Source organism: Solanum stenotomum, chromosome 12, assembly GCF_019186545.1.
Source record: "Solanum stenotomum isolate F172 chromosome 12, ASM1918654v1, whole genome shotgun sequence".
Taxonomy (NCBI): Eukaryota; Viridiplantae; Streptophyta; class Magnoliopsida; order Solanales; family Solanaceae; genus Solanum; species Solanum stenotomum.
Window position 1 is genome coordinate 20253045 of NC_064293.1, and position 144179 is coordinate 20397223.

The following is a 144179-nucleotide window of genomic DNA, read 5'->3' on the forward strand; positions in this document are numbered from 1 at the left end:
CCATTCTTTCATTTCAGTCTCAATTTGGCTAAAGTTAGCTGGGGGCATGTCCCAAAAATTCTAGTCAGTAGAGGCTTTTTCAGAAATAGTAATAGATTTATCTTTAGTATTTGAGTGAATGTTAAGTATCACTAAATTCTTGGAAGTTTTATATATATGCATATCAGTGTTAGGTATTCCCGATCTGTCAGTTATCTCATGTTTTAGCTTCTGCATAGTATCTCTTTATTAAATTGTGTTAGTATGCTTATGATATGCCAACAACAGGGTTAGCTTTGGATCACTCGTGATCCTAGGTCCCATATTTACGTCAATGGGGTAGCCTTGGGGTGTGACATTTACCATTGTCTTCATTATAGAAGTCATATACCTTGCATGTGTTTGTTGTTTTCTTCAAGGCAGAAACTTTAACTGGTTCAAACCTCCCAAACTGTAGTACCATGACACCTTCTTCAATTTTTGGCGATACCACAAGACATAGAACTTCTGAAATTGAATCATTTTTATGATCAAGTTTGACACTAGCATGGTTTGTCTTAGTTGTGTCACCATCATCATTGATGATCTTTCCTCCTCGTACCAATGTCAGGATCTTTTCATTCAAAATGAAGTATTTTGTGGTGTGATAACCGATGATGTGGTGAAATTTACAATACACAGGATCATCTACTTTATTCCATTCTTTGGGTCACTTTGACTCTAGAGGTGCAATGACTTTCTTGGTTAGCAGCTCATCAAGAATCATAGGAACGTCAGAGTCCAGAAAGGAATACTTTTTTTTGTAAGTCCTTCAAGGTAGATTGATTTTGCACTTCTCGCGTTTATTCATGTGTCGTGATCTCTTTCATTTTTTGTCACGTGGAAACGTTCTTAGAAGTCGTGGTTACCGCCATGGACTCATTAGTTGTGTATTCTAATGACTCCTTCAAATTTGTATCATCTTTTCTTGGATCAAAGACATGTGATGTATTTCCATGAATTGCAATGCTTAACTCAATGCCATGAGAGCGTGAGGCAAGTTCTTCAAAAGTTCAAGGCTTAATTCCTTGAAGGGTATATACAAGGCCCTAATGCATTCCTTGTATACAAATTTTAACTACAAAGATTTTAGAAAGTTGTTCCTTGCAATCTAAGCTCAAAAATTCGCCAATGATTGATGTAGTCCACTACAGATTCATCCTTAACTTGTTTAGTGTTTTTCAATTCGATCATGCTCACTGTACGGCGGGTACTGTAGAAACGATTGAAAAATTGATTTTCTAGTAGCTCCAAACAATCAATTGATTCAAGATCCAAGTATGTATACCAATCAATGACATTTTCTTTTAAAGAACGAACAAACTGCTTGACAAGAAGATCACCATGTGTACCAACACTGCTACAAGTCTCGACGAAATGGGCAATATGTTGCCTTGGATTTCCCCATCCATCAAATTATTTCAATTTTGGTGGTTGATATCCAATTGGCATCAGTAGACCCTCGATTCGCTAAGAATACGACTTTGAATTTCCTAATGAACTTTGTTGCGGGTCACCATACTGAGATATTGTGTTTGCGATCATATCTTGTAGTTGTTGAATTGTTAGAGTGGCCACTGAAGTATATCGTTTTGTGCTTAGAGAGTCAACTGACTTGGTGGATGAATCAATATCAACATTTCCTTATGTTGTTAGACTGTGATGTCACTCTCTAGAGTTGTAGGGAACTAACTTGCTCATAAGTTGGGCGATTTGGAGATTATTGTCATCAAAAAACTTCTTCAAGGCTCCAATGGTTTGCTCCATCATTGTGAAGTTCTCGTCCATGTCAGTTGTGTTAACCATCAAGGAGTTAATCTCTTTCGAAATTGAAGAATCTACTGAATTCTTAGATTCACCAAAGTTGAAGGCAGAGTGAGAAAGTTCATCAAACAACTTAGATGCAATGTTACCCCCAGGGATTGTAGTTTTGAATGTCATTTGACAATTCTTCTTTCTTGCCATCTCCAAGGAGGTGAAATATTCAAATCCATTTAAGGCAATTGTCTTGAACTCGCATCTAGTGATTGGATCAACATTATTAAAATCAACAAATGTGGCAACAATGGAGTCCTTACATGAAAGATCTTCTTGAAGGACATTGCAAATTTGAACTTGTTGTTTTTTTTATTTGTAGGAGGAAGAGATGAACAACATAACTGGTCCCACTGGGCGTGCAAAACTTTTTCGCAACAAATTTCCTTAGGTGTTGAAAATTAACTGCAAGAAAAATAAATAAAACAAAAATGTGATTTTTATTAATGAATCTTGTGAGTACAATTCTGTTGTTTTCTTGTTTCTTCTCTCCTAAACTTCTCCTTCATTCTAATTAACGTTTCACGCACACCTCATCCAATACTAGGTGCAACCGATTGTTAGTCAGTATAAAATCCAACAAAGAGTTGGGGTCGAACACACTAGGAGCGGTACGTATTCAAATTCAATTAGGAGGTACAAACGTGGTCTAATCAGCTCTAAGAATAGAAATTATCGAAAACACATGTAAACAGGTCTAAAAGGGGTGACACAAATGTCAGATGGGGTGTTTTTGGTTTGCAATTAGTAGCCACAACGCAATAACGCAAAACTAAAATAGCAACATAGAGAAGAGTTCCTGAGATGTGATCGATTATAGGCAAATTTCACTATATGGGTAATTAACACTACTAGTAAATAGCTAAATGCCAGTGGGTAGGCTAGACTATGAGTGAAATAGCTTTCTATCGAACAATAACTCTGAATCAAGTGATTTCTTTCGAACATCAACAAGCATAGAAATTAAGAACAACCCACACCTTAATTCATCTACTCTCTCGAGTTAGATAGGTAGGATTGGGTTTAGGATTCACTCTCTCAAGCTAAACCCATATCAACCCAATACCTACAAACCATTAATCAAAAGCCCTGGTTCGAAATCCTCTCTCTCGAGCAAGTTAAGAACACAAAAAAATAGAACTGCATTTACAACTACAATTCATAAGTTAAAACACAGCTAATGATTAAACCCACTTTAATATAGCATTTAAATTAGTAATAATCTATACCCATAAGCTAATTAAACCTATAATCACATGACCACACCCCAAGATTTGAGGTTTCAGCCACATATCATAAAAATAGGGAAACGATTACCAAAAACATTCGCCATGATCAAGGTAAACGCTCCCAAGTCTTTCCAATGATCTAAATTTATGAATCAAAACAACCCACTTACAAAATCTCAAAATTGAGTCTCCAAAAGCTTCAAAGTCTATAATGGAACTCTAAAACTTAAAAGAAAACTCTACTCAATGATAACAAGATACTAAATTTACAGTTCAAAATTCAATTTATAGTTGGCCAAAATTTGGCCTTAAAGCCAATTAGGCAAGATAAGTCGGGCTCACCGAGTGGTTCGGAGAACCGCCCTTTGCTATCTTCCATCGCCGTTCTGTGTTGGTTCTTAGCATCCTCAAGTCCTTGAACTTTGGGCAATCCATCTTGTCATTATAGAACTGATTAGTGATTAACCGACTGCCCATTCCTGTCGCCGACTTGATCTCTTCCCTCAAGGCTGGCACACTGGAACTCTAGGTTGGATGAAGAGTGTAACACCCAAAAAACTAGTAGGTGAAACTAGAGCCTTACGTGAGAGTTTTAGAGTTTGATGTATGAGTTAATGTTGTAAAATAGCTTCCCAAACATAGGATAAAGGGTTCAGGCGTAAATGTCAAGGTACGACCCCCAAGGCCAACCAAGGGTCCTTGAGGAGGACCCTAGAGCCTAACCCCAAAACTCCTCAAGGCTGCCCAGAAAGAGTTACCTACAATGGCACCTACGGTCAGTACGTGGACCCACGCCCCGTAGGTAGGGGTCGTTCATCATGGCCTGACCTCCCCCATGTTGTTGAGCCCCAGCCTTCAACCCAGGTTTGACTAGTACGGTCCATGGGTCAATACATGCCCCGTAGGTGGGGGTCATTAATGGGGCCTGAGTTGCTGTTCAATCTCAGTTAAGTCAAGGGTAGTTTAGGTAATTCCTTAGTTAGTTAGTTGAGTGTAAAGTCGTTTTATATTCTTTATTTAGACTTATATAAGACTTTTTAACCTATTATCTAAATTGTTACCTCATAACTCTGAAACCCAAAGTAATAACCAACTTAACCCTTTCAAAAATTCTTCTCTCTAAAAACTCCATTGAAGAAGAAGAAGAAGATCAAGTTAGGGCTTGAAAGAGGGGGATTTCTCACATGATTTTCATTTGATTTCTTCACCTAAGGTATCGTTGTCTTGATTCATGGAAATCATTCTTCCATGGAGCCCTCAAACTTTCAATTTCAAAGAAGAAAATTCTCCGGAACCTAGGGTTTTCACTCCAATTCATTGATTCTTCCTAAAAACATTTTCAATGATTTAATTATCATATTTAAAGATTTATTTGCTGTTTTATGATAAAATCTCCCATGAATCCATGAATTCCCAATAACCCTAATTTATGATTTGTGGTGCGGGTGAATTGTAGTAAGGTGAATATTATGGAATTGTTCTTATAGTAATTTAAATAGTTGAAACATGTATTATCCATGGATAATTTTAGTAGTTCTAGGTGTGTTGGTGAATTCTGATTCATGGTCCTTTAAGGGTAAATTGTGATATTTTATATAATCATGATGCTTATGTACATGCTTTCTGAATATATATTGAAAGTAATGTGATCATGATTATAATGCAATTGTGATGTTATTGAAATGTTATTCTCAATTATACACTTGTGAATGATGATTACATGTTGTGAAAGGTTTTTCAATGTATAACATACCTTGAAGCGGTAGGCCTAAGGCATTCCTTTCATGAGTGATTAATAATGAACATTGAATTGATATGCCAATGGTACCCCTTTCATGAGGATTCAATGAGCTATCCTAATAATGTACCTTGCATCGATAGGCCAATGACATTCCTTTCATGTGTGTAATAATGTACTTGGGTCGGTAGGCCAATGGCATCTCTCTCATTTATAATAATCTTAAAGAGAATAAACTACTCTATGGGAATCTATTGCTTAGTACAGAGTGGATATTGTAAGGTGGAAGCTCTCGCTATGTTAGGCCAGGTTTCTATTAACACCTTCCTTATCCCATAACTATGTGCCCACATAGATTATTAGCTAGTAGATCCACCTAAGCTAAATATTACCGGTTCTACCTTAGGTAAGTAGACCAACCCTTTACGGTATGGGATAGAGATCGAATTCCATGATTTACTCACATGGTCTATGTCGGTTAGGGCTTATTCAAATCATCTGAGTTATGTGATATGGTTATTCAAGAGGTTCTATGAAGTGTGGGTGGTAGTATGTTATACCATTCATGCATTGCACAAGTAGGCTTTGTGAGTGGCTATAGTGTGTTCCTCAAATGCCATAATGTCTAATGAAATGAATGTGCTTATAATGATGCTATTGAGAATGTTGACATAAAGGCTAATTTTAATGATGAATACTTAATATGGATTGTTATTATGAGTTGTTTTCCTTGTTATGACTTATTAAATGTGAAGGTTCCTTGTTTATGAGTATTGACTACATATGAGAATGAAGAATGGTAACATGTTCATAGTGGCCTCAAAGTGGTACTTAGTATGAGTGGTGTTATGGGATGACATGCATACATTGCACAAGTATAACTTAGGGTTACATAAGACATGGTTATATTATGTTATAATGATTTTTATGTTGAACATGCTTGTGACATATGCTTTTATACTAAAGTTCATGATGTTTCTCAAACTTGGCATATAGCATGGTTTTCAACTAAAATGTCCTTTTTAGCATGATTTTTGCATGGCTATCATACTTAGTACATATTTGTGCTAACCCATATTTTTTCTACAATTTTTCTACAAAGTGTAGGTTTCGGTGATTGAGGTGTTCTCCTTTGATACGAGCATGGATCAACTATTCTCCTAGCTTGTGGTGAGTCCTCAAGATTCGAGGATGTATGAGTCATTAGTAGTTTCTTTCATGTCAGTTTATGTTTCGGACTATGTTGAAGGGCTGTGACCCTATTGTTGATTGAAAGTTATATTAGATGGCTAAATGAGACAAGTTAGACTTTCGCTTGCATTTTATAAAAGACTTTGATTGTATGGATAAAAAATTTTAAATTCCCACCATTTTCTTATGTCTTGTGTTATGAATGATATGAGGCTTGTATAAGGCTCTTCAAAGTCTTCTACACTGTGTCACATCCAGGGTGTAGGCTCGGGTCGTGACAAAGAGCCACTAAGCGAGTCGTCGAGTGGTCTTGGTGATCACCAGGCTTGCCTTCTTCACTTTTTCAGCTTGTTATGCTCCTGTTTACCTGTTAGTGTCCTTACCTTTCTCCTTAGCTCATACACCTGAAAATCAAGGTCTTAACATAAGTTTATAGCATAAATTAGACATTTGAGGACACTAAAACTTTGAAAACAATGACCNGTCTTGTGTTATGAATGATATGAGGCTTGTATAAGGCTCTTCAAAGTCTTCTACACTGTGTCACATCCAGGGTGTAGGCTCGGGTCGTGACAAAGAGCCACTAAGCGAGTCGTCGAGTGGTCTTGGTGATCACCAGGCTTGCCTTCTTCACTTTTTCAGCTGGTTATGCTCCTTTTTGCCTGTTAGTGTCCTTACCTTGCTCCTTAGCTCATACACCTGAAAATCAAGGTCTTAACATCAGTTTATAGCATAAATTAGACATTTGAGGACACTAAAACTATGAAAATAATGACCTAAATGAGTCCAAATCTCAAACTCATCAACACCCCCAACTTACACTTTTGTTTATCCTCAAGTAAAACTCAAGATCAACAGTTCAATAAGGATGTCCCAAGTAGTGCTGCATAAGACTCAACACGAACGCACACAAAACGTTAAACTAAACATAGAATGTCTAATTGTGCACACAAAGATTCAAACTGTGACTCATAATTATCAACGACGCTGAAGTTCACAATACTTGCTTCAAATGCAAGTCCAAGCTCAACAAATGTAATCAAATTCCCTCACACAAAGATGATTCCAAATTCACACCCAATTTCTCAGCAATTTGAAGTTCCCGGATCACATACAACTATCACACTAAAAAAGATGAACACATGCATGACTTCACCCCTAGGCTTGCCCTTATTTTCCAATCAAAAATCGTTTAAGTTCACTCAAGATCACAATGGTCTTTACAAGGCTTGTAATGGGGAATAGTGTAAAGGTATGATCATTTAGGCTTAGTGGCTTCTACCTTCATAAAGTGTGGCCTGAAAATCACTCTTTCTCCTACTCATTCACATTCAAACATGCTCATAATCCACCACATTATTTAACTTCATATGAACCACTGGATACTCCGATTCTTTTGCAATTTTCACTACTTTATTTCACCACACAAGGCATTGCTACCAATATCAAATGCAATGACCAAGACGACCTCACCACACAAGTCATTAGTAACAATATCAAACAAGACTCCACACTTTCTCGCTAGCGTGCAATGTTCATTACCAAAGACTCACTCGATAACTGGTTAGTCACAACAAGATGCTGAAAGTTCACATATTGCCTATGTTACTTAGTTTACCTCATTGTAGCTGCAATAAGAGCTCTTTTAATCATCCAAGGAATAGCAGCCTCTAGCCGGGAGGCACGCACATCTACTGGGTGGGCAAGGTGTCCATCTTTAGAAGCATGGCCTAGGTGATTGGAGGCCTGGAGGTAGTAGCACCAGAAGGAGATCTTGGGGGTGAGGGAGCAACAGAAGTACTCGGAGTCTCAGAGGGAGCATAGCTAGTAGTACCTGAAGGCCTAGTGGCCGGAATAGGCATAACGGCCTCTCCAGGTAGTGAATCAATATCAATTCCTGGGAAAGTGTCCACGGGGTTGTTCTCTTCCTCTCACCCTCATCCTTTTGGTACTCGGCCTCAATACGCCTGATGTGAGTAGAGGAGGTGGGTGTCACCTCCACATCCATCTTCTCATCTTGTGGAACACGCACTCGCTTGCATAGGTCGATGTTCAACACCGAAAAGGGAAGAGATGTATGGCACTGCTTGGCCCTCATGGTCATCTCCTACTCAATGATTCCACCTAAATTGAGGCTCTTCCTAGCAATAATAGATCTAAGTTAGGCCAACTTTGGGTGGCGGAGGATAGACTTGTTCTGGGATGGCATGATTGTACAACTAATAAACCTGAACCAATACCTCAACGCCACATTGAGATCATTTTTCTCTATTGGCACTCCGGCCTCAATCCACCTAGGGGTACTGTCAAAAAGAAGAAAAGCCAGCTAATGTTTTAAGTAATCCAATGTCTTTGTCTGAATAATACTTTGGTAGGCATTTGCGAAGTTATAAGTACATCGCAAAACGACACTTATGTCCTCACTTTCACATTTCATCTTTTTGCCCCCCGACAATTATAGAATCAACTAGTTTGAAAGACCTGTCCTACCTCTTCTCTTATGGCCCAAGTCTCCGTAGGCCGAGTAAAACTCCCAGACTCAATTAGAAATTTTGGGGCACCGGGGTTTAGTGAAAATCTCAAATTTGAACGACTTGAGGGTGTACCATTGTAACAACCCGAGAGCACCCCCTAGCCGTTACATGCGTATTCGACCTCTCGGAGGTCTTATACAAGCCTTAGCATTCATTCATCGCATTCGGTAATGAAAACCGTAAGGAATAAGTACACTTTTTAAAAACAAATCCACAATACTCATAAAGTCTTTCAAATGTAAAGAAGTAGAATTTCTAAGTCTCATGTACCATCTTAGACACGAATAGAACATTTTAGGGACACAACCCTTTACATCAATAGAAAAAAATAAGTCTTATACAATGTCTAAGTGGAAATACTAGAAAGATAACAACTATGTCCTCGAATATATGAGGAAATACCAAGCTTCTTGAGAAGAGTCAATATCCCAAGCTTCCTCAAAAGATCTCCTCACTTCCCACCACCTACACTTATAACAATAGAGAAAAATGGAGTTAGAACAATAAGCACTAAGTATGATGACCATGCAAGAAATCATGCACAACGGACATTTACAAGGAATGTATGCTTCTAAGACATTCTTTAACAAACCTTTACAACCACAAGCATAAACCCATATTTCAAGTCACCATTCAAAATTAAGACCATATTCATATAATTTACAACTCAATTAATTCAAGTGCACAATACTTAAACAAGAGAGTAAAGTAATTCCTTCATTAATATTTAAGCCTCTATCTGAAGTCACCCTAAGTCACACTTAAGTGAATAATGAAGTGACCGCCCATACAACCTCTTCATATACACCTAAGTGTTCCTAAGAGTTACCATAGACAAGGGTTTTATCATTACATTAGAACTCACTAAGTCAACATTCTTTATAAAACCATTTAAGAGACACACAAGCATATATGGGACAATCACATAATAGCCCTAAGGCTTAGGGAACTCACTTTAGCATCTTTTAAGCCTACTCGTGCCATGTGTTGATAGCATCCCATACTACTACCTACACGTTGTAGAACCTATCCAATACTAGAGTGCACATCCCACATGATGGAAATAGGCCTTAACCGACATAGACCACACTAGCAAGGTATGGAATCCGGAGTCTATCCTACTCTGTGGAAGTTGTTCTACTTGCCAAGGGTAGAACTAAAAGCAACCCATGTTGGCACATGGTTTAAGAGATGTCCAAGGATGTTCATTGTGCCTAATCTCATCCTCAACTAGGCCACCATCCTAACCACATCCACTCGGTGCTTAGCCTTGGTTATCACAGAGTATTCAATCATATATGTACTAGAGAGGGTTCCTTTTCTGGTTCAACCAACTCATAGTACCTCTTCCCAAGAAAGGCCCCATTTCTTAGTCTTAGCCAATCTAGGTTCATAAGGATAGCTCATTTGACTTTCTTAGATAACGATTTTCATGCCGTTCCGGCTCCATCCATCTATAAGTCTATCATTTCACTCAAGAAGGGAACATCGCCCTAAGGCCCATCCTTCAAGGTTATACATCCACATATAGGAACCTAGACTTACTCATGAAAAGGGTACCATGCTAGGTCTAGCCTAATCAAGACATAGTGTAAGAGTCCTCTTTTTACCATTCATGAAAAGGTCACCATTTCTTAGTTCTAGCCCACTTCACACATTCATGCATTCAAGACATTAAGTAATAAGGAGAGACATTTTAGCCTACCAACGAAGTCACAACATTATCATTTAAGGATACTTCATAATCCAACATCATCTCATAGATACATCATGAGAAAAAACCTAATTTAGATCACAATGCTATCCACTTTACATAGGATCATCACAAGATCACATAAACTCATTCACATCGTACCTTCACACATGTAGCTTCACATAAAACTTTACATATAGCTTCATATAGGACATTACATATAGCCTCATTTATATATATAACAATACAACAATATAATAACACTCATATATTGCCCTTCATGGCCTCAATTCCCAATAATACCACAGAAGAATAAGATATAACACTTCCACCAAAGGTGGGTTCAACCTACCAACAACAATCAATTCCATAAAGAGAGTTCAAGCTTGCTTACCATAATCCAAATCCATAGCCAAAATCATCAATACTTCACCAATAAGGCTTACCACCCTTAATTCATCCATTACCAACAATTAATCATAAATAAACATTTAAACAACGCAAGAGATATCAATACAATTCACTTTACACATAATTCCATCAACTTTGAATTTATAGAAATAGACCCACTTCATAGCAAATTTAGGGTTTTAGTGAAAACATGGATTCTTGAAGAAAGTTCATAGAAAATCATCAATTCTACTTTAATTCACCAATATAATGCTTTTGGAAACAATTTATCAATGAACCCATGCTTAGAATAGAAATAAGGCTTTTTGTTCTTTGAAGACTTTTGAAACCCTTTTGAATAGACTCCTTGAAAGAAAGGATAATCAAGGATCAAGGGTCACCATACCTTAGACTTGATGAATCCCACGAAAATTTGATGAAGAAAGATTGAAATCTAAAACCCTAGGTTCCACTTCTCCTTCTTCCTTGANGAGAATTGAAGAAGAAGGAACTCAAAATCTTCAATCCTAGCTCCAACTTCTTCTTCTTCTTCTTCCCCTCTTCTTCTCTTCTTCACTCAAGGACCCTAACTCTTACTCTTTTAAAATGGAACAAAAATGATCCACAATCAGCCTAACACAATAATATAACCTCAACAGAAAAGATTTGTGAAAAGACCAAAATGCCCTTAAATTTCCGGACGGACTCCTTGCTCACTGCCCAACTTTCAAAGGGCATAACTCGCTCATACGAACTCGGAATCGAGCAAACTTGGTGGCATTGGAAAGATCGTTCCAAGGGCTTTCCAAACATAACTGGAACTACTCCTGGATCATCCTGAGCTAGGAGTTATGAATGCTCAAAGTTGGCCAAAAACTCACTGATTTCCCACACTTAACCAAATTTCCAGGTTCTGAACTTTTTCCAAAAGTGACTACTTCCTATTTCAAGCTACTTTATATTCATTTTAAATTGTCGGATGTAACACAATTAAAATGAAATTACATAAAAACTCCTCATAGAACCTCATTATAAAGTCAACACAAAGTAATAGGCTCTTGCTTAACCTATCATTTTCCGAGTCGTTACAGAGCCTCCCTGACTTGCCAGGCCCTCCAAGGCCAAGTCAAGTTCACGGAAGCTCCCACGATTCGTGGCCAACACCACCAGTCGTGGTGATGCTTGTAAACTTGGAGGCAGTGGCTTGGCTAAAAGGGCTTACAAGCTTTGCCACCAGGTGACCCTCACGACCACTTTTATGAGCCGTGGTCATGACCACTGTTCGTGAAGATGTCCATGGTCATGGGGCAGTAGCTTGGCCAAGGTTGAGCAATCCTTGTCCCCTTGGTTTGGCACATGTCTCTTCCTTAAACCATCATTTAAAAACACCTTTTTAGCATAGAGTCTAGCACGTGCCTTGACGTTGATTCACGAAACTCTTTTAAACACGAGTCGGGAAAACCATACTCCATCANCATGGGGCAGTAGCTTGGCCAAGGTTGAGCAAGCCTTGTCCCCTTGGTTTGGCACATGCCTCTTCCTTAAACCATCATTTAAAAACACCTTTTTAGCATAGAATCTAGCACATGCCTTGACGTTGACTCACGAAACTCTTTTAAACACGACTCGGGACAACCATACTCCATCAAAACACATGTGAAGCTCTAGTTCTTCCTACTTTATTTTGAGGGGCGTTACAACCATATTTCAGGATATTTGTCCACCACACCATTTGTGGACAGTTTATTTTCCTCAATAATAGTCCTTAGTCGTCGGCCTTTAGTCTATTAAGAGACCGAGGAGGAGGATGATTAAATAATGTAATCAAAGACACTTCATCCAATTCTAAGCATCAACGGTAGTTAATTAGTATAAAACCCAACTAAATGAGTTGGGGTCAAATCCCACATGGAGTGGTACGTGTTCAAATTTAATTGGGAAGTATGAGCATGGTCAAATTAGTCATAGGAATAAAAGCTTTCGAATAAAGACATCATTCAAATTAGGGGTTGACATGATTGTCAAATAGGGGGTTTTAGTTTTGATTATCAACTACAAACAATCACAAACAATAAAACTTACCTATAATGAGACGGGTTCTTGGGATGTGATCGATTATAAGCTAATATAGACAAATGGGTAATTGAAACTATTAGTAATTAGCTAGATATTAGTGAGTAAGCTAGGCTATAGTGGAGGTAAATTTTCTCTTGAACAATTTACCCCAAATCAAGTCGATATCTCTCGAACATCAACAAGCATGCAAAATAAAAACTACCCACACCTTAGTCCATTCACTCTCTCAAGCTAAATGTGTGGAATTGGGTGTAAGGTTCACTCTCTCGAGCTGAACCCAGGTCAACTTTTTCATTCTTTTTCTTTTGCTTTCTTCTTTTATTTATTTTTTTTATATGGAACGGTTCCATCTTTTTTCAAATCCTTGGGTCAAAGGGGTCTTGTTCACACTAATTTATTGACCTCCTCTTTTCATCACACACCCAACTTAGGCTTTAGGCTTAAGTTGGCTATTCAAACAAACAACACTTCATGAGGATTATGGGTCAAGGGATAAAGAGGGATCACATTTGCTCAAGTTTGTTCCAAGAAAATGATAAGGCTCAAAGGGGGTTCAAGCAAGGTTCACAAATTTCACAAGGTTGGCCACAAAAGAGGTATATTGTCAAATTGTTTCACTCTTCAAAATTGTTGCCTAAGATCATTTCAAGAGCTTACATTATTTAGTCAACCGGACCAACAGAGAAAATTCTAGGTGTCATCACACAAGGTTCATGGGAAGGTCATCACACCAGGCATTGGCACCAATATCAAACGAGACTCCACAATTTCGCTAGTGTGTAATGCTCATCACAAGAGAGTCCATTCGATAACAGGCTACTATCAACAAAATGCAAAAAGTCCACCTAATGTCTATGCAACATAATTTGGCCTCATCGTATCCACACATTTATTTTTGTTTGATTTCAAGCACTATTCAAGTCATCGATATTGATCATAATCGATACTCAAATTTGCACAAGAACAATCATATTCAAACACGACAAGAGGTGGCTAAAAAACCTTAGAAGGGTCAAAAACCATTTGCATTCATAATGAGGAGCCACAAGCTCAAACATCCAGAAGACAATATCAAAACATAATTTAAACACAAAAACCCAATAATATATTCACAAGACAGTCACAAGAGGTAGGTATGGAATTACCTCACCCCACCACAAATAAAAATGCAGTTGTTCTCAAATGCGACAAAATAATAAAAGTCAATAAATATGACAAAGAGGGAGGTAAAGAAAAATCTTGTCTACACAGTCGCTCCATCTGTCGGGGCATAAGTTCCCGGTGCAACCTCAGCACTAGCTCCACCAGATCCTGACATGGGTGTATCTGCCAATGAAATCTGCACGGCTGAATCTACCATGGCCTCTTCAACCTCTATAAGGCCGTCATAAGTGCCTCCTAATCGAAACCAAGCTGCTCTTCATCAGTCTCAGACTCGAACTCCGCAGAATCCACCTCCTCAACTCAAACCTCATCTTCGGTGGTAGCCGGAGGAACATCTATCTTAGTTGGGATGTCAGGGATCTCCACAGTCCCAAAAATTATGTACATATATGTGGACTTTAGCTGGTCCACGTCCTTCCTCAGCTCAAAAATTGTGGCCTTTAGAGCCGTCACCTTATCAGTGGCCCCCTGGCCTCGCTCACACGCTGTTATCCTTGCTGCAAATGCATCAATAGACACACTAAAGTCTGTCATAGTAGAAGTAAGGGCCCTCTCTATCCTCCCAGGAACTATGGCCTCAATCCTAGAGGCACGACTATCAGCAGAATAGGCTAGATGCCCCATGCGTAGTATCGCAACCTGGTTGAGTGGAGATCGATAAGCAGCAACAGTCCTAGGAGGCAGGGAAGCTATAGTGGAACTAGGAGTCAACTAATGGACAAAAATAGATATACCTGAAGGCCCAGGGGCCGGAATAGGCAATACTGCCTTTGCAGGTAGTGTATCAGTATCAACAACTGGGGAGGTGTCCACCGGGGCTACCTTCTTCTTCTCAACCTCATCTTTTAGGTTCTCAGCCTCAATCCGTCGAATGTCAGTACTGGAGGTGGCAATCACTTCCGCATCTTTCTTCTAGTCACGAGATACTTGAGCTCGTCTACAAATCTTGGTTATAACAACTGGAAAAATGAGAGAGTTTTGGCGCTACTTGGCCCTCATGGCCATTTCTTGCCCAATAATCATACACAAATTAATGCGTTTCCTTGAAATGATGGACTCAAGACATGCCTCCTTTGTGTGGTGAAGGATAGATTCATTCTGGGACAACATAAATGTACTGCTTATAAAGCCAAACCAATACCTTGCTTCCACGTTGCGGTCTTTCTTTTTTATAGGTGCTCCAGCCTCGATCCACTTGGGAGTACCGTGAGATAATAGAGGGGCTAACCATTTTTCAGAGTCTCCAATGATTTTGTCTTGATCATGTATTGGTAAATTGTTTTTAAGTTGAGTTAAGTTGAGGGACGGTTATTTTAGGTTAATTAAATTATTTTAATAGTATTAAAAGTGTTAAACTCTATTTTAGACTTCATTATTTTAAAACCCAAAACACAAACCTCCCATTCCCTCCAAAAGTTCTCTCTCTAAAAACCTCCATTGCAGGTGAAGACTTCAAGCTTCCAAGGACAAGACTTCAAGTTTTTCAAGGGATTTTCATGGATTTCATCCATTAAAGGTATGGTAGTCTTCATCCTTGTCTTAGTTTCTTTCAATGAGCCAATCTCAAAAGTGATTGCAAGTCTCCAATGTTTTCTCTAAAATCCTAGTATGCGATCTTGGCATGGGTTCGATTCTAAATGATTTTCAAAGGCATTATTTCATTTAATTATGAATGAATTGTGGATTTAAAGATGAATTAAAATGATTTCTTCCAAGAACCCGTGTTTTACACCAAATTCCTAAATTGTAATTTGGGGAATTGATTCATTATGCAAGTATGTTGAATTGTTGCTGTTTATATTGAATTAAGTGATTGAATCATGTCAATTTCCTTATCTATTGTAGTAGTTTAGATTTATGGGTTGATGTTGGTTCATAGCCCTAAGGGGAAAATTCGTGAAGGATTATGTATGATTATGATGTGAAGTATATGTGTGTGATCTGAATGAATATATTATGATCATGATTAGAATGGAATTGTGTTAGTATTGAAAGCTTATGAATAATGATGATCTATGTGAAAGGTTATTCTCACATACACACTCATGAATGACTAATGAATGAAGTTTTCTATGATTATGCTAATGATGATAGGTTGATTGAAAGGATATTCTCAATTGTACTCTAATGAATGATTATTACATGTTGTGAAATGACTTTCTCACAATATGGGATTCCTAGGTGAAAGGATATTAACATCTTTGAATCTATGAGCTATCCCATGAATGAATGTTGGGTTTAGATTGATACCCTCACGTGAGTTGAGGCGGGGTATCTAGTAAAAACCTCCTATCCCATAATGAACTAATGTATTAAATGTCAAATACTCTGTGGGGAATAATGTTAAGCATCAAGTGGATATTGATTGAGATGGATACTCATACGTGAGTTGAGGTGGGGTATCTAGTAACAATCTCTTGAGATGGATGCCCATACATTAGTTGAAGTGGGGTATCTAGTAGCAATCTCCATATCACTTAAACTATGTGCCAACATAGGTCTAGCTAGTGGATCCACTTAAGCTAAAAACAATGGTCCTGCCTTAGGCAAGTAGGATTCCCTTATCCGGTGAGGGTGACACCGAGATTCCATAAATTTCTCACATGGTCTATGTCAGTTAAGGATTACCCCTACAAAATATGTTAATGAACTATGGCTTCTCAAGAACACACTACTTAGTGTGGGTGGTAGCACGGGATGTCATCCATGCATTGCACAAGTAGGCTTTGAGAGAAGTTTTGGTGGGCTCCTTTATAATGTTAAGTGTAATGAATGTGCTCTTATGAGGATGTTAATAATAATGTTAGCTTAATGTCTAATGAATGAAGATGTCCTTAATGAAGCTAATGGTGAATGTTGACTTATGCATTTAATGTAATGATGCATGTTATACTTGGATTGTATTATGAGTTACTTCATTATCATGATTTACTGAGTATGAAAGTTCCTTATATATGGTGGCTTCAAGGAGTACTTCATGTGAGTAGTAGTATGGGATGCTACTTATACATTAAACAAGTATGACTTACAGTTGCCCTAGGGGATGGTCTTTATGTGTTGATATGACTTATGTAATATTTATGTCTCTTAATGTCTCTTATGTATGAGTATTGTGTATGGATGGAAAGGTTGAATGGTAAGTTCACTTTGGTGACCTTAAGGTGGTACTTTAGTGTGGATGGTGGTATGGGAAACTATCAATACATTGCACAAAGTATACCTTGAGGGTTACTTGAGGTGAAGGAATAATGTGAAGGTAATGGTTTACATGATGATTATGTTCTAATGTGGTTAAATGACTTGTATGTTGGTTATGGTTGAATATTATGCCTCTTATGCTTATGTTCATGAAGTTTTCTCAAAATGGCATATATCATGACTTTCAAATAAAATGTCCGTTTTAAGCATGTTTTAGCATGGCTATCATACTTAGTACGTAATTGTGCTAACCCATATTATTCTATTTTTACTACATGTGTAGGTTCCGGCATTTGAGCGATTCTCTCTAGTTGAAGCTTGGAATTGAGATTCTCCAAGACTAAATGGTATGTCCTCATAGATCGATGACAAGCATTGTAGTTTCCATTTCTTTCATGTAATAGACAATTCTTGGTCTATCGATTGTAAAGGGTCGTGTCTGTGCTTTAGTTTCAAGACATTGTGTAGATGGCCATGTGAGACAATAGACTTCCGCTTGTTTTTAATGCTTTCGATTGTTGGATTTATAAAAGAAAATTTTAATTCCGCACTATTTCGATTATCTCATGTTATGAATGCTAAGAAGCTTGTACGAGACCCCTTCAGGGTCAAGTACGCCATGCCACGTCTAGGGGGTAGTCTTGGATCGTCACAATATGAGTTTGTAGTTGTTTCCTTTGGGTTGATTAATGCTCTGGTGGCGTTTATGGACTTGATGAATAGGGTATTCCGGCAATATCTTGACATGTTTGTGCTTATGTTTATACATGATATTTTGATATATTCAAGAAGAGAGAATAAGCATATTGATCATTTGAGGATCGTATTTCAAATCCTCAAGGACAAACAACTTTATGCAAAGTTTAGCTAATGTGAATTTTGGTTAAGGTCCGTGGCTTTCTTAGAACATATTGTTTCAAGAAAGGGTATTGAGGTGGATCCAATTAAGATAGATGAGGTCGAGAGTTGGCCTAGACTTGTATCACCGACNACGCTCTAAACGATGAAATGAATTCTTTAATTTAAAAATGACCTGGAGGGTCATTACAAGAACCTTCTTGGGTTTGGCCGGTTATTATAAAAGGTTTGTTGAGGTTTTTTCTTCCATTGCTACTCCTTTGACAGCCTTGACTCAAAACAAGGCTAAGTTTATATGGTCGAATGCTTGCGAGAAAAGTTTCCAATAGTTGAAAGACAGACTTACTTCCACTCCGATCTTGATCTTACCGTAAGGTACATATGGTTTTGTGATATATTGTGACGCCACTAGAGATGGGTTGGTATGTGTGCTTATGTAAAACGGTAAGGTGGATCGCCTATGCTTCAAGGCAACTAAAAGTTCATTAGAACAACTATCCTACCCATGACCTTGAACTAGCAGCGGTGTATTTGCCTTAAAGATTTGGAGGAATTATTTGTATGGGGTTCATGTAGATTCTTTCATCGACCATAAAAGTTTACAATATGTGTTTACCCAAAAGGAGTTGAATCTTCGTCAAAGAAGGTGGTTGGAATTATTGAAGGACTATGATATGAATGTTCTTTATCACCCCGAAAAGGTGTATGGCTCCTTTTGAAGTTCATTATGGTTAAAGGTGTAGATATCCTATAGGGTGGTTTGAAGTGGGTGAAGTTTCTTTGATTGGACTCGAATTAGTTCATGAGGGTATGGAGAAAGTTCGGCTCACTAGAGAAAGGTTAAGAACCGCACAAAGCCTAGAAAAGTCTTATGCCGATGTTAGAAGAGACCTTGAGTTTGATGTTAGCGATTGGGTATATTTGAAAATCTCACCCATGAAGGGTGTGATGATATTTGGCAAGAAGGGGAAGCGTAGTCCCGGATATGTGGAACTGTATCAAATCTTGAGACGTATTGGTAAGGTTGTGTATGAACTTGATTGGCCAAATGAGTTGGCAATGGTGCATCATGTTTTCCATGTCTCTACGCCTAAGAAGTGTGTTGGACATCCAACATCCATATTTTCCCTTTAAGGGTTGGAAGTTGATGAAAATCTCTCTTATGAAGAAGTTCTGGTTGAGATTCTTGACCGGCAAGTTATGATATTGAGGAACAAGGAAATAGCTTTTGTGAAGGTTTTGTGGAGAAACCACTTAGTTGAGGGTGCTTCTTGCGAGGAGAGGCCGATATGAAGCCCTGATATCCTCACCTTTTTCCTCCTATTCGATCTTGAGGTAATGAGTTCCTCTTGGTTTGCTTATGTTTGAAGTGATGTGTGTTTTATGTGTTTCCATGATTTCCTTATGATTATGCATGTTCATGAATTGCTTATGTCCTAAAAGAAATGGCTTATGTGCATTATTTTCCTCATGTTGTAGTTCATTAAGTATGAATTTCTTATAGACTTCCTGAGATGAGTTGTTGAACATGTTTTAGTTGGAGTGGATATTTCCCCATTGAATTTATGCTTTTTGAGATTGAATTGCATATGAGTTCCATAAGATTGAGTTAAGCATTAATTTTAAGTTTGGAGATGGTAGTTTCTCCTTGATCATGAAAATTGTTATTTTTTCATGCATATGGGGTTGTTATATGTAGTTCCTACTTGCTTATGGTGCATTGAGTATCTTTAGCTTGGACAGATCAGGTTGTGTTCATTAAAATGAGTAGCATGCATGATGGGCTTCTAGTCTTGAGTCTTTTCATTTAGAAACGTTCTTAGAATCTCATTCGAAGACGAATGATCCCAACGGTGAGATAATGTAACACCTCGAATTTGAAAGAGGGACGGCTAGCTATTTTTCACCAGTTGCAGCTGCCACCCATGCCCCGTGGTCAGACCAACGCCACATGGGTGAGCTCCATTGATAGGGCACCCTAGGCAATGAACCACGACGAGGATCCACACCCCATGGATGGGTGCACGATCCATGGTTAGGGAGTCGTGGGTCAAGGTCTAGAGAATTAAGTCCCAGACCACGAACCACGGTTCACCAGGATGGACCTACGGTCCATCAACAGTCCGTCAGTGTGGTCTTGTAGATGGGGTCTAGGGACGGTTAAGTTGAGGACGTATGGGTCTTTTCTGGTTTTAATTAGAATTAAGTGGGGTCATTTTGACTAAACCTAGACCACCTATATAAGGATTTTAGACCCCTAAACGCACTCAATTAAGTCATTCTTTTAAATCTCAAAAGAATTCCCAAAACTCCTACCAAATGTTCTCCCTCTAGAAGGAAGAAGAGGAAGATGGTTCAAGTCTCCAATTTTCAAGCTTTTGTGGGCTTTCTGAGTAAGGTATGATGGCTTTTCAACCATTGAGTCCCCTGGAATTCCACAATTTGAAGAAGAATTTCCCAATTCTATCTAGGGTTTTCTTCTATTGGTGTGGGTTATGATGAATGTTGATCCAATTGAGTGGATTATGATTGTTTATGATTAAATTGATAGAATTGGATGTGTTTAGGTTTNAATTCTATCTAGGGTTTTCTTCTATTGTTGTGGGTTATGATGAATGTTGATCCAATTGAGTGGATTATGATTGTTTATGATTGAATTGATAGGATTGAATGTGTTTAGGTTTAAATTACATGTATCCATGCCAATTCCATGATTTGACCTAGGATTGATATAGTTGGGTTGATGCCATGAATGGAAACTTTGTGGGTTTAGGCTTGTCCGTATAGTAGATCAAATATGATTACAATTGCTTGAGAATGAAACTCAGATGATGATCATGATATCTAGGGCTTTTAGAGTAAAGCGTATGATATGAATTATTAGTAATTGATGTTATTGTTAAGGAAGGGATACGTGATAACAACAAGGTTNGGCCTCCTTGGAGTTTCTAAGGGCCTCCTTGGAGTTTCTAAAGCGTCATCCTTGTCCTTCAATGGAGTAGAGCTTCCTTGGATGCTATCAATACGTCCCACATGAATTTCTTAATTATGAATATGAATGTGAAAGGTTTACTCACATAAATGCTTCTAGGTTGGAAAGTATTTCTCACTTTAAATAAATGTAGACTAAAATGCTAAATGAAGGATGAGGCTAGAGGCGACTACCCTTGAACTCTATGTTGAAGGATATGTGGTGATTTGCCATACTCCTTACAATTGAACAAGTGGTGATTCCCTATGTTCCTAATATGATGAATGGACATGGACGTGAATCCCCATGTCTTTAAAAATAAGTATGAAACTAATGTGAATTGGCTTATCAAGAATGAGTAGCTTGGATTGTTGATTATTATATCTTCTGTGAGTTAAGTTGACTAAGAGGTGATGACCCAAGTCTTGATTAAGGATGAGTAAGGTTGCTTCAGAAGTATTCCTTTCTTATTATTATATTGATGTACGTGTATGATTATGCTTATGGTTTATATTGACTAACCATGATGTTTATGTTGTTTATACTAGCTATCATATTTAGTACCTAATTGTACTAAAGCATACTCTTGCTTACATTCTTATCAAATGTAGGGTCCGGTGACATAGATTCTCATACTCGTGGCTAGCTCTCTTGTTCATCAAGGAAGTGGGGATTTTATGAGTCCTCATTGTGTTCGAGGATGTGATCACCATTTTATCTTATGTCTTTATTTTATGTCTTGGACTATTGCATGGGCTACATTCCAAGACTTTATTCATGTTTTTTTAGATTGTTTGAGACTATGTTATTAACCTTCCGCTCCTTTTTTAAAAGACTTTGATTGTGTTGAATTTTTTAAAATTTTTGTATCATTTTCTATTACTTTATGTTATGATAGGATAAGTGGCTTGTATGAGGCCTCTCGGGGTCTTGTACGCCTTGTTACATCTAGAGGGTACTCCTGGGTCGTGACAAGTGATGCTCATGTTGAAGAGGGCAAGAATCAATTGGACAAATATGTGCACAGACTTGCAAGCTTAGGAGTCCGGTTGTTGAATTCTAATGAAATGGAGTGGTGGTGATCAATGAGGCTGAACCATNTGGCTTGTATGAGGCCTCTCGGGGTCTTGTACGCCTTGTTACATCTAGAGGGTACTCCTGGGTCGTGACAAGTGATGCTCATGTTGAAGAGGGCAAGAATCAATTGGACAAATATGTGCACAGACTTGCAAGCTTAAGAGTCTGGTTGTTGAATTCTAATGAAATGGAGTGGTAGTGATCAATGAGGCTGAACCATCACTAGTGTCTGAAGTGAAAGACAAACAAGACTAAGACCCTATTTTGCTTGAATTGAAGGCAAATGTTCATAAGCAGAAAGTGATGGCTTTTGAACAAAGGGGAGATGGAGTAATGAGGTATCAAGGTAGATTGTGTATACCAAAGGTAGATGAACTCCAAGAGAGGATTATGGAGGAAGCTCATAGATCAAGATATTCTATCCATCTTGGTTCCACAAATATGTATCGTGAATTGAGAGAAGTCTATTGGTGGAGTACTATGAAGAGGTGTCTTACAAAGTTCATCGCTAAGTGCGCGAATTGCCAACATGTCAAGGTAGAGCACTAAACGACTGGTGGTATGGCTCAGAACATATATCTTCCAGAATGGATGTGGGAGATGATCAATATGGATTTCATTACTAGTTTTCCACGTTCTCGCAAGCAACATGATCAATTTAGGTGATTGTAGATTAGATGACTAGTCAACTCATTTCTTACAAGTAAGTACTGCCAAATAGAGGTGCAGAGTTCATCGCACAATTTTGGAAGTCATTCCAAAAAGCTTTGAGTTCGAAGGTAAGAATGTGTATCGTTTTCCATCCGAGACTGATGGTCAAGTAGAGCGTACAATTCAGACTTTAGAGGATATGTTGAAGGCTTGTGTGATTGATTTCAAAGGTAGTTGGGATGATCACTTACCTCTTATAAACATTGCTTAAAACAACAGTTATCACTCTAGCATCCAAGTGGCTCCTTATGATGCTCTTTATGGGCTAAGAAGTAGATTTCCTATTGAATGGTTTGAGGTTCTGAAGTTGGGTTGATAAGACCATACTTAACTCATCAAGTTATGGTGAAAGTGAAGATCATTCAAGAAAGGTTGAAAACAACACAAAGTCATCAGAAATCCTATACAGATGTTAGAAGAAGAGACTTGGAGTTTGAGGTGGATGATTGGGTTTACTTGAAGGTTTTACCCATGAAGGGTGTTATGAGGGTTGGCAAGAAGGGGAATCTCAACCCCAATATATTGGCCCTTACAGGATATCCAAGAGGATTGGAAATGTAGCTTATGAGTTGGAGCTACCTCCAAAGTTAGTAGCAGTCCATCCGGTACACATTTATATGTTAAAGAAGCATATGGGATCCTTCACTTATTATACCTACTGAAGATATTGGTATTAAAGATAGCCTATCTTATGGGAAGATACCTGTTGTGATACTTGATCGTCAGGTTTGCAAGTTGACGACCAAGGAGGTAGTATTAGTCAAGGTCTTATGGAGGAATCAGTTTGTTGAGGAAGCTAAATGGGAGGCTAAGGAGGATATGAAGAATAAATATCCACATCTCTTTCCTTCTGGAGAAATTCCAAACTAAGGTAATGACTTTTTGTGAAACACTCTTTTAATTCCTATTCTATGTTGTGTTGAATTGCATGTTGGGTATTTGAGTTGGGTGTTACATGTTCTACCCTTGTTTCTAGTTAGAGTGATCTCATTCGAGGATGAATGTTCAAAAGGGGGAAACATTGTAACACCTCGGTATTAGAAAGGGGTAATTTTAGAAAGAACTAAATTTGAAATAGCTAAATTGAAATTTGTGCAGGTTAGTCTCCGATTCTGAGTTTTGGGTCAACTTCAAACGACCACACCTTTCAGTACATGATGAGTTAGGTGGCCCATAAGATATCAAATGAAAGATCTTTGAACCGTCTTTCCGACTCCACTGAGTTGACTAAATTTTGAGTTCAGATGAGGGAGATATTCATGTTTATGTCCAGCCTATCCAGTTAAGTAAATTCATCCGAACTAAGGAAGGGTATTTTGGTCTTTTCTTCACCCCATTAGCCTTAAATGTGTTTTCACCCAATTAGGGGTCAAATCTTATTAAAATCAGTTTACACCTAAGCCTAAACCGTTCAAGAAAGTTAGGGCAAAGTTCAAGAGGAAAAAAGTAGAATATCAAGATGTTCTTTGAGATTTCGGAGAAATCGCAATTAATTTAGTTCTTTCAAGGTATTTAAGCTTTGCATATTTAAGGAGAAGGGACTTCGAGTTTCAGAACGGTGATTGGATTTTCCTCAAAGTCTCACCTATGAAGGGGTGATGAGATTTGGCAAGAAAGCGAAGCTTAGTCCTAGATATGTAGGTCCTTACAAAATTTTGAAAAGGGTTGGTAATGTGGCTTACGAGTTGGAGTTGCGAACACAACTAGCAGCGGTTAATCCAGTGTTCCACATTTCCTTGTTGAAGAATTGTGTGGGTGATCCAGCATCCATAGTACCATTAGAGAGTGTGGCTATGAATGATAGTCTCACTTATGAAGAGGTTCCAGTTGAGATTTTTGACGGTTAGGTTCGTAGGATGAGAATAGAGAAGTCTCTTCAATAAAGGTTTTGTGGAGGAGTCAGCCCGTAGAGGGAGGTACTTAGGAAGCAAAAGCAACCATGAAAGCCAAGTATCCTCATCTCTTTCCTTCCGATTCCGTTTCAGCTTGAGGTAATAGTTCCTCTCTGGTCTCTTCGTTTACTCTTGCATAAATTTAGCCTTAGTATCTTGTTCCTTCAGTTGTTCTTGCATTTTCAGCATATTTGCATGTACTTGGAACTCAGTTTAGTTACGTATCAGTTTCTAGTAGTTAGTGGTAGGGATTGCATCTCCTTCCCTCCATACTCATCTAGATTAGACTTCATTCGAGGACGAATGTTCCCAAGGGGGAGATATTGTAACACCTCAGAAATCAGACTTGGACTTTCAGCAGAAAACTCAAAAAAAATTGGTGAACCACGGTAGGGTTGACGGACTGGTAAAGGAACCACAGTCCATCAACTTGCCCGTAATTCATACCATCCCATAAGTGGTGGACCACAAGACCCTTCACGAGCCTTGGACCATCCCACAAGCCGTGGGAAGGATCGTCTAACCCAGGCAGAACCAACTAGGTCTAAGCATCAGACCACAGAGCCCTCCACGGGCCGTGGTCTTGATGATGGGCCATGGTGGCGTCTGTAGACCTAAGCCAGTAGAGCCCAGCCCATGTGAAGATCCACGGTGACCTTCACGGTTGGTGGTCCTTCACACGAGCCATGGTAGGGCTCGTGGTTAGACCACTAATTACGTTTCAAAGAAACTTCATCCAATTCTAAGTGTCAACGATCAATTGTCTATACATAACCCAACCAACTGAGTTTGGGCCGATCCCACATAGAGTAGCTTTCTTTGATTCAAATGTGAAGGTATGACAATGACCTTCGCAACTAAGCAACACAACACTTAATAGCGCCACAGTCAAATTTCAAGATGTTATTACCAATCCACTTCAAATTATCAACAAGAAACAATTAGATAACTAGGAAACACTTGGGGGGGTTGACTAAATAGCTGTCGAATTTAACTTAATGGGTGTATCTCGTTACCGATAATGCTAATTCATCGCGAGTAAAGTGGATTATAAGTAAGGCAACTTTCTCTCAAACAATTACCTCATTTATGTTGAGTTCTCTCGAACCTCAACACCATCTCTGAAATGGCCAACCCACACTCATATCAAATCCACTCTCTCAAGAAGAATACAAAGGCTAGCTCTTGGGTTTCACTTTTTCAAGCTGAAACCCTCAAGACCCACTACTAAGGATGCCAAATTATTACGTTGGTTCTTTACTCCTCTCTCGAACAAGCACAAAACTATGAAATATAGCACACTAAATATGCAATATGGACTTTAAACCACCATAGTAATTTAGACCCACTTAAAATTAACATAAAAAATCACTAATCGATAACACCCATTTAGCAAAATTCAACAATTAGTCACATTGTCAAACCCCCAAGGTTAGGGTTTTAGCCAATCATAGTTAAAAGATGAAATTTAATACCTTCCACATTTTCCATAGCTGGGTAAATGAAATTTGAAAGTTAAAATTAACTCAATTCTTCTCTATTACAATATTTGAATGGTAACCCTTGCCAAAATCACTTGAAATCCACAAGGGTAGTGTTTTTGCTCTCAATCTTTTGTTCCTTACAGTTTTGAATGCCTTCTCTCTACAGCAAAAATCAATTCATACAAGTCTGATGTGTGGCTATTTGGGACCAATCGACGAGATAAGTTGGGCTTCGCCGATCGTTCGGCGATCACCGATTTTCCTTCGTCTAGCCCTCACTTTTCACTTCTTCTAAGTCCAACGACTGAAATTTTAGGTGAGCCAAATCGAGATCGCTGAGTGATTCTGCAATGCGCCATTTGTCCTTTCATCTCGCCCATCATCACTTGTCTGGATATCCATCCGTTCTTTTGGCGAGCTGGTTATCCATGGCCGAGTGACCGGCGTCACAATCAGTGAAGCTGCTGCTCACTATAGCTACCCCTCATCCAGTCTCAACGTTCTGTAACTTTGGGCGGTAGAGTGGAAACTTGACGAGTTGCTGAGTGACATCGGCGATCTTCAGGCTTGTTTTTCCCATCTCGTTTTTGCCCGTGTTATCTTTATCGCCCGTTTCTATCCTAGCTTTGTTCGTAATTCCATATGTTGTTGGCACAAAATAAGCATTTGCGGTCACTAAATCATTATAAATAAAGTCCTAAATGAGTCCAAATCCTGGACTCATCAACACCCACAACTTAAACATTTGCTTGTCCTCAAGTTCACCAGTTCAAAAAGGATGTCTCAAATAGTGCTACACAAGACTCAATCATAAACGCACACAACAAGACTCAACTTAATTATGCAAGGATCAATTGTGCACTCAAAGATTAAAGTTGTGACTCACCAATATAAAGGATTCTCAAGTTCACAATACTGGCTTCAAATGCAAGTTCAAGCTCAAGGTACTAAAATGCCTTTATACAAAGAATGATTCCCTAATCACACAATTTGTTCAACACTTTATAGTTTCGGAATCACAAACAACTCTCACACTCTCAAAGATGAACACATGTATGAATTCACCCATAGGTTTGCCCTTATTTTCCAACCAACATTCACTTCAGCTCGCTTAAGATCAAAAAGGTCTTTTCAAGGCTTGTGACGAGGCTGAGTGTAAAGGTATGGTCATTTAAGCTATGTGGATATTATCCTCATTACTCTCATTCATGCTCAAAATTCACCCCCATTATTCACTTTCCATGGAATACTGGACACCCCATTTGTTTTGCGACTTTCACAACTTTATTCCACAACTTTTTCATTCTTTTTCATTTTCATTTTTCTTTTTTTTTTGTTTTTGTATGATGGGGTTCCGTCTTTCTCTAAACCATGGATCAAGGGGGACTTCTTTGCACTTCTTGATTTACCTTCTCTTTTCGCCAGACCCCAAACCTAATTTTGCTATTCAAACAAACCACACTTCATGAGGATTATTGGTGAAGGGATAAAGAGGGGTCTCATTTGCATCAAGTTTCTTCCAAGAAAAAGGTTAAGGCTCAAAGGGTATTCAAACAAAGTTCACACACTCACAAGGCAGGCCACAAAAGAGGTATACTGTCAAATTGTTTCACTCTTTAAAATTGTTGCCTAAGATCATTTCAAGAGCTTGCATCACTTAGTCAAATGGACCAATGGGGCAAATTCTAGATTTCATCACACATGGTTCACGGTAAGCTCATCACACAAGGCATTGGCACCAATATCATAGAAGACTCCACACTTTCTCTAATGTGCAATGTTTATCACAAGAGACTCAATTCAATAATCGGCTAGTCACGAGGAGATGCAAAAAGTTCACATATTGTTTATGCATCTTCATTTGGCCTTATCATAGCCGCACAACCCCACATTCATATTTGTTCAATTTCGAGCACCATTAAAGTCATCGGTATTGATCAGAACCGATACTCNTAAGATCATTTCAAGAGCTTGCATCACTTAGTCAACCGGACCAATGGGGCAAATTCTAGATTTCATCACACATGGTTCACGGTAAGCTCATCACACAAGGCATTGGCACCAATATCACAGAAGACTCCACACTTTCTCTAATGTGCAATGTTTATCACAAGAGACTCAATTCGATAATCGGCTAGTCACAAGGAGATGCAAAAAGTTCGCATATTGTTTATGCATCTTCATTTGGCCTTATCATAGCCGCGCAACCCCACTTTCATATTTGTTCAATTACGAGCACCATTCAAGTCATCGGTATTGATCAGAATCGATACTCAAATTTGCACAAGAATGCCACACTAGAGGTGAAAATTTTTTTCCAGAAAGATCCAAGCAGAAAAAGGAATTCACTGACCAAGCACACACTCCCACCCAAAGCATTCAACGTTGTCCCTAATGTGACTAGAGAATGGACACTCCCACATAAAAAATAACAATAAAAATAAAAAATAACAAATAAAGATGAAATTCTAGTATGTAAACATGCAGAGCAAGGTGAGGAGGAATCTTCACTAAGCACCCAATTGGCGAGAAAATGAAACAGTCTTCGAATGCTTGGGCGGTGCCCCCAATGGTCTAGATATCGCCCTTAGTTCCAGTGTGCGACACTTTCAGAAAGGGGTGAATTGACGAAGATCTAGGAGGTCACCGAACAGGTCAGCACTTCACATAATTGACTTGTAACATCGCCGAACAATCATTGAGTCAAGCTATAAGCGCTTAAGTAGAAGGGCGGAAAAAATCGGGTTTCCTAAGTACATCGGCGATTCACCAAGTTATGAAGGTATCCCGCCGAATGTTCTAGTATCTCAGCTCTATTTTTGAAGTCCATAAGGTGGACTATGTCGTGTTTGTCGAACCGATTCGGTGATCCGCCAATAGCATCTTCTTCTCACACAATATCTCGCACCTGCAAAATCAACACACATTATTTGAAACACTAACACTTGGGTTGCCTCCCAAGAAGCACCATATTTAATGTCGTGGTACGACATGGAAATGCTCTCAAGCATCTTCCTGGTACACAACCTCAATAAGAGAAATCTCATGGCACTCGCCAAAGTATAACTTCAAGCGTTGCCCATTCACCTTGAATGTAGGTCCTTCTTTACCTTCCACTTTGATGGCACCATTTTTGAACACTCGTGTCACTCTAAAAGGCCCTGACTATTTATACTTGGGCTTTCCTGGAAAGAGTATAAGTCGAGAGTTATATCGTAACACCCAATCTCCCACTCTGAACTCCCTCTTAAGCATTTTAGAATAATGCCATTTCTTTATCTTTTCCTTGTAAAGTGCTAAACTTTCGTAAGCCTTGAACCCGAATTCGTCCAACTCATTTTACTACTGTACTCTCTCTTTTGAAGTCTTTGTCCAGTCCACATTTAGAGCTTTCAATGCCCATAATGCATTATGTTCCAATTCAATTGGTAGATGGCAAGATTTACCAACAATTATATGATACGGAGACATATCGATTGGTGCTTTGTATGTTGTATGATACGCCCATAGCACGTCATCAATCTTTCGAGACCAATTAGTCCACCTTCTTTCTGACATTGAGTGCACTTCTTAACAAACTTATGGGCATCTTTGTAGAGCGACGGCCAATATTAGCCACTTTGAAGGACTTTAGTAGTTGTACATACACCACCGTGATGACTCCAAACCGGTGAAGCATGACAAGGATGGAGAATTTTGATGGCTTCTTCTTCCGGAACACATCTCTTAATGATATGGTCTGCACACTCTTTAAATAAATATGGTTCATCCCAATAGTACTTCTTAACATCAAACAAGAACCTCCTTTATTGGTAGAAGTTATGTCCGTCCGGTATTAATCCACACACTACGTAATTGGAAAAATCAGCATACCAAGGAGGTTGTTGAGAGTTACCCTGAATACCTATTCATTAGGAAAAGAATCATTTACGTCAATCTGCAGCTCGTCATTTTCCTTGCCTTCCAATCTTTATAATTGGTCAGCCACCTGATTTTCACAACCTCTCATATCTTTGACATTAAAGTTGAATTCTTGCAATAGTAATACCCATCTTATCAATCTTGTCTTGGAATCCCTTTTTGCCATCAGATACCGCAGTGTAACATGATCAATGTGAACAATCACTTTAGTACCTAGCAAGTAATCCCAGAACTTTTCAAATGCATAAACTACAACAAGTAACACTTGCTCTATAACTATATAATTACGTTGAGCACTATTTAAAGTTATGCTTGCATAGTAAATTGTGTGAAATAGTTTGTTAAATTTTTGCCCCAATACAACACCTAATACTATGTCTCTTGCATCACACATTACTTCGAAGGATTCTGACCAATCGAGACTAATGATTACCGGGGTCCAAACCAATTGTTTTTCAAGAACTTGAAAGCCACCATGCAAGTAACATCAAAGTGGAATTTCAACTCCTTCTCCAAGAGTTTGCGTAGAGGATGTGCAATCTTGGAGAAGTCTTTGATGAACCTCCGGTAAAAACCGGCATGTCTCAAGAAACTATGAACACCCTTCACCGAAATTGGTGGTGGTAAACTCTCAATCACTTCAATCTTTGCTTTATCAATCTCGAGCCCCTTTTGCGACACTTTGTGACCAAGAACTATACTTTCGTTAACCATAAAGTGATATTTTTCCCAATTTAGGACCAAATTTGTCTCCACACATATTTAGAGCACTTCTCCTAAGTGTGCTAAAAATGCTTCAAAAGTGTCACCCACAAACGAGAAGTCATCAATGAATACCTCCATGGAATCCTCCACCATGTCAGCAAAAATAGATAACATGCACCGTTTAAATGTGGTTGGGGCACTACATAACCCGAACGACATCCATTTGAAGGAAAAAGTACCAAATGGGCAGGTGAATGCTCTTTTCTCTTGGTCTTCTTGAGTAATGGAGATTTGATTATAACCGGCATACCCATATAAAAGGCAATACCAACCTCTCTTGGAGAGTCGACCAAGCATTTGATCCATGAAAGGCATGGGAAAGTGATCATTTTCAGTCCACGAATTTAATTTCTGGTAATTCATGCACACTATCCACCTGATCACCGGTCTCATAGATACAAGATCCCCCTTTTCATTTGGGACTACTGTAATGCCTCTCTTTTTCGGTACACATTGTACCGGACTTACCCATTTGCTATCCACAATATTGTAGATTACACATGCATCCAACCACTTTATTATCTCTTTTTTCACCACCTCTTGCATCGGTGGGTTCAATCTACGCTGATGTTCAATACTCGGCTTACAATCACTATCAAGCTTAATTTTGTGAGTGCAAATACCGAGAGGAATGCCTACTATCTTAACGATAGTCCAACCTATTGCTTTTATATGGCTTCTTAACACCTCAAGGAGCAATTTTACCTACCATTCAAGAAAGTCAGCTGAAATGATCACCGGTAAGGTGTTATTTGCCCCCAAAAAAACATATCGGAGATGGGAGGGTAGCACTTTCAACTCCTGATTAGGTGGTTCTTCTGTTGATGACTTTGTGGGAGGACTTTCTTGGTTTTTTAGATCAATGTCAAACTTCAATGGAGTATTTGAATACTCCCCCCAGCCGGAAAGAGTAGCTACTACCTCTTCATAGCCTTGAATTTCGAATTCATCATAGTTAGCTAGCACGACTTGAAGTGGTTCTCTCATACACATTAATGGCTCACACTAGCCACCACCTTATCATTAATATCAATAGTGGAGACCACATGAATATCACTTGGGTGTTTTATTGACTTACAAGCATTAAATGATACTTCGACTTCGTTCACCTGAAACTTCAATTCTTCGCTTTCAACATCCACCAACACTCTCCCGGTTGACAATAATGATCTACCCAAAATTTGGGAATTTCAGCATCTATTTCACAATCGAGAATGACAAAAATCAGCTGGGAAAGTGAATCGGTCAACCTCTACAAAGATGTCATATAGTATCCCCATAGGATACTTAATTGATCGGTCTGCCATCAAGAGTCTCATTGTTATGGCTTTTGGTTCACCCAACCCAAGTTGTTTATAGATCGCATATGACATTAGGTTGATGCTTGCTCCCAAATCGCATAGGGATTAAGCAACTTGGAGCATTCTGATGGTGCACGGCATAGTGAACGCTCTGGGATCTTCTCTCATTTTCATCTACTCCTTAGTCATAATTTCACTACAACTATGGGAAACTTTGATTGTCTCAAAATCCAAACTTCTTTCCTTTGTGACTAACTCCTTCATAAACTTGGCATACCCCGGCATTTCCACCAATGCTTCCACAAGAGGGAGATTAATTGATAATGTCTTGAACATCGATAAAAACTTCTTGAACTTCTCATCCTCATTCTTCTTCTTGAGACTTGGGGAAATGGAGGAGATATTTTGGGTAAAGGTTGCATAACTTTTAGGATTAGGTTGTGTTTCTCTACATCTTTTTGTGGCCAATTGGAAATGCTTTGATGGATAGGTGTCTCTTCTTCCTCCATACCTTTGTCTTCTTCATTTCCCGTCACATCGCTTATTTCTACCTTTCCACTATGAGTTACCACAGCCAGCCCTCTATCATCATCTTTCATTGCCATTTTTGGTTTCAATTGTGCTGAAAGTAAACTCAACTGACCTTCAAGTATCTTGATTGCATCTGTGTGAGAGTTCGCTTTATTGTTCAGTGATGAAAGTCAGCTTTCATCCCTTATAGAAAATCATCCGAGCCTTCAACTAGGATTCATGAACGCAAATCACTCATCTGGGGACTACTTGCACTCCCTTTCGATTTTGGGCTCCCACACGAGTGAGTGTGNGTCACATCGCTTATTTCTACCTTTCCACTATGAGTTACCACAGCCAGCCCTCTATCATCATCTTTCATTGCCATTTTTGGTTTCAAATGTGCTGAAAGTAAACTCAACTGACCTTCAAGTATCTTGATTGCATCTGCGTGAGAGTTCGCTTTATTGTTCAGTGATGAAAGTCAGCTTTCATCCCTTATTGAAAATCATCCGAGCCTTCATCTAGGATTCATGAACACAAATCATTCATCCGAGGACTACTTGCACTCCCTTTCGATTTTGGGCTCCAACACGAGTGAGTGTGGTCCTATTCAAGGTCCTCATCCCTTTTTCCAATAATTACTTTGCTCATCCCAATCTTGATAGTATCTTCTTTGGTCTTCCCCATTGTGATAGTTCCTACCTTGATTCTCGCCTCACTGCAAATAGCGTGGGTGGAAACCTTCATGATATCTCTTGGAGTTCCAACCTTGATTCTCCCTCGGCTTTGAATAACCTGAGGAAGAACCCTCCTCAACTCTAAACACTCCACATGTTCCCTTGGGCTTTACCACATTCTCCATCATATGCTCTTGTAATAGCTCCATTTGGGTAAACATCTTCTTGATGTTTCAATCCCTTTCTCTTTCCTTATGAAGTTGTTCTTGTGTCATTCTAAAACAAAAAAGGAGAGACTTCGTCCTCTTGAGTGTACCAAACTTGATTTATTTTCATCATGTCATCAAGAAGAATTGAAGCCACCTCAAATGATTGCTACATTATTTCCCCTCGTACCAATTGATCAACCACTCTTTATTAACCAATTCAAAACTACGATAAAAATATTGGAGTAGCAAATCATTTGGTAGCCCGTGAGTTGGACATTTAAGAAAGAGTTTCTTAAACCTCACCCACGTTTCATGGATAGGTTCACCCTCCCATCGCTTGAAACCTTGAATGTCATCTCTAAGTTTCATCATCCTTGATGGGGGGAAAAAAATCTTGCATTGAATTCTATAATCAACTCCTCCCATGATGTGATGGAATTGTTTGGTAAGTCCACCAACCACTTGCTAGCCTCCACCGTCAAAGATAGTGGAAATAAACTAAGCCGGATTGACTCTTGTGACATATTCTTGAATTAAAATGGACTGCACACCTCTATACAATTTCTTACATGCTCATACGGGTCTTCGTGTTTTAGCCTTCCATAGAGTCCCCTCATTTGGAGGAGATGAAGAGTTGTGCTAGTGACCTTAAATATTGCATTCCCATCAGTTTGTGGTAGGGAAATAGCAACCATTTCACCTAGTTGAGATGGGTTGTAAACACTATTGATATCATCAATACCATCCTAATGACCTGCTTGACTACCATTCACCTCTTCGTCACTCATTGTTACTACTATTTAATCCAACCAACACTACACAATGCAGTCTAAGCCGATTCGACTACAACCAACAAATTCAAAATTCAAATCATTGATAAGAGAACTCTAAGTAACGCTATTCCCCGGCAGCGGCACCATTTTGATTTAATGTTTCAAAGAAACTTCATCCAATTCTAAGTGTCAACGATCGTTAGTCAGTATATAATCCAACCAACTGAGTTGAGGTCGATCCCACAGAGAGTAGCTTTCTGTGAATTCAACTACGAAAGTATGACAATGACCTTTGCAGCTGAGCAACACAACACTTAATAGTTCCATTGTCAAATTTCAAAATGTTGTTACCAATCCACTTCAAATTATCAACAAGAAACAATCAGATCACTAGGAAACACTTGGGGGGTAGACTAACCAAATGTCGAATTTAACTTAATGGGTGTATCTCATTACCAATATTGCTAATTCATCGTAGGTAAATTGGACTATAAATAAACAACTTTCTCTCCAACAATTACCTCATTTTGATTGAGTGCTCTCGAACCTCAACACCATCTCTGAAATGACCAGCCCACGCTCTCGTCAAATCTACTCTCTCAAGCTAGATACAAAGGCTAGCTCTTGGGTTTCACTTTCTCAAGCTGAAACCGTCAAGACCCATTACTAAGGATGCCAAATTACTACGGTTGTTTTGTACTACTCTCTCGAGCAAGCACAAAACTCTGAAATCTATCACACTAAATATGCAATATGGACATTAAACCACCATAGTAATTTAGACCAGCTTTAGATTAACATAAAAAATCATTAATCGATAACACCCATTAAGAAAAATTCTGTAATTAGTCACACTGTGAAACCACCAAGGTTAAGGTTTTAGACAATCATAGTGAAAATATGAAATTCAATACCTACCTTGTTTTCCATAGCTGGGTAAATGAAATTCGAAAGTTAAAATTAACGCAATTCTTCTCTATTACAAAATTCGAATCGGCCACCTTGCTTAAATCACTTGAAATCCAAAAGGGTAGTGTTTTTGTTCTCAATCTTTTGTTCCTTACGTTTTTTAATGCCTTCTCTTTCTAGCAAAAATCAATTTATGTATGTCTGATGTGTGGCTGTTTGGGACCAATAGGCGAGATAAGTCGGGCTTCGCCGATCGTTCGTAGACTAGCTATTTTCCTTCGTCTCTCCTTCATTTTTCTCCTCTTCTAAGTCTAACCACTGTAATTTTAGGCGAGCTAGATCGGGTTCACCGAGTGATTCCGTGATGCGCCCTTTTGCCTTTCATCTCGCCCATCAACACTTTTCTTGATCTCCATCAGTACTTTTGGCGATCTGCTCATCCATTGCCAATTCAACTAGCGTCATGCCAACTGGAACTTCTACTCGCCGTAGCTACCCCTCATCCAGTCTCAGCATTTTGTAACTTTAGGCAGTTGAGTGGCAACTTGGTGAGTCATCGAGTGACATTGGCAATCTTCAGTCTTACTTTTCCCTTCTCTTTTTCACTCGTGTTATATCTATTGCCCATTTCTATCCTAGCTTTGTTCATCAATCCATATATTTGAAGATCAAGGGTTCTACAACAGTTGTTGGCACAAAATAAGCATTTAAGTACACTGAATCATTATAAATAAAGTCCTAAATGAGTCCAAATCTCGGACTCATCAACCACCCAGAACCAGTAGTTACTGGCTAGTAGACCTCCACCCACTTAACGGTCTATAGTCCCATTGACGGTCCATAATTGGGTCTGTAGAAGGCCCCCGTCAGATTATAAGTGGGGTCATTTTGGTCTTTTTCCCAATGCGATAAGCATTTAAACTACGTCGTTTTACACCTAAATTGCATCTTTGTACTCAGTTTAATCCTAGTAATTTAGTCAGAACATACCTTGATCGATTTTTCACAAAAATTCACCAAGAACTTAGAGCGAAAAGGGAGAAAGAGTCGACCAACCCTTCAAGAACAAGCAAGATATTTTCTTTAGTTTCAGCTCCAAAATTGAAAGATTTCTCTGTAAAATTCATCACCACGTATGTGGGATTTCACTATTGGGATAATTTCATCCACTAGGTCCCTAGAATTCAGTTAGATTCCTGATTCGCTATATCTTAGACCTAGGGTTTCTAAATCCTTAGATATTGGTTGTTATTGAGCTGTTATAACATTCGTAATCAATTTATCATGTTTTCGTGAAATCATTGCTTATTTCCTTGCATGATACTCAGAACCCTAGTTCTGTAGTTTTTTTTAGTTCATGAAATGCACTTGCTAGGTTAGTAAAATAGATAATCATGCCTCACTTTTCGAGTGTCACATTATCAGTATATAATTGTTACATTCTCTGATTCTGCATATCAGTATTTTGAGTTATTCAATAATTCAGTATTTCAATCATAATGTGTCATATACATATTCAGTTTGGAGTAGACTTAATACCGAGTTGCACTAGGGTTCAGCATATCTGTATGGTCCCAAAACTACGTGCCCCTGAAGGAGTATAAGTCCCCTCTATTAAGCATCAAATTTAATAATCACACCAGTCATGCCTTTATACCCCTGGCAAAGTATATTGGGTCCTCTCGATGGGGCATATATATCGGACTCCACATTTATGTCACTTGGTTTTATGTCGGTTAATAGTAGCTCCCACAGTCAGACTCTAGTGCATTTGAGCACTTTATATCAGACTCCACATTTAGGTCACTTGGTTTTCAGTTTATATCTCAGTATTAAGCATCAACACGTTATGTTCATGATTATTACTTGGTCATTGTATTTAGCTCAGTTTTCAGTTATATTTCAGCATATATGTTTCTGTTCAAATTATGTTATTGTTTAGTTATATTTGTTCAGCTATATTCTATATCCTACATGCTCAGTACATTCCTAATACTGACGCATACTCTGCACTATATCCTTTCATGATGTAGGTTCAGGTATTTAGCATCCAGATCGCACATATATTGGTTCCCGATCCGTATTCAGTAGCTTCAGTGGTGAGTCCTCATACTTCGTGTATAATAAAAATGTTTTTCACATTTATTCTTTCATTTCAGTCTCAGTTTTGCTAGAGTTAGCTGGAGGCATGTCCCAGAAACTCTGGTCAGTAGAGGCTTTTTCAGACATGGTAATAGATTCATCTTTAGTATTTGAGTGAATGTTAAGTATCACAAGACTCTTAGAAGATTTATATATATTCATATCAGTATTAGGTATTCCCGATCTTTCAGTTATCTCATGTTTTAGCTTCCGCATAGTATCTCTTTATTCAATTGTGTTAGTATGCTTATGATATGCCAACAACAGGGTTAGCTTGGGATCACTCGTGATCCTAGGTCTCATATTTACGTCAATGGGGTAGCCTTGGGGCATGACATTTACCATTGTCTTCATTATAGAAGTCATCTACCTTGGATGTGTTTGTTATTTTCTTCAAGGAAGAAACTTTAACTGGTTCAAAGGTCCAAAACTGTAATATGATGACACCTTCTTCAATTTTTGGTGATACCACAAACGTAGAACTTCTGAAATTGAATCATTTTTATGATCAAGTTTGAGACTAGCATGGTTTGTCTTAGCTGTCTCACTATCATCAATGATGATCTTTCCTCCTCGTACCAATGTCAATATTTTTTCCTTCAAAATGAAGCAATTTGTGGTGTGATAACCAATAATGTGGTGAAATTTACAATACACAGGATCATCTACTTTATTCGATTCTTTGGGTCACTTTGACTCTAGAAGTGCAATGACTTTCTTGGTTAGCAGCTCATCAAGAATCACAGGAACGTCAGAGTCCAGAAAGGAATACTCTTTTTTTTGTAACTCCTTCAAGGTAGATTGATTTTTCACTTCTCGCATTTGTTGATGCGTGGTGATCTCTTTTAACTTTTGTCGCGTGGAAGCCTTCGTAGAAGTCGTGGTTACCTCCATGGACTCATTAGTTGTGTATTTTAATAACTCCTTCAAATTTGTATCATATTTTCTTGGATCAAAGACATGTGATGTATTTCCATGACTTGCAATGCTTAACTCAATGTCATGAGCGCGTGAGGCCAACTCTTCAAAAGTTCAAGGCTTAATTCCTTGAAGGATATATACAAGGCCCCAATGCATTCCTTGTATACAAATTTCAACTGCAAAGATTTTAGGTAGTTGTTCCTTGCAATCTAAGCTCAAAATTTGCCAATGATTGATGTAATCCACATCCTTACTTTGTTTAGTGTTTTTCAATTCGATCATGATCACTGTACGGTGGGTACTGTAGAAACGATTTAGAAATTGATTTTCTAGTTGCTCCCAACAATCAATTGATTCAAGATCCAAGTTTGTATACCAATCAAAGACATTTTCTTTTAAAGAATGAACAAACTGCTTGACAAGAAGATCACCATGTGTACCGGTACTGCTAAGAGTCTCGACAAAATTGGAAATATGTTGCCTCAGATTTCCCCTTCTATCAAATTGTTTCAATTTTGGTGGTTGATATCCAATTGGTATCAGTAGACACTTTATTTGCTAAGAATACAACTTTGAATATCCTAAGGAACTTTGTGGCGGGCCACCATATTGAGATTTAATTGTGTTTGCGATCATATCTTGTAGTTGTTAAATTGTTAGAGTGACTACTGAAGCAAATTGTTTCGTGATTTGAGAGTCAACTGTCTTGGTGGAAGATTCAATATCAACATTTCCTTGAGCTATTAGAATGTGATGTAACTCTTTAGAGTTGTAGAGATCTAAATTGTTCATAAGTTGGGCGATTTGGAGATTTTTGTCATCTATAAACTTCTTCAAGGGTCCAATGGTTTGCTCCATCATTGTTCACTTCTCGTCCATCTCAGTTGTGTTAACCATCAAGGAGTTAATCTTTGTTGAAATTGAAGAATCTACTCAATTCTTAGAATCAAAAAAGTTGAAGGCAGAGTGAGAAAGTTCATCAAACAACTTAGATGCAATGTTGGCCCTAGTGATTGTAGTTTTGAATGTCATTTGACAGTTGCTCTTTCTTGCCATCTCCAAGGAGGTGAAATATTCAGATCCATTCAAGGCATTTTTTGAAATGACCCAAAAGGTTCTTAAAAATGTGCTTCGGAAGTTACCGGAAACTTGTTTAGCTATATAAAAAAAAACCATTTTGTTTTTCGAAAATCCGACTTCATATTCTTGTTTAGGGAGTCAAATTGAGTGGGAAATGGGTCTAACCCAAATTTTAGATCAACCGTATCAAAATCCGAAATTTCCAAGTGAAGCCTTTTTCGAGGGTCTAATTTGGAGGGTCATATCTCCTAGAACACAAATAATTGGGTGGCCCATAACATATCTATGGAAAGCCCTATGAGTTAGCTACCTAACACACTTCGTTTCACCTCATTCGGAGTTCAGACGAAGAAGTTATACCCATTTTCGTAAAATCTGTCCGGCAGGAATGCAATTTCCAGTGAGCGTTTTTACTGTTCACCCGCCTCATTTTTTTTTCTAAGTGTTGGACCATTTTTCCAAAGGGCATATGTTATTTCCTATATACCATTAGTTCAATTCCCATCTCTAAAACATTTCCCAAAACACCTCTCCCATACTTAGACACATTTTCTCTCAAGTTCTCTCAAGAACCCTAATCCAAAACCTTCCTCAAGATTGAAGAGACTCTTGCTCCAAGTTCCAAGCTTCCATTGAAGACACTCTCAAGACCTTCATAAGAACTCAAGGTATGTGGTGTTGAACTCATGGGTCCTTCCACCCATAGTGCCTAGACTCTATTCTACTCACTAATTCATGGTTTAAGTTAAGATTCATAAATTAGTCTTGTTCTTTGTAATAATTTCCTGCACATTGAATTTTAAACATGAAAAGTGATTGTTTTGAGCATGTTGTGACTCTAGAACTTGAATCTAAATTTGGAATGGATGTGGAGATTTTCATGTGGTATTGTGGGTGTTAAAAGGTGTTGTTGTAGGTTGTTCACTGGTTTGGCTGCATAATTACTACCCTATTTTCCATGCTCTTTGATTCCATTACATGCCTTCAAGGTGTTTGACAAAATGTCCAACTATGGAGAATTGATGAATCGATGCTTTAAAGCTTGAGTTATGAGATGTATGGCAATCCAGAGATGTGTTGATGACAAACTAAGCTTGTGTATATGTTCATTCCATACGTGAGATTGCATTAGAGCCTAATGGGAATTTCCTATATAAAGTGTTGCATGACCATGCCCGGTCCGGGGGAAAAGAACCGGACAACCATGTGAGAGGTTTATATCTCACCACCTAGGATGCTTGGGGTGTGACCAACATCAACCATGTGAGAGGTTTATATCTCACCACCTAGGATGCTTGGGGTGTGACCAACATCAACCATGTGAGGGGTTTATACCTTGCCACCAGGGTGTCCGGGTGTGAACGGCATCCCCCATCCTAAGTTGGGGTTATAGATTGGTTGGATCATGCATACACATATGATATCTACTATTAGTATAGATTTACTTAAACATGTTTTGACTTCACTTTGATCATGCATCCTCATATTGTTATTCATAATGCCTATGAAACTATTTCTTGTATTTCGATTGTGTCCTTGTCTATTGTTGTGTTGCACCCCGCATACTTAGTACATTCCAAGTACTAACGCATATTTTGCCTACATGATGTCACCATGTAGGGACCGGAGCTACTCTTGATCCTTCTCTCCATTCACGTGGCTAGTACGGTGCTTATCCGAGTTTGTTGGTGAGTCCTCAATGATTCGAGGGCTATGTTATGTTTCCTACTCCTATGTTTTGAGACTTTAGCTTGCAATTGTATTTTGACTATGAGGGGAGCCGGTAGTATGTCATGGCCCCCGTCCTATCTATGTATGTAGAGGTGTGCGTTGGACAAGTATTTTGTAAATGAGCTTGACTCTTGTTCTATGATGTCATTTTGAAATGGTTTGCCCTTAGTCCCTATTTCCCGTTAATTAATGTTGATTGTACTTCCGCGACCGATGAAGTGTGATGACAAGTTTGAGAGGCTTGTTTGGGGTTCCTTCGGGTTCCTCATTCGCCATGTCACGTCTAGGCCCTAGGCTTGGGTCGTGACAAGCTTGGTATCAGAGCACTAGGTTGTTAAATCCTCGGAGTCCAACACACCGCGTTGAGTAGAGTCCTAATCATGGTTGTGAAGCGCGCCACGACTATGAATGGGAGGCTACAAAACGTTTTAGGAAAGGTTTCCCTTCTTCATGTTCTATGTCGTGCTTAGAGTGCGATAAGGTGATTCCTCCCTAACGCTTGTTCTTTGGATTGCTAGATCATCATGCCAAACATGAGGGGAAGACGGGCCCGATCACCGGAAGAGCCACCCACCAATGGTGAGCTCCGTGATGCACTCACCATGCTTGCACAAGTGGTAGCTAACCAAGTGCAACAAGGAGCCCAAGCTCCTCGAACTACCACCCCGGGGGAAAGGGTGAGAGATTTCATGAGGATGAACCCTCCGGTCTTCCATGGTTCAAAGGTGGATGAGGACCCGCAAGAGTTCATCGATGAGGTATGCAAAATCTTGACCATTATGGATGTTGGTGCTTGTGAGAAGGCGGAATTGGCGGCCTACCAACTCAAGGGGGTTGCTCAAATTTGGTTTGATCAATGGAAGGGTGAGAAAGGTAATGGCTATGTGGTGTTGTGGGAGGAGTTTAAACTTGCTTTCCTTAATAGGTTCTTCCCTCTTGAGCTTAGGGAGGCAAAGTTGGTGGAGTTCATGAACTTGAAGCAAGGAGCTATGAGTGTGAGGGAGTATGCCCTCAAATTTGTCCAACTCTCCAAGTATGCACCTCACTTGGTGGCCGACTCTAGGTCGAGGATGAACAAATTTGTGATGGGTGTATCCGACTTGGTTAGTGAGGAGTGTCGGTCCGCTATGCTCATTGGAGATATGGATTTGTCTCGGTTGATGACTTATGCCGAGCAAATGGAGGAGGAGAAATTGAGGAAGAGAAGGGGGCACGAGGCCAAGAGGGCCCGATTGGAGAATAGGTTCCCTAAGGGTGCTAGATTTCATCAAGGCCGAGGAAACCCTCATGTCAACCGGGGATTTGCTATCAATGTTCCTAGACCTCAAGGGGGAGGTGAAGTGGGTTCTATGGATGTATGCCCTAAGTGTGGGAGGAAGCATGGTGGTCCTTGCATGAAGGGTTCGGGTGCTTGCTTTGAATGTGGAGAAGTGGGTCATAAGAGGTTTGAATGTCCCAAGATCCGCAACAAGGTCCGAAGTGCTAACACTACTCCTTTGGGTAGAGGTGCTTCTCAAAGTGGTGCCCCAAGGGACAATCGATTTTATGCTTTGCATGGTAGACAAGGTGTTAATGAGACTCCGGATGTGGTGACCGGTATGTTGCAAATCTTTGATCTTGATGTTTATACTTTGATTGATCCGGGTGCCACCCTTTCCTTTGTTACCCCCTTAGTTGCTAGAAAATTTCATGTCGAGTCGGAATTGTTGCATGAGTCATATGAAGTATCCACTCCCATTGGTGTCTCTATTGTTGCTAGAAAAGTGTATAGAAATTGTCCGGTTTGCATATTAAATAAGTTGTTGCCTTGTGATCTTGTTGAGTTGAACATGGTGGATTTTGATGTTATTCTTGGGATGGATTGGTTGCATGCATATTATGCTTCTATTGATTGTAGGACTCGTAAAGTCAAGTTCCGATTTCCTAATGAACCCGTCCTTGAGTGGGAGAGCCGGGATGTTGTGGTGAAGGGGAAATTCATTTCTTGCATTAAAGCCCATAGGTTGATTTCCAAAGGGTGCTTGTACCATATTGTGAGAGTCAATGATGTGGAGTCTAAAGTCCCTCCTATTGAGTCTATTCCGGTTGTTAATGAGTTTCTAGATGTCTTCCCAGAAGACCTTCCCGGTGTCCCTCCCGAAAGGGAGATAGATCTTGGTATAGACCTCCTTCCCGATACTCAACCTATTTCTATCCCCCCTTACCGTATGGCCCCGGCGGAGTTGAAAGAGTTGAAAGAGCAATTAAAAGATTTGTTAGAGAAGGGGTTTATTAGACCTAGTCATTCTCCCTGGGGTGCTCCGGTTTTGTTTGTGAAGAAGAAAGATGGGTCTCTTAGAATGTGTATTGATTATCGACAACTTAATAGGGTCACCGTCAAGAATAGGTATCCTCTTCCAAGGATTGACGATTTATTTGACCAATTGCATGGGGCTAGTCACTTCTCTAAGATTGATCTTCGGTCAGGGTATCATCAAGTGAAGGTGAGGGAGTGTGATATTCTCAAGACGGCCTTTCGTACTAGGTATGGGCACTATGAGTTTGTGGTGATGTCTTTCGGGTTGACTAATGCTCCGGCTCTCTTTATGGATTTGATGAATAGGGTTTTCAAACCCTACCTTGATTCTTTTGTGGTGGTGTTTATAGATGACATCTTGATCTATTCTCGGGGTGAGGAAGAGCACAAGGGTCACTTGAGGGTTGTACTCCAAAGATTGAGGGAAGAGAAGTTGTACGCTAAATATGAAAAGTGTGAGTTTTGGTTGAAGGAAGTTGCTTTCCTAGGCCATGTGGTGTCGGGGGATGGTATTAAGGTGGATCCTAAGAAGACCGATGTTATTAGGAATTGGCCTAGACCTTTGACCCCGTCGGATATAAGGAGTTTCTTGGGTTTAGCGGGTTATTATAGGAGATTTGTGGAAGGGTTTTCTTCTCTTGCTTCTCCTATGACTAAGTTGACTCAAAAGAAGGCTAAATTTGTGTGGTCGGATGAGTGTGAGGAAAGCTTCCAAACTTTGAAAGAAAGGCTTGTGTCCGCTCCTATTTTGTCACTTCCGGATGGGTTAGAAGGTTTTGTTGTTTATTGTGATGCTTCCCGTATTGGTTTGGGTTGTGTGTTGATGCAAAGTGGTAAGGTTATAGCCTATGCTTCTAGGCAACTTAAGGTTCATGAAAAAAATTACCCAACCCATGATCTTGAATTGGCCGCCGTGGTTTTTGCTTTAAAGATTTGGCGTCATTATTTGTATGGGGTGCATGTTGATATCTTCACCGACCATAAGAATCTCCAATATGTGTTCACGCAAAAAGATCTTAACTTGAGACAAAGGAGGTGGTTAGAATTCCTTAAGGATTATGATATGAGTGTTCACTATCATCCGGGGAAAGCTAATGTGGTGGCGGATGCATTGAGTAGAGTGTCCATGGGTAGCTTGGCTCATGTGGAGGAAGGTAGTAAAGAGTTGGCTAAGGAGGTCCATCGGTTGGCCAAATTGGGAGTTAGGTTAGAAGGGGTGGATAGTGGAGGAGTAGTTGTTGTTGATGGTTCAAGGTCTTCCTTGGTTGATGAGGTGATAGTCAAGCAAGATCTTGATCCTTCTTTGGTAGAATTAAAGGCTTCGGTGAGTAGTGGTAAGGTGGAGGTTTTCTCCCAAGGGGGAGATGGTGCCCTTAGGTACCAAGGTAGATTATGTGTTCCTTGTGTGGATGGTGTGAGGGAAAGAATCCTTGATGAGGCTCATAATTCTTTTTATTCTATTCATCCGGGGTCAACAAAGATGTATAGAGACTTGAGGGATGTGTATTGGTGGGGCGGTATGAAGAAGGACATTGCAAAATTTGTTTCGGGTTGCCATAGTTGTCAACAAGTCAAGGCCGAACATCAAAGGCCGGGTGGCCTAACTCAAGACATTGAGATACCTACTTGGAAGTGGGAAGAAATCAACATGGATTTTGTAGTGGGCTTACCCAAGGCTAGAAGAGGCTTTGATTCGGTTTGGGTGGTGGTTGATCGGATGACAAAGTCGGCTCATTTCCTACCGGTTAAAACTACTTACGGGGCTGAAGAGTATGCCAAGTTGTACATTCATGAATTGGTAAGGTTGCATGGGATTCCTTTGTCTATCATCTCGGATCGTGGTGCCCAATTCACTTCTCACTTTTGGAAGTCATTCCAAAGGGGTCTTGGTACAAAGGTAAAGCTTAGCACGGCCTTCCACCCTCAAACGGATGGCCAAGCCGAAAGAACAATTCAAACCTTGGAGGATATGCTTAGAGCTTGTGTATTGGAGTTGAAAGGTAGTTGGGATGATCATCTTCCTTTGATTGAATTTGCATACAACAATAGTTATCATTCTAGTATCGGTATGGCTCCTTTTGAGGCACTTTATGGTAGACGGTGTAGGTCACCGGTTGGGTGGTTTGAAGTTGGAGAGGTGGCCTTGTTGGGTCCGGATCTGGTCATGGATGCTCTTGAGAAGGTAAGGATGATTAGGGAGAGGTTGAAAACAGCCCAAAGTCGTCAAAAGTCTTATGCCGATGTGAGGAGACGGGATCTTGAATTCAAAGTGGGTGATTGGGTTTATTTGAAAGTTTCTCCAATGAAAGGTGTGGTTCGTTTTGGTAAGAAGGGGAAATTAAGTCCTAGGTATGTCGGTCCTTATGAGATAATAAGAAGGGTTGGTAAAGTAGCCTATGAGTTGGGGTTGCCCAAGGAGATGGAATTAGTTCATCCGGTATTCCATGTATCGATGTTGAGGAAATGTGTTGGTGATCCTAACGCTATTGTACCTCTTGAGGTTGTGGGTGTTGTAGAAGATAATTTGACGTATGAAGAAGTCCCGGTTCAGATCTTAGATAGACAAGTTAAAAGGTTGAGGAACAAAGAAGTGGCGTCCGTTAAGGTGCTTTGGAGAAATCAACAAGTGGAGAGTGCTACTTGGGAGGCCGAAGCGGACATGCAAAGACGTTATCCTTATCTATTCAACTCCACTCAAGCCTAAGGTATTAAATCAAGTCCTTTGTACTCCATTGAGTCTTACATTTCAGCCCCTGAATCATTAATGTGCATATATGTTTAAATTGATGAGTTATGGATGCTTTACACTAAGTTTTGAAATCTTGAAGTGATGTTTAAATAAAATTTTTGCATTCATGTTGGGGCTGATATGTTCTTACTAAGTCTTGCCTTGTACGTCTCTTCCACATTCGGGGACGAATGTTCCCAAGGGGGAGATATTGAAATGACCCAAAAGGTTCTTAAAAATGTGCTTCGGAAGTTACCGGAAACTTGTTTAGCTATATCAAAAAAAATCCGTTTCGTTTTTCGAAAATCCGACTTCATATTCTTGTTTAGGGGGTCAAATTGAGTGGGAAATGGGTCTAACCCAAATTTTAGAGCAACCGTATCAAAATCCGAAATTTCCAAGTGAAGCCTTTTTCGAGGGTCTACTTTGGAGGGTCATATCTCCTAGCACACAAATAATTGGGTGGCCCATAACATATCCATGGAAAGCCCTTTGAGTTAGCTACCTAACGCACTTCGTTTCACCTCATTCGGAGTTCGGACGAAGAAGTTATGCCCATTTTCGTAAAATCTGTCCGGCAGGAAATGCAATTTCCAGTGAGCGTTTTTACTGTTCACCCGCCTCATTTTTTTTTCTAAGTGTTGGACCATTTTTCCAAAGGGCATATGTTATTTCCTATATACCATTAGTTCAATTCCCATCTCTAAAACATTTCCCAAAACACCTCTCCCATACTTAGACACATTTTCTCTCAAGTTCTCTCAAGAACCCTAATCCAAAACCTTCCTCAAGATTGAAGAGACTCTTGCTCCAAGTTCCAAGCTTCCATTGAAGACACTCTCAAGACCTTCATAAGAACTCAAGGTATGTGGTGTTGAACTCATGGGTCCTTCCACCCATAGTGCCTAGACTCTATTCTACTCACTAATTCATGGTTTAAGTTAAGATTCATAAATTAGTCTTGTTCTTTGTAATAATTTCCTGCACATTGAATTTTAAACATGAAAAGTGATTGTTTTGAGCATGTTGTGACTCTAGAACTTGAATCTAAATTTGGAATGGATGTGGAGATTTTCATGTGGTATTGTGGGTGTTAAAAGGTGTTGTTGTAGGTTGTTCACTGGTTTGGCTGCATAATTACTACCCTATTTTCCATGCTCTTTGATTCCATTACATGCCTTCAAGGTGTTTGACAAAATGTCCAACTATGGAGAATTGATGAATCGATGCTTTAAAGCTTGAGTTATGAGATGTATGGCAATCCAGAGATGTGTTGATGACAAACTAAGCTTGTGTATATGTTCATTCCATACGTGAGATTGCATTAGAGCCTAATGGGAATTTCCTATATAAAGTGTTGCATGACCATGCCCGGTCCGGGGGAAAAGAACCGGACAACCATGTGAGAGGTTTATATCTCACCACCTAGGATGCTTGGGGTGTGACCAACATCAACCATGTGAGAGGTTTATATCTCACCACCTAGGATGCTTGGGGTGTGACCAACATCAACCATGTGAGGGGTTTATACCTTGCCACCAGGGTGTCCGGGTGTGAACGGCATCCCCCATCCTAAGTTGGGGTTATAGATTGGTTGGATCATGCATACACATATGATATCTACTATTAGTATAGATTTACTTAAACATGTTTTGACTTCACTTTGATCATGCATCCTCATATTGTTATTCATAATGCCTATGAAACTATTTCTTGTATTTCGATTGTGTCCTTGTCTATTGTTGTGTTGCACCCCGCATACTTAGTACATTCCAAGTACTAACGCATATTTTGCCTACATGATGTCACCATGTAGGGACCGGAGCTACTCTTGATCCTTCTCTCCATTCACGTGGCTAGTACGGTGCTTATCCGAGTTTGTTGGTGAGTCCTCAATGATTCGAGGGCTATGTTATGTTTCCTACTCCTATGTTTTGAGACTTTAGCTTGCAATTGTATTTTGACTACGAGGGGAGCTGGTAGTATGTCATGGCCCCCGTCCTATCTATGTATGTAGAGGTGTGCGTTGGACAAGTATTTTGTAAATGAGATTGACTCTTGTTCTATGATGTCTTTTTGAAATGGTTTGCCCTTAGTCCATATTTCCCGTTAATTAATGTTGATTGTACTTCCGCGACCGATGAAGTGTGATGACAAGTTTGAGAGGCTTGTTTGGGGTTCCTTCGGGTTCCTCATTCGCCATGTCACGTCTAGGCCCTAGGCTTGGGTCATGACATTTTTCTTGAACTCGCGTCCAGTGATTGGATAAACTTTATTAAAATCAACAAATTTGGCAACATTGGAGTCCTTACATGAAACATCATTGATCTTCTTGAAGGACATTGGAAATTTGAACTTGTTTTTTTTACTTGTACGAGGAAGAGATGAAGAGCAGAACTGGTCCCACTGGGCGTGCAAAATTTGTTCGCCAGAAATTTCACCAAGCGTTGAGAATTAACTGCAAGCAAAATAAATAAAACAAAAACGTGATTTTTATTAATGAATCTTGTGAGAACAATTCTGTTGTTCTCTTGATTCTTCTCTCCTAAAGTTCCCTGTCATTCTGATTAACGTTTAAAGATCACCTCATCCAATACTAGGTGCAAACGATCGTTAGTCAGTATAAAACCCAACGAAGAGTTGGGGTCGATCCCACAGGAAGCGATACGTATTCAAATTTAATTAGGATGTATAAACATGGTCTAATCAGATATAGGAATAGAAAATATCGAAAAACACATGTAAACAAATCTAAAGGGAGTGACACAAATGTCAGATGGGGGGTTTTTGGTTTGGAATTATCAGTTACAACGCAATCACACAAAACTGAAATAGCAATTTAGAGAAGAGATCTCGGGATGTGATCGATTATAGGCAAATTTTGCTATATGGGTAATTAAGACTACTAATAAATAGCTAAATGTCAGAGGGTAGGCTATACTATGAGTGAAATAGCTTTCTCTCGAACAACTATCCAGAATCAAGTGATTTCTTTCGAACATCAACAATCATAGAAATTAAGAACAGCCCACACCTTAATTCATCTACTCTCTCGAGCTAGATAGGTAGGATTGGGTTTAGGATTCACTCTCTTGAGTTGAAGCAATATCAACCCAATACCTACAAACCATTAATCAAAAGCCTTAGTTCCAAATCCTCTCTCTTGAGCAAGCTAAGAACACAAAAAAAATAAAACTGCATTTGCAAATAATATTCATAAGTTAAAACACAAATAATGATTAAACCCACTTTAATATAGCATTTAAATTAGTAATAATCTATACCCATAAGCTAATTCAACCCATAATCACATGATCACACCCCAAGAATTCGGGTTTTAGCCACACATCATAAAAATAGGGAAACGATTACCAAAAATATTTGCCATGATCTAGGTAAATGTTGTCGAATCTTTACAATGGTCCAATTTAAGAATTAAAGCAACCCACTTACAAAATCTCAAAATTGAGTCTCCAAAAGCTTCAAAGTCTATAATGGAACTCTACAACTTAAAAGAAAACTCTACTCAATGATAACAAGATACTCAATTTACAGTTCAAAATTCAATTTATAGATGGCCAAAATTTGTCCTGAAAGGCAATTAGGCGAGAGAAGTCGGGCTCGCCGATTGGTTTGGAGATCTGCCCTTTGCTCTATTCCATCGTCATTATGCATTGGTTCTCAGCATCCTCAATTCTTGTAACTTTGGGCAATCCATCTTGTCATCATAGAACTAATTGGCGATTCACTGACTGCCCATTCCTGTCACCGACTTGATCTCTTCCCTCAATGATGGAACACTGGAACTATAGGTGGGCTGAAAAGTGTAACACCCAGAAAATTAGTAGGTGAAACTAGAGCCTTACGTGAGAGATTTAGAGTTTCATGTGTGAGTTAATGTTGTAAAATGCTTCACATGCAAGTTCAATGTCAAAAAATGTACTCAAATTCCCTCACACAAAGATGATTCCACATTCACACACAATTTCTCAACAATTTGAAGTTCCAGAATCACATACAACTGTCAATTCAAAAAGATGAACACATGCATGACTTTACCCATAGGATTGCCTTTATTTTGCAATGAAAATTTGTTTCAGTTGACTCAAGATCACAAAGGTAGACATGGCTTTAATGGGGCAGAGTGTAAATGTATGGTCATTTAGGCTTAGTGGCAAACCTTCTTGATATGTGGCTTGAAAATCACTTTTTCTCCTTCTCATTTACATTCAAACATGCTTATAATCCACCACATTATTTAACTTCATATGAACAACCAGATACTTCATTTCTTTTGCAATTTTCACTACTTTATTTCACAACTTTTTCGGTCTTTTTCTTTTCTTTCTTCTTTTTCATTTCCTTTTCTCTTTTATCTTCTTTTTTTTTACATGGAGAGGTTCCATTTACATAGAGGGGTTCCATATTTTTTCAAACTAATCACACAAAGGGGGATTTGTCGTACTTCTTGACTTTTCTTCTCTTTTCACCACACCACCAACTTAGGCTTTTGGCCTAAGTTGTCTATTCAAACAAACCAAAACTTCATTAAGGTTATAGGTGATGGGATCAAAAGGTCAAAGTTGTTCAAGTTTCTCCCAAGAAAAGGATTGGTTCAATGGGTGCCAAAACAAGATGCACACCTCTGGCAAGGGTGGCCATAAAAGACGTATATTGTCAAATTTAGTTCACTCTTCAAAATTCTTGCCTAAGATCATTTCAATTGTTCGCTTCATTCAATCAATCAGACCAATGGGACAAGTTCTAGGTGTCATCAAATGCAATGATCAAGAAGACCTCACCACACAAGGCATTGGTACCAATATCAAACAAGACTCCCCATTTCTCGCTAGCGTACAATGTTCATTACAACGACTCACTCGATAACTCGCTTCTCACAACGAGATGCTAAAAGTTCACATATTGCCTATGTAACTTAGTTGCCTCATCGTAGTCGCACATTCTTTTCATTCAATTAAGAGAATTATTCAAGTCATCGGTATTGACCCCAATCGATACTCAAATTTGCAAAAGAACAGTCGCAATAACACACAAGAGGTGGCAAATTGTTTTTCAAAATTTGATTCAAAAACCATTATCAATTCAAAACAATGGGCCATGAGTTAAAATATCCGCAAGATCAACATTCCCACAACATATATATATATATATATATATATATATATATCAACAAAATTAACCTAATATTGACAAAAAAAAATCAATATCACAAGAGGTAATTATGGAAATACCTCACCCCACCCAACAAAAATAAGAAGTTGTCTTACAAATGCAACTAAAACTAGAATAGTCAATAAACTAACAGAGAGGGAGGTAAAAGGTCATCCTGCCAGGCTAAGCCTGGGTGAAGTACGCAACTTAGTAACTCCATCTTTCAGGGCATCAGTGCCCGCTGTCTCATCAACCTTCGCTCCACTGGAGCTCACCATAGAAATATCCCTTAAGGAGGTCTAAACATCAGAATATATTGTAGCCTCTTCGAAATAATTTAGGCCCTCATAAATAGTCTTCTCCTGAACACTAAGCTGCTCTTCATCTGTCTCGGCCTCAAATTTGGCAGTAGCAACATCGGCCCTAATATCAACTCCAGTGGTAGCCAAAGGCACCTCAGAACAGGCTGAGATATCTATAGTGCAAAAGATCAGGGATGTATCTGTGGACTTCAGTTGGTCCACATCCTTCCTCAGCTCAACAACATCGGCCTTCAAGGTCGTCACCTTCTCAATAACACGATATCCCTTCTCACAAACCTCTACTCTCGCTGATAAGGAAATAATGGAAGCCATTAGAGGCGTCAACGTATTAGTAAGAGCTCTCCTGATCATCTGAGTTATCGCGGCCTCTAGCCGGGAAGCACGCACATCAGCTGAGTTGGCTAGGTGCCCATCTTAAGAAGCATGGTCTGGGTGATTAGAGGCTTGGAGGTAGTAGAACCAGTAAGAGATCTAGGGGGTGGGGGAGAAGCAGATGTACTCAGAGTCTCAGAGGGAGTAGAGCTAGTAGTACTTGAAGGCCTAGTGGCCGGAGTAGGCATAACGGCCTCTTCAGGTAGTGAATCAATATCAGTTCCTGGGAAAGTGTCCACCGGGGTTGTTCTCCTCCTCTCAGCTTCATCCTTTTGGTAGTCGGCCTCAATACGCCGAATGTGAGTATAGGAGGTGGGTGTCACCTCCACATCCGTCTTCTCATCTCGAGTAACATGCGCTTACCTGCATAACTCAGTGTTCAACACAGGAAAAGGAAGAGATGTATGGGACTTCTTGGCCCTCATGTTCATCTCCTACTCAATGAATGCACCTAAATTGAGGCTCTTCCTAGCAATAATAGATCAATGTTAGGCCGCCTTTGGGTGGCGGAGGAAAGACTTGTTCTGGGATGGCATGATTGTACTACTAATAAACCTGAACTAATACCTCTCCACCACATTGAGATCCTTCTTCTCTATTAGCACTCCGACCTCAATCCACCTAGGTGTACGGTGAGAAAGAAGAAGAGCCAGCTAATGTTTCCAGTCATCCAATGTCTTTGTCTGAATTATACTTTGGTAGGCATCTGTGAAGTTATAAGTACATCCCAAAATGAAATGTATGTCCTTACTTTCACACTTTACCTTTTTTCCCTCGACAATTATAAAATAAACTAATTTGAAAGCCCTATCCTTCCTCTTCCCTTGTGGCACCAAGTCTCCGTAGGCCGAGTAAAACTGTCGGACCTAATTAGGAATCTAGGGGCCCAAGGGTTTAGTGAAAATTTCAAATTTGTGCGACTTGACGATGTGCCATATTTCAGGATATTTTTCCACCACACCATTTGTTGACAATCTCTTTTCCGCAATAATAGTCCTCAGTCCTCAGCCTTAAGTCTATTAAGAGACCAAGGAGGAGGATGATTAAATAATGTTATCAAATACACTTCATCAAATTCTAAGCGTCAACGGTCGTTAATCAGTAGAAAGCCCAACTATATGAGTTGGGGTCGAATCCCACAGGGAGCGGTACATGTTTTAGATTCAATTGGGAAGTATGAACATGGTCAAATCAGTCATAGGAATAAAATCTATCGAATAAAGACATCATTCAAATCAGGGGGTGACATAAATTTCAAATAAGGGGGTTTAGTTTTGATTATAAACTACAAACAGTCACAAACAATAAAGCTTAAAAATAATGAGACGGGTTCTTAGGATGTGATCGATTATAGGCTAATATAGACAAATGGGTAATTGCAACTATTAGTAATTAGCTAAATATTAGTGAGTAAGCTAAATTATAGTGGAGGTAAATTTTCTATTGAACAATTTACCTCAAATCAAGTCGATTTCTCTCGAACATCAACATGAATGTAAAATAAGAACAACCCACACCTTAGTCCATTCACTCTCTCAAGCCAAATGTGTGGGATTGGGTTTAGGGTTCACTGTCTCGAGCTGAATCCAGGTCAACCCAATACCCACTAACCATCAACCAATACTTTTGGTCCTAAAACCTCTCTCTCTAGCAGGCTAAGAACATAAACCTGAAACTGCATTTGCAACTACAATTCCTAAATTAAGCCACCATTAATAATTAAACTCACTTATAAATAGCATTTAAACTAATAATTAGCAATACACATAAACTAAATCAGCCAATAATCACACCCCAAGAATTGGGGTTTTAGCTAGACAATATAAAAAGGTAAAAATCAGTACCAAATTTATTATCCATCAACCGGGTAAGAGTAGATTCCTCCTTATAATGCTCAAATTATAAGATTCTCAAAGACCCACTTCCAATTTCTCAAAAGTGAATTTCTTCAATTCTTCAAAGCTTACGAAAAACTCGAGAAAACTATCTCTAGAGTTAAAAACTTAATAATGACTAAACATATATGATTTTTGATATAAACAAAATGTTCAAAAATGTATTTATAGTCGCAAAAAATGTGCTGTGAAGAGTCACTCGCTGAAGTAAGTCGGGCTCATCGAACCACTAGGTGAGTCGCCCTTTGGTCTATTCCATCGCCCTTTTGCAGTGGTACTCAGTAACCTCCAGATCTGTCACTTTGGGCGATCTAGCACTGTTACACGGAACTACTCGGCCAACTGCCGACTATTCCTTTTCATCGCCGACTTGGTTTCTTTCCTCAGGGCTTGGCACACTGGAGCTTTAGGCGGTCAAATAGCCATTTATCGACTCGCCAAGTGGACTTGGCGATCACTAGGCTTGCCTTTCTTCATTGTTTCAGCTCATTTTGTTCCTTTTAGCAAACTACTGTCCTTTCTTTGTTCCTCAATCCATATAGATGAAAATCAACAGTTTTACATCAGTTATAGGCGCAAAATAAGCATTTGAGGACACTAAATCTATATAAACAGAGCTCTAAATGAGTCGAAATCTTGGGCTCATCAACCCCCCAACTTATAATTTTGCTTGTCCTCAAGTAAAACTTAAGTTCAGTTGTTCAAAAAGGGATGTCTCAAATAGTTCTACAAAAGACACAATCATGAATGTACACAACAAGATAAAACTTACTCATGTAAGGATCAATTTTGCACTCAAAGATTCAGGTTATGACTCACTATTATCAAAGATTCTGAAGTTCGTAATACTTTCTTCAAATGCAAGTTAAAGATAAACAAAGGTACTCAAATTCCCTCACAATAGAGATGATTCCATATTCACACACATTTGTTCAACAATTTATAGTTCTGAAATCACATTCAACTGTCACACACACAAAGATGAACACATGCATAACTTCACCCATGGGTTTGCCCTTATTTTCCAATCAACATTCACTACAACTCACTCAAGATCAAAAAGGCCTTTTCAAGGCCTTTCTTTTCTTTAGCATTTTTACTCATGCTCAAAATTCACACCACTATTCAACTTCCAATGGAATACCGGACACCCCATTTCATTTGAAACTTTCACAACTTTTTCATTATTTTTCTTTTGTTTTCTTCTTTTCCTTAGTTTTCTTTTATGGAAGGGTTCCATCTTTTTTCAAATCCATGGGTCAAAGGGGACTTCTTCATATTACTTGATTTACCTCTTATTTTCAGCACACCCCCAACTTAGGCTTTTTTGATTAAGGTGGCTATTCAAACGAACAACACTTCATGAGGATTATGGGTCAATGGATAAAGAGGGGTCACATTTGCTCAACTTTCTTCCAAGAAAACGATAAGGCTCAAAGGGGGTTCAAGCATGGTTCACATATCTCACAAGGTTGGCCACAAAAAAGGTATATTGTCAAATTGTTTCACTCTTCAAAATTGTTGCCTAAGATCATTTCAAGAGCTTAGATCATTTAGTCAACCGGACGAAAGGGGAAAATTCTAGGTGTCATCACATAAAGTTCACGGTAGGCTCATCACACAAGGTATTGGCACCAATATCAAGCAAGACTCCACACTTTCGCTAGTGTGCAATGTTCATCACAAGAGACTACATTTGATAACCGACTAGTCACAACGAGATGCAAAAAAGTCCACATATTCTCTATGCAACTTAATTTGGACTCATCGTAGCCACACATTCATTTTTGTTCGATTTAGAGCACTATTTAGTTCATCGATATTGATCATAATCGATACTCAGATTTGCACAAGAACAATCACATTCAAACACATGAAGATGAGGCAAAAAAATTAGAAGGGTCAAAAAGCATATGCATTCATAATGAGGAGCCACAAGCTCAAACGTCCACAAGACAATATCAAAACAAAATTTAAATATAAAAACCCAATAATGTATACACAAGACAGTCACAAGAGGTAGGTACGGAAATACCTCACCCCACCACAAATAAAAATACAGTTGTCCTCAAATGTAACAAAATAATAAAAGTCAATAAAAATGATAGAGAAGGAGGTAAAGAAAAATCTTGTCTACACAGTCGCTCCATCTGTCGGGGCATTAGTGCCCGGTTCAACCTCAGCACTAGCTCCACCAGATCCTGCCATGGGTGTATCTACCAATTAAATTTGCACGGTTGAATCTACCATGGCCTCCTCAACCTCTATAAGGCCCTCATAAGATGCCTCTTCATCGACACCAAGCTGCTCTTCATCAGTCTCACACTCAGACTCAGCAACATCCACCTCTTCAACTCCAACCGCATCTCCAGTGGTAGCTGGAGGCACATCTGTCTTAACAGGCATGTCGGGGATCTCCACAGTCCCAAAAATCATGACATATCTATGGACTTCAACTGGTCCACGTCCTTCCTCATCTCAACAATTGCGGCCTTTGAAGTTGTCACCCATCAGTGGCCGTCTGGCCTCGCTCAGATGCTGCTATCCTTGCCATAAGGGCATCAATAGACACACTAAGGTGTCTCAAAACAGCAGTAAGGGCCCTCTCTATCCTCCCAGGAACTGCAGCCTCAAATCTAGAGGTACGCCTATCAGCAGAATAGGCTAGATGCCCTATCCGTAGTATCGCAACCTGGTTGAGTGGAGGTCAGTAAGCAATAACAGACCTAGGAGGCAGGAAAGTTGTAGAGGCACTAGGAGTCACATGAGGGACAACACTAGATATACCTGAAGGCCCAGGGGTCGGAGTAGGAAATACTGCCTCTGTAGGTAGTGTATCAGTATCAATAATTGGGGAGGTGACCACCAGGGATGCCTTCTTCTTCTCTGCCTCATCTTTCAGGTACTCTGCCTCAATCCGCCAGATCTCAGTGCAGGAGGTGGCAATCACTTCCACATCTTCTTCTAGTCATGGGGCACTCGAGCTCATCTACACAACTCGGTTATCAACACCTGATAAAGGAGAGAGGTTTGGCGCTTCTTGGCCCTCATTTCCATTTATTGGCCAGTAATCATAGCGAAATTGATGCGCTTCCCTAAAATGATGGACTCAAGACACGCCACCTCTGTGTGGCGGAGGATAGATTCATTCTAGGATAGCATGATTGCACTGCTTATAAAGCCAAACCAATACCTTGCTTCCACGTTGAGGTCTTTCTTTTTTATAGGTGCTCCATCCTCGATCCAGTTGGGAGTACCGAGAGATAACAGAGGGGCTAACCACATATTCAGTGTCTCCAATGATTTTGTCTTGACCATATATTGGTATTCATCTGAAATGTTTTCTTTACACTATAGAACTGCATTAATATCATCGCTATAACACTTAACCTTATTTCTCCTCATGACCACATAATCCACTAGCTTGAATGTGGTAGCCTTCGTCATCCTGTGTGGCACTAGAGCTCCGTAGGCAGTGTAGAACTCCTGGACCCAACTTGGAATGTAAGGGCCACGGGGTCTAGTGAATATCTAGAACTTGTGATACTTCAAGCAGCTCAAAATCTCTAGGTATCTATCTATCATTGTATCAGTAGACAACCACTTCTCCTCGATGATGATCTTCAATCCCTTGGCCATTAGTTTGTTCATGGACCGAGGATGAGGACCTCGTGCAGCTGGTGCTTGGACACAGCCTGGTTCGTGACAGGAGGAAGAGCAACAGTCTGGGGTACCCGAATCCTAGATGGATCATGCATTATCTTGGAGCGCAGTTCAGCTTTCCTAGCCAACAATAGTTGATCATCCTCAGATTCAGAAGTGGAAGCATGAGGGTCCTGGTGCTCACCCTCACTCTTAGACGTAGTGAGGTGAGTGGTGTACACTCCCTCACTGTCGGAGTCGACCTCCGATAACTCAGGGGGCGGTGCTTTTCCTTTGCCTCTACTACAAAATACCGCAACCCAATAATTTATGATCAATTTTAAAGCATGCAATTCGGCAAATTAACAATTCAGGTAATTTAGGCACGATATAAAAATAAGAAAAGGCAAACTAGCACACATTTACAATTTCAGAGAGGCCCAACATACGTAAATAAGAATTACACAATTGGAAATGAGTGCAACTGCTATTTTTGAGTTTGGGGTTTGGAAAACAATTTTTTTATGCCAAAATACAAGTTGTAATGCTAGGTGGCAAAGAATTCCAACTTCGAACACAGATTCAACGACTAAAAAGTGGTAAAATACAAGAATATAGGAAATATAGAGTGCGGGTGTGATTTTTTGAAGTTAAAAGTGAGGAAATGTGAAAGAGTTTGAAAGTTTAAACCTTTGGCCTTTTAAAACCGTTCAATTGGCAGCCCAATCGGAGCTATTAGTCGTCCTCACTTAATCATTCAGAGAAACGCCGCGAACGTACTTACCTTGCCATGTTTTGGAGGACCTCCAATTAACTTAGGGGTCCAAATGGCGGACTAAGTGGGTCCCGCTAACCTATTCAGTGAACCGCTGACCTATCCATGGGCCCGCCGAGTTTTTGAGACTCCAACCTTAAATTTTCTTGAGTCCAACGGTTGTCCAAGTCGGGATCGTCAACCTCTTCTACGAGTCATCGACCAGACACTTTGCTCACCAATCCTTAATGTTTCAAACACATTCGACTTTTTCACCTACACAGTCAACACACGTTATTCCAAATCAAAACACAAAGCAATAAAAACTTGGGTTGCCTCCCAAGAAGTTCCTTAGTTAAAGTTGTGGCACGATGCAAGTGCCCACTCAATCTTCATTCTTTCGGCTTGCCATAGTATCACTAGGCAATCCCCTTGTTGTTTTTGGTTTAAATAAGAAGAAATTTGACCCATTTGGGTCTCCAACTTTTTGTTAGAGACGGAATGAGAGGTCACCGTCTAGTTAAGGGTCGATACATCTCCTTCAAAATTTTGTTGGACGCTTCAATCTTGTTGAGAATACGAGAGAGCATATCCTCAGCCCGGCCACCCTCGAAATCTTATGGCTTTTGATGCTCGTGGGGAGGAACATACCTATCTTTCTCCCCATCTCTTTCCTTCCTAGTGGCATTTCGATCTTGCTACTCTCTATCACGATCTCTCCATCCCTTATCTCTATTCCAACCTTGATTACCACCCAGCCTTGGGTAGTTTGCACGATTTGGCTAGGAAGTTCATTTCCTCATTGTACAGCGCTTCAAACATAGCCTCATCGGGGTTTACACAACCAACTGCCACATCATTTACACTCCAAGAACATGCATCCATGATATTTTTGGCTAAAATGTCAAGTTGGGTCATCATCTTTGCCATGTTTTGGTCCCTCTCTTGCTCTTTTTCAAGATGCTCTTTTGTCAATTTAAAAGTGAGAGGGGAGACCTGATCTTCACAGGTGTACCATGCGCAGTTAATTTTGGTCATACCATACAAGAGTTGGGCTGCTATAATGTAAGGTTGTTGCATTAAACCTGCCGGATAAAGGTTATCAGCCACACCCTTGTTGACCGAATCAAGGCTTCGGTAGAATTATTGCAGCAAAATGTTGTCGGGCAATCCGTGAGTTGGGCATTGCACCACCAACTTCTTAAGCCTTAGCCAAGTCTCATGGATTGACTCACCCTCCAAATGCTTGAAGCATTGGATGTTCTCCCTATGTTTCATCATCTTCGAGGGTGGGAAAAATCGCGCTTGGAATGTTGTGACAAGCTCTTCCCACGAAGTGATAGAATCTCTTGGCAACTCAGTCAACCACTTACACGTTTCTCCCATTGGGAAAAAAGGGAACAAACTCAACTTAACCGACTCTTGGGATATGTTCTTAAAGGAGAACAACCCGCAAACATTAACAAAGTTTCTTATACGCTCATGGGGATCCTCATGAGCCAACCCACCAAACAACCCGTTCAATTGCAAGAGCTGCAACATGGTGCTTATAATGTGGAACACAACATTCCCTTCAGCCAGAGGAAAGCAAATGGCACCAACTCCACCCACTAGATTTGGGTCATCGACATTTGGTTCGTTGACATCATTCAGATTTTCGATGTCATCTTGGTGGCCCACTTGGCTACCATTGCTTCCGTTAATGCTCATTTCCCATGTTCTAAACAGCAACACACAAACCAAAACTAAAAATAAGTAGATTTAACTATGACTAACAAGAAAAAAATTCAACTTCACCAAAAGAATTTCAAACAACACCCCTCCCCGGCAACGACACCATTTTGATTAAATAATGTTATCAAAGACACTTCATCCAATTCTAAGCGTGAACGGTCATTAATCAGTATAAAACCAAACTAATAGAGTTGGGGTCAAATCCCACGTGGAGCGGTACGTTTTTCAAATTCAATTGGGAAGTATGAACATGGTCAAATCAGCCATAGGAATAAAAGTTATCGAATAAAGGCATCATATATCAGGGGGTGACACAAATGTCAAATGGGTGGTTTTAGCTTTGATTATCCACTACAAATAGTCACAAACAATAAAACTTAACAATAATGAGACGGGTTCTTGGATGTGATCGATTATAGGCTAATATAGACAAATGGATAATTGCAACTATTAGTAATTAGCTAGATATTAGTGAGTAAGCTAGGCTATAGTGGACGTAAACTATATCTCGAACAATTTACCCTGAATCAAGTCAATTTCTCTCGAACATCAACAAGCATGCAAAATAAGAACAGGCCACACCTTAGTCCATCACCTTAGTTCATTCACTCTCTCGAGCTTAATGTGTGGGATTGGGTTTAGGGTTCGCTCTCTTGAGCTGAACCCAGAACAACCCAATACACACTGACCATCAACCTCTAATTTTGGTTCTAAAACCTCTCTCTCGAGCACGTCAAGAACACAAACCTGAAATAGCATTTGCAACTACAATTCCTAAATTAATCCACAATTAATGATTAAACTAACTTTTAAATAGTATTTAAACTAACTATTAACAATACCCATAAACTAAATCAGCCCATAATCACATAATCACATCCAAGAATTGGGATTTTAGCTAGACATTATAACAATGTAAAAGTCGTTACCAAATTTATTATCCATCCACTGGGTAAGAGTAGATTTGTCCTTACAATGCTCCAATTTGAAGATTCTAAAAGATCCACTTTAAATTTCTCAAAAGTCAATTTTTCAATCATTTAAAGTTTAGGAAAAACTCAAGAAAACTGTCTCTAGAGCTAAAAACTTAATAATGACTAAAAATATATGATTTTTTATACTAAACTAAATGTTCAAAAATGTATTTATAGTCACAAAAAATGTTCTGCGAAGAGTCACTCGGCGAAGTATGTCGGGCTCGCTGAACCACTCGGTGAGCCGCCCTTTGGACTATTCCATCACCCTTTTGCCTTGGTACTCAATAACCTCCAGATCTATAACTTTGGGCAATCTAGCATTGCATCGCAGAACTACTCGATGATCTACTGACTGCTTCTTTTCGTCACCAACTTGGTTTCTTCTGTCAAGGATTGGTACACTGGAACTTTCGGCGGTCAAATAGACATTCGACGACTCGCCAAGTGGACTTAGCGATCACCAGGCTTGCATTTATTTATTCTATCAGCTTATTTTGTTCCTTTTTGCAAACTAGTGTCCTTGCTTTGTTTCTCAATCCATATACCTGGAAATCAAGGGTTTTACATCTGTTATTGATACAAAATAAGCATTGACGACGCTAAATCTATATAAACAAACCCCTAAATGAGTCCAAATCATGTGCTCATCAGAGGACGATGTACTTGTGGCACTAGGACCACAGTCTGAGCTGAAGCTAGGGAGGAGTCTGAGGCACCAGGATCCTAGATAGATCATGCATCGCCTTGGAGTAAATCTCTGCCCTCCGGGCCTGTAAAAGTTGGTCATCTTCAGGCTCAGAGATAGAAGCTTAAGAATCCAAGGATTCTCCCCATTATCTGATGAAGTAAGTTGAGTCTCGTAAACTCCCACACTGTCGGAGTTGGCCTCTAGTAACTCCACTATTGGCGTCTTTCTCTTTCCCTTGCCTTTGCCTCCCTTTGTAGGAACTTTGGATACCTTTTCCCTTGATGCAGCTGCATCATCATATATAACTACTCATCTTGCCTGCTTGCAGGGCGGCATGTCTCTTCCTGATAGCTTGGGTCCAGCCATATCTGCAAAACATCGTAGAAAAATGTTAGACAAAGTTCAAGAAAAATGCAGAAAATTTAGTTACAGAAAGACTCGGGTTGTCGAATCACCTTGGCAAGCCGGATCGGGCTCACTGTAGGTACCAGCACAAAAATTCTCAAAACTCAAGATAGGTCGGTGATATTCAGGGCCATTCGGTGAATCGCCGACACCAATCGGCGAGCAAGAAGTACCTCGCCGTAAGTTACAGTGTATTTTAAAGGTTAAGGGCGCAGAAAGGGTGATCAGGAAGGCCTTCGGCTAGTCGCAGAATGAAATTGGCAAGCTTAGGAATCTCGTCAAAAGTTACAAAACAAACTATACAAAATTGGAAATTAAAGGCTATCTGCGAGGGACTTTGGCGAACCGTCGAACCACTCGACGATTTCGACTTTGCTTTTCCAAATGGCCCAACGTGCCAGTTTTCAACCCCATTTCTCAAAATAAAGCCTGAAGCCCTCAAATTCAAAATTAAACACAAACACCTTTCAATTAACACTAGACCCATACTATCCATTCCCTCGGGGTACTTAGACTTCTCCCAATTTGGCCAAAATTGGCCATTTGACGACTTTTGCCCTTAAGAATGACGTCACACACTTGATCATTAGGAAAATTATGTCATTTAGCACAATTTGATGTTACTTAGACTTCACCCCACTAGAACCAAAACAAATATACCGCAACCCAATAATTTAGACTCGATTTTACAAGCAAGAACACGGGAATTGATCAATTGAAAGCAGTTAGGCACACATTTTAATTCATTACAGACAAACCAACACTTAAACATGATTATAAAAATTAACAAACACGAAACAATAACAAATTTACCTATTATATTTGATTTCAACAACAAATTTCAAGTACGGGGTTTGGAAAGTCAACCTTTATGCCGAATTTGGAATTTGAATAGCTAGGCGGCAAAGTTCCACAATTCCGAGAAACAATTTCACATAAAAAGAGGGTAAGAACAGGGAAATAAGCAAAATCTAAAGTGGGAAGTGAGAGTATGGGATTGAATATATGAGAAGATAAAGGATTTTTAAATTTTAAACTGTTTGGCCTTTAAAACGTTACAGTTCATGGTCCCTTCGATGGAGTAAGTCGTGATCGCCGAACTACTCGGTGAAGCACCGAGTTGTATTTTACCTTGTCGAGTTTTACAGGACTCCCAGTAATTTAAGGGTTCAAACAACGAACAAAGTCAGGCTCGCCGACCTGTTCGGCTAGTCGCCGATGGACCATATACCCACCGAGTTTTACAGAGTTCTCCTTCAAGCTTGGTGGTTCCAACGGCGGTCCAACTCGGGGATCACTGACCTATTTAGTGTGTCACTGACTTGGACTTTGGCTCGCCAAACAACATATTTTCCAACACTTTTCACTTTTCAACCTGCACAATCAACGGCCATTATTCAATATAAAAAACTAAAGCATTAAAAACATAGGTTGCCTCCCTATAAAAGTATTGTAGTAGCACATTGTTTGGAAGTCCGTGAGTCGGGCATTAAGGTACCAACTTCTTAAATCTGAGCCACGTCTCATGGATATGCTCACCCTCCAATCGTTTGAAACCTTGGATGCTGTCTCTAAGTTCCATCATCTTCAATGAGGAAAAGAATTTCACAAAGAATGTTGTCGTAAGTTCATCCCATGAGGTGATGGAATCCCTTGATAACCCAGCCAACCATTTTATAGCCTCACCCATTAGAGTGAAGGGGAACAACCTGAGTTAGAGTGATTCTAGTGATATGTTCTTGAATGAGAACGGACCATAAACATCCACGAAGTTCCTAATATGTTGATTTGGGTCTTCATGCGCCAACGCTTCATATAATCTTTTCATTTTGAGAAGCTGCAACATTGTGCTCGTAACAAGGAAGACTGTATTACCCTCAACAGGGGTAGAAGAATTACACCAACACCATCCATTTGGATTGGGTCATTCACATCATTAAGGTTCCCAATATCGTCTTGATGGCCCACTTGGCTACCATTGCTCCTACTCCCGCTCATTTCTCCTCTGTTTCAACACAAAAACACAAGACCAAAAACTAAAGTAAGTAAATTCTACTACAACCAAAGAGATCACAATTCAACTTCAATAAAAGAATTTTAAACAACACCACTCCCCGGAAGCGGCGCCATTTTGATTAATGTTTCAAGCACACCTCATCCAATACTAGGTGCAAACAATCGTTAGGCAGTATAAAACACAACAAAGAGTTGGGGTCGAACCCACCGGGAGCGTCACGTGATCCAATTCAATTAGGAAGTATAAATGTGGTTTAATCAACTATAGGAATAGAAATTATCCAAAAAGACATGTAAACAAGTCTAAAGGGGGTGACACGAATGTCAGTCGAGGGGGTTTTTAGTTTGCAACTATCAGCTACAACACAATCACACAAAACTGAAATAGCAATATAGACAGGAATTTTTGAGATGTGATCGATTATAGGAAAATTTCTCTATATGGTTAATTAAAACTACTAATAAATAGAAAAATGTCAATGGGTAGACTAGTCTATAAGTGAAATAGCTTCTCTCGAACAACTATCCCAAATCAAGTGATTTCTTTCAAACATCAACAACCATAGCAATTAAGAACAACCCACACCTTAATTCATCCACTCTCTCTCACTAGATGGGTAGGATTACGTTTAGGATTCAATCTCTCGAGCTGAACCCATATCAACCCAATATCTACAAACCATTAATCAAAAGACTTTGTTCTAAAACCTCTTTCTCGAGCAAGCTAAGAACACAAAAAATAGAACTGCATTTGCAACTACAATTCATAAGTGAAAACACAACTAATGATTAAACCCACTTTAATATAGTTAAATTAGTAATAATCAATATCCATAAGCTAATTCAACCCATAATCACTTGATCACAACCCAAGAATTGGGGTTTTAGCCACACATCAGAAAAATAGGGAAACGATTACCAAAAACATTCGCTAGGATTTGGGTAAATTTTGCTCCCAAGTCTTTACAATGGTCCAAATTTAAGAATTAAAGCAACCCACTTACAAAATCTCAAAATTGAGTCTCCAAAAGCTTCAAAGTCTACAATGGAACTATAAAACTCAAAAGAAAACTCTACTCAATGATATCAGGATACTCAATTTACAGTTCAAAATACAATTTATAGTTCACCAAAATTTGTCCTGAAAGGCCATTAGACGAGATAAGTCGGGCTCGCCGAGTGGTTCGTCGATCCACCCTTTTCTCTCTTCCATCACTATTATGCATTGGTTCTCAACACCCTTAAGTCTTGTAACTTTGGGCGATCCATCTTGTCATCGCAAAACAGATCAGCGATTCACCGATTGCTCATTCCGATAACCGATTTGATCTATTCCCTCAATGTTGGCACACTGGAACTTTAGGCAGGCTGAAGAGCTACTTGGTGAGTCACCGAGTGGTGTTGGCGATCACCAGGCGAGTCACCGAGTGGTCTTAGCGATCACCAGGCTCTCCACTCTTCACTTCTTTAGCTTGTTATGCTCCTTTTTGCTTGTTTGTGTCCTTACCTTGCTCCTTAGCTCATACACCTTAAAATTAAGGTCTTAACATCAATTTATAGCATAAATTAGGCATTTGAGGACACTAAAACTGTCTAAAAATGCTCTAAATGAGTCCAAATCTTAGACTCATCAGATTTGAGGGCCTTCACTACCTCATTTCTAGAATGTAGGATGATGTCGACCTCCTTGAGATNTAGCTCATACACCTTAAAATTAAGGTCTTAACATCAATTTATAGCATAAATTAGGCATTTGAGGACACTAAAACTGTCTAAAAATGCTCTAAATGAGTCCAAATCTTAGACTCATCAGATTTGAGGGCCTTCAGTACCTCATTTCTCGAATGTAGGATGATGTAGACCTCCTTGAGATGTATTTGATCTCTGGGAATGTCGAGAAGTACTTCATTGTTTCAAGTCGATCTCTGTTGATCACTTATTTGAAGATCTATGTAGTTGATGTTATAGCTTTCTCCAATTGTAGAATGCTTCTTGAAGAGATTTCTTCATTCCCTTTGAATATCATGTTCATTCCCTATTTATAGTTGTAAGGGCTAGACAAGGGTTTCTTATAATTGACCAGAGGATGTTATTTTGACACTTGGTAGATTGTGATTGGTTCTTAAATTTTACTGGGACTACTACCTCATTTGGATTTGTGGTGTTACCTTGTTGGTCTTGGGTGCCTAGTTACTGTGACACGTGGCATGGGTTTGGGCTTCAAGTTGAAATGGACCTTGGACAGGAATTTAATAAAAATGGACTTATTTATTTGTAAAGCCCAAATTAATCATTGAACCTAAATAAACATGAATTTAATCCAAATTTCGTACGAATTAAATCCAATAAAATTTTTGTGTCTACAAAAATATCATCATACACCACATTATATTCCTAACTAATTATTCTATCTTTATTTGTTTAATATCTAAACTCAAAAATTCAAATTCCCCTACGAATCATTCTATTCCTCTTTTTCCCCTCAACTATTTCTACTCATTTTCCCCCTCAACTATTTCTTCTCCTTTTTTTCCTCAACATTTCCTCTATATACAAAATGATATAATTAATCGGATGCGAAGCTAAACCACCTTCTTCATAGTGTTAAATTTTAGAATCAATCTTCGTCGTTAATGTGTGACCTTCATGAAATATATATTAATTGTAAGTACAACTCAGGAAGAATGCATGATGTGTGGCTCACATAAAGTTAATCTTATTAACTTTATGTTCAACTAGGGTGCCTCGCGTACATCTTGTGGATCTTAGGGGCATCTCACATATATCTTGTATTTTACGTGCATTTTGTCAACATCATGTGTATATAGTTTTAATACTACTAGCTAGTTATGAATAAGCATATAAATGAATTGACAAATATCCTCAAGAAATTCTAAATGGATTGACTAATTACATTTTAGAGAATGTTCGTCTTGAGACATAAATACAATGCATGAATATCTTAAGCGATATAGTGAAAATTTTGCCCAGTGTTTTTTTTAAAATATTAAAGATATTATCTTTCCTAAGGTACTTTTGTCTTTTCAATTTCATGATTTACATGTTCGTTTCATAAATATTTTGAATTTTCTCTCTAGGTTTTTCTTTTGGGTCACATTTGGTATTGGAAATTTGAATAATTTTGCTATGTGGAAACCTCCTCTTATTCCATTCATGCGACTATCTCAAAATTTTTATATAGATTCTAATAATGTTCATTTTTATTTTTATATTTATGTCAAGCTTGATTATATATATCGTGGGATTCATTGGTCTGATTCTAGTTGCACTCCTTGCTCTTTATTGGGAGGCACTCTATAGGATTAGGTGTCCCCCTCCCCTAAGACATAGTACATGGATAGACATTGTGTAGATGGCCATGTGAGACAATAGGCTTCCGCTTGTTTTTAAAGTTTTCGATTGTTGGATTTATAAAAGAAAAGTTTTAATTCCATAATATTTCGATTATCTCATGATATGAATGCTAAGAGACTTGTACGAGACCCCTTCGTGGTCAAGTAAGTCGTGTCACGTCTAGGGGGTAGTCTCGGGTCGTGACAAACTTGGTATCAGAGTATAAGGTTTTGGGAATAGTCTTTAGGATTAATGTCTCACAAGCCACATCTAGTATAGTCTTGCTTACTGGTGTGAGTCGCGACACATTGATGAGCGAGATGCTATGGGACGTTAGGGAGTTACACTTCTTTCATATTCTTGAAGTCATACCTTAGAGTTTCGCTCTTCAAGTGTCCTTTTCCTAATCCTTCTCTTGTGTTTATCGAATATAAAAACAAGAAGGACGCCAGCAAGAAAGGTAGAAGAGGAGAATGTGAATGAGGAAGTTCCTCCCCAAGGTCCTCAAGGTGGCCAAATTCCTCAAGGCAATCAAGTTTCTGTTAATGCTCCAGACATGACTAATGAAGACATTAGGTCGGCTTTTCTAACCTTAGCCCAAGCTATGACAGCCCAAGTTAATAGAGATGTGGGGCCTAGAGTGAATGCTATTGAGATTAGGGCTTCTAGGTTGAGGGACTTTGTGAGGATAAATCCTCCGGTGTTCCTAGGTTCTAAGGTGGGAGAGGATCCCCAAGAGTTTTTGGATGAGGTGTATAAGATAGTCAATGCTATCGGAGTGACTTCTAGAAAAAAAGCAGAACTTTCCTCCTACCAACTGACAGATGTTTCCCAAGTTTGGTTCACTCAATGGAAAAGCAATAAGCCTATAGGGGAGGGTCCTATAGAATGGGAGGAGTTTAAGGAAGCTTTCCTTGGTAGGTACTTCCCCCATGGGAAAAGGGAATGTAAGGTGGAGGAGTTTATCAACCCTTGACAAGGTAGCATGAGGTGGAGGAGTATTTCTTGAAATTTACCCTATTATCTAAGTGTCCTCCATCTTTGGTGTCCAACCCTAGAGATGAGATGAGTAGGTTTGTGACCGGTGTATTCGACCTTGAAAAGGATGAGTGTCATACTACTATGCTCCATGAAACATTTCTAGGCTTGTTGTGTAAGCTCAATCTATTGAGGAGTCAAAACTTGTGAGGAAGAGTAGATAGATTAAGAGGTCCAGGTCCAATAAACAAACTCAACCAAGGTCTAAAAAGAGGTTTTACAACCAAGATTCTCCTATGGTCAACAATGATAGGGTGTGTAACCCTAAATCTCAATGAGGGAATGGAAGTGGATCTTCTTTTGAGAGACCTATATGTGCCAAGTGTGGGAAGCAACATTTGGGTAAGTGTCTTGCCGGCACGGATGAGTGCTTTGGGTGTGGAAGAAGGGTCATAAGATGAGAGATTACCCAACACTCATGGAAAAAGGAAGAGAGACCAAAAAAGCTTCTCTTGATGGCCCGGATCCTAATGCTCCAAAGAAAAACCGTTTCTATGTGCTGAGTTAGCAACGACAAATGAGCCAATCCTGATGAAGGCACCAGTAAGTGATAGTTCCTTTTGGTTATGAATGTCTTGTTGAGGTTCCTATGATGTTTTCATGTTAACCTTAGTTGGGTTTTCTCCTAAGTGGGGGATGGTATGTTTAATAGTAAGGTTGTTGAGAGTTTTGAAATCCTTATCTCTTTCCTTCTATTCCTATTCAGGCTTGAGACCAAGAGTTCCATGTAGCTTGTTTCATATTTTGGAGTCATGTGTGAATATATGTTTCCATAGTCTCCTTATGTTATGCATGTTCTTAATGAGTTTATGTTTGAATGAGAAAATGAGTTTATATGAACTATGTTCCTTTTGTTGATATGCATATAGTATGAGTTGTCAATATGCTTCATGAGGTTGAATTGTTGAACATGCATAATGTGTTTTTATGAAGCAATTGCATAACGTTCCTAATGATGTTATAATGAGCATGATATGAGTTGGATTAGATAATTCCTCCTATGTAATGAGAAATGTTGAAGATATGATGCATAATAAGTTTGTAGATTTATTTCCTACTTTCTTATATTGCATTGAGCTTATTAATATGGAGTAGAGGTTTCCTCATATTTGTGTGCTTTTGTTTATGATGTTGCATGCATGATGGGCAGTTAATCTTGAGTCTCCAACCCCCTTAATGATTTTTAAGTGTCATTCGAGGATGAATGTTCCTAAGTGGGGGATAAAGTAACGACCCGTAAAATGAATAGGTGAAACTAAAGTCTAACTAGTGTATGTTTGAGTTGTTATGAGGTTTGAGGGTGTAAAATATTGTCCCGAGCTATGGTTGAGGGGTTTAGGGGTTAAACGTTAAGGTACGACGACCACCCTAGGGGTCCTTGAGGAGGACCCTAAACCCTAACCCCAAGACCCCAAAGAAAACCAAAACAACCCAAAAACATGGTGACCTACGAAAAGGGACCACGGCCTGTAGGTCCATCCACGCCCCGTGGATGGCCTCCATAGGCCATGACCCCTAAAACCAAGCCACAAACACGAACCACGCCTATGTAGGTTGGTCCGTGGACCCATCCACGATCCGTGGATGGTGGTCCGTGGACCACACCTGCAGAAGTTGTTATGGTTCGGCCATAGTGAGGGTCATTTGGTAAATTGTTTAAGTTGAGTTAAGTTGGGGAACGGTTATTTTAGGTTCATTAAAGAATTTTAATAGTATTAAAAGTGTTAAACTCTTTTAGAATTCATTATTTCAAAACTAAAAATATAAACCTCCCCTCCCCTCCAAAAGTTCTCTCTCTAGAAACCTCCATTGGAGGTGAAGGCTTCAAGTTTTTGAAGGGATTTTTGTGGATTTCATCCATTAAAGGTATGGTAGTCTTCATCCTTGACTTAGTTTCTTTCAAGGAGCCAATCTCAAAAGTGATTCCAAGTCCCCAATGTTTTCTCTAAAACCCTAGTTTTCGATCTTGGCATGGGTTCGACTCTAAAAGATTTTCAAAGGCATTATTGCATTGAATTATGAATGAATTGTAGATTTAAATATAAATTAAGATGATTTCTTCCTAGAACCCATGGTTTCCCCGAAATTCCTAAATAGTGATTTGTGAGTGGGAATTGATTGATTATTCTAGTATGTTGAATTGTTGATGTTTATATTGAATTAAGTGATTGAATCATGTCAATTTCCTTATCTATAGTATTTCATATTTATGGGTTGATGTTGGTTCATAGCCCTAAGGGTAAATTTCATGAAGGATTATGTATGATTATGATGTGAAGTATATGTGTGTGATAAGAATGAATGTATTATGATCATGATTAGAATGGAATTGTGTTAGTATTGAAAGCTTATGAATGATGATGATCTATATGAAAGGTTATTCTCACATACAAACACTCATGAATGATGTTTTCTATGATTATGCTATTGATGATGGGTTGATTGGAAGGTTATTCTCAATTGTACTCTAATGAATGATAATGACATGTTGTTAAAGGACTTTTCACAATATGGGATTCCTAGGTGAAACGTTATTCTCATTTTTTAATATATGAGCTATCCCATGAATGAATGTTGGGTTTGGGATGGATGCCCTCACGCGAGTTGAGGTGGGGTATCTAGTAAAAATCTCTTATCCCAAAATGAACGAATGTATTGGATTGTATTATGAGTTACTTCATTGTCATGATTTACTGAGTATGAAAGTTCCTTATATATGGTGGCTTCAAGGAGTACTTCATGTGAGTAGTATTATAGGATGGTACTTATACATTGAACAAGTATGACTTAGAGTTGCCCTAGGTGATGGTCTTTATGTGTTGATATGACTTAGTAATATTTATGTCTCTTAATGTATCTTATGTATGAGTATTGTGTATGGATGGAAAGGTTGAATGGTAAGATCAATTTTGGTGACCTTGAGGTGGTACTTTAGTGTGGATGGTGGTATGGGACGCTATCAATACATTGTACAAAGCATAGCTGGAGGGTTACTTGAGGTGAGGGCTTAATGTGAAGGTAATAGCTTACATGATGATTATGTTCTATTGTGGTAAAATGACTTGTATGTTGGTTATTGTTGAATATTATGCCTCTTATGCTTATGTTCATAAGGTTTTCTCAAAATGTCATTTATCACGACTTTCAAATAAAATGTCCATTTTAAGCATGTTTTAGCATGGCTATCATACTTAGTACTTAATTGTGCTAACCCATATTCTTCTATGTTTACTACAAGGCATTTGAGTGATTCTCTCTAGTTTCCATTTGTTTCATGTAATAGACAATTGTTGGTCTTTCGATTGTAAAGGGTCGTGTCCCTACTTTAGTTTCAAGATATTGGGTAGATGGCCATGTGAGACAATAGACTTTCGATTGTTAGATTTATTAAAGAAAATTTTAATTCCGTACTACTTTGATTATCTCATGTTATGAATGTTAAGAGGCTTGTACGAGACCTCTTCGGGGTCAAGTATGTCGTGTCACGTCTAGGGGGTAGTCTCGGGATGTGAATTTTGGTTGAGGTCTGTGGCTTTCTTAGGACATATTGTTTCAACCAAGGGTATTGAGTTGCACCCAATTAAGACGGATGAGGTCGAGAGTTGGCCTAGACCTGTATCACCGACAGTTATTAGAAGCTTTTGTGGTTTGGCCGATTATTATAGAAGGTTTTTTGAGGGGCTTTCTTCCATTGCTTCTCCTTTGACGGCCTTGACTTGAAAGAAGACTATGTTTATATGGTCGGATGCTTGTGAGAAAAGTTTACAATAGTTGAAAGACAGACTTACTTTCGCTCCGATCTTGACCTTATCGGAAGGTACATATGGTTTTGTGGTATATTGTGACGCCTCTAGAGTTGGGCTAGTTGCTTATGCAAAATGGTAAGGTGATCGCCTATGCTTGAAGGCACCTAAAAGTTCATGAGAAAAACTATCCTACACATGACCTTGAACAAGCAGTGGTGTATTTGCCTTAAAGATTTGAAGGCATTATTTGTATGGGGTTCATATAGATATTTTCACCGACTATAAGAGTTTACAATATGTGATTACCCAAAAGGACCTGAATCTTCGCCAAAGAAGGTGGTTGGAATTGTTGAAGGACTATGATATGAGTGTTCTTTATCACCCCGAAAAGGTGAATGGCTCCCTTTGATACTCATTATGGTTAGAGGTGTAGATCTCCTATAAGGTGGTTTGAAGTGGGTGAAGTTTCTTTGATTGGACCCCAATTAGTTCATGAGGATATGGAGAAAGTTCGGCTCATTAGAGAAAGGTTGAGAACTGCCCAAAGCCTACAAAAGTCGTATGCCGATTTTAGAAGAAGAGACCTTGAGTTTGAGGTTAGTGATTGGGTATATTTGAAAATTTCACCCATGAAGGGTGTGATGATATTTAGCAAGAAGGGGAAGCTTAGTCCCCGATACGTGGGACCGTATCAAATCTTGAGACGTATTGGTATGGTTGTGTATGAACTTGATTTGCCAAATAAGTTGGCAATGGTGCATCGCATTTTCCGTGTCTCTACGCTTAAGAAGTGTGTTGGACATCCAATATCCATATTTTCCCTTTAAGGGTTTGAAGTTGATGAAAATCTCTCTTATGAAGAAGTTCTGGTTGAGATTCTAGACCGAAAAGTTAAGAGATTGAGGAACAATGAAATAGCTCTCGTGAAGGTTTTGTGGAGAAACCACTTAGTTGAGGGTGCTACTTGCGAGTAGAAGCCAATATGAAGTCCCAATATCCTCACCTTTTTCCTCCTATTCGATCTTGAGGTAATGAGTTCCTCTTGGTTTGCTTATGTTTGAAGTGATGTGTGTTTTATGTGTTTCCATGATTTCCTTATGATTATGCATGTTCATGAATTGCTTAAGTCCTGAAAGAAATGGCTTATGTGTATTATTTTCCTCATGTTGTAGTTCATTAAGCATGAGTTGCTTATAGACTTCATGAGATGAGTTGTTGAACATGTTTTAGTTGGAGTGGAGATTTCTCCCTTGAATTTGTGCTTTTTGAGATTGAAATGCATATGAGCTCCATGAGATTTAGTTTAGCATTAATTTTAGGTTTGGAGATGTTAGTTTCTCCTTGAACATGAAAAATGTTAAGTTTTCATGCATATGGGGTTCTTACATGTAGTTCCTACTGGCTTATGGTGCATTGAGTATGTTTAGCTTGGAGAGATGAAGTTTCTACTTAGTTGTGTGCATTCAAATGAGTGGCATGAATGAGTGGCTTTTAGTCTTGAGTCTTTTAGTTTAGAAATGTGCTTAGAATCTCATTCGAGGACGAATGATCCCAAGGGTGAGATAATGTAACACCCCGAATTTGGAAGAGGGAATATTAGCTATTTTTCACCAATTGCAGGTGCCACCCACGTGGGCCAACAACGCCTCGTGGTTAGACCAACGCCACGTGGGTGAGCTCCATGGATAGGGCACCATAGGCAGTGCCTAAGGAAGTGAACCATGGCCAGGATCCACACCCCTTGGATGGGTCCACGGTCCATGATTATGGAGTCGTGGGTCAAGTTCTACAGAATCAAGTCCCAGACCACAAACCACGGTTCACCAGGATGGACTGTAGGTCCATCCACGGTCTGTCGGTGTGGTCTCGTCGATGGGGTCTAGGGACGGTTACGTTGAGGGAGTATAGGTCTTTTTCGATTTTAATTAGAGTTAAGTGGTGTCATTTTGATAAAACCTAGACCACCTATATAATGATTTTAGACCCCTAAACTCACTCAATTAAGCCATTCTTTCAAATCCCAAAAGAATTCCCAAAACTCCTCTTATATATTCTCTCTCTAGAAGGAAGAAGAAGAAAGAAGAAGAGGAAGCTAGTTCAAGTTCAAGTTTCCAATGTTTAAGCTTTTGTGGGCTTTGTGAGTAAGGTATGATGGCTTTTCATCCATGGGATCCTTCCTCCCATGGAGTCCCCTAGAATTCCGTAATTTGAAGAAGAATTTACCAATTCTATCTAGGGTTTTCTTCCGTTGTTTTGGGTTATGATGAATGTTGATCCAATTGAGTGGATTATGATTGTTTATGACTGAATTGATAGAATTGAATATATTTAGGATTAAATTGCATGTATATGGGCCTATTCCATGATTTGACCTTGAATTGATATAGTTGGGTTGATGACATGAATGGAAACTTTGTGGGTTTAGGCTTGTCCGTATAGGATAGATCAAATATGATTAGAATTGCTTGATATTGAAGTTTAGATGATGATCATGATATCTAGGGCTTTTAGAGTAAATCTTATGATGTGAATTGTTAGTAATTGATGTTATTGTTGAGGAAGGGATAATTCCCACATGAATTGCTTAATTATGAATATGAATGTGAAAGGTTTACTCACATAAATGCTTCTAGGTTGGAAATGATTTCTCAATTTAAATAAATCTAGACTAAAATGCTAAATGAATGTTGAGGCTAGAGGCGACTACCCTTGACCTATATGTTGAAGGATATGTGGTGATCTGCCATACTCCTTACAATTGAACAAGAGGTGATTCCCTATGTTCCTAATATGATGAATGGACATGGAGTCGAGTACCCATGCTCCTTATGAAATGATGAGGAGGCGAGCACCTGTCTCATATGATGAGGTTGTGGAGGCGCGTACCCACAATTTAAAAGTATGTAAGGCAAGAGACGAATATATGTTTGCCATTGTAAGTAGGCAGTGAAGTGAATCCCTATTTCTTTAAAAGTAAGTATGAAACTAATGTGAATTGTCTTATCCAGAATGGGTAGCTTGGATTGTTGATTGATATGCCTTCTGTGAGGTAAGTTGACTAAAAGGTGATGACCGAAGTCTTCATTAAGGATAAGTAAGGTTGCTTGAGAAGCATTCCTTTCTTATTATGATATTGATGTATGTGTATGATTATGCTTATGATTTATATTGACTAACCTTGACGTTTATGTTGTTTATTCTAGATATCATATTTAGTACTTAATTGTACTAATGCATACTCTTGCTTACATTCTTATCAAGTGTAGGGTCCGATGACATAGATTGTCATACTCGTGGCTAGCTCTGTTGCTGATCAATGAAGTGGAGATTTTGTGAGTCCTCATTGTGTTCGAGGATGTGATCACCATTATATCTTATGTCTTTATTTTATGTCTTGGACTATTGTATGGGCTGCGTCCCAAGACTTTATTCATGACTTTTTAGATGGTTTGAGACTATGGTATTAAACTTCCGCTCATTTTATAAAAGACTTTGATTGTGTTGAATTTTTTTTTTATTTTAGCATCATTTTCTATTACTTTATGTTATGATATGCTAAATGGCTTGTATGAGGCCNNGTACCCCTGGATCGTGACAAGTACTTCCCATGTTGAGGATGGCAAAAATGAATTGGCCAAAGATGTGCACAGACTTGCAAGCTTAGGAATCCAGTTGTTGAATTCTAATGATGTGGAGTGGTGGTGATGAATGGGGCTGAATAATCACTAGTGTCTCAAGTGAAAGACAAACAAGACTAAGACCCTATTTTGCTTGAATTGAAGGTAAATGTTCATAAGCAGAAAGTGATGGCTTTTGAACAAGGGGGAGATTGAGTGTTGAGGTATCAAGGTAGATTGTGTGTACCAAAGGTAGATGAACTTCAAGAGAGAATTATGGAAGAAGCTCATAGATAAAGATATTCTTTCCATCCTAGTTCAACAAATATGTATCGTGACTTGACAGAAGTCTATTGTTGGAGTACTATGAAGAGGTGTACTATAGAGTTCATCGCTAAGTGCCCGAATTGCCAACAAGTCAAGGTAGAGCACTAAAGGCCCAGTGGTGTGGCTCAGAACATATATCTTCCAGAATGGATGTGGGAGATGATCAATATGGATTTCATTACTAGTTTTCCGCGTTCTCGCAAGCAACATGATTCAATTTGGGTGATTGTAGATCAGATGACTAATCAGCACATTTCTTACCAGTAGGAACTGCCAAATAGAGGTGCAGAATTCACCACACAATTTTGGAAGTCATTCCAAAAAGGTTTGGATTCGAAGGTAAGCATGTGTACCGCTTTCCAAATGAAACTGATAGTCAAGTAGAGCTTACAATTCAGACTATAGAGGATATGTTGAGGGCTTGTGTGATCGATTTCAAAAGTAGTTGGGATGATCACTTACCTCTTATAAAGATTGCTTACAACAACAGTTATCACTCTAGCATCCAAATGGCTCCTTATGAGGCTCTTTATTGGCGAATATGTAGATCTCCTATTGGATGGTTTGAGGTTGGTGAAGCTAGGTTGATAAGACCAGACTTAGCTCATCAAGCTATGGAGAAAGTGAAGATCATTCAAGAAATGTTGAAAACAACACAAAGTCATTAGAAATCCTATACATATGTTAGAAGAAGACACTTGGAGTTTGAAGTGGATGATTGGGTTTACTTGAAGGTTTTACCCATGAAGGGTGTTATGAGGTTTGGCAAGAAGGGGAATCTCAGCCCCAATATATTGGTTCTTACAGGATATCCAAGAGGATTGGAAATGTAGCTTATGAGTTGGAGCTACCGCCAAAGTTAGTAGCAGTCAATCCGGTCCATATTTCTATGTTAATGAGAAACTTTGATTGTCTCAAAATCCAAACTTCTTTTCTTTGTGACTAACTCCTTCATAAACTTGGCATACCCTGTCATTTCCAACAATGCTTCAACTAGACGGAGATTAATTGATAATTTCTTGAACACCGATGAAAACTTCTTGAACTTCTCATCCTCATTCTTCTTCTTGTGACGTTGGGGAAATGGAGGAGATATTTTTGTTAAAGGTTGCATAACTTTTAGGATTGGACTGTGTTTCTCCACATCTTTTTGTGGCCATTTGGAAATGCTTTGATGGATAGGTATCTTTTCTTCCTCCATAACTTTTTTTTCATTGCCCGTCACATCTCTCATTGCTACCTTTCCACTATGAGTAACCACAACCACCCCTCTATCATCATCCCATTGTAATTTTTGGTTTCAATTATGCTGAAAGTAAACTCAACCAACCTTCAAGTATCTTGATTGCATCTGCGTGAGAATTCACTTTATTGTTCAACGATGAAAAGTCAACTTTCATCCCATTAAGAAAATCATCCGAGCCTTCAACTTTATCAAGGATGCATGACAGCAAATCATTCACCCGGGGACTACTTGCACTCCCTTTCAATTTTGGGCTCTCACTGGAGTGAGTGTGGTCCTCTTCATGGTCATCCTCCCTTTTTCCAATAATCACTTTGCTCAGCCCAATCTTGATAGTATCTTCTTTTCTCTTCCCCCTTGTGATAGTTCTTACCTTGATTCCCGCCTCACTATAAATAGAGTGGGTGGAAACCCTCCTCGTATCTCCTGTACTTCCAACCTTGATTCTCCCCCAGCTTTGAATAACCTGAGGAAGAACCCTCCTCAACGCTAAACACTCCACATGTTCCCTTAGGCTTTACCATATTCTCCATCATATGCTCTTGTAATAGCTCAATTTGGGTCAACATCTTCTTGATGTTTTCATCCCTTTCTCTTTCATTATCAAGTTGTTCTTGTGTCATTGTGAAACAAAAAGGAGAGACTTCATCCTCTTGAGTGTACCAAGCTTGATTTATTTTAGTCATGTCATCAAGAAGAAATGAAGCCACCTCAAATGATTGCAACATTATTCCCTCTCGTACCAATTGATCAACCACTCCTTTATCAACTGAATCAAGACTCTGGTAAAAATATTGGAGTAGCAAATCGTTTAATAGCCCGTGAGTTGGGAATTTAAGTAAGAGTTTCTTAAACCTCACCCACATTTCATGGATGGGTTCACCCTCCCATCGCTTGAAACCTTGAATGTCATCTCTAAGTTTCATCATCCTTGATGGGGAAAAGAATCTTGGATTGAATCCTATAATCAGAACCTCCCATGATGTGATGGAATTGTTTGGAAAGTCGGCCAACCACTTGCTAGCCTCCCCCATCAAAGATAATGGAAATAACCTAAGCCGGATTGACTCTTGTGACACATTCTTGAATGAAAACGGGCTGCACACTTCTATAAAATTTCTTACATGCTCATGCGGTTCTTCGTGTTCTAGCCCTCCATAGAGTCCCCTCATTTGGAAGAGATGAACAGTCGTCCTAGTAACCTTAAATATTGCATTCCCATCAGTTTGTGGTAGGCAAATTGCACCCATTTCACCTAGTTGAGATGGATTGTAAACACTATAGCTATCATCAATACCGTCCCGATGACCTGCTTGGCTACCATTCCCCTCTTCCTCACTCATTTTTACTACTATTTAGTCCAACCAACACTACAAAATGCAGTCTAAGCCGATTCAACTACAACCAACAAATTCACAATTCAAATTTTCGATAAAAGAACTATAAGTAATGCTACTCCCCGACAATGGCGCCATTTTGGTTTAATGTTTCAAAGACACTTCATCCAATTGTAAGTGTCAACGATCGTTAGTCAATATATAACCCAACCAACTAGGTTGGGGTCGATCCCACAAAGAGTAGCTTTCTTTGAATTCAAATACGAAAGTATTACAATGACCTTTGTAGCTGAGCAACACAACACTTAATAGTTCCACAATAAAATTTCACAATGTTTGTTGCCAATCCACTACAAATTTCAACAAGAAATAATCAGATAACTAGGAAACACTTGGGGATAGACTAACCAACTGTCGAATTTAACTTAATGGGTGCATCTCGTTACAGATAATGCTAATTCTTCACTGCTAAATTGGACTATAGGTAAAGCAACTTTCTCTCGAACAATTACCTCATTTATGTTAAGTTCTCTCGAACCTCAACACCATCTCTGAAATGACCAGCCCACGCTCTCATAAAATCCACTCTCTCAAGCTGGATACAAAGGCTAGCTCTTGGGTTTCACTTTCTGAAGTTGAAACCATCAAGACCCACTACTAAGGATGCCAAATTACTACATTAGTTCTGTACTACTCTCTTGAGCAAGCACAAAACTCTGAAATCTATCACACTAAATATGCAATATGGACATTAAACCACTATAGCAATTTAGACCCGCTTCAGATTAACATAAAGAATCACTAGTCAATAACACTCATTAAGAAAAATTCAACAATTAGTCACATTGTGAAACCCCCAAGGTTTTATTTTTAGCCAATCATAGTGAAAAGATGAAATTCAATACGTGCCACATTTTCCATAGCTGGGTAAACAAAATTTGAAAGTTAAAATTAACTCAATTCTTCTCTATTACAAAATTCGAATCAGGCACCTTGCTAAAATCACTTGAAATCCACAAGGGTAGTGTTTTTGCTCTCAGTCTTTTGTTCCTTACGTTTTTGAATGCCTTCTCTCTCAAGCAAAATTCAATTTATGTAAGTCTGCTAAGTGGTTGTTTGGGACCAATCGGCGAGATAAGTCGGGCTTCGCCGACCGTTCGTCGACTCGCCGATTTTCGTTCATCTCGCCTTCAGTTTTCACCTCTTCTAAGTCCAACCACTGTAATTAATGGTGAGCCAGATCGGGATGGCCGAGTGATTCCGCGATGCACCTTTTTTTCTTTCATCTCACCCATTAGCACCTATCTGGATCTCCATCAGTACTTTTGACAACATGGTCATCCATCGCCGATGTGACCGGCGTCACGCCGAGTGGAACTTCTTCTCACCGTAGCTACCCCTCATCAAGTCTCAGCATTTTGTGACGTCAGGCGGTTGAGTGGCAACTTGGTGAGTCGTCGAGTGACATCGGCGATCTTCAGTCTTGTTTTTCCCTTCTCTTTTTCGCTCGTGTTATATCTATTTCCCATTTCTATCCTAGCTTTGTTCCTCAATCCATATATCTAAAGACCAAGGCTTCTACATCAGTTGTTGGCACAAAATAAGCATTTGAGGACACTAAATCATTATAAATAAAGTCCTAAATGAGTCCAAATCTAGAACTCATCAACCACCCAGAACCAGTAGTCACTGGCCAGCAGATCACGACCCACTTGACGGGCTATGGTCCCTTTGACGGTCAGTCATTGGGTCTGTGGAAGACCCTCGTCAGATTTTAAGTGGGGTCATTTTGGTATTTTCCCCTATGCAATAAACATTTAAACAACGTCGTTTTACACCTTAACTACGTTGTTGTACTCAGTTTAAGCCTAGTAATTTACTCAGAACCTACCTTGATCGATTTTTCACCAAAATTCACCAAGAACATAGAGCGAAAGAGGAGAAAGAGTCGACCAACCCCTCAAGAACAAGCATGAGATTTTCTTCAGTTCCAGCCCCTAAATTGAAAGATTTCTCTGTGAAATTCGTCACCAGGTATGTGGAATTTCACTAGTGGGATCATTTCATCCACTAGGTCCCTAAAATTCAGTTAGATTCTTGATTTGCTATATCTTGCTTAGACCTAGGGTTTCTAAATCCTTAGATATTGGTTGTGATTCAATTGTTATAACATTCATAATCAATTTATCATGTTTTCGTGAAATCATTGCTTAGTTCTTTGCATGTTACTCTGAACCCTAGTTGTGTAGTTTCTTTTAGTTCATGAAATGCACTTGCTAGGTTTGTAAAATAGATAATCATGCTTCAGTTTTCGAGTGTTACATTATCAGTATATAATTTTTACATTCTCTGATTTTGCATGTCAGTATTTTGAGCTATTCAGCAATTCAGTATTTCAGTCATAATGTGTCATATACATATTCAGTTAGGAGTGGACTTAACACTGAGTGGCACTAGGGTTCAGTGTATCCGTATGGTCCCAGAACTACGTGCCCCCGTAGGAGTATAAGTCCCCTCTATTGGGCATCAAATTTAGTGATCACGTCAGTCATGCCTTTATCCCCCTTGCAAAGTATATTGGGTCCTCTCAATGGGGCGTATACATCAGAATCCACATTTAGCTCACGTGATTTTATGTCGGTTAATAGTAGCTCCCACAGTCAGATTCTAGTGCATTTGACTAGGTTTTCAATTTATATCTCAATATTAAGCCTCATCACGTTATGTTCATGATTAGTACTTGGTCATTGCATTTAGCTCAATTTTCAGTTATATTTCAGTATCTATGTTTCTGTTCGGATTATGTTATTGTTTAGTTAAATTTGTTCAGCTTATATATTTGTTCAACTCTATTCTATATTCTACATGCTCAGTACATTCCTAATACTGACACATACTCTGTACTATATCATTACGTGATGTAGGTTAAGATATTCAGCATCCAGATCACGCATATATCGGTTCCCGATCCGTATTTAGCAACTTCAGTGGTGAGTCCTCATACTTAGATGATAATAAAAATGTTTTTCATATTCATTCTTTTATTTCAATCTAAGTTTTTCTAGAGTTAGGTGGGGTATGTCATAGAAACTCTACTCAGTAAAGGCTTTTTCAGACATAATAATAAATTCATCTTTAATATTTGAGTGAATGTTAAGTATTACTAGACTCTTAGAAATTTTATATATATTCATATCAGTATTAGGAATTCCCGATCTTTCAGTTATCTCATGTTTTAGTTTCCGCATAGTATCTCTTTATTCAATTGTGTTAGTATGCTTATGATATGCCAACAACAGGGTTAGCTTGGGATCACTCGTGATCCTAGGTCCCATATATAGGTCAATGGGGTAGCCTTGGGGCATGAAATTTACTATTGTCTTCATTATAGAAGTCATCTACCTTGGATGTGTTTGTTGTTTTCTTCAAGGAAGAAACTTTAACTAGTTCAAAGCTCCCAAACTATAGTATGATGACACCTTCTTCAATTTTTGGCGATACCACAATACGTAGAACTTCTGAAATTGAATCATTTTTATGATCAACTTTGACACAAGCATGGTTTATCTTAGTTGTCTCACCATCATCAATGATGATCTTTCCTCCTCGTACCAATGTCAGGATTCTTTCCTTCAAAATGAAGCATTTTATGGTGTGATAATTGATGATGTGGTGAAATTTACAATACACAAGATCATCTACTTTATTCGATTCTTTGGGTCAGTTTGACTCTAGAAGTGCAATGACTTTCTTGGTTAGCAGCTCATCAAGAATCACAGGAACGTCAGAGTCCAGAAAGTTATACTCTTTTTTTTGTAACTCCTTCAAGGTAGATTTATTTTTTACTTCTCGCGTTTATTGATGCACCGTGATCTCTTTCAACTTTTGTCGCGTGGAAGCCTTCGTAGATGTCGTGGTTACTGCCATGGACTCATTCGTTGTGTATTCTAATGACTCCTTCAAATTTGTGTCAACTTTTCTTGGATCAAAGACATGTGATGTATTTCCATGACTTGCAATGCTTAACTCAATGTCATGAGCGCGTGAGGCTAGTTCTTCAACAGTTCGAGGCTTAATTCCTTAAATGATATATATGAGGCCCCAATGCATTCCTTGTATACAAATTTCAACTGCAAAGATTTTAGAAAGTTGTTCCTTGTAATCTAAGCTCAAAATTCGCCAATGATTGATGTAGTCCACTACAGATTCATCCTTACTTTGTTTAGTGTTTGTCAATTCGATCATGCTCACTATATGGTGGGTACTGTGGAAACGATTGAGAAATTGATTTTCTAGTTGGTCTCAACAATCAATTGATTCAAGATCCAAGTCTGTATACAAATCAAAGCCATTTTCTTTTAAAGAACGATCAAACTGCTTGACAAGAAGATCACCATGTGTACCGACACTGCTACATGTCTCGACGAAATGGCCAATATGTTACCTTGGATTTCCCCTTCCATCAAATTGTTTCAATTTTGGTGGTTAATATTCATTTGGCATCATTAGACCCTCAATTCACTTAGAATACGACTTTGAATATCCTAAGGAACTTTGTGGCGGGCCACGATATTGAGAGTTAATTGTATTTGTCATCATATCTTGTAGTTGTTGAATTGTTAGAGTGGCCACTGAAGCATATCGTCTTTCATTTTGAGAGTCAACTGACTTGGTGGAAGAATCAATATCAACATTTCCTTGCGTTGTTAGATTGTGATATGACTCTGTAGAGTTGTAGAGATCTAACTTGCTCATAAGTTGGGCGATTTGGAGATTTTAGTCATCAATAAACTTCTTCCAGGGTCGAATGGTTTGCTCCATCATTGTGAACTTCTCGTCCATGTCATTTGTGTTAACCATCAAGGAGTTTATCTTTGTTGAAACTGAAGAATCTACTGAATTCTTAGATCCACCAAAGTTGAAAGTAGAGTGAGAAAGTTGTCACGACCCAAGCCTAGGGCCTAGACGTGACCGGCGAATGGGGAACCCGNTTGTGAACTTCTCGTCCATGTCATTTGTGTTAACCATCAAGGAGTTTATCTTTGTTGAAACTGAAGAATCTACTGAATTCTTCGATTCACCAAAGTTGAAAGTAGAGTGAGAAAGTTCATCAAACAACATAGATGTAATGTTGCCCCTAGGGATTGTAGTTTTGAATGTCATTTGACAGTTTCTCTTTCTTGCCATCCCCAAGGAGGTGAAATATTTAGATCCATTCAAGGTATTTGTCTTGAACTCGCGTCCAATGATTGGATCAACATTATTAAAATCAACAAATGTGGCAACAGTGGACTCCTTTCATGAAATATCATCGATCTTCTTGAAGGACATTGCAAATTTGAACTTGTTGTTTTTTTTTATCTGTACGAGGAAAAGATGAAGAACAAAACTGGTCCCACTGGCGTTCAAAATTTGTTCGGAACAAATTTCCTTAGGCGCTATGAATTAACTGCAAGCAAAATAAATAAAACAAAAACGTGATTTTTATTAATGAATCTTGAGTACAATTCTGTTGTTTTCTTGATTCTTCTCTCCTAAACTTCTCCGTCATTCTAAATAACGTTTCAAGAACACCTTATCCAATATTAGGTGCAAACGATCCTTAATCAGTATAAAACCCAATGAAGAGTTGGGGTCAAACCCACAGGGAACGGTACATATTCAAATTCAATTAGGAAGTACAAACGTAGTTTAATCAGCTATAGGAATAGAAATTATCGAAAAACACATTTAAACAAGTCTAAAGGGGGTGACACGAATGTCAGCTGGGGGGTTTTTGGTTTGAAATTATCAGCTACAGTGCAATCACACAAAACTGAAATAGTAATACAGAGAAGAGTTCTTGGGATGTGATCGATTATAGGCAAATTTTGCTATATGGGTAATTAAGGCTACTAATAAATAGCTAAATGTAAGTGGGTAGGCTAGACTATGAGTGAAATAGCTTTCTCTCGAACAACTATCCCGAATCAAGTGAATTCTTTTGAACATCAATAAGCATAGCAATTAAGAACAACGCACACCTTAATTCATCTACTCTCTCGGGCTAGATAGGTAGGATTGGGTTTAGGATTCACTCTCTCGAGCTGAACCCATATCAACCCAATATCTACAAACCATTAATCAAAAGCCTTGGTTCCAAATCCTCTCTCTCGAGCAAGTTAAGAACACAAAAAAAATAGAACTTCCTTTGCAACTACAATTCATAAGTTAAAACACAGCAAAAGATTAAACCCACTTTAATATAGCATTTAAATTAGTAATAATCAATACCCATAAGATAATTCAACCAATAATGATCACACCCCAAGAATTGGGGTTTTAGCCACACATCATAAAAATAGGGAAACGACAAAAACATTCGCCATGATCTAGGTAAATGCTCCCAATTCTTTACAATGGTCCAAATTTTGAGAATTAAAGCAACCCACTTACAAAATCTCAAAATTGAGTCTCCAAAAGTTTCAAAATCTATAATGGAACTCTAAAACTTAAAAGAAAACTCTACTCAATGATAACAAAATACTCAATTTATAGTTCAAAACTCAATTTATAGTTCAAAATTCAATTTATAGTAGGCCAAAATTTAGCCTCAAAGGGAATTAGGTGAGATAAGTCGGGCTCGCCGAGTGGTTCGGAAATTCGCCCTTTGCTCACTTCCATCGCCGTTACCCATTGGTTCTCAACATCCTCCAGTCCTGTAACTTTGGGCGATCCATATTGTCATCATGGAACTGATCAGCGATTCACCGACTGGCCATTTCTTTCACCGACTTGATCTTTTCCATCAAGGGTGGCACATTGGAACTTTAGGTGGGCTGAAGAGTGTAACACCCAGAAAACTAGTAGGTGAAACTAGAACCCTACGTGAGAGTTTTAGAGTTTGATGTCTGAGTTAATGTTGTAAAATCTCTTCCCAAACATAGGATAAGGGGTTTAGAGGTTAAATATCAAGGTAAGACCCCCCAAGGACCAACCAAGGGTCCTTGAGGAGGACCCTAAAGCCTAACCCCAAGACTCCCCAAGGCTGCCCAAAACGGGCAACTTACAATGGCACCTACGATTAGTAGGTTGACCCACGCCCCGTAGGTGGGGGTCGTTGGTAATGGCCTGACCTTCCCCCATGTTGTTAAGCCCCAGCCATAGACCCACGTTTGACCAGTATGGTCCGTGGGTCAATACAAGCCCCGTAAGTAGGGGTCGTTGGTCATGACCTGACCTTCCCCCATGTTGTTGAGCCCCAGCCATCGACCCACGTTTGACCAGTATGGTCTCTGGGTCAATACATGCCCCGTAGGTGGGGTCCGTGGATGGGGCCTGAGTTGCTGTCCAATCTCGATTAAGTCAAGGGTAGTTTATGTAATTCCTTAGATAGTTAGTTGTTTATTTAGACTTATATAAGACTTTTTAAGCTATTAACTAACTCATTAACTCATACCTCCCAAACCCAAAGTCATAACCAACTTAACCCTTTCCAAAAAAAATCTCGATAAAAACTCCATTGAAGAAGAAGAAGAAGTCAAGTTAGGGATTGAAGGAGGGGGATTTCTCACCGATTTTCATTTGATTTCTTCACCTAAGGTATGGTAGTCTTGATTCATGGAAAGCTTTATTCCATAGAGCCCTCAAACTTTCAATTTCAAAGAAGAAAAATTTTCGGAACCTAGTGTTTTCACTCCAATTCATGGATTCGTCCTAAAAACATTTTCAATGATTTAATTATCATATATTAAGATTTAATTGCTGTTTTATGGTGGTTTTATGATAAAATCTCCTATGAATCCATGAATTCCCCATAACCGTAATTTATGATTTGTGGTGTGGGTGAATTGTAGTAAGGTGAATATTATGGAATTGTTCTTATAGCAGTTTAAATAATTGAATCATGTATTATCCATGCCTAATTGTATTAGTTCTAGGTGTGTTGGTTATTATGATTCATGGTCGTTAAAGGGCAAATTTTGAGATTTTCTATAATCATGATGCTTATGTACATGCTTTCTGAATATATATTGAAAGTAATGTGGTCATGACTATAATGCAATTGTGGTGTTATTGAAAGGTTATTCTCAATTATACACTTGTGAATGATGATTACATGTTGTAAAAGGGTTCTCAATGTATAATATACCTTGAAGCGGTAGGCATAAGCCATTCTTTTCATGGGTGACTAATATTGAACCTTGAATCGATAGGCCAATGGTACCCCTTTCGTAAGGATTCCATAAGCTATCCTAATAATGTACCTTGAATCGATAGGCCAATGGCATTCCTTTTATGTGTGTAATAATGTACCTTGGGTCGGTAGGCCAATGGCATCTCTCTCACGTATAATAATGTTAAAGAGAATAAACTATTGTATGGGAATCTATTGCTTAGCACCGAGTGGATATTGTAAGGTGGAAGCTCTCCCTATTTTAGGCAGGGTTTCTATTAACACCTTCCTTATCCCATAACTATTTTCCCACATAGATTATTAGCTAGTAGATCCACCTAAGCTAAATATTACCGGTCCTACCTTAGGCAAGTATACTAACCCTTTACGGTGTCGGATAGACATCGAATTCCATGATTTTCTCACATGGTCTATGTCTGTTAGGGCTTATTCAAATCATGTGAGTTATGTGATATGGTTGCTCAAGAGGTACTATCAAGTGTGGGTGGTAGTATAGGATGCAATTCATGCATTGCACAAGTAGTCTTTGAGAGTGGCTATGGTGTGTTCCTTAAATGTCACAATGTCTAATGAAATGAATGTGCTTACAATGATGCTATTGAGAATGTTGACATAAAGGCAAAATGTAATGATGAATACTTAAGATGGATTGTTATTATGAGTTTTTTTCCTTGTTATGACTTATTAAATGTGATGGTTCCTTGTTTATGAGTATTGAGTAAAGATGAGAATGAAGAATGGTAACATGTTTATGGTGGCCTCAAAGTGGTATTTAGTATGAGTGGTATTATGGAATGACATCCATACATTGCACAAGTATAACTTAGGGTTACCTAAGACATGGTTACATTATGTTATAATGATTTATATCTTGAACATGTTTGTGACCTATGCTTTTATACTAAAGTTCATGATGTTTCTCAAACTTGGCATATAGCATGGTTTTCAACTAAAATGTCCTTTTTAGCATGATTTTTGCATGGCTATCATACTTAGTACATATTTGTGCTAACCCATATTTCTTCTACAATTTTTCTACAAAGTGTAGGTTTCGGTGTTTGAGGTGTTCTCCTTTGATATGAGCTTAGATCGACTATTCTCCTACCTTGTGGTGAGTCCTCAACACTAGAGGATTTATGAGTCATTGGTAATTTCTTTCATGTCATTTTATGTTTCGGACTATGTTGAAAGGATGTGACCCTATTGTTGATTAAAAGTTATATTACATGGCTAAATGAGACAAGTTAGACTTTCGCTTGCATTTTATAAAAGACTTCGATTGTATGGATAAAAAAATTTAAATTCCGCACCATTTTCTTATGTCTTGTGTTATGAATGTTATGAGGCTTGTATGAGGCTCTTCAGAGTCTTCACACCATGTCACGTCCAAGGTGTAGGCTCAGGTTGTGACAAAGAGCCACTCAGCGAGTCGTCGAGTGGTATTGGCGTTTACTAGGCTTGCCTTTCATCACTTCTTCAGCTTGTTATGCTCTATTTTGCCTGTTAGTGTCCTCACCTTCCTCCTTAGCTCATACACTTGAAAATCAAGGTCTTAACATCAGTTTATAGCATAAATTAGGTTTTTGAGGACACTAAAACTATGAAAACAAAGACCTAAATGAGTCCAAATCTCAGACTCATCAACACCCCCAACTTAAACTTTTGTTTGTCCTCAAGTAAAACTCAAGATCAGCAGTTCAATAAGGATGTCCCAAGTAGTGTTGATAAGACTTAACATGAACGCACACAAAAAGTTAAACTAAATATACAATGTCCAATTATGCACTCAAAGATTCAAATTGTGACTCACCATTGTCAACGACGCTCAAGTTCGCAATGCTTGCTTCAAATGCAAGTTCTAGCTCAACAAATGTACTCAAATTCCCTCACACAAAGATGATTCAACATTCAACCACAATTTCTCAACAATTTGAAGTTCCAAAATCACATACAACTATCACACTCAAAAAGATGAACACATGCATGACTTCATCCAGAGGCTTGCCCTTATTTTCCAATCAAAACTCGTTTCAGTTCACACAAGATCACAAAGGTCTTTACAAGGCTTGTAATGGGCATAGTGTAAATGTATGGTCAATTAGGCTTAGTGGCTTCTACCTTCATGAACTGTGGCCTGAAAATCACACTTTCTCCTTCTCATTCACATTTAAACATGCTCAAAATCCACCATATTATTTAACTTCATATGAACCACCGGATACTTCATTTCCTTTGCAATTTTCACAACTTTATTTCACCACTATTTCGTTCTTCTTCTTTTCTTTCTTCTGTTTCATTTCCTTTTCTCTTTTCTCTTTTATTCTTTTTACATAGAGGGGTTCCATTTACATAGAGGGGTTCCATCTTTATTCAAAGTAATCACACAAAGGGGGATTTTTCGTACTTCTTAACTCTTCTTTTCTTTTCACCACACCTCCAACTTAGGCTTTTGGCCTAAGTTGTCTATTCAAACAAACCAAAACTTCATGAACGTTATAGGTGATGGGATCAAAAGGTCAAAGGTGTTCAAGTTTCTTCCAAGAAAAGGATAGGCTCAATGAGTGCCAAAACAAGATTCATATTTATCACAAGGGTGGCCACAAAAGAGTATATTGCCAAATTTAGCTCACTCTTCAAAATTCTCGCCTAAGATTATTACAATTGTTCACTTCACTCAATCAATCGGACCAACGAGACAAGTTCTAGGTGTCATCCAATGCAATGATCAAGACAACCTCACCACACAAGGCATTGGTACCAATATCAAACAAGACTTCACACTCTCTCACTAGCGTGCAATATTCTTTACAAGAGACTCACTCGAGAACTGGCTAGTCACAACGAGATGCTAAAAGTTCACATATTGCCTATGTAACTTAGTTTGCCTCATCGTAGCCACACATTCATTTCATTCAATTAAGTGAACTATTCAAGTCATCGGTATTGACCCCAACCGATACTCAAATTTGCAAAAAAACAGTCACAATAACACACAAGAGGTGGCAAATTGTTTTTTTAAATTTTATTCAAAAACCATTTTCAATTCAAAACACTTCAAAAGAATAGGCCACAAGTTAAAACATCCACAAGATCAAGAACACAACAATATATATATCAACAAAATCAGCCCAATATTCACAAAAAAAAAAATCAATATCACAAGAGTTAGGCATGGAAATACCTCACCCCACCCAACAAAAATAAGTTGTTGTCTTACAAAATTTAACTAAAACCATAATAGTCAATAAACCAACAAAGAGGGAGGTAAAAGGTCATCCTGCTAGGCTAAGCCTGGGGTGAACTCCGTAACTCAGTAACTCCATCTTTCGGGGCATCAGTGCCCGCTGTCTCATCAACCTTAGCTCCACTGGAGCTCACCATAGAAGTATCCCTCAAGGAGGTCTGAACATCGGAATATACTGTAGCCTCCTCTAATTTAGTCAGGCCCTCATAGATAGTCTCCTCTTAACAATAAGTTGCTCCTCATCTGTCTCGGCCTCTAACTTAGCAGTAGCAACATCGGCCCTAATATCATCTCTAGTGGTAGTCGGAGGCATCTCAGAACAGACTGGGATATCTACTATGCAAAAGATCAGGGACATATATGTGGACTTCAGTTGGTCCAGATCTTTCCTCAACTCAACAACATCAGCCTTCAAGGTCGTCACCTCCTTAGTAACACCATATACCTTGTCACGAACCTCTACTTCCGCTGACAGGGCATCAATAGAAACCCATAGAGGCATTAACATAGCAGTAAGAGCTCTCTTGATCATCTGAGTAATTGCGGCTTCTAGCCGAGAGGCACGCATATTAGCTGAGTGGGCTAGGTTTCCATGTTGAGAAGCATGGCCTAGGTGGTCTGGGCCTGGAGGTAGTAGCACCAACAAGAGATCTAGGGAGTGGGGGAGCAACAGAAGTACTCGGGGTCTTAGAGGGAGCAGAGCTAGTAGTACCTGAAGGCCTATGGGATGGAGTAGGCATAACGTCCTCTGCAGGTAGTGAATTAATATCAGTTCCTGGGAAAGTGTGCACCGGGGTAGTTCTCCTCTTTTCAGTCTCATCCTTTTGGTACTTGGCCTCAATACGCCAGATGTGAGTAGAGGAGGTGGGTGTCACCTCTACATCCGTCTTCTCATCTAGAGGAACACATACTCGCCTGCATAGCTCGGTGTTCAACACTCGAAAGGGAAGAGATGTATGGCATTGCTTGGCCCTCATGGTCATCTCCTACTCAATGATTGCTGCTAAATTAAGGCTTTTCCTAGCAATAATAGATCCAAGTTAGGCCACATTTGGCGGAGGATAGACTTCTTCAGGGATAGCATGTTTGTACTACTAATAAACCTGAACCAATTCCTCGCTGACACATTGAGATCCTTCTTCTCTATTGGCACTCCGGCCTCAATCCACACCTAGGGGTACTGTCAGAAAGAAGAAGAGCCAGCTAATGTTTTAAGCCATCCAATGTCTTTTTCTGAATCATACTTTGGTAGGCATTTGTGAAGTTATATGTACATCCCAAAATGACATTTATGTCCTCACTTTCACATTTCATCTTTTTGCCCTCGACAATTGCAGAATAAATTAGCTTGAAAGCACTGTCCTTCATCTTTCCTTGTGGCACCAAGTCTCTGTAGGCTGAGTAAAACTCCTGGACCCAATTAGGAATGTAGGGGTCCCGGGGTTTAGTGAAAATCTCAAATTTTTGTGACTTGAGGGTGCGCCATATTTCATGATATTTGTCCACCACACCAACTGTGGATAGTCTCTTTTCCTCAATAATAGTCCTCAGTCCTCGGCCTATTGTCTATTAAGAGACCGATGATAAGGATGATTAAATAATGTTATCGAAGACAATTCATCCAATTCTAAGCGTCAACAGTCGTTAATCAGTATAAAACCCAAATAAAGGAGTTGGGGTCGAATCCCACGTGTTTCAATTCAATTAGGAAGTATGAACATGGTTAACTCAGTCATAGGAATAAAAGCTATAGAATAAAAGAACACAAACCTAGAACTGCATTCGTAACTACATTTCCTAAATTAATCCACATTAATGATTAAACTCACTTCTAAATAGCATTTAAACTAAGAATTAGCAATACCCATAAACTAAATCCATAATCACACCCCAAGAATTGGGGTTTTAGCTAGACATCATAAAATGGTAAAAATCGTTGCCAAATTGATTATCCATCAACTAGGTAAGAGTTGATTCTTCATTACAATGCTCCAATTTGAAGATTCTAAAAGACCCACTTTATATTTCTCAAAAGTCAATTTCTTCAATCCTTCAAAGTTTAGGAAAAACTCAAGAAAACTGTTTCCAGAGATAAAAACTTAATAATGACTAAAAAAATATGATTTTTAATACTAAACTAAATTTTCGAAAATGTATTTATAGTCACAAAAATGTGCTGCGAAGAGTTACTCGGCGAAGTAAGTCGGGCTCGCCTAACCACTCGGCGAGCCGCCCTATGGTCTTTTCCAATGCCATTTTTCCTTCGTACTCAACAACCTCCAGATCTATAGCTTTGGGTGATCTAGTACTGCATCGTAGACGTACTCGATGATCTGCTGTCGGCTTCTTTTCATCGCCGACTTGGTTTCTTCCCTAAGGGCTTGGCACACTGGAACTTTAGGCAATCAGATACACATTCGGTGACTCACCAAGTGGACTTGGCGATCACCAGGCTTGCCTTTCTTCATTCTTTTAGCTAGTTTTGTTCCTTTTTGCAAACTAGTGTCCTTGCTTTGTTTCTAAATCCATATACCTAAAAATCAAGGATTTTACATCTGTTATTAGCACAAAATAAGCATTGAGGACACTAAATCTATATAAACAAATTCCTAAATGAGTTTAAATCTTGAGCTCATCAGAGGAAGCTGTACAGGTGGCGTTGGGACCACAGTCTGAGCTAAAGCTATAGGAGTAGACTAAGGCACCCGGATCCTAGACGGATCATGCATCGCCTTGGAGAAAATCTCTGCCCTCCGGGCCTGTAAAAGCTAGTCATCCTCAGGCTCAGAGATGGATGCCTGAGAATCCTAGGATTCTCCCTATTGTCTAATGAAGTAGGCTGAGTCTCGTAAACTACCTCACTGTCGGAGCTGGCCACTAGTAAACGCCATTATTAGTGTCTTTCCCTATCTGTTGCCTTTGCCTCCCTCTGTAGGAAGTTTGGATACATTTGCCCTTGATGCAACTGCATCCTCATTTATAACTACTCCTCTTGCCCGCTTGCAGGGCAGTTTGTCTCTTCCTGATACCTTAAGTCTAGACATATCTGCAAAATAACATAGAAAAATGTTAGACAAAGTTCAGGAAAAATGCAAAAAAATTAATTGCAGAAAGACTCGGGTCGTCGAGTCACCTTGGCGAGCCAGATCGAGATCGCTGCAGGTACCAGTGCAAAAATTCTCAAAACACAAGATAGTTCAGTGATGTTCAGGGCCATTCGGTGAATCGCCAACACCAATCGGCGAGCAAGAAGTACCTCGCCGAAAGTTACAGTGTATTTTAAAGGTTAGGGGAGCAGAAAGAGTGATCAAGAAGGCATTCGGCGAATCGCCGAATGAAATCAGCAAGCTTAGGGATTTTGTCGAAAGTTACAGAACAAACTCAACAAAAATTGGAATCAAAAGCGATCTGTGAGGGACTTTGGCGAACCGCTGAACCATTCGGTGAGCTCGACTTAGCTTGCCAAATAGCCCAACGTGCCAATTTTCAACCCAATTTCTCCAAATCAAGCCCGAAGCCCTTGAATTCAAAATTAAACACAAACACCATTCAATTAACACTAGACCCATACTACCCATTCCCTTGGGGTACTCAGACTTCCCCCGATATGGCCAAAATTGGCCATTTGACGACTTTTGCACTTAAGAATGACGTCACATGCTCCATCATTAGGAAAATTACGTTAATTAGCACAATTCGGTGTTACTTAGACTTCACCCCACTAGACATAACACAAATATACTGCAACCCAACAATTTAGACTCGATTTTACAAGAAAGAACATGGGAATTGATCAATTAAAGCACCTACGCACACATTTTAATTCATTATAGGCAAACCAACACTGAAATATGATTATAACAATTACCAAACACAAACAATAACAATTTACCTATTGAATTTGATTTCAACAACAAATTTTAAGTACGGGTTCAGAAAACCAACCTTTATGCCGAATTTAGAATTAGAATAGCTAAGCAGTAATGTTCCACAATTTCGAACAACAATTTCACACAAAAGGAGGGTAAGAACAAGGAAATAAGCAAAATCTAAAGTGGCAAGTGAGAGTATGGGATTGAAACTAGGAGAAGATAAAGGATTTTTAAATTTTTAACTATTTGGCCTTTAAAACCTTTTAGTTCATGCTCCCTTTGGTGGAGTAAGTCGTGATCGTCGAACTACTCGGAGAAGTGCCGAGTTTTATTTTACCTCGCCAAGTTTTACAGGACTCCCAACATTTTAGGGGTTCAAACAATGGACAAAGTCTAGCTCATCGACCTGTTCGGTGAGTCGCCAATTGACCATATAGCCCACCGATTTTTAAAGAGTTCTCCTTCAAGATTGGTGATTCCAACGATAGTTCAAATTGGGGCTCGCCGACCTGTTCTGGTTGTCGCTGACTGGACTTTGGCTAGCCAAACAACCTATTTTCCAACAATTTTCACCTTTCAACTTACACAATCAATTCCCATTATTCAATATAAAAAACTAAAACATTAAAAACTTGGGTTGCCTCTCGTGGCACGATGAAAATACCTTTTCAAGGATCATTCTTCGATTTTGTAAAGGTATCACATGGCAGGCCCCCATTTGTCCTTGGGATCAAATAAGAAGAAATTTGACCGATTTGGGTCTCCAACTAATAGATTGACATGGAATTGGAGGTGACCATCAAATTAAGTGTAGGTACATCCCCATTCAACTCTTTCAACACATTGTCCGACCCTTCAACTTTGTTGAGAATACGTGAGAGAATATCTTCTGTACAGACGCTTTCAGACTCCTTTGGCTTTTGACGCTCATAGGGTGGGATGTGGATGTCCTTATCACCCTCTCTTTCATTCCAAGTGGCGTTATGATCATGCCATTCTTTGTCATGGTCTGTCCATGCCTAATCTCTATTCTAACCCGGATTTCCACCCGTCCTTTGATAGTTTTGCCGATATCCACCTCCTTGATTAGCTAGGAAGTTCACTTCCTCGTTGTAAACTGCTTCAAAATGAGCTTCTTCGGGATGCACTCCACCAACACCAACAAAAATAAGTTATTGTCTTGCAAATGCACATAAAACAAGAATAGTCAATAAACCAATAGAGAGGGAGGTAAAGGGTCATCCTGCCAGGCTAAGCCTCGGGTGAAGTCCGCAATTTAGTAACTCCATCTTTCGGCGCATCAGTGCCCAATGTCTCATCAACCTTAGCTCCACTGGAGTTCACCATAGAAGTATCCCTCAATGAGGTCTGAACATTGGAATATACCGTAGCCTCCTCTAAATAAGTCAGGCCCTCATAGATAGTCTTCTCCTGAACACTGAACTATTCCTCATCTGTCTCAGCCTCTAACTTAGCAGTAGCAACATCGGCACTAATATCATCTCCAGTCGTAGCTAGAGGCACCTCAGAAAAGGCTAGGATATCTACAGTGCAAAAGATCAGGGACATATATGTTGACTTCAGTTGGTCTACATCCTTTCTCAGCTTAACAACATCGTCCTTCAAGGTCGTCACCTCGTTAGTAACACCCTGTCTGTTCTCACAAACCTCTAATCTCACTGAGAGGGTATCAATGGAAAACCTGAGAGGCATCAATGAAGTAGTAAGAGCTCTCTTGAACATCTGAGTAATCACGGCCTCTAGCCGGGAGGCACGCACATTAGCTTAGTGGGCTAGGTGCCCATCTTGAGAAGCACGGCCTAGGTGATCGGAGGCCTGGAGGTAGTAGCACCAGCAGGAGATCTAGGAGGTAGGGGAGCAACAGAATTACTCAGAGTCCTAGAGGGAGCAGAGCTAGTGTACCTGAGCCCTAGTGGCCGGAGTAGGCATAACGGCCTCTGTAGGTAGTGAATCAATATCAGTTCCTGTGAAGGTGTCCACCAGGATTGTTCTCCTCCTCTCAGCCTCATCCTTTTGGTACTCGGTCTCTATACACCGGATGTGAGTAGAGGAGGTGGGTGTCACCTCCACATCCATCATCTCATCTTCAGGAACATGCACTCGCCTGCATATCTCGATGTTCAACACCGGAAAGGGAAGAGATGTATGGCACTGCTTGGCCGTCATGGTCGTCTCCTACTCAATGATTGCACCTAAACTGAGGCTCTTCTTAGCAATAATAGATCCAAGTTAGGTCGCCTTTGGGTGGTGGAGGATAGACTTGTTCTGGGATGGCATGATTGTACTACTAATAAACCTAAACCAATAACTCGCCACCACATTGAGATCCTTTCTATCTATTGGCACTCCGGCCTCAATCCACCTAGGGGTACTGTTAGAAAGAAAAAGAACCAGCTAATGTTTTAAGTCATCTAGTGTCTTTGTCTGAATCATAATTTGTTAGGCATCTGTGAAGGTATAAGTACATCCCAAAACGGCATTTATGTCTTCACTTTCACATTTCACCTTTTTGCCCCCGACAATTACTAGTTTGAAAGCATTGTCCGTCCTCTTCCCTTATGGCAAAAAGTCTCCGTAGGCCGAGTTAAACTCTAGAACCCAAATAGGAATGTAGGTGCCCCGGGGTTTAGTGAAAATCTCAAATTTGTGCGACTTGAGGGTGCACCATATTTCAGGATATTTGTCCACCACACCATCTGTGGACAACCTCTTTTCCTCAATAATAGTACTCAGTCCTCGGCCTTTAGTCTATTAAGAAATCGAGGAGGAGGATGATTAAATAATGTTATCAAATACACTTCATCCAATTCTAAGCGTCAATGTTCGTTAATCAGTATAAAACCCAACTAAATAAGTTGGGGTCGAATTCCATAGGGAGCGGTACGTGTTTCAGATTCAATTGGAAAGTATGAACATGGTCAAATCTATCATAGGAATAAAAGTTATCGAATAAAGAAGTCATTCAAATCAGGGGGTGACATGAATGTCAAATGGGGGTTTTAGTTTTGATTATGAACTACAAACAGTCACAAACAATAAAACTTAAAAATAATGAGATGGGTTCTTGGGATGTGATCGATTAGAGGCTAATATAGAAAAATGGGTAATTGCAACTATTAGTAATTAGCTAGATATTACAGAGTAAGCTAGGCTATAGTGGAGGTAAATTTTCTCTTGAACAATGTACCCTGAATCAAGTCGATTTTTCTCAAACATCAACAAGCATGCAAAATAAGAACAACCCACACCTTAGTCCATTCACTCTATCAAGCTCAATGTGTAGGATTGGGTTTAGGGTTCACTCTCTCGAGCTGAACCTAGGTTAACCCAATACCAACTGACCATCAACAAATAATTTTGGTTCTAAAACCTTTCTCTCGAGCAGGCCAAGAACACAAACTTGAAACTGCATTTGCAACTACAATTCTTAAATTAAGGCACAATTAATAATTAAATGCACTTCTTAATAGCATTTAAACTAATAATTAGCAATACACATAAACTCAATCAGCCCATAATCACATAATCACACCCCAAGAATTGGGGTTTTAGCTAGACATCATGAAAAGGTAAATATGTTTACCAAATTGATTATCCATCAACCGGGTAAGAGTAGATTCCTCCTTACAATGCCCCAATTTGAAGATTCTCAAAGACCCATTTCCAATTTCACAAAAGTGAATTTCTCCAATCCTTCAAAGCTTAGGAAAAACTCGAGAAAACTGTCTCCAGAAATAAAAACTTAATAATAATTAAATATATATGATTTTTGATACTAAACTAAATGTTTAAAAATGTATTTATAGTCACAAAAAATGTGTTGCGAAGAGTCACTCGGTGAAATAAGTCGGGCTCGTTGAACCACTTGGTGAGTCACCCTTTGGTCTATTTCATCGCCCTTTTGCGTTGGTAATCAGCAACCTTCAGATCTGTAACTTTAGGCGATCTAGCACAGCATCGCGGAACTACTCGGTGATCCGCCAAATACTTCTTTTCATCGCCGACTTGGTTTCTTTCCTAAGGGATTGGCACACTGGAACTTTAGGCGGTTAGATAGCCATTTGTCAACACGCCAAGTGGACTTGGCGATCACCAGGCTTGCCTTTCTTCATTCTTTCAGCTCATTTTTTTCCTTTTAGCAAACTACTGGTTTTGCTTTGTTCCTCAATCCATATAGCTGAAAATCAAGGGTTTTACATCAATTATTAGCGCAAAATAACCATTTGAGGACACTAAACTATATAAACAAAGCCCTAAATGAGTCCAAATCTTGGGCTCATCAACACCCCTAACTAAAACTTTTTCTTGTCCTCAAGTAAAACTCAAGTTCAGTTGTTCAAAAAGGGATGTCTCAAATAGTGCTACAAAAGACTTAATGTAACGACCCGAGAGCACCCCCTAGTAGTTACCGGCGTATTCAACCTCGAAGAGATCTTATACAAGCCCTTAGCATTCATCATAGCATTCATCGTAGAATAAAAAACACGGAAAATTTAAAACTCTTACTTTGGAAGTTCAACTTCACTTCATATACGAAAATAGAATCTAACTTCATCACAATGTACCATCTAGACATAGAGGCATCGAAAATGGGACTTACCCCTTACATCAATAAGAAGTCTAGAAATAGGAAAGTAGAACATTGTCTTTCAATATAAGCAAAGAACTAAACATAGAAGCTAGATCATAGGGTCTTGTCCTCGGACTTGAGGACTCACCAACTTGGGGAAGCAACTCCAAGTGTCTTGAGAAGTAAGCTTGAATCCTCAACGGCCCGAACCTAAATGTTTGGGGAAAAAGGAGACAAAATGGGTTAGTACAACACATGTACGAAGTATGGATACTATGCATAAAAACCATTGAAACATGCATAAAGGGTCATTTTAGTCAAAACACACTTTTTACCAAGTAAATCCAATATGGACACAAAGTAAGCATCATAGTACAAATCAACATAATATCATCCCAACACGTAGACAACCCAAGTAATACTAGTGCAACGCAAGGAATAGAATCCCATAATCCTATTCAAAGCCAAGTATCACATTAAGCAACTTACTTCATGCATACATACATAGGATCATCCTTCATCATAACTTACCATATTCATAATGATCATAGATAATATAGCTTCAACATACATAAGTCATAATCATCATAATCATAAGTGAACACTACTACAAGGATCTCTTAGGATCCCACAAGTGCAATGTGCAAGAGAAGTCCCGTACCCTCCCTTACACAATGAAGAAACCCTTAAGAAAGCCCTAGTAAGAGTTCACACCTTTCATACCTTCATTTAGTTTTACATTAGGGAGATATTGCCATAACCGACATAGACCATGAGAACTACACGGAATCCGGTGTTCTACTCCCACACCGAAAAGAGAGGGTTAACACTTGCCTAAGGTGTAACTATTCGTATATAGCTATCTAGGTGGATCCACTAAGCTAAAGTCCTATGTGGGCACATAGTTAAGGGTCAAGGAGATTGGTCTAGAAATCCTAACTTACTAAACGTGGGGATTTCCATCTCATGAGACAACACATACCGTGGGTAATCCGAACTTGCTAAACGTGAGGAAACCCATGTGGGGAACCGGACTTACTAAACGTGAGACCCCCAACTCATTTACATGCCCTTTCGGTGCTAAGCATCTAATTCCCTTTTGTAATCATCTTTAGTCATCACATAAGTTCACATTAGTCTTTACTAGACTCTTATGAAAACATCTTACCATAATAGCTCATATGTGTTCATAAGTGAGTAACAATCCTTTCACTTCAGAGACACTTAGCAATTGAGTAAACCTTTCACTTTACATTACACTACAATCATGAGAACTATCTTTCAATCATACCATCATATACCTACATACTTCATAGCCAATTCAAGTGTAGAGGGTTAAGGATGAGAAAACTAGGTCATCAACACCACAACAACACATTAGGTATATCATCATTACAATCTAAGTAGTTCACCTTTCATACTTGAGTTCAAAGAAGAATCAACCTTTATACCTTCTTTCCCTTCCTAGTACATTCATACTTCAATCACCAACCAGTTCATGACCAATACATAATACAAGGTAATTCATAAAGTAATACATAATCAACATCAACATAAGCAATTGACATATTCCCTTCATAGCCTTCAAGGCTTCATTCAAAGACTCAACCCTAATTTCATAGAAATTATACATAACCTAGGGTATAATCATCATACAAACATGAACTACATAACATCACATTTGATTCATAGCCTTCACTCAATAGCCAACACAAACTAGGGTTAGAATTAGGAAAAGGAGGAGAAACATGGGTCTCATGGGGAATTCTTCAAGAAACCACAAATACAACATAAATTCATTCATAATTTTTCATATAACATAAATCAAATTCAGTTTATAACATAAATTTCACTTTATAAAGAAGACCCACATTTTTGGATTGAAAACCTAGAAATTGGAGATTTTGAAATTCATCTTGAAAGGACCTCTTGGGGAAAGCAATCCCAAGAGTGATAAGCAACCATACCTTAGTTGAATCCTTGAGAATCAATGGAGAAACTCCAAGCAAATTTGGGAAAGAACCTTGGAACCCTACCTCTAATGTATTCTTCTTCTTCTAAGGTTTTTAGAGAGAGAGTTTAGAGAGAAGTGGGAGAGTTTTGATTTCAATTGGGTGTTGTGTATAATGACCAAAACTTGTGAATTTAGACTTAAAAACTAATATATAATTAACCTCTAAAAACACCCAAAACACCCCTACTTAAATAGGACTTAAAAGGAAAAGTTTCAAAACTCCTCATTTAAATGGTCCCCGTCAGGGACCACAGCCAACATTCACGGACCGTGAAAATGCACCACGGGCCGTGGTACTGCCCGTGGTGTTGGAGGCAGTGGCTCCTCTTTCGTGCACAAGCCAACACCTGGCCAAGGCAAGACCACGGAGCCTCCCACAATCCATGGTCATGACCACGGTCTGTGGTGATGGTCTTGGTCATGACTTGGCCTTGTGGAGGCAAGGCCTTCAAGCCTTGGTGCCAAGTGATGTTCACGAGCCACCCCTCTCCCTCGTCAAGTGCACCACGGCCCGTAGTGGTGCCCGTGGTGCCTTGGGCAGTAGCTACCCTAACAACCCCCAACTCCCTAAAAGCTAAGAGAACTCCACGCCCACCTTCACGAGCCGTGAAGTGGACCACGACTCGTGGTCCCTCTCGTGAAGGGTGAGGCAGTGTCTGGGACACTTGGAGGTCCCTCTCCCTTGACCAAGGAAACTCCACGAAGCCTCCCACAATCCGTGGTCATGACCACGAGCCGTGGTGATGGCCGTGGAGTTTGAGGCAGTCGCTCCAAATTTGGGGCAGCCTTGGCCTTAGGCCTTGGCTTGCCCCTTTTGTTTGGCACTCCTCCCTTAGGCCTTAACTCATAGACCACCATAGAACACCTAGATGGTCTACTAACTTAGGGGAATTCATTTTTATACCTCATTGACACTACGTTTAGGCCCTAGTTCATCCTATGAAATTTCAGGGGTGTTATAATATCCCCCCCTTAGGAACATTCGTCCCCGAATGTCGCTAGGACTTCTTTCTAGGGAGACAATGACTCAAACTAGCAGCACAACAACCAGTCACATCAACATCATCATATCATCATATCATAAAGGAATTTAATCCACAACATCACTATGCTCAAAACTCTTTACTTCACATAAGTGTAGAAGGAACTACCTTCTCCATATTCAATGAGCATCAACATATATTTTCAGCAATCAACAAGACATTTTGTTAACAAGACAACATCAAGCAAGCTAATTACAACTCTCATGAAGACAACATTACACAACATCTATGGGTGCAATTTCAATAATGAGAAACAAAATTTATGAAAATTCAACATATAACTTAAGCATGAATTTTCACAAAAATATGCACATACAAGGAAATCATGTCATAATCATCAACACACATGATTTTTCAATTTATACCAAATTAAGAGAGATTACTAACCTCAACTATGGCTAGGAGTAGGAGGGAAAAGATAAGGGTAGCGGGACTTCATGTCGGCCTCCGCCTCCCATGTTGCACCCTAAACTAAGTGGTTTCTCCATAGGACTTTTACAGAGGCAACTTCTTTATTCCTCAACTTCTTAACTTGACGATCTAAGATTTCGACCGGATTTTCTTCATAAGAAAGGTTCTCATCCGCACTTAAACCTTCTAGAGGGAGGATGGACACCGGTTCACCTATACACTTCTTTAACATCGAAATATGGAACACCGGGTGAACCGAGGACAATTCATTGGGCAATTTCAACTCATAAGCAATCTTTCCGACACGCTTCAAGATCTCATAAGGCCCAACATACCGGGGGCTAAGTTTCCCCTTCTTACCAAACCTCATCACCCCTTTCATGGGTGAGATATTCAAGTAGACCCAATCACCTACTTCAAATTCAAGATCTCTTTTTCTATTATCGGCATAAGACTTTTGCCAACTATGAGCTGTTTTCAAGCTATCTCTTATAAGTCAAACTTTCTCCATGGCCTCATAGACCACCTCGGGACCAAGAAGAGCAAATTCACCCACTTCAAACCACCCAACAGGAGATCGACACCTTCTACCATAAAGTGCTTCAAAGGGTGCCATAGCAATACTTGAGTGGTAGCTATTGTTGTAGGAAAATTCTATTAAAGGTAGGTGGTCATCCCAATTACCTTTGAAGTCAATGACACACGCTCTCATCATGTCCTCTAGGGTTTGGATGGTGCGTTCTGCTTGACCATCCGTTTGAGGGTGAAATGCGGTACTAAGCTTCACTTGAGTACCAAGCCCACTTTGGAAAGACCTCCAAAAATGGGAAGTAAATTGGGCACCTCTGTCCGAAATAATCAACAATGGGGCCCCATGCAACTTCACAATCTCTTTAATGTACAACTTAGCATAGTCTTCTGCCGAATAAGAAACCTTGACGGGAAGAAAATGGGCTGATTTAGTAAATCTATCCACAATGACCCAAATGGAGTCATGTTGCCTACGAGTTCGAGGCAAACCTACCACAAGGTCCATATTGACCTCTTCCCACATCCAAGTGGGGATATAGATATCTTGAGTTAGACTTCCCGGTCCTTGGTGCTCGTCTTTGACTTGTTGGCAATTTGAGCACCTAGCCACAAATTTTGCTATGTCTCTTTTCATCCCGGTCCACCAATAAATCTCACGTAAGTCGCGATACATCTAAGTGGCTCCTAGATGGATGGAGTATCGGGACGCACGGGCCTCCTCTAAGATTGTCTCTCTTAGGCCATCCACATCCGACACATATAACCTCCTTTGGTGCCTAAGCACCCCATCTTCTCCTTGAGAGAAAGTTTCTATTGCTCTGTTGAGAACCGACTCTTTTAGTTCCATCAAAATAGGATCAAGATGTTGCTTAGACTTCAAATCAAACAACAATCGATGACTCGGAATTATGACGGACCATCACACCTCTTTTTGGGGAATCTTCAAGTCGGACACCCATCCGGGCTAGCCTATGTACATCACGGGCTAACTCCCTTTTCTCTTCTTCCACATGAGACACACTACCAATAGATACACGACTCAAAGCATCCGCAACTACATTTGCTTTCCCGGGGTAGTAAAGGAAACTCATATCATAATCTTTCAAGAGTTCCAACCACCTCCTTTGTCGGTGATTCAATTCTTTTTGGGTAAAAACATATTGAAGGCTCTTATGGTAGGTAAACACATCCACATGTAACCCATAGAGATAGTATCTCCAAATCTTTAAGGTAAAGACTACGGCCGCTAGCTCAAGGTCATGAGTTGGATAATTCTTCTCAAGCACCTTTAGTTGTCTCGAGGCATAAGCTATAACCTTACTATGCTGCATGAGGACACAACCCAAACCCACTCGAAAAGCATCACAATATACTACAAACCCTTCGGTGCCCTCCGGTAAGGTCAGAACTGGAGCGGAGGTGAGCTTATCTTTTAACAATTGGAAGCTCCTTTCACAAGATTCCGACCATTCGAACTTGGACTTCTTTTGAGTCAAGGCCATTAATGGAGATGCAATAGATGAAAATCCCTCAACAAACCTCCGATAGTAATCGGCCAAACCCAAAAATCTTCGGATGTCGGAAGGACTCAAAGTTCTAGGCTAACTTTTGACTGCATCGGTTTTCTTTGGATCAACTTCTATACCTTCACTAGAAACAATGTGACCAAGGAAAGCAACCGATCTTAGACAAAACTCGCACTTGCTAAACTTAGCATAGAGTTGGTGATCTTTCAGGACTTGCAATACTATCCACAAATGATTCATGTGATCATCCTCACTTTTTGAGTTTATCAAGATGTCATCGATAAAGACAATAACAAATGAGTCTAGAAAATTTCTAAACACACGGTTCATAAGGTCCATAAAAGCTGTCGGGGAATTTGTAAGACCAAAGGACATCACTAAGAACTCAAAATGACCGTATCTTGTTCGGAAGGGTGTTTTCGGAACATTAACACCTCTCACCCTAAGTTGGTGATAACCCGACCTCAAATCAATTTTTGAAAAGTAACTCGCTCCTTGAAGTTGATCAAATAAGTCATCAATCCTAGGGAGTGGATACTTGTTCTTAATGGTCACCTTATTTAATTATCGGTAATCAATACATATACGAAGAAATCCATCCTTCTTCTTCACAAATAACACCGGTGCACCCAAAGGAGATATACTAGGTTGGATGAAACCCTTATCGAACAAAACCTTGAGTTGAGTTTTTAATTCCTTCAACTCCACTGGGGGCATCCGGTAATGAGGGATTGAAATGGGTTGTGTATCTGGCAATAAATCTATGCCGAAATCTATTTCCCGTTCGGGAGGAATCCCGGGTAAGTCATCGGGAAAGACTTCTGGAAAATCCTTCACTACGGGGACCGCCTCCAAAAGAGGAATCTCGGACTCAAGATCCTTGACCCTCACTATGTGATAAGACAACCCTTAGAAATCAACTTATAAGCTTTTAGACATGAAATGATCCTTCCCTTAGGGACGGAATTTCCTCCCTTCCATTCTAAAATGGGTTCATTAGGAAATTGAAACTTCACAATTTGGGTTCTACAATCTAGGGACGCAAAACAAGCATGAAGCCAATCCATCCTCAATATAACATCAAAGTCCAACATATCAAGTTCCACCAAATCAACCAAAGTGACTCTATTGGGAAATGATATGGTACAACCCCTATACACTCTTTTAGCAATTATGGAATCACCCACCGAGGTGGAAATCGAAAAGGGTTCATTTAAGACATCGGGAAGCATATCAAACTTCATAGCAACCAAATGGGTTACAAAAGACAAAGTGGCACCGGGATCTAACAGTGCATAAACATTATTTTTAAATACTTGTAACATACCGGTCACAACATCTGGAGAACTCTCTTAATCACCTCGAGATTGGAGAGCATAGAAGCAATTCTTCTTAGGAGCATCGGGGTTTGGGCCACTCGCTTGTGCTTGAGCATTTTCCCTTCCTTGAGCCTTTAGCATAGGGCAGTCCCTCCTCATGTGGCCGCTCTTACCACAACCATAGCAATTTCCCATGCCAACTAGGCACTTGCCTTCATGTTTTCGGCCACACTTTGTACAAATAGGCTTCTCAACATAAGGACCACCACCTTTTGTTTCTTGAGGCTTGGGGTAGACACTTTACCTTTGTTGACCCTTGGAGTGTTAGGAGGACCTTGGTTGGAAAACCTCTTTTTGAACTTTGGTTTATCTTGGATTTCAAACCTAACCTCAGAAGAATTTCCATCATCGGCCCTTGACCTCTTAAATTCTCTACCAACTTTCTTAAGCTTTTGCTCCTCAATTTGTTCGGCATGAACCATTAGACGAGAAATTTCCATGCTTGGGATTAGCATAGCCGACCTACATTCATTTACCACAAGATCGGATACTCCCATGACAAATTTGTTCATTGCAGCTCTAGAGTTTGACACTAAAGTAGGAGCATGCTTGGACAATTGAGTGAACTTGAGGCCATACTCTTTCACACTCATACCCCCTTGACGAAGGTTAATGAATTCTTGCATTTTCCTCTCCCTTAGTTCCAAGGGGAAAAACCTATCAAGAAAAGTCATCTTAAATGTAGCCCAACTTATCGGAACCTCTCTAATAGGTCTCCCCTCATTCCATTGTTCATACCACACTTGTGCCACATCTTTGAGTTGATGGACGGCTAACTCCACCTTTTCTTGAGAAGACACACCCATAGCCTCTAGAACCTTAAACACTTCGTCAATGAATCCTTGTGGATCTTCTTCCACCATGGAGCCAAAGAAAGTATGGGGATTCATCCTTGTGAAATCCCTTATCCTAGAAGCGGTAGTGCTAGCATTGGGGTTCACTTGCACCCTAGCATCCCTTGCAACTTGAGTGGCCAACACTTGAGTCAAATTATGAATAGCCGACCTTATCTCAACATTAGACATAGCCCCTTCTTCAATAGGAACTTGAAGGTTTTGAGGAGCTTGAGAGGGAACCGCCTCATTCACATTCTCCTCACAAGCCCTTAGCATTCATCATAGCATGCATCATAGAATAAAAAACACGGAAAATTTAAAACTTTTACTTTGGAAGTTCAACTTTCACTTCATATACGAAAATAGAATCTAACTTCATCACAATGTACCTTCTAGACATAGAGGCATCGAAAATGGGACTTAGTCATTACATCAATAAGAAGTCTAGAAATAGGAAATTACAACATTGTCTTTCAACATAAGCAAAGAACTAAACATAGAAGCTAGATCATAGGGTCTTGTCCTCGGACTTGAGCACTCACCAACTGGGGGAAGCAACTCCAAGTGTCTTGAGAAGTAAGCTTGAATCCTCAACGGCCAGAACCTAAATGTTTGGGGAAAAAGGAGACAAAATGGGTTAGTACAACACACGTACTAAGTATGGCTACTATGCATAAAAACCATTGAAACATGCATAAAGGGTCATTTTAGTCAAAACACACTTTTTACCAAATAAGTCCAATATGGACATAAAGTAAGCATCATAGTACAAATCAACATAATATAATCCCAACACGTAGACAACCCAAGTAATACTAGTGCAATGCAAGGAATAGAATCCCATAACCCTATTCAAAGCCAAGTATCACATTAAGCAACCTTCTTCATGCATACATACATAGGATCATACTTCATCATAACTTACCATATTCATAATGATCATACATAACATAGCTTCAACATACATAAGTCATAATCATCATAATCATAAGTGAACACTACTATAACCATCTCTTAGGATCCCACAATTGCAATGTGCAAGAGAAGTCCCATACCCTCCCTTACACAATGAAGAACCCCTTAAGAAATCCCTAGTAAGAGTCACACCTTTCATACCTTCATTTAGTTTTACATTAGGGATATATTACCATAACCGACATAGACCATGAGAGCAACAGGGAATCCGGTGTTCTACTTCTACACCGAAAAGAGAGGGTTAACACATGCCTAAGGTGTAACCATTCGTACATAGATATCTAGGTGGATCCACTAAGCTAAAGTCCTATATGGGCACCTAGTTAAGGGTCAAGGAGAATGGTCCTAGAAAACCTAACTTACTAAACGTGGGGATTTCCATCTCATGAGACAACACATACCGTGGGTAATCCGGACTTGCTTAATGTGAGGAAACCCATGTGGGCAACCGGACTTACTAAACGTCAGACCCCCATCTCATTTACATGCCATTTCGGTGCTAAGCATCTAATTCCCTTTTGTAATCATCTTTAGTCATCACATAAGTTCACATTAGTCTTTACTAGACTCTTATGAAAACATCTTACCATAATAGCTCATATGTGTTCATAAGTGAGTAACAATCCTTTCACTTCAGAGACACTTAGCAAGTGAGTAAACCTTTAACTTTACATTACACTACAATCATGAGAACTATCTTTCAATCATATAGCAATCATACCATCATATACCTATATACTTCATAGCCAATTCAAGTGTAGAGGGTTAAGGATGAGGAAACTAGGTCATCNTGTCTTGAGAAGTAAGCTTGAATCCTCAACGGCCAGAACCTAAATGTTTGGGGAAAAAGGAGACAAAATGGGTTAGTACAACACACGTACTAAGTATGCATACTATGCATAAAAACCATTGAAACATTCATAAAGGGTCATTTTAGTCAAAACACACTTTTTACCAAGTAAATCCAATATGGACAAAAAGTAAGCATCATAGTACAAATCAACATAATATAATCCCAACACGTAGACAACCCAAGTAATACTAGTGCAATGCAAGGAATAGAATCCCATAACCCTATTCAAAGCCAAGCATCACATTAAGCAACCTTCTTCATGCATACATACATAGGATCATACTTCATCATAACTTACCATATTCATAATGATCATACATAACATAGCTTCAACATACATAAGTCATAATCATCATAATCATAAGTGAACACTACTATAACCATCTCTTAGGATCCCACAATTGCAATGTGCAAGAGAAGTCCCATACCCTCCCTTACACAATGAAGAACCCCTTAAGAAATCCCTAGTAAGAGTCACACCTTTCATACCTTCATTTAGTTTTACATTAGGGATATATTACCATAACCGACATAGACCATGAGAGCTATAGGGAATCCGGTGTTCTACTCCCACACCGAAAAGAGAGGGTTAACACATGCCTAAGGTGTAACCATTCGTACATAGATATCTAGGTGGATCCACTAAGCTAAAGTCCTATGTGGGCTCCTAGTTAAGGGTCAAGGAGATTGGTCCTAGAAAACCTAACTTACTAAACGTGGGCATTTCCATCTCATGAGACAACACATACCGTGGGTAATCCAAACTTGCTAAATGTGAGGAAACCCATGTGGGGAACCGGACTTACTAAACGTAAGACCCCCATCTCATTTACATGCCATTTCGGTGCTAAGCATCTAATTCCCTTTTGTAATCATCTTTAGTCATCACATAAGTTCACATTAGTCTTTACTAGACTCTTATGAAAACATCTTACCAAAATAGCTCATATGTGTTCAGAAGTGAGTAACAATCCTTTCACTTCAGAGACACTTAGCAAGTGAGTAAACCTTTCACTTTACATTACACTACAATCATGAGAACTATCTTTCAATCATATAGCAATCATACCATCATATACCTACATACTTCATAGCCAATTCAAGTGTAGAGGGTTAAGGATGAGGAAACTAGGTCATCAACACCACAACAACACATTAGGTATATCATCATTACAATCTAAGTAGTTCACCTTTCATACTTGAGTTCAAAGAAGAATCAACCTTTATATCTTCTTTCCCTTCCTAGTACATTCATATTTCAATCACCAATCAGTTCATGACCAATACATAATACAAGGTAATTCATGAAGTAATACATAATCAACATCAACATAAGCAATTGAAATATTCCTTTCATAGCCTTCAAGGCTTCATTCAAAGACTCAACCCTAATTTCATAGAAATTATACATAACCTAGGGTAGAATCATTATACAAACATGAACTACATAACATCACATTTGATTCATAGTCTTCACTCAATATCCAACACAATTTAGGGTTAGAATTAGGAAAAGGAGGAAAAACATGGGACTCATGGGGAATTCTTCAAGAAACCACAAATACAACATAAATTCATTCATAATTGTTCATATAACATCAATCAAATTCAGTTTATAACATAAATTTCACTTTAAAAATAAGACCCACGTTTTTGGATTGAAAACCTAGAAATTGGAGATTTTGAAATTCATCGTAAAGGGACCTCTTGGGGAAAGGAATACCAAGAGTGATAAGCAACCATACCTTAGTTGATTCCTTGAGAATCAATGGAGAAACTCCAAGCAAATTCGGGAAAGAACCTTGAAACCCTAGCTCTAATGTATTCTTCTTCTTCTATGGTTTTTATAGAGAGAGTTTAGAGAGAAGTGGGAAAGTTTTGATTTCAATTGGGTGTTGTGTATGATGACCAAAACTTGTGAATTTAGACTTAAAAACTAATATATACTTAACCTCTAAAAACACCCCTACTTAAATAGGACTTCAAAGGAAAAGTTCCAAAACTCCTCATTTAAATGGTCCCCGTCAGGGACCACGGCCAACATTCACGGACCGTGAAAATGCACCACGGGCCGTGGTACTGCCCGTGATGTTGAAGGCAGTGGTTCCCTTTTCGTGCATAAGCCAATACTTGGCCAAGGCAAGACCACGGAGCCTCCCACGATCCGTGGTCATGACTACGGTCCGTGGTGAAGGTCTTGGTCATGACTTGGCCTTATGGAGGCAAGGCCTTCAAGCCTTGGTGCCAAGTGATATTCATGAACCACCCCTCTCCCTCGTAAAGTGAACCATGGCCCGTAGTGGTGCCCGTGGTGCCTTGGGAAGTAGCTACCCTAACAACCCCCAACTCCCTAAAACATAAAAGAACTCCACTCCCACCTTCACAAGCCGTGAAGTGGACCACGACTCGTGGTCCCTCTCGTGAAGGGTGAGGCAGTGTCTGGGACACTTGGAGGTCCTTCTCCCTTGACCAAGGAAACTCCACGAAACCTCCCACGATCCGTGGTCATCACCACGAGCCGTGGTGAAGGCCGTGGAGTTTAAGGCAGTCGCTCCAAATTTGGGGCAGCCTTGGCCTTAGGCCTTGGCTTGCCCCTTTTGTTTGGCACTCCTCCCTTAGGCCTTAACTCATAGACCACCATAGATCACCTAGATGGTCTACTAACATAGGGGAATTAATTTTTATACCTCATTAACACTACGTTTAGGCCCTAGTTCAACCTACCAAATTTCAGGGGTGTTACACTTAATCATGAATGCACACAACAAGACACAACTTACTCATGGAAGGATCAATTGTACACTCAAAGATTCAAGTTGTGACTCACTATTATCAAAGATTCTCAAGTTCACAATACTTGTTTCAAATGCAAGTTAAAGCTAAACAAATTTACACAAATGCCCTCACAACAACGATGATTCCATATTCACACACATTTGTTCAATAATTTATTGTTCCGGAATCACATTCAACTCTCACACCCATAAAGATGAACACATGCATTACTTCACCCAGAGGTTTGCCCTTATTTTCCAATCAACATTCGCTTAAGTTCACTCAAGATCAAAAAGGTCTTTTCAAGGCTTGTAACGGGGCTGAGTGTAATGGTATGGTCATTTAGGATCAGTGGTTCCTATCCTTATGAAATGTGGTGTGAACATCACTTTCCTTACTTTTCTTCAGCATTTTTACTCATGCACAAAATTCACACCATTATTCAACTTCAAATGGAATACCGGACACCCCATTTCTTTCGAAAGTTTCACAACTTTTTCATTCTTTTTCTTTTGCCTTCTTCTTTTCTTTCTTTTTTTTTATATGAAAGGGTTCCATCTTTTTTAAAATCCATGGATCAAAGGGGACTTCTTCACACTACTTGATTTACCTCCTCTTTTCACCACACCCCAACTTAGGCTTTTGGATTAAGTTCTCTATTCAAACAAACAACACTTCATGAGGATTATGCGTCAATGGATAAAGACGGGTAACATTTGCTCAAGCTTCTTCCAAGAAAATGATAAGGCTCAAAGGGGGTTCAAGCAAGGTTCACACATCTCACAAGGTTGGCCACAAAAGAAGTATATTGTCAAATTGTTTCACTCTTCAAAATTGTTGCCTAAGATCATTTCAAGAGCTTATATCATTTAGTCAATCGGACCAACATGGAAAATTCTAGGTGTCATCACACAAGATTCACGGTAAGCTCATCACACAAGGCATTGGCACCAATATCAAACGAGACTCTACACATTCGCTAGTGTGCAATGTTCATCACAAGAGACTCCATTCGATAGCCGACTAGTCACAACGAGATGCAAAAAGTCCACATATTGTCTATGCAATTTAATTTGGCCTCATCATAGCCACACATTCATTTTTGTTCGATTTCAAGCACTATTAAAGTCATTGGTATTGATCATAACCGATAATCAAATTTGCACAAGAACAGTCACATTCAAACACAACAAGAGGTGGCAAAAAAATTTCAGAATGGTCAAAACCCATTTGCATTCATAATGAGGAGCCACAAGACAATATCAAAACACAATTTAAACACAAAAACCCAATGATATATATACACAAGACAGTCACAAGAGATAGGTACGAAAATACCTCACCCCACTACAAATAAAAATGCAGTTGTCCTCAAATGCAAAAAAAATAATAAAAGTCAATAAAGATGATAGAGAGGGAGGTAAAGAAAAATCATGTCTACACAGTCGCTCCATCTGTCGGGGCCTTACTGTCCGGTTAAACCTTAGCACTAGCTATACCAGATCCTTCTATGGGTGTATCTGCTAATGAAATCTGCACGGCTGAATCTACCATGGCCTTATCAACCTCTGTAAGGCCCTCATAAGTGGCCTCCTCATCGACACCAAGCTACTCTTCATCAGTCTCGGACTCGGACTCAGCAGCATCCACCTTCTCAACTCAAACCTCATCTCCGGTGGTAGCTGGAGGCATATTTGTCTTAGCTGGCATGTCAGGGCTCTCCACAGTCCCAAAAATCATGGACATATATATGGACTTCAACTGGTCCACGTCCTTCCTCAGCTCAAAAATTGCAGCCTTTAGAGTCGTCAGCTCATCAGTGGCCCTGGCCTCGCTCTCACATTGTTATCCTTGTCGTAAGGGCATCAATAGACACACTAAGGTGTGTCACAACAGCAGTAAAGGCCCTCTCTATCCTCCCTGGAACTGTGGCCTCAACCCTGGAGGCACTTCTATCAGCAGAATAGGTTAGATACCCCATCTGGAGTATTGCAACCTGGTTGAGTAGAGGTCGGGAAGCAGCAGTAGACCTAGGAGGTAGGGAAGCTGGAGAGGAACTAGGAGTCACATAAGGGACAACACCAGATATACCTAAAGGCCTAGGGGAAGGAATAGGAAATACTACCTCTGCAGGTAGTGTATCAGTATCAACAACCGGGAAGGTGTCCAGCAGGGCTGCCTTCTTCTTCTCAGCCTCATCTTTTAGGTACTCAGCCTCAACCTACCGGATGTCAGTACAGGAGGTGGCAATCACTTCCACATCTTTCTTCTAGTCACGAGGCATTTGAGCTCGTCTTCACAGCTCGGTTATCAACACCAGAAAATGGAGAAAGGTTTGGCACTGCTTGGCCCTCATGGCCATTTCTTGGCCAATAATGATACCCAAATTGATGAGCTTCCCTGAAAAGATGGACCCAAGCCACACCTCCTTTATGTGGCGGAGGATAGATTCATTCTGGGACAACATGATTGTACTCCTTATAAATCCAAACCAATACCTTGCTTCCACGTAGAGTCTTTCGTTTTTATAGGTGCTCCAGCGTCGATCCACTTGGGAGTACCGTGATATAACAGTGGGGCTAACCACTTTTTATGAGTCTCCAATGATTTTGTCTTGACCATGTATTAGTAGTCATTTGAAATGTTTTCTTTACACTATAGATCTGCATTAATATCATCGCTATCACAATTAACCTTCTTGCCCCTAACGACCACATAATCCACTGGCTTGAATATGGTAGCCTTCCTCATCCCTTGTGGCACTAGGGCTCTATAGAAAGTGTAGAACTTCTGTACCCAATTTGGAATGTAAGGGCCATGGGGTCTAGTGAATATCTGGAACTTGTGAGACTTCAAGCAGCTCCTGATATCTGGGTATCTATCTATCACTGTATCAATAGACAACCTCTTCTCCTCGATGATGGTCCTCAATCCCTCGGCCTTTAGATTGTTCATGGTCCGAGGGGGAGGACCCTGTGTAGGTGGTGCTTGGACAACAACCTGGTGCATGACAGGAGGAAGAGCAGTAGTCTGGGGTACCCGGATCCTAGATGAATCATGCATCATCTAGGCGCATAGTTCAGCTCTCCTAGCTAACAGTTGTTGATCATCCTAAGGTCTAGAAGTGGAAGCCTGAGGGTCTTGGTGCTCACCTTCACTCTCAGATGTGGTGAGGTGAGTGGTGTACAATCCTTCACTGTCGGAGCTGACCTCCGATGACTCAGGGGGCGGTGTTTTTCCTTTGCCTCCACCCTTCCCAGCTGTGGTGGGATGTTTTGTAGCCTTTGCCTTGGATACAACAGCATCCTCATTGATTGTGATACCCTTTGCCCTCTTGCTGGGCGGCATGTCTCGGCCTGCTACCTTTGGTCTAGCCATATCTACAAGCACATCGGAAATAGTTAGAAATAATTCACGAAAAATGCAGAAAATAAGTTGTAGAATGACTTGCTGAACCGATCGGGGAGTCACTGAGCCACTTATGCAAGCCAGATCGGGCTCGCCGACAAGACTGACTAAAAAATTTCCCAGAAAAATGGCATGTCAGCAACGAGAAGGGCCTTTCAGTGTATCACCGACACTATTCGGCAAACTCAGACTAGCCCGCTAAAAGTTACAGTGTAGTTTAGGGGTTACGGGGGCAGAAAGGGTGATCAAAGAAGACTTTCGGCGAGCTCAGGCCGCTCGCCAAAAATTAAAGACCCAGACTCAACTAAACCATTAAATTAAAGGCAATCTAGAGGGACTTTGGTGTACCGCCGAGTGGTTCGACGATCTCAACCCAGCTCGCCAAACTGCCTAACGTACTATTTTCAACATCGACTTCCAAAATCAAACCCGCAGCCCATGAAAACAAAATCAAACAACAAACCCACTCAATTAGGCTCAAACCCATTAGACCCATGCCATCGGAGTACTCAGACTTCCCTCGATTTAGCCAAAATTGGCCATTTGACGACTTTAGCCCTTAAGAATGACGTCAAACGCTCCATCATTGGACAAAGCACGTCATTTAGCACAATTTGGATTACTCAGACTTCACCCAACTAGACACAACAACAAAATACCACAACCCAACAATTTATGATCAATTTTAAAGCCTGTAATTTGGGAAATTAACAATTCAGGAAATTTAGGCACGATATAAAAACTAGAAAAGGCAAACTCGAAAACATTTACAATTTCAGAGAGGCCCAAATACATCAATAAGAATTACACAATTGCAAATGAGTTCAACCGCTATTTATGAGTTTGGGGTTCGGAAAACCAATTTTTTATGTCAAAATACGATTTGTAATGCTAGGCGGCAAAGAATTCCAACTCTGAAGATAGATTCAACGACTAAAAAGTGGTCAAATATAGGATTATAGGAAATATAAAGTGCGGGTATTATTGTCTGAAGTTAAAAGTGAGGAAATGTGAAAGAGTTTGAAAGTTTAAACATTTAGCCTTTCGAAATTGTTCAGTTCGCGGCCCATCAGCAATATTAGTCGTCCTCGCTAAATCACTCAGTGACACGCCGAATAGGTACTAACCTCCCCTAGTTTTGCAGGACCTCCAGTTAACTTGGGGGTCCAAACGGTGGACTAAGTCGGGCTCCCTAACCTGTTCGGCGAGTCTTTGACTCGAACTTTAGATTTTCTTGAGTCCAACGGTGGTCCAAGTCAAGCTCGCCAACCTCTTCGGTGAGTCACCAACCGGACACTTTGCTCGCCAATCTTCACTTTTTCAAACACATTCTACTTTTTCAGCTGCACAATCAACACACGTTATTCCAAATCAAAACACAAAGCAATAAAAACTTGGGTTGCCTCCCAAGAAGTGCCTTAGTTAATGTCATGGCACAACGCAAGTGCCCACTCAAACTTCATTCTTGGAGTTTGACATAGTATCACTAGGCAACCCCCATTGTTGTATTGGGTTTAAATGACAAGAAATTTGACCTATTTGGGTCTCTAACTACTTGATAGTGACGGAATGAGAGGTCACCGTCTGGTTAAGGGTCGATACATCTCCTTCAAATTTTATTGGGCCCTTCAACCTTGTTGAAAATACGAGAGAGCATATACTCAGTCCGGCCACTCTCAGAATCTTATGGCTTTTGACTCTCGTGGGGAGGAACATATCTGTCATTCTCCCCATCTCTTACCTTCCAAGTGGCATTCCGATCTCACCACTCTCTATCATGATATCTCCATCCCTCATCTCTGTTCCAACCTTGATTACCACCTGGCCTTAGGCAGTTATCACAATTTGGCTAGGAAGTTCACTTTCTCATTGTATAGCTCTTCAAACTCGGCCTCATCAAGGTTTACACAACCAACTCCCACAACATTTTCACTTCTAGCACCAGCACCCATGATATTCTTGGCTAAAATGTCAAGTTGGGTCATCATCTTTGCCATGTTTTGGTCCCTCTCTTGATCTTTATCAAGATACTCCTTTGTCAATTTAAAAGTGAGAGGGGAGGCCTGATCTTCACAGGTGTACCATGCCCGATTAATTTTGGTCATACAATCTAAGAGTTGGGCTCCTATAATGTAAGGTTGTTGCATTAAACCTCCCGATAAAGTTGATTAGCCACACCCTTGTTTACCGAATCAAGGCTTCGATAAAAGTATTGCAGCAAAACGTTGTCGGGCAATCCGTGAGTTGGGCATTGCAGCACCAACTTCTTAAGCCTTAGCCAAGTCTAATAGATTAACTCACCCTCCAAATGCTTGAAGCTTTGGATGTTGTCCCTAAGTGTCATCATCTTCGAAGGAGGGAAAAATCGCACTTGGAATGCGGTGACAAGCTCTTCCCACGAAGTGATATAATCTCTTGGCAACTCAGCCAACCACTTACACGCTTCTCCCATTAGGGAAAATGGGAACAACCTTAACTGAACTGACTCTTGGGATACGTTCTTAAAGGAGAACAACCCGCAAACATCAACAAAGTTTCTTATACTCTCATGGGGATCCTCATGAGCCAACCCACCAAACAACCCTTTCAATTGCAAGAGCTGTAACATGGTGCTTGTAATGTGGAACGCAACATTCCCTTCAGCCGGAGGCGAGCGAATGACATGAACTCCACCCACTAGATTTGGGTCATTGACATTTGGTTCGTTGACATCATTAAGATTTCTGATGTCATCTTGGTGGCCCACTTGGTTACCATTGCTTCCGTTGACACTCATTTCCCATGTTCTAAACAACAACACACAAACCAAAACTAAAAATAAGTAGATTCAACTATGACTAACAAGAACAAAATTCAACTTCACCAAAAGAATTTCAATAAACACGACTCCCCGGCAGCGGCGCTATTTTGATTAAATAATGTTATCAAAGACACTTCATCCAATTCTAAGCGTCAACGGTCGTTAATTAGTACAAAACCCAACTAAATGAGTTGGGGTCGAATCCCATAGGGAGCGGTACATGTTTCAGATTCAATTGGGAAGTATGAACATGGTCAAATATGTCATAGGAATAAAAGTAATCGAATAAAGACATCATTCAAATTAGGGGGTGACAGGAATGTCAAATGGGGGGTTTTAGTTTTAATTATCAACTACAAATAGTCAGAAATAATAAAACTTAACAATAATGAGACGGGTTCTTGGGATGTGATCGATTATAGGCTAATATACACAAATGGGCAATTGCAACTATTAGTAATTAGCTAGATATTAGTGAGTAACCTAGGCTATGATGGAGGTAAACTTTCTCTCGAACAATTTACCCGAAATCAAGTCAATTTCTCTTAAACATCAACAAGCATGCAAAATAAGAACAGCCCACACCTTAGTCCGTTCACTCTCTCGAGCTGAATGTGTGGGATTGGGTTTAGGGTTCACTCTCTCGAGCTGAAACCAGATCAACCTAATACCCACTAACCATCAAGCGATAATTTTGGTTCTAAAACCTCTCTCTCAAGAAGGCCAAGAACACAAACCTGGAACTGCATTTGCAACTATGATTCCTAAATAAATCAACAATTAATGATTAAAGTCACTTCTAAATAGCATTTAAACTAGCAATTAGCAATACCCATAAACTAAATCATCCCATAATCACACCCAAAGAATTGTGGTTTTAGTTAGACATCATAAAAAGGTAAAAACGGTTACCAAATTAATTATCCATTAACTAAGTAAGAGTAGATTTGTCCCTACAATGCTCCAATTTGAAGATTCTAAAAGACCCACTTTATATTTCTCAAAAGTCAATTTCTTCAATCCTTCAAAGTTTAGGAAAAACTCGAGAAAACTGTCTCCAAAGCAAAAAACTTAATAATGACTAAAAATATATGATTTTTGATACTAAACTAAATGTTCAAAAATGTATTTATAGTCACCAAAAATGTGCTGCGAAGAGTCACTCAGCGAAGTAAGTCGGGCTCACCGAAGAACTCGGTGAGCCGCCCTTTGGTATGTTTCATCGCCCTTTGGCCTTGGTACTCAGCAACCTCCAGATCTGTAACTTTGGGTGATCTAGCACTGCATCGCAGAACTACTCGACGATCCGTTGACTGCTTCTTTTCGTCACCGACTTGGTTTCTTCCCTCAGGGCTTGGCACACTAGAACTTTAGGCAGTTAGATAGCTATTCGGTGACTCGCCAAGTGGACTTGGTGATCACCAGACTTGCCTATCTTCATTCTTTCAGCTTATTTTGTCCTTTTTGCAAACTAGTATCCTTGCTTTGTTTCTAAATCCATATACCTGAAAATCAAGGGTTTTACATTTGTTATTGGCACAAAATAAGCGTTGAGGACACTAAATCTATATAAACAAAGCCCCAAATGAGCCCAAATTTTTATTTCATCAGAGGACCCTGTACAGGTTGTGCTGGGACCACATCTGGGCTGAAGCTATTGGAAGAGTCCAACGCACCAGGATCGTACACGGATCATGCATTGCCTTGGAGCAATTCTCTGCCCTCCAGGCCTGTAAAAGTTGGTCATCCTCAAGCTCAGAGATTGAAACCTGGGAATCCTAGGATTCTCCCCATTGTCTGATGAAGTGAGCTGAGTCTCGTAAACTCCCTCACTGTCTAAGCTGGCCTCTAGTAACTCCACTATTAACGTCTTTCCCTTTCCCTTGCCTTTACCTCTTTTTGTAGGAAGTTTGGATACCTTTGCCCTTGATGCAGCTGCATCCTCATAAATAGCTACTCTTCTTGCCCGCTTGCGGGGCGGCATGTCTCTTCCTGATACCTTGGGCCTATCCATATCTGCCAAAATAACATAGAAAAATGTTACACAAAGTTCAAGAAAAATGCAGAAAATTTAGTTGCAGAAAGACCCGGGTCGTCGAGTCACCTTGGCAAGACAAAATCGGGCTTGCTACAGGTATCAGCACAAAAATTCTCAAAAATCAAGATAGGTCGATGCTGTTCAGGGCCATTTGGCGAATCACCGACACCAATCGGCGAGCAGAAAGTACCTCGTCGAAAGTTAGAGTTTATTTTAATGGTTAGGGGCGCAGAAAGGGTGATCAAGAAGGCATTCGGTGAGTCGCCAAATTAAATCGGCAAGTTAGGCATCTCGTTGAAAGTTACAGAACAGAATCAACCAAAATTGGAAATTAAAAGCGATCTGCGAGGGACTTTGGTGAACCGCCGAACCACTCGGCAAGCTCGACTTAGCTTGCCAAATGGCCCAACATGCCAGTTTTCAACCCCATTTCTCAAAATCAAGCCCGAAGCCCTTAAATTCAAAATTAAACACAAATAGCATTTAAATAACAGTAGACCCATACAACCGATGCCCTCAAGGTATTGAGACTTCCCCCGATTTGGCCAAAATTGGCCATTTGACAACTTTTGCCCTTAACAATGACGTCACACGCTCCATCACTGGGAAAATTACGTCATTTAGCACAATTCGGTGGTACTTAGAATTTACCCCACTAGACCTAACACAAATATACTGCAACCCAACAATTTAGACTCGATTTTACAAGCAAGAGCATGGGAATTGATCAATTGAAAGCACTTAGGCACACATTTTAATTCAATACAGACAAACCAACACTTAAACATGATTATAAAGAATTAACAAACACAAAACAATAAAAAATTTACCTATTGAATTTGATTTCAACAACAAATTTCAAGTACGAGGTTCAGAAACCAACCTTTATGCTAAATTTAGAATTTGAATAGCTAGACGGCAGAGTTCCACAATTCCGGGCAACAATTTCACACAAAAAGACGGTAAGAACAAGGAAATAAGCAAACTATAAAGTGGGAAGTGAGAGTATGGGATTGAAAATAGGACATGTAAAGGATTTTTAAATTTTAAACTGTTTGGGCTTTAAAACCTTTCAGTTCATGCTCCCTTCGGTAGAGTAAGTCGTGATTGTCGAACCACTCGTTGACTCGCCGAGTTTTACAGGACTCCTAGCAATTTAGGGGTTCAAACAATGGACAAAGTCAGGCTCGTCGACCTATTCAGCGAGTCACCGATTAAGCATATAGCCCACCAAATTGTACAGAGTTCTCTTTCAAGCTTGGTGATTCGAATGGCGGTCCAAATCGGGGTTTGCCAACCTGTTCGGCATGTCGCTAACTGGACTTTGGCTCGCCAAACAACCCATTTTCAAACACTTTTCACTTTTCAACCTGCACAATCAACACCCATTATTCGATGTAAAAACTAAAGCATTAAAAACTTGGGTTGTCTCCCAAGAAATGTCTTAGTTAACATTGTGGCACAACAAAAATACCTTTCCAATGATCATTTTTCGGGTTCGCCAAGGTATGACTTGGTAGGCCCCCTTTTGGTCTTGGGTTCAAATGAGAAGAAATTTAACCTATTTGGGTCTCCAACTACTTGATTGACATGGAATTGGAGGTGACCATCTAATTAAGTGTAGATACATCCTCATTCATCTCTTTCTACACATTGTCTGACCGTTCAACTTTATTGAGAATACGTGAGACAATATTCTTTGTACAGACGCTTTCAGACTCCTTGGGTTTTTGACGCTCATGGTGTGGGATGTACATGTCCTTATCATCCTCTCTTTCCTTCTAAGTGGCGTTATGATCATGCCATTCTGTGTCATGGTCTCTTCATCCCTCATCTCTATTCTAACCCGGGTTTCCACCCGTCCTTGGATAGTTTTGTCGATATCCACCTCCTTGATTAGCTAGGAAGTTCACTTTCTCGTTGTAAAGTGCTTCAAAATGAGCTTCTTCGGGATTCACTCCACCAACACCAACTGAATTAACACTCTTTGCACCACTACCCATCACATTTTTCGTTAATATATCCTGTTGGGTCATCATCTTGGACATGTTTTGGTCCCTCTCCTAATCTTTTTCGATCTGCTCTTTTGTCATTCTAAACGTGAGAGAAGACAGTTGGTCCTCACGAGTATACCATGCTCTGTTTATCTTGGTCATGACATCAAGGAGTTATGATGCTACTTCATAGAGCTATTGCATTATACCACTGGGAACATGTTGATCAGCAACTTATTTGTTCACCGAGGCAAGGCTCCTATAAAAGTATTGTAGTAGGACATTGTTTGGAAGTCCATGAGTCAGGAATTGAAGTACCAACTTCGTAAATCAGAGCCACGCCTCATGGATAGGCTCACCCTCCAAGCATTTGAAACCTTGGATGTTGTCTCTAAGTTCCATCATCTTCGATGGGGGAATGAATCTAACAAAGAATGTTGTCGTAAGTTCATCCAATGAGGTGATGGAATCCCTTGGTAACTCAGCCAACCATTTTATAGCCTTACCCATTAGAGAGAAGGGGAACAACCTAAGTCAGATTGTTTCTTGTGATATGTTCTTGAATGAAAACGGACCATAAACGTCCACGAAGTTCCTAATATGCTCAAGAGGGTCTTCATGCGCCAACCCTTCATGTAATCTTTTCATTTGAAGAACCTGCAACATTGTGCTCATAACATGGAAGATTGCATTACCCTCAATAGGGGGTAGACGAATTACACCAACACCACCCAATTGGATTGGGTCATTCACATCATTAAGGTTCTCAATATCATCTTGGTGGCCCACTTGGCTACCATTGCTCCCGTTTACACTCATCTCTTCCTTTGTTTTAACACAGAAACACAAAACCAAAAACTAAAGTAAGTCATTTCAACTACAACCAAAGAGATCATAATTCAACTTCAATAAGAGAATTTTAAACAACAACACTCCCCAGAAGTGGCACCATTTTGATTAAGGTTTCAAGCACACCTCATCCAATACTAGGTGCAAATAATCGTTAGTCAGTATAAAACCCAACAAAGAGTTGAGGTCGAACCCACCGGGAGCGTCACGTGATCCAATTCAATTAGGAAGTATAAACGTTGTCAAATGAGCTATAGGAATAGAAATTATCCAAAAAGACATGAAATCAAGTCTAAAAGGGGGTGACACGAATGTCAAGTGGGGGGTTTTAGTTTGCAATTATCAGGTACAACACAATCACACAAAACTGAAATAGCAATATAGAGAAGAATTCTCGGAATGTGATCGATTATAGGTAAATTTTGCTATATGGGTAAATAAAACTACAAATAAATAGCTAAATGTCAGTAGGTAGACTAGACTATAAGTGAAATACATTTCTCTGGAACAACTTTCCAGAATCAAGTTACTTCTTTCAAACATCAACAGGCATATCAATTAAGAACAACCCACACCTTAATTCATCTACTCTCTCTCGCTAGATGGGTAGGGTTGGGTTTAGGATTCACTCTCTCGAGCTGAACCCATATCAACCCAATACCTACAAACCATTAATCAAAAGCCTTGGTTCCAAAACCTCTCTCTCGACCAAGCTAAGAACACAAAAATTAGAACTTCATTTGCAACTACAATTCATAAGTTAAAACACAGCTAATGATTAAACCCACTTTAATTTAGTTAAATTAGTAATAATCCATACCCATAAGCTAATTCAACCCATAATCACATGATCACACCCCAAGAATTGGGGTTTTAGCCACACATCATAAAAATAGGGAAACGATTACCAAAAACACTCTCCATGATCTGGGTAAATGCTCCCAAGTCTTTACAATGGTCCAAATTTAAGAATTAAAGAAACCCACTTGCAAAATCTCAAAATTGAGTCTCCGAAAGCTTTAAAGTCTACAATGGAACTATAAAACTCAAAATAAAACTCTATTCAATGATATCAAGATACTCAATTTATAGTTAAACATTCAATTTATAGTTCACCAAAATTTGTCCTGAAAGGCCATTAGGCGAGATAAGTCGGGCTTGCCGAGTGGTTCATCATTCTGCCCTTTGCTCTCTTCCATCGCCGTTATGCATTGGTTCTCAGCATACTCATGTCCTGTAACTTTGGGCGATCTATCTTGTCATTGCAAAACTAATCGGCGATTCACCGACTGCTCATTCCTATCATCGACTTGATCTCTTCCCTCAAGGCTAGAAAAATGGAACTTTAGGCGGGCTGAAGGGAAACTCGGTGTGTCACCGAGTGGTCTTGGCGATCACCAGGCGAGTCGCCCAGTGGTCCTGGCGATCACCAGGCTCCCCTTTCTTCACTTCTTTAGCTTGTTATGCTTCTTTTGCTTGTTAGTGTCCTTACCTTTCTCCTTACCTCATACACCTGAAAATTAAGGTCTTAATATCAGTTTTTAGCATAAATTAGGCACTTGAGGACCCTAAAACTATTTGAAAGAGTCCTAAATGAATCCAAATCTCGGACACATCAGATTTGAGGGCCTTCAGTAGCATATTTCTCTAATGTAGGATGATGTAGACCTCTTTGAGATGTATTTGATCTCCAGGAACGTCGGGAAGCACTTCGTTGTTTCAAGACAGTCTCCGTTGATCACTATTTTGAAGAGCTATGTAGTTGATGTTATAACTTTTTCCAATTGTAGAATGCTTCTTGAAAAGTTTTCTTCATTCCCTTAGAATATCATGTTCATTCCCTATTTATAGTTGTAGGGGGTAGACAAGGGTTGGTTATGATTGGCCAAAGGATGTCATTTTGACACTTGGCAGATTGTGATTGGTTCTTGCCTTTTACTGGGACTACCACTTCATTTGGATATGTGGTGTTGCCTTGTTGGTCTTGGGTGCCTAGTCACTGTGACACATGGCATGGGTTTGGGCTTCAAGTTGAAATGGACCTTGGACTTGAATTTAATAAAAATGGACTTATTTATTTGTAAAGCCCAAATTAGTCATTCAACCTAAATAAACATGAATTTAATCCAAATTTCGTACGAATTAAATCCAATAAAATTTCTATGTCTAAAAAAAATCATCATACTCCACATTATACTCCTAACTAATTATTATATCTTTATTTGTTTAATATCTAAACTCAAATATTCAAATTCCCCTACGAATCATTTTATTCCTCTTTTTCCCCTCAACTATTTCTACTCTTGTTTTTCCCCCTCAACTATTTATGCTCATTTTTTTCCTCAACATTTCCACTATATACAAAATGATATAATTAATCGGATGTGAAGCTAAACCAACTTCTTCATAGTGTTAAATTTCAGAATCAATCTTCGTTGTTAAGGTGTGACCTTCATGCAATATATATTAATTGTAAGTACAACTCAGGAAGAATGCATCATGTGCGGCTCACATAAAGTGCATCTTATTAACTTTATGTTTATCTCGAGTGCCTCGCGTACATCTTGTGGATCTTAGGGGTTTCTCACATATATCTTGTGGTTTACGTGCATTTCATCCACCTCATGTGTGTATAGTTTTAATACTACTAGCTAGTTATGAATAAGCATATAAATGGATTGACATATATCCTCAAGAAATTCTAAATGGATTGACTAATTACATTTTAGATAATGTTTGTCTTGAGACATAAATACAATGCATGAATATCTTAAGCGATATAGTGAAAAAATTTTCCCTATGTTTTTTTTAAAAAAATATTAAAGATATTATCTTTCCTAATGTACTTTTTTCTTTTCGATTTCATGATTTACATGTTCGTTATTTGAATTTTCTCTCTAGGTTTCTCTTTTGGGTCACATTTGGTAATGGAAATTTGAATAATTTCGCTATGTGGTAACCTCCTCTTATTCCATTCATGTAACTATCTCAAAATATTTATATAGATTCTAATAATGTTCACTTTTATTTTTATATTTATGTCGAGCTTGATTATGTATATCGTGGGATTCATTGGTTTGATTCTAGTTGCACTCCTTGTTCTTTATTGGGAGGCACTCTATAGGATTAGGTGTCCCGCTCCCCTAAGACATAGTACATGTATAGTGAATTTATTTCTACTTGTATAATAATATTATGTACAAGCAGGTATAAATTTCACAGATAGTACGTGTTGTGTCTGTGTGTTGGAGTGGATTCGAACAGATAGAGAACACAAGAGTTCTTCATGTTGTCATGTATATCAACATGACTGTATTTATAACTGGAGGACTACAAATACGACATGGCATGAATGTCGTCGTGAATATAGCCAACTTGTGGCATAAATAATTTATATTTTTTCTTTCCATTGTAATATTTTGATTTCCAAATAGTTTAGATATTGTATATATTATCAATAAATAATATAACTCTATTTCTGTAAATGAATTCGAGCATAATCTTGAATATATTGGTACTGTGTGAAAGTTAAATAAAAAACTATATTTTATCGTCAAAGTTGGTACTATATGAAAGTTGAATAAAAAACTATCTTTTATCGTCAAAGTTGGTACTATATCTGAAAGTTAAATGGAGAACACACTATATTTTGATATTTTGAATCACAAAAATCAAAACAAAATTCAAATTTAGTGAGACCACATTCAATGGTAAAATTAAAGAGCTTAAGTCTAAATTTAGATTGTTTTAATTTCACAAGCATTACTAATTAGACTAAATAAGCTTGGAAAATAGAGGAAGAAGACGATACCATGCAAAATAAAGCTTTTTAGTACATAAATAATTCTTTTTCATTTTATGTTTTGAAATATCTAATAAATGTAGTAAATCCTTTTACTCTTTTTATTGGAGTTTTCTTGTTCTAGTAAGGAGAAACTACACAAATTGTACCCACTAGGGAACATATTTTCTCAAAATGGACCGAACCCAATATCTTTACTCTTATTGGACTCACTGCCTAAATATTTTACGAGGTTGCCCCATCCCCCCAAATTGTATCGAAAATCCTTTAATTGTGCACCAACTTTCTGTTGTTTAAATTCTGCAACCAACTTCTTTTCTTGTTCTCCTTTTTTCTCTTTCTTTTCATTTTTCTTGGTAAATTTATGTTGTTTCACCTAATGTTCTCTTTATATTACCACCGATTTTCTCTTTATTTCCTATTCATTTCCTTTTCTTTTTCATGATTAGTTATGTACTCTTTATTATTTTTCTTTTTTTTTCCTTTAATTATTTTCTCAAATCATAACATATTTATTTTTTACCATAATTTATTTTCATATTTTCGGTCATTCTATATTTTATTTTTTAATTTTATTTGTGTTTATTTTTCTCATTTAATTTTTTATGAAAAAAATATTTTATCTTATTTTTTTATTTGCTTCAGTGTGTAATGATACCATCACATTATCTATATATCGTCATAGTATCATTTTTATTATTTGTTTACTTTTGTCCCCTTTTCTCTTTTTAATATTTATCTTGTTTTAATATCTTCTCTTTCGATATTTTTATATTTTAACTAAATCAAAAAGAAAAGAAAAAGATAAAAAATATTAGCCAGCTACTTTTAGATTAATAAAATCAAAAAATAATATTAAATTCACAAATTTATTATCATGACACAAACTCCCCCCTAGACGCGACATGGAGAATGCAACATTATTCTCATCGTTCACTAAGCAACCCATTCATGTTATGATAACCTTACTAATTGTAGTTTCCAAAGTTACATTGTTCATTATTTAGTTGATTCTTTAATCCTTCCCCTTCCAATTATCAAACCACTCTAGATATCGCTTACACTACACAAGTACTATTGCCTCTACTTGGGTAACTAACTTGCAAAATATAACATGTTTATGAAGTCCCTCAAACCATTGTTCAACCTCATCATTCGAATATCCTCAAAATGCATCATTGAGTCATCACCTTACTCAACGCTTTCAAATTATTGAACATTTTTAATTAGACCAGGCATCCTTTCAATAACTCTATCACTTCCAAAACCAGATCTGTACTCCATGAAATACACGACACACCAACGACTTATATTAAGTGCCACGCACGATTCATCACTATAATACAGAAAGTGGAATGAAGTCATAGGAATCAAGTCGGACCAAGGACGCACGATAGAGATTCCAAAAGTGAAGATATTTTCCTAAAAGTCATTATAGCCTCTCAAACATAAGTACAGACTACTCCGTACAGATCCTCGAGACTCGGCTTGAATACACGTGAGACCTATGAACCTAGGGCGTTGATAACATTTTGTTACGATCCAAAAATGGACATGATGGTACTCATCTTATCCCACTTAGGCAAGTTAGCCTAAAACCCAACTAATACAGTGAATGCAGAAATAAAATGAGAATAAAAGTTCAATACTAGAAAATAATGCGGAAATTTATAATGAACTTAAATATACCCCCAAAACCTGGTTGTCACATGTACAAGCCTCTAATGTATTGTAATGGATTTGAAAGAAAACACAAGTCTCAAATGATGTTGTCGGTAAAGTAGAACAAGATCATAAATAGGAGTAAGAAGTTCCGCTGAGATGATAAACATCTACCTCACAAATCTCCACAGAAAGCCTCAAAAAAGAAGAGAATAGAAACTATCACAAAGATTCAGGCCCGTAACCTACAAAAATGTAGAAGCAATGGGTGAGTACCAAACCACAAGGTACTCAACAAGTAAACTTCTAAACACAAGCTAAGGGAATAAAATACGCGTACTCCTTCCAAACCCCAACCGAACCTCCACAACTACAACCTACATAAAACCAGTCCAACCTAACAGTTCATAATTTACATATCTCACAGCTCAACAACAACACTCTAACAATTACATATCCTCAACAACAAACTCAATATTCATTAATCACAAGTTCCACAGAAAATCACTCACAAGATCAGAAAAACACAAGATCAAGTTCACCAATGATAAATATTAGCAGTGCAATTTAATGCAATGTTAAGTGTAGTGATGCATGTCTAACCTAACGATACACACCCGTTGTCTCTCATTTTGGTACCCATGAGGGACATATCTGTCCATATATCCATCGCGGCGTGCGACACGACCCTCAATAATAAAATCCATCGTAGTGTGCGACACATCCCTTAATAATAAAATATGTCGTGGCAAGCGACACATCCCTCAAAATATAGTATCCGTCGTAGCGCACGACACGTCCCTCGAAATGTTACATCCGCTTTAATTTATTATTCTTCCTCAATTCACAAAACACTTGTCACAACTATGTCTCAAAACCAATGCAAATGACATGTTCACACAAATAATGATAAGATGACCATTTTCATTAAATGCACAATGCACAATTCACAACAATACAATCATGATATAACATCAACAATGATTCAATAAGACCTTCATCCATTCTCAACATATCACATATCAATAATTAGTCACATTGCCTTTATAAACCCTTTTTAGTCATTAGAATTATTCAATATGGACAAGTCGATCCATCACCAAGTCCCATTAATCCCCAACATATAACACAAGGAAATCCTTGATTCTATACACTTTACAAGGGTTTTGAAATCTACCTGCCTCAAATAGTGTAACCACTCGGAAAATTAGTAGGTGAACTAGAGCCTAAACGTGTGAGTTATCGTAAAGGGTTAAGAGCAAGGGCTAAGAGTTTTGGGTGAAGGTCATCGTTAGAGGACCAAGGTTGTCTAAAACTAGGCCTAGTGGCCTACCATGACCACGAGGGTATTCACGACCTGTGGTGGCCACCACGAGTCATGGTGCCAGCCGTGGTTGGAAAAGGAGTGTACCCTAGAAAGGTGCCAAGCCAAGGCTCCTCTTCACGAGCCACTTCACAGCTCGCGGTCATTACCACGGGCCATGGCAAGGTTCGTGGGATTACCTTGGCCTTGTGGGAATTGGAGGATGTTGTAGGAGCTATTGGTCAAGGGACCACAGGCGCCACCATGGGCCGTGGGGCCCTTGATGAGGCGTGAAGGTTTGATCGTGAAGATCACTTAGGAATTTTGAGGCAAGGATTAGAAGCCTTGATACTGCCTCAAGACCATGACTTTCACCGCAACTCGTGGTCTTGACCACAGATCGTGGGAGGTCTCATGGTCATGCCTTGGCCTTATAGGAGGGATGGCAAGTTGAGGGAGGTACTTCCCAAGGGACCACAGACACCACCACGAGCCGTGGTCCCCTTGACGAGCCGTCCAAGTGGGCATGGTTCGTGATAGGGGTTGCCTAAGTTGAGGGTAATTAAGTAATTTCCTTTTAATTAACTATTGTGTGGGGTCATTTTTAATTGTTTTATATCGCTTATATATATAGTTTTAAGTCATAAAACACTTTATTTACTCCTTTATTCTCCAAAAACCAAATCAAATCAAAATAGTTCTTCCTCTCAAAATTTCTCTCTCTAAAAACCTCCATTGAAGAAGAAGAAGAGGAGGAGGTTAGGGCATGAAGATTCAAAGGGTTTCTTCTCAAATTTAGGGGAAAACTTCATTATGGTATGGTGATCCTTCATCTAGTGGTAACTTTCACCCCTAGAGTCCATTCAAAAGTAGATTTCAAAGTTTTCAAGTTTCTCAAAAACCTAAGGTTTTACTATAAATCATGGGTTCCTTCTTCAAATATATTCAAAGTTTTATTAATGAAAAATTATGATTGAATTAGTGTTTAATTTATGATTTATGGTGGAAATACTCAAAGAACCCATGAATTTCCTAAATTCCTAAATATGTGCCTTCATGAAGTGGGTTTGTTGATTTTTAAAGCATGTACATAGAATATGTCTAAATTTCTTTAGTATATTGAATTATATCATTATTAATGCCTAAATTATAGTAAATTATTAGTTTGTTGGTGATTTGTGACTCATGGCCTTGAAGGGTAAAGAATGAATAATTGAGGTTTTATCGTGATGTCTTGTAGATGAATGTGAATCTAATGAAGGTAACGTGATCATCTCTTGAATGTAATTGTGTTATTATTGAAAGGCTATTTCTCAATTTGACACTTATGAATGTTGATGATGGAATGTGAATGGTTACTTCAATGTAATGTTGTATCTTGAATTGGTAGGCTTTATGCATCCTTTTCTTGTATAAATGAAAGTATTGTTGATTGTTGAATCTTGGATGGGTGGACTAATGGAAACCTTCCAAGCACGATAACATACCTTGGGATCGGTAGGCTTATGGCACACTTCCATAAATGATGTTAATGAACTTTTGGATCGGTAGGCTTAGGGCACCCTTCCATGAATGTTAATGATGAACCTTGAATCGGTAGGCTTATAGCACCCTTTCATGAGGATTCAATGAGCTTTCCTAATGTACCTTGAATCGGTAGGCTTATGGAACCCTTTCATGTGATAATCAATGTACTATAGGTCGGTATGCCAATGGCGCCCTCTCATGTGTAATAATGTTAAAGTAATGAAATACTCTATGAGAATAGAGACTAAGCACCAAGAGGATTTGGTAAGATGGAAGCTCTTCCCATGTTTAGGCCGGGTTTCAATGAACATCTTTCTTAGCCCTTAACTATGTGCCCATATTTTTATAGCTAGTGGATCCACCTAAGCTAAAATACACTTAGTCGAGTAGAACACCTTTCTTCGGTGTAGGGTTATATGCACCGGATTCCATGATTTAGCTCTCATGGTCTATGTCGGTTAAACGCATATTCCCATCATGTGAGATGTACATTATGGTTTTTTAAGAAGTTCTATGAAGTGTGGGTGGTAGTATGAGATCCCATCTATGCATTGCACAAGTAGGCTTTGAGAGGGATATAGTGAGTTCTCTAATGTCTTGATGATTAATGAATGAAAGTTCTCTTATAGAAACTAATGAAGAAGGTTGACTTAAATGCTTAATGTGATGATGCATGCTATACTTAGGTAGTATTATGAGTTATTTTACCTTATCATGACATATGAAATGAATGTGTTCCTTATGCATGAGTATTGTCTAAAGGTGAAAAGGAAGAATGGTAAGTTCAGTTTTGGTGCCCTTAATGTGATACCTAGGGTGGATGGTGGTATGGGACGCTATCCATACATTGCACAAAGTATAGCTTGGAGTTACCTAAGGTGGAAGTTTAATGCGATGAAATGGCTTATCTGTTCATTGTGTTCTAATGTGATGATTATGACTTGTATGATGATTATACTTGTATTTTATGCCTCTTACACAATTTTTTATGATGTTTCTAAAAGTTGGAATAATGCATGGTTTCCAACGAAAATGTCTCTTTAGAGCATGATTTTTGCATGGTCATCATACTTAGTACATTTTTTGTGTGCTAACCCAAATTTCTCTTATTTTACTACAAGTGTAGGTTCCAGCAAGTGAGTTTCTATCCGTCTAGTTCAAGGGCTTAGATTGATTTCTTCCAAGGCTATTTCTATGTCCTCATACATTCGAGGACACATGATTTATCGATGTTTCTTTCTTTCATGTAATAGACATTTTTAGACTTTCTATTAACAATTGTCGTGACCCTACTTTTGTTTCATGATATATTTAGATGGCCATGTGAGACAAATATACTTCAGCTATTTTATATGAAGTATTTTTCGATTGTATGGTTTTAAATAAAGGTTTCAATTCCGCAATATTTCGATTATCTTATGTTGTTAATGCTATGAGGCTTTTTAGAGTCTTATACGCCGTGTAACTTCCAGGGTGTAGGCTCGGGTCGTTACAAATATAGTATCAGAGCACAAGGCTTTAGGAATGGTTTTTACAATTGATGTCTCACAAGCCACGTCTAGTAGAGTCTTCTTCATGGGTGTGAGTTGCGACACATTTCATGAATGAGAGGCTATAGGATGTTAGGAAGCTACACTTCTTTCATTATTCTTGAAGTCGTTCCTTCGAGTATAGATCTATAAGTGTCCTTTTTCTAACACTTCTCTTGTGTTTATAGGGTATGAATACAAGGGTGAACGCAAGAAGGATGGAATAGAAGAATGTGAATGAGGGAGTTCCTCCCCAAGTTCCTTAAGGTGACCAAGTTCCTCTAGGTGATCAAGTTCCAATTGAACCTCTGGCTATGACCAATGAAGAAGTTAGGTCGGCTCTTTTGATGATGGCCCAAGCCGTAACTACTCAAGCCCAAGCCATGATGACTCAAGCTACTAGGGGCGTTGAGGCTTATGTGAACCCTATTGTGAGTACTATGGCTTCTAGGTTGAGGGACTATGTGAGGATGAATCCTCCGGTGTTTCTAGGTTCTAAGGTGGGTGAGGATCCCCAAGAGTTTTTGGATGAGGTGTATAAGGTAGTGAATACTATGGGGGTGACTTCTATAGAAGAAGTAGAACTTGCGTCTTATCAATTGAAAGATGTGGCCCAAGTTTGGTTCACTCAATGGAAAAATAATATGCCGGTAGAAGCGGGTCGTATAGATTGTGAAGTGTTCAAGAAAGCATTCCTTGATAGGTTCTTTCCCCATTAGAAGAGGGAGGTTAAGATGGAAGAGTTTAACAACCTTAGGCAAGGTAACATTAGTGTTCAAGAGTACTCCATGAAATTTACCCAATTGTCTAAGTATGCTCCATCCTTGGTGTTTAACCCAAGGGATGAGATGAGTTGATTTGTGATGGGTGTGTTTGACCTAGTTGAGGAAGAGTGTCGTATGACAATGCTCCATGATGACATGAACATTTCTAGGCTAGTGGTGTATGCTCAATCTATTGAGGAGTCCAAACTTAAGAGAAGGAATAGCGAAATGAAGAGAGTTAGATCCGATGAGCAAGGTCAACCAAGGTTCAAAAAGAGAGCTCCAAATCAAGATTCTTCAAGTACTCCTAGGGTTAACTAAGAGAAAGGTGGTGGACCTCCATTTTGTAAACAAACTTGTACCCTTTGTGGAAAAAGGCATTACGGGAAATGCCTAGCCGGTACTAATGGGTGCTATGGTTGTGGGAAGGTTGATCATCAAGTGAAAGATTGCCCTACTCTTGTGGCCAAAGGAAAAGAGGCTAAGCAAGCTTCTTTTAGTGGCCTGAATAGTCATTTCTATGCACTTCGGGCTAGGGATGACAAAGGAGCTCTTTCAGATGAAGGCACCGGTAAGTGATGATTTCTTATAGTTGTGAGTGTCTTGTTAAGGTCCTAATTTTACTTCCATGTTAGCCTTAGAATGGGTTTACTCTTAAGGGGGAGATGGTATGTTGAATAGTAAGGTTTTTAAGAGTTTTGATATCTTTATCACTTTCTTCTATTCCTATTCAAGCTTAAGACCAAGAATTCCTTGTAGCTTGTTTCATGTTTTTGGATGCCATGTGTGATTTTGTGTTTCCATGATCTCCTTATGTTATGCATGTTCTTGATGAATGAATGTTTAATGAGAAAATGAGATTTATGGTTTATATGTTCCTCATGTTGTTGTGCATCTAGTATGAGTTGCCTAAATACTTCATGAGTTGACTTGTTGAGCATTCTTAAATGTATTTTAAGAAGAGTTACATAATTTACTTTATGATGTTGTAATGAGAATGATGTGAGTTGGAGAAGGAAATTCCTCCAATGAAATGAGAAATGTTGATGTTTTAATGCATAATGAGTTTGTAGATGTAGTTCCTACTTCCTTGTGTTGAATTGAGTTTATTGATGTGGAGTTCATGTTTCCTTCTATGATTTTTTGCATTATCTTGATGTGTCATGCATGATGGACTGCTAGTCTTGAGCCATTATCCCTTAAATTGTTTAAAGTGTCATTCGAGGACAAATGTTCCTAAAGGGGAGATAATGTAATGGCTCAAGACTAGCAAAAAATCATAGAAGGAAACATGAACTCCATTTTAAGCATTGTTGTAGACATTCCCCTCTCATGGAATGACAAATAAGGTGCTACTAGAAAACTTCTATCGGGGTCTTGGACCCAAAAATAGAAGTAATGTTGATCAACTCTTCACAGGTGGTATGCTAAACTAGCCTTATGAAGTTGTAGCTGAACTCCTGGATGGCATAATCGAAGCCAACAAGGAGACAAAAAAGAAACAAGAGTGGGAAGCCCTTCTAACTCAATTGGATGGTTTATCCAATAGAGTCATGGAGTTGGAGACACAGGCATTGAAAAAAGACAACCACTTCATCCTTTGAGAATGTGCAAAGGGGAAGAAAAAGGAAGGAGTACAAGACGATGAGGTCCTCTCACTTATTCAACAAAAAATTGAAGATCAAGATAAGATGTTGAATGAAATGAAGGAGAACATCGACATACTGAACCAAGCGACAATCTCTAATTCTATGACTATTCAGTTGCAAGATGCCCAGATAGGCCATCTAATATCAGGTCGTTATCCACCATTTGTCGAGGACTCACCTAGCTACACCATGACCAACTCCCAGGATGAAGAATAGTTGTCCACTTGCATCATGCCGTGACGTTAACTAAGGCATTGTTTTGGAGGCAACCCAAAACCCTTTATCATTTTGTATTTGCGTACTAATAAAATAATGATCTATTGTTTGTACAGGTTGAAGTGTGGAGAAATGTTTGAAACAGTGTATAGTGGCAAACAACAGGTCCAATCGGCGAGTCACCGAAAAGGTCGGCGAACCCAACCTATCCGCCTTTTGACTTTCAAGTTGGGGCTTGTCAAACTTGGCGAAATGTATCGGCGATCTCGATGGACACCGCTATTTGAACTCCCAAGCTTACTAGAGATTTCTGTGAGAATCGGTGAGGCAAGTGATTGCTCGGCGAATTGCCGAAAGTCTCTGCGATTATGACTAATATAGCTGAGCGGTTTGGATCTGAGCGGCTTGTGAGCCAAAAGGTTTAAAATTCTCAACACAGTTCATTTTGATACATCTTCATACCTCCAACTGCACCTTTGCACATTAATCTTTACATAAACCTGTATTAAATAAGTATTTTAGCACCGATTTATGCTCAGAACTTGGATTGTATTGCTACCTAGCTATTCAACTTTTAATTGATCATCGGAAAAAAGGGTTGTGCTTGCATGAGTTGGATCTTGCTTAAAGCAGGATGGTTGTGAAGCATGTGAGAAAGTGGATTGAAAATAGGCGTGTTGGGTTGCTTAGCGAAGTTGTGTAGAGCTTGCTGAATCACTCAGCGATCCGTTTAACGTCCCCACCTCACCTTATTTTTAATGCAAAATTTGTTGAAGGCCCACAACCCGAAGCAGCAGAGATGACTACACCCAAAGTCATAAGAAGAACCATGCTGCCCCGATAGATGAGGCAGCTACTTAACCAGGATTATCCTTTGCCTCCATCTCTGTTTTTCTCTATTTGTACTTTCGGATGTTTGTTATTTACCTTTGAGGACAAATGCATTTTATTTGTGGTGGGGTGAGGCCCACCTTTTGTGGGAATATTGATGCTTGTGTTTTGTGCTTATATTTGGGCTGTTCTGTTTAAATTGTGTTAAATACTCCTTTCTGTGGATGTTTGAGCTTGAGGCTCCTTTTGTTTTAAATTTCAAAATGATTTTAACCCTTCCGAAATATTTTGAATTTTTCGTTCATTTTGGCCACCTCTCATGAGTTGAATGTGGTTGTTATTTTGCAAAATTTGAGTTTCGATTCCAATCAATACCAATGACTAGAATAGTGCTCTCAATCGAANTAAATTGTGTTAAATACTCCTTTCTGTGGATGTTTGAGCTTGAGGCTCCTTTTGTTTTAAATTTCAAAATGATTTTAACCCTTCCGAAATTTTTTGAATTTTCCGCTCATTTTGGCCACCTCTCATGAGTTGAATATGGTTGTTATTTTGCAAAATTTGAGTCTCGATTCCAATCAATACCAATGACTAGAATAGTGCTCTCAATCAAACGAACATGAATGTGCGGCTACGATGAGGCCAAATAAAGTTGCATAGAAAATATGTGAACTATTTGCATCTCGTTATGACTAGCCTTATATCATATTGATTCTCTTGTGATGATCATTGCACGCTAGCAAAAGTGTGGAGTCTTGTTTAACTTATAGTTTCAATGCCTAGTCTGATGAGCTTACATCTGAACTATGCATGATAGATCCTAGAATTTACCCCGTTGGTCCGGTCAATTAAGTGATGCTATCTCTTGATATGATCTTAGGCAACTTCGAAAAGTGTGAACCAATTTGACATATACCTCTAACCACTTTTTCAGGTTTTCTAGTGTCTTTATCCTGATAAGATGTTAGCAATCATCCCCAATTCGTGTGGAATCACCCAAGGCTGTATTTATGGCAACACTATCACACTTTACCTTTATACCCCTGACGACCACATAGTCAACTGGCTTGAATTTGGCTGCCGATTTCTTTCCTTGTGGCACCATGGCACTATAAGCACTGTAGGATCTTGTTAGAGTTTTGGTACATTGACTTTCAGGTTCTAGGTATTACTTCCGCAATGTTAGTTTTGGTTGCTAGACTTTTGTTTGGAGTTTAAGGAATTTTTTTTCTTTTCCTTAGAATTTATGCCTGCTTCTGTAACTTTAAATCCCTTAGTTGTTTGGTTCTTTGGTTAGGTAATTAGTATTAATGGTTCTCCCACCGGAGGGTTAGTGTGGGTGTCAATCACGATGGTCTGGGTCGTGAGAAATGGTACTGCCTTAATTTTCTTTCTTTCTTTTTTTTGTTTTGTTTGTTAGATTTGGGTAATAGATGCAAACTTGCTTATCAATAAAAAAATAAATTTCACTTCTCAAAAAAAAATCCTATTTATTTCTTATTTTTCTTTATTGATATATCCACAAATTAGTATATTATTTTGCTAATGATTTGTTTTATAAAGTTTTCACTTGACTTAATATTATTGTTCATTACTCTCTTTTTAATATCTTTGGTTATTATTTTTGAATTCAAAGTCTGTTTTGAATTAAAAATCTATTAGAAATTAATATAATGCTATTAAAATGTGTTAATTTTATTTATCATGAAAGTTAAATTATCATCTTTATACAAAAGTATTTACATATCTATAGTATTTATTGAAATACTATCTTATCAAAATTATATCTAAGAATATTCACCTATGTTTGTGTAAAAAAAAAGAAAGAAGAAGTTGGTGCTATAGTTTTTATTTTTATTATTTTTATTATTTTTATAGATCAAGCAAGTCAATATCCTTAGAGGTAGTCCAACTACATAAGAATCAAAATACACAAGAATTTTAATATAGTTTCTCAGACTGCATGGTTTTATTATTTTACCCAAGCAAAGGGCCTGTCAAGAATCTAATACATACTTTTATTAAGCCCATGTGTCTGATAGTTCTAACCGGATATGAGGTGCCCTACTTATCAAACTCAATTTCGGGCTAAAAACCACGGCTCATCAGACGTAGTCATAAAGACAAAGCTAATAAAAGTAGTACTAGATCTGACAGTACCTCAATCTCAGAACCAAGTCGAGAAGCCATACTAAAATTCTTCTATATTTAAATAAAGCTTAGATCCGTTCATGGTCTATATAAAAGAGAAGTTAGTTATCCGGCATAGATATAATTTTTTAGCCGGACATAGTCACGGCTTAACTCAGAGATAATAATTGAAAATAAAAAGTACCTTGTAACAAACAGCACACTTTACTATTCCTCCGGCCAAAGTCCGGTAAGCTTACAATACTTGAAAATATTTTACAAGTGGGGAGAGAGAGTAGGAAGAAGGAGAGAGGGTTTCTAAAACCTGCTCTTAATTAAAGAAAAACAAACCTATTTATAGAAAAAAGAAAGCATCTATGTAAAGGATACTGGGCCCCTATCTGGGTCCTGGTAACAGTGTATTTACTGTTGGTGAACAGTGTTGCTACAGTAGCGCGGGCCCGCTACCGACGCGCCTAAGCTTTACACTTTGTCCTTTAATTTTGCCAAAAAATCTTCGATTTTCTTCAGTGCATCCACTGGACTTTCTTCTTCATATTGTTGGGCTTCGTGCATATCTTCACTTGTTTCACTACGCATTGAAGAATCTGATTTTGCGTAATGACTTATATTTAGAAGAATCTTCTTCTTGACTTCTTCTAGATATCTCATAATCATTTCATTTTGCTCTTCTTCATCATGATTAGAAATTTTTCTAGCCATATGTTTTACGGAGGTCGAGTCATCAGTCATAATTCCTTTATTAGGAATTGATTTATAATCGTGTACGGTTTTCGTAATTAGATCCAGCAGTTCTTGTCTGTATATGGACTTTGTTTGAGGATCTTTCTTCATCAACTTGTCCCAAAAATTATTATAATAAGTTCTGTATAGACAAGGGATTTGTTCCTCAGTGAAATCTACTTCCGCAATCCATTTATGAATCCATGGAACAGAGAATTCTATAAAAAAAGTATATATGTTCAATTTGTTGAAAATAACAAATATGTTCTCGATGATATAATTTGTTGAGATCTGGGGAAACCTTGACCCATTCTTTGTATAACTTGTGAAATGGTTCGGGCAATATTTTTATTGTTGGCCCGTGGTATGACCACCAGTTTAAAAACCAATTTGGTATAGGATTCGCAAATATCTTGGCACATACTTTTATAAACCACGTATGTTTATGTATCTCATTGTTATAACAGAGAATTTTATTAAATGCCTGAATATAATCCCAATAGGTGAAGCTCACCATGACTTTGTTTAGACTGAATTGTCTTTCAGTCATTGAGGAAATACCCCAATCTTCAATATGAATGACGTGTTTTATAATCATTTTGGAGAAGTTATAAACATTCTCACTTGTATTATATCCTGAAAATTGTTGAAATTCAACACCTGTGCTAATCAGCAGAGTCTCGTAATATTTCCGAGTTTTGTATGACTCACCCGGGAAATAAAGCCCATTAACTAAATACCTCTGGATTATCTTCCAAAGTTCTTCTCTTCTCTGGATGTCAGAGTTTTCTAAGAGAAATATCATTTCTCTTTTTTCTACCTTTTCATATGTTTTGATATCATCAACTTCTTCTTTGGCGGTTGAAGTAAAAGAATCATCTTGCTTTTGAGTTAGAAACTCCTGAAGTTTAGGATATAATGGATCACTTTCTGGAATATCTTCCAGATGTATTGATGATGAAGCTTTTTCTTGTGCTCTAGAGTTTAAGTTATATAAACTCAATCCTCCCTTTTGTATAATTGGAGTACTAGTTGATGAAGATCCATATGATGATCTTGATGAACTTGGGGATGATCTTCCCCTTCCACGAGTATAACTGCCTTTTCCTCTAGCCTTGGTTATCCAAGGAGGATCCATCCTCCAAACATAGCATTTAGTTTTAATCATTCAAGAGGTTATAAACTTCATCACAATAAAATCTTTCATAAAGCTCTTGTTCAATCATGTAATTATTGACGATATCAATCACCATTCCGTCTATAATTTTCCATAATATAAGTTCCTTTAAATCTCTATTAAGAGGAACTGCCTTCAAAATCGTAACCAAATCTTTATCAGGAAAGAAGTCAAGAAAACCCATCAGAAGAAAGATATTCTCTTGATAAGAAATCTGGGAGGGAATTATCACTTCCCTTTTTATACTGAATTTCGAAATCAAAAGGGGCTAATTGTGCCTGCCACCTAGCAAAAATTAGCATAGACGTATCATGTTTAAAATCTTTATCAAACATATGTTTGACTGACTGAGCATCAATTTTTATTAAAAAATTTTGATTATATAAATCATCTTGAAATTTTAAAACGCACTTAACGATAGTTAACATTTCATGAGCTACCGTTGCATATTTTTTCTGAACATCGCTCCATTTTCCTGAATGAAATCGAATAAGATATTCATTTTTATCATGCGGATTAATTTGTTTCAATATACCTCCATACCCAATATTAGACGCGTCCGTCTCTACAATTTTTGGCCAAGCAGGATTAGCAAGGGTTAAACAAGGTAAAGATTTAATTCTTTCTTTAATAGTCTTGTCAAGATCTGTGAGACTATTAGTCCAAGGTTTTTTATGATCTTTTTTTAGCCTGTTGTATAACGGAGCTAAAACTCGAGATAAATTCTTGTAGAATGGGGAAATGTAGTTTAAACTTCCCAGAAACCGCTGCAATTGCGTCTTATCTGTAATAATATCAGGGAATTTCGATGCGAATTCAATAGATCGCTGAATAGGAGTCATTTTTCCTTGACAAATTAAATGACCCAAAAATCTAACTTCTTTTTGAAAAAGACTCATTTTAGGTTTAGATATGACCTAACCATTTTGAATAACTATTTTCTTAAAAATGTCTAAATGCTTAATATGCACTTCAAGAGTCTTTGAGTATACCAAAATATCATCAATATAAACTATGACGAAATCCAAATACGGATTGAAAATATCATTTATTATATTTTGAAATTCTGAAGGAGCATTTTTTAACCCAAAAGGCATTACATTCCATTCGTACTGTCCAAACGAAACATTAAATGTCGTTATATATGAATGGCCTTTAAATATTTGGATTTGCCAATACCCAGATTTTAAATCAAATTTTGAAAAGATATTAACATCATATAATCTGGTTAATAAATCTCTTTTATTAGGAATAGGATATCTAATCCATTTTAAAAATTTATTTAAAGGTTTATAATTTATAACTAACCTGGGAACACCTCGTTCTTTTTCTGCTGCGTTATTAACATTAAAAGCAGTACACGACCATGGTGATTTGGAAGGCTTTATCAATCTTTTTTGTAATAAATTATCAATTTCTTTTTTGCAGAATTCAACCAATTCGGTATTCATCTGACAAGGACGAGATTTGGTAGGGATATTTTCCTCAGAGAAATCATCTTCATATGGAAGAGTTACAATATGCTTTTTCCGATTCCAAAAGGCACTAGGATGATCAACACAAATATCAATGGCCATTTTTTCAGAAATGAGTTTAATTTTTTCCTGTATTTTAGCAGATTTTAAAGTATCGAATATATTCATACTAAATATCTCAAGTTGTAAATAATCAACATGCTTTTGTTTCATTTCAATTAGAGCATTAATATCTCTAGAAATAGGCTCGGTGATAAAAGTATAACTAATATCTTGATTTTTATAAGTAGCAGAAAATCCTTTAGCATTTATATTAGTAAAAGGATAAATTGCATTTATAAAAGGAGTTCCTAGAATAATAGGAGGGTATAACTGATTTTTTACTAAGAAAAAGAAGTGAGGAATACAAACTTTATTCTGGCAAATACGAGTATTAGATAATTTATACTTTATATCTAAAGCATGACCAGATGCAGATTTAACCATATGAGTTGTTTTTTCAAAATATTTAGTAGGTACAAGACCTTCTTGAATGCAACTCACATCAGCGCCACTATCAATCATAGCAATGTTAGTTATAGAAAAAGTATTATCAATTAATATAGTACATTTAACATACCATTTATGAGCTGTAACAATTTGCATCATTCCTAAAAACATATTTTGTTTCGGATCAATATTCAAAGTGTTGGCAAGAATATTTTCTTCAGCAGTAGATTCATCATCAACCTTATTTTTTCCTTTGCTATTAGCAGACTCAATCTGAGTAAGACGGTGATCATAAATAATATGATTTTGTTTAAGAAATTTAATTTCTTCCTTCAAATGTTCAATTTCTCCTTTTAAATCATCAAAAGAGGTATCACGAATAACCATGGTTTGTTTAGAAGAGAGTCTATTATGAACTTCAGACAAGGAGTAAGGAGCAGAATAATTAAAATCATCTTTAACCTTTTTATCACTAGGAATACTAGTTGAAGAGCTAGTTTTACTAGCAGCCAATTGAATGATCTTTTCACGAAGAGTATTATCGGTAACTTCTTTTAGAAGTTCTATCACATTGTCTGCAGTGATAGTGAACATATTCATGTCTTCAAACTGAGATTGCAACTTGTAAAATTCATCATGTTCGCAGTGACAAGTATCACCATGATATTTGCAAGCATCATTCGAATCTTGATAGACCTTAGAAGGCTCAGTTTGTTCATCCTCCGTTGCATAACTTGCTTCAGAATCATCATAATCTGATTCGGAACCAGAAGTATATAGAAAACTATAAATCTTCTCTTGAATATCATCATCAAGTTCTAGAGTCTTAAGCTTTTCCAGCTTACAATTTGGAGCTATATGCCCAAATTTTCCACATTTATAACACTTAATCTTATCAAGACTTCGCCTTGACCTATTCCTGGTAAATCTATGAGATTTACGATGAGTCCTACGCTCATCTCTTTCTTCTCTAGTCCTTTTTCTAGATCTTCTTTTCTTATGATGAGATCTATGAGATTCTGATTTAGAAGTTTCTCGATTGGTGCTTTTTGAAGCATCCGGTAAACCGAATTGAGTACAAAAATCTCCTAATTGAGACTTTTCTCTAAGCTTATCCATCTTAAGCTGTCTTGAAAGTTTTAACTCATTGCACAAATTTATGCCTTCTTGCGTACAAGCCCCAATAAGCTTTCCATAAGTAAAATCACTATAGGTAATAATTCCTTGACGATTTCTAAGAGTCTTTTTTACTCTTTCTGCAAATAAAGAAGGTAAGCCATCAATAAATTTGGCTTTCCAGAATTCTAAACCGTTTTCAGGAAGTTCCATGACCCAACTTAAATAAGTGTCTTTATACCATCTAAACTCACCTAAATGTCTACATCTAAGACCATTTAGAAGAGATCTAATGGTTTCATATTGATTGGTAAGTCTACCACTAAAATGTTCAAGAATAGTCAAAATAAGTGTATACACAGCGTCTTCTCTATTTTGAACAAGGGCAAAGCCTAAATTGTAATGACCTTCCTTTGCTGCCTTAGCATTAATTACTGCTGCTCTCGCATCAGAGGGCATATAATTATCCCACCATCCTCTTAGTTGACCGGTAATGCAATAATCATCTTGCAGATGGTCCTGTCAGTGTTATTGACATTTTGCAGATAGTAGCATACATAAACATCCTATGAACCATAATCGTCAACTGCCTATCAGTTAACCCATCGAGATTCCATTCATAAATCTCACTTCCACTATAAGAAGTTTTAGTTTGATTCCAATCTCTTTCCTCTATTAAAACATCTTGAGGAGTAGGCATGGGATAGTAATATGTTTGCGTGCTAGGTTTTCTAGCATAAGCAGTATTACCACTATTCTTCTTTTGATACCCATGAAGTTTATTAACTTCCATTTCCATTTGAGTTTTGAAATCAAAAGTGGCTTCCATCTCATCTGCAAAATCTTAAGCGAGACTAATCGGTTTCGCACTTGCACCAAATTCAGAAAACTTTTTATAAAGAAGATTTTCAAAGTCGTGCAAAGGTTTAAGAATAAAGTCCTGAATCTCAGGAGGTCTTTGAATATGAACATCAGGCTGTTTTGACGAAGAAACCTGTTCTGAAACTTGTTTAGCAGATTTTAGCTTACTATCAATTTGAACAATCAGATTAGACAGGCTATCTAATATTTTGTTTAGAGAACAAATATGTTCACCAATAACTTTGACATATAGACCCAAATAATTATTTTGAGAAATAAGACGATTAATTTCATTTATACTTACTGCGGCGACATCATTATCAATAAATTTATGAAATTCAGTAACAGTAATACCAGTATTATTTGGTAAAATAAACGGAGCTTGAGGAGGATAAATGGATTGAATAATATTACCCGATTCATTTTTGTAATATCGTTCAAAAACGTTGATGAATAAAGGCAAATAAGTAGTTATAAACCAAGGCACAAAAAACATAATATGATTATGTAATGCACAAGTTTCATAAAACTCTTGAGAAATAATATTTAAATCTTCTTTACTATAAGTGTCAAAAAACCAAGTTTTAAACCGGTTCCATTTTTCATTTAAAAATTCGTTTTGAATATATTTTCTTGCCAGTGAACCTGGACTAAAATCAATTTGATGTTCACTCATCATTAAGTATCATTAAGATTAAACTCCATCTCGGATACAGAAGGAATATCCTTATCAGAAATATCAGATGCTTTATCATTCGTTTGGACGATGTTTAACCGAGGATCAATTTTTATTTTTTGTTTTTCTGCAGATATAACTGTTGATAAAGTGTGTAATGAAGCAGCGCGATTTCTAGCTGGACCATAACAAGGTTCTATCGGAGAAATATGTTGAATAGTCAGTCTTCTATCATAAGCAAAAGAATGTCTGCTATAAGAAATACTTT